At 41.5% G+C, this 144,179-nt stretch overlaps 1 protein-coding gene and 1 long non-coding RNA gene across 3 annotated transcripts; one reads left to right on the plus strand and one right to left on the minus strand.

Annotated features, from left to right (window-relative positions):
* The first annotated feature begins 6,046 nt into the window (after positions 1-6,046).
* On the plus strand, positions 6,047-92,896 carry CPEB4 (cytoplasmic polyadenylation element binding protein 4). 2 transcript variants are annotated; one of them, XM_075601006.1, is made up of 10 exons: positions 6,047-6,785; positions 7,003-8,591; positions 36,001-36,082; positions 67,898-67,921; positions 71,999-72,172; positions 77,164-77,253; positions 79,608-79,726; positions 82,765-82,879; positions 84,388-84,569; positions 89,460-92,896. In XM_075601006.1, the coding sequence occupies exons 2-10, from the start codon at positions 7,470-7,472 to the stop codon at positions 89,685-89,687; spliced, it is 2,136 nt and encodes a 711-aa protein (XP_075457121.1). In that variant the 5' UTR covers positions 6,047-6,785; positions 7,003-7,469; the 3' UTR covers positions 89,688-92,896. The 2 variants fall into 2 exon arrangements, with proteins under 2 accessions (XP_075457121.1, XP_075457122.1); XM_075601007.1 differs by lacking the exon at positions 67,898-67,921 and having other exon boundaries at positions 6,050-6,785.
* Positions 82,503-108,893, minus strand: LOC142495467 (uncharacterized). Its single transcript, XR_012801743.1, has 3 exons — positions 108,545-108,893; positions 107,685-107,765; positions 82,503-83,153 (listed from the first exon to the last, which is right to left on the minus strand). It is a non-coding gene; the product is annotated as an uncharacterized LOC142495467 (long non-coding RNA).
* Positions 108,894-144,179: the final 35,286 nt, after the last annotated feature.

Genomic DNA, 144,179 nt, shown 5'->3' on the forward strand with positions numbered 1-144,179 from the left:
AGCCTCCAGCCCTGGTCCTTGATGCAGCTGCAGTACTGAATGTGCACAGCACATACTGTAGTACAGTATTTCAATGTTTTGTTGTGCAGGTGCATAGGGTCACAATGTAACAGGTCACACACATAATGGCACAGAATGTGTAGCTTGGCTCAGCAGTACATCACATGCAGTTCTTAAACAATATTAATCACTCTTTTTGAATACTGTAATTCATCTGCTAAACTGAAACCACATTGATGGACTTCACATAAGAGCTGATCTTTTAATACATGTTTCGGCCCTGGGTTTTCCAGCTCTTACTGTGCTGCATGGTTTTAACTATTGCTAAGAAATAATCTATGTATGTATGTATGTCTTTATTTATATTGCGCCATTAATGTACATAGTGCTTCACAGTAGTAATATACGTGACAATCATATAAATAACAAATAATACAAATAACAGGTCATGGGAATAAGTGCTTCAGACATAAAAGTAACATTTCGGAAGAGGAGTCCCTGCTCCGAAGAGCTTACAATCTAATTGGTAGGTAGGAAGAACGTACAGAAACAGTAGGAGGGCATTCGATTAAGTGCGTCTGCAGGGGGCAAGCTTTATGTATCATGTGTATAGTATTAGCCCCGGTGCTACTCATGCTTCTTTAAGCAAGTTTGTCTTAAGTTGTTTCTTAAGATGGGTCTTAAAGGTGGATAGAGAGGGTGCTAGTCAGATATTGAGGGGAAGGGAATTCCAGAGGTGTGGGGCAGTCAGTGAGAAAGGTTTAAGGCGGGAGAGGGCTTTTAGATACAAAGGTGGTAGAGAGAAGACATCCTTGAGCAGAACGCAAGAGTCGGGATGGTGCATAGCAAAAAATTAGGGCTGAGATGTAAGGAGGGGCAGAAGAGTGTAAAGCTTTAAAAGTGAGGAGGAGAATTGAGTGTGAGATGCGGGATTTGATAGGAAGCCAGGAGAGTGATTTCAGCAGGGGAGACGCTGAGACAGATTTAGGAAAGAGTAGAGTGATTCTGGCAGCAGCGTTTAGGATAGATTGTAAGGGAGACAGGTGAGAGGCAGGAAGGCCGGACAGCAGGAGGTTACAGTAATCAAGACGGGAGAGAATGAGGGCCTGAGTTAGAGTTTTAGCAGTCGAGCAACAGAGGAAAGGGCGTATCTTTGTAATATTGCGGAGGAAAAAGTGGCAGGTTTTAGAAATGTTTTGAATGTGAGAGGAGAATGTGAGAGAGGAGTCGAGTGTGACCCCTAGGCAGCATGCTTGGGCTACTGGGTGAATGATAGTACTTCCAACAGTAATGTGGAAGGTGGTAGTAGGGCCAGGTTTGGGAGGTGTAAGGTCAGGGGTGAAAGGTAAATGTGTGTGTCGTCGGCATAGAGGTGATATTTAAACCCAAGAGATGTGATTAGGTCACCTAGAGAAAGTGTATACAGAGAAAAGAGAAGAGGTCCCAGGACAAAGCCCTGGGGTTTCCCCACAGAGAGATCAATAGAGGAGGAGAAGGTGTTAGCAGAAGAGACACTGAAAGTATGATGGGAGAGGTAAGAGGAGATCCCGGATAGAGGTTTGTTGCAAATACCAAGAGTATGGAGAATGTGGAGAAGAGGGTGGTCCATGGCGTCAAATGCTGCAGAGAGGTTGAGTAATATGAGCAGAGTGTAATGACCTCTGTCTTTGGCAGCATAGAGGTCATTATTTATTTTAGTGAGGGCTGTCTCAGTCAAGTGAGCAGTGCAGAAGCCAGATTATAGATGGTCTAGGAGAGAATAGGTGTTGAGAAAGTGGAGCAAGCGAGAGAATACAAGACGTTCAAGGTATTTAGAGGAAAAGTTAGGAGGGAGACAGGTTGATAGTTAGAAAGACAGGTGTAACAGACGTGCTCGCCCCAAAACAGGACCGGACCGCAGGGCTGAGGTGGGGATGTGAATACATCGACCTTAGACCATGAAGCCGGTTCAGGATTGTGCAGTTCGTAGTCAATCGCAGCAGGGTCAGGGTTAGAGAGGCCAGGGTAATCCATTGAAACGCCAGGGTCAGGGTTGGAGACGGCAGGGTAGTTAATATCCAGGCTGTAGTTCGGCAACAGAAAGTCAGGAGCACACCGCTTCAGCATAGCAGCTGAAGCGCGGGAATGGCCTCTGCGCGAGGAGCAGGAGCAGCCCATGATAAGGTCTCTGCAAGGGGAGAATGCAGGTCACAGGAACAAGGCAAGGCTGACACTGGGGATCCAGCACTTCAGCACAGGAACCAGGAAACGGACCTCTGCCTGGGGTGAATGCAGCAGGTCACAGGAACAGGGTAAGGCTGGCACGAGGAATCCAGTGCTTCACCACAGGAACCAGATAGCAGACCTCTGTCTGGGGTGAATGCAGCAGGTCTAGGGAACAAGGCAAGGCTAAGGCAAAGTAGCTTGTGGCAAACACAGTTACATCCAAGTGAATCTTGGGTTATGCTCAGCAATGAGTCAATGGGAGAGGCCAGTATAAGGGCAGATAGCCAATCCCAAGACAGGGGTGTGTGGGAATTCCTCCAATGACAGAGCAGAGAAACAGAGCTGCAGTGATTGCAAGCACAGGTGATAGTGCTTGCAAATCCAAGGGAAGGTCTGTCTGAGAGCTCACCAACTCTGCAAGAGTGAGCTCCAGCCAAAACCAGGAACGGATTCCTTACAACAGGTAGGGTCAAGCTTGCCGTTTTTGAGTAATGGTATACCTGCGTGTTTGAAGGAGGAGGGAAAGGTACCAGAGTAGATGGAGGAGTTAAAAATCTGTGTGAGCGTGGGGATTATAGTAGAAGCAAGAGGTTTTAGGAGATGGGATTGAATGGGGTCAAAAGGGCAAGTGGTAGAGGGAGAAGAGGAGATCAGCGGTGACACAACCTCCTCTGAGACAGCGGAAAAAGAGTCAAGGAATGCAGGAGGAGAGTTAGGAAGCGGTGTAGGATGGGAAGAGGAAACAGAGGGGATGTTCTGATGTATGGATTCCACCTTTTCCTTAAAATAGTCAGCAAAGTCCTGAGGTGATAAGGAGGAAGAAGAGGATGCAGCTGGGGGTTGTGTGAGTAGAGAGTCAAAGACAGAAAAGAGTCTGCATCGGTTAGACTTGTGCATGTTGATTAGTGAAGAAAAGTAGGTTTGTTTAGCCTGAGAGTGGGCAGAGTTGAAACAGGACAGCATACATTTGTAGTGAAAGAAGTCTGCGAGAGTGTGAGATTTCCTCCAGTGGCGTTCAGACGAACGAGTGGAGGAACGCAGCATGCGCGTGTGGAAATTTAGCCAGGGTCTGGGTTAGAAGGGGCGAGGACGGCAGAGAGAAAGCGGAGCATGTAGATCAAGAGAGGAGGATAAGGCAGAGTTGTTGTTCCTGACCAGGTTGTCAGGGTCTGAAGCAGAGCTGAGAGAGAAGAGGGAGGAGTGTAAAGTGGAATCAAAGGCTGGTAGGTTAATAGAGCGCAGGTCTCTGCAGAAACGAGGGCTAGATGGAGATGGAGAAGGGGAGAAGAGTAGAGAGAAAATTAGATGAGGTGATGGTCAGAGAGAGGAAAGGAGGAAACTGATAAATCAGAGAAAAGTTTTTAGTGAAAACCAGGTCTAGGCAGTGGCCATCCTTGTGGCTGCTGGCTGCATCCACTGTTGAAGGCCAAAAGAAGAGGTTAGAGAGAGAAAGCGGGAAGCCCAAGGGAGAGAGGGGTCATCAATGTGGCAGTTGAAATCCCCAAGGACAAGAACAGGGGAGTCAGAGGAGAGAAAGAAAGAGAGCCAGGATATCAGGTTAAGGTGGTTTATCTTGAATAACCAAATACTCGCTGCTGTGCTTGATTTACGCAATGTTTTTATAGCAAAGAAAAGAGAACGATAGAAGCCTTAGATATAAGGTGATCAGATTTTCAAAAGTGTAAAATGGGACACATTGAAAAATAATTGATAAAATAAATTAAATCACTTAAAAATAAATATAATTGTATTTGTCTAATAGCGTTTCCATTTATGCTGTATTATTGATTTATTTCAGTTTCCTAACATAACACACTCTCCCCTCACTTTCTCCCTCCCCCTTTCTCTTTCACACCTCCCCCTATTCTCTCGCCCCCCCCCCCCCTTGCATCTCACAAACACACCTCCCGACCATCTGTAGAGCAAGGGGAGGGGGTGGGGCTGTGGCGTCCTGGTGGGCAGATACCGGAAGTTGTGACTGACTTCTGGGTGGCAACCTGCTGGGATGGGGGCGGGTTACTCCCCCATCGTCCTCCGCTTCTGCCATCCTCTGCTTCGCTCACCATCCAAATAGGGAAAATCTAAAAACTCGGACATTTGAAAGATTTTGAGAAAATTGTCGGGACACCGGGACGTTTAATGAAAAAAACGAAATGTATGGTCACCCTACGTAGATGGCTAAATATTAAAAACATTGAAAGGTCTTAAAAAAACGACACAGGTTTTTCCACTTCCATCAGCCTACAAGATTCTGATAACCTGATTCATGTCAGAATATTCAAATATCATGTATACTGCGAGAAGTGATACCATTTTATTTATTCTGGAACCCACGTTCAGTAGGAGGTTGCCGGGAGGGTTCCTGAATAAAATGTGGAAATCGTGCACGTTTTCACGTTTTACTCTTCAAGATTCAATATTTTAATTTTTTTGGTCATATTTTCTTTTCATTCAATAATTCAAAAAGGTTACTAGATGTCATATACTGTACTGTCATGTTTTAGATATACAGTAATATCACAACATTCTTACATACATGGGATAAATAGGCTAGGGGTCACAATCAATTTTTAAACAGTTGCACTGAGTCACAATACATTCTTAAAGGGTTGTGTAGTTATTAAGAGGACTAAACAAAACACAGCTGCAATGCTTAATTTTTGTCTTCAACAATGGCATTTATATTGATAACTCATTTGGATCTGCAGATAACCCTCAAGCACTGTACTAATGCATTGCGGTGCATAACTTATATTTCAAATAAGAACTTTTAGCCCAATTGCTAGTGAGAACACAAGAGAATGAACATTGCAACATGACACAATGAGACCATCACAAGATGTTTATTGCTTCCTTTGTAATGAGCTCAGCTGTGAGACAAAATGAGTCCCTCTAGTTATTAAGCCAAAGTACACTTTTCAAAGGGGACCATTTTGTGAGCTTGATGCCATTATTTAAGAGCAAGGTGGGGCTCCTGTGTGAAATAATAATTTCAAAGGCAAAACCAAAATCAGAGACTTCTTTTATTGTTAAATACAGGCACACAAGCTTTCATTGTGTATTAATAAAACACTGTAAAATAAGGCAGAATTTAAACAAAAAGGTAATCAATACTAATAAAAAAAAAAAAATGTTCATGGGTTTTAATCTTTGACGCACATCACCCTAAACACCATGGCTGAGGTCTGAAGAAAAAATATTATACGCCGCACACTGTAGTCCAATAAATAAAATCTTCTAAATGTTTGGTCCAAAAATTAAATATATCACAGATGAAAATAATGTGCAAGCTTATTGAGGAACATTGACATTTGAGGTAATGCCGCTACATTTATAATGCAAAGCAATTACCATCATCACCATATGAAGGCTTGGCCCAAAATATCTGCAATCGCCTTGCCCAATAAATGCAGCTGTATTTGCTTCCATTTGGCATGCCTGTGTATCTCGAGCAGAAGTGTAAATATGTAGCACATTGATGTAGAAGAAAAGTATATCCTTTACAGATTGGTAAGGTGTCACTGGATGTTCATGAAAACAACACAATTACGGTACACATTGTGCATGAGCTGTGACCTCTCAAGGCGTGGTATACACACACCACACAGTGTGTGGACGTGACCTTCATGGGCGGGGCGAGCAATGCAAGCATTCTCTGACCTTCATGGGCGGGGCGAGCAATGCAAGCTGTCTCTGACCTTCATGGGCGGGGCGAAACAGGCAAGCATTCTCTGACCTTCATGGGCGGGGCGAGCAGTACAAGCATTCTCTGACCTTCATGGGCGGAGCCAGCCATTCGCTTGCCTCACATCCACGACCTTCACGGGCGGTGCCTTTGCGGGAGCGTCACCTGCTCTCCTTCCTTAGTTGACGCTCAAAGGCGTGGCTTTCCGCGGCAGCGATCAGCTAGCCCCGCTTGTGACGCTACACTCCCTCTTCCTCCCTCGTGATGCCATTGGCTGCCAGGTTGACGTAGCCCGAAGTGGTGGTGGAGGGAGGGTGGCTTTGCCCCTCCCAGCTACGCGAACCGGAAGCGCCTCGCGCTCCAGCTGGTTGTCATTTCGCTGTGTGCTCGGTCCTGAGCAGAAGGACGGGGAGGAGCGGCAGAGACAGACGAAGCGAGGAGAGAGACAGGAATAAATCCCCCGCCCGTACCCGCTCCCGGGCACCGACACAGAGACCCGCTCTCCTCCTCACCACACACATTCATAGTAATAATAATAATAATAGTCTGTCATAGAGCGCCGCCCCACTTCATCTCTCTCTCCTCATCCCTCTGACGCACCGACACATACACCGGGGCCGGGCTGCTCACCGGGGAGGGGGGACACTGACAAGAGCAGCCGCACAGAGAGAGAGACCGCAGAGACCAGGAAACCATAAGCTGTAATGTCATTGAACCTGGGAGACCGGGTGACGCCGTGAGACAGGGAAATAAATAATATATTTACTGTATATATATGTGTATATATATATATTTAGAGAGCAAAGCCCCCAAGAGGAATCTTCACCAGGGCGAGAACATAATATATATATTCAAAATTGGTGTATTTGAAGCAGTGCAATGCTGGTTTCATGAGGTAATTATTATTGCTATATAGTTTGTCATATATATTTTGCTGATCGTGGTGTTAATGCAAGACGGAGGACTGTGATGTGTCACTGATTTTATCTGGTAATATGTGAATGTGAGTGAGGTGCATTTAGGCTTTGCTGCCAAGAAAAAAAAAATTGAGACGTCATCTTATTTTTTTTCTCTCTCTCCCTCTCTCTCCTTTAAATTGATGGGCGAGCCAGGGTGTTGAGAGGAGGACACCCAGTCAGCTGCAGCCAGGAAGAGAAGCTCGCCCTGAACCCCTCGTTCTTCTTGATACCTATTAGTAGTGAAAGGGCAGCCTGCAAGAGAAGATCCCCTCAATGACACAAACATTTCTCTTGATCTCTGTGCACTTAATGGATTGAAGCTGGGGGAGAGGCACAAGGCAGACGGGCACAACCCAGTCTCTGCAAACCAAAGAATATTTGGTGTATTCCACCCATTATTTCCTCCCTTGCTAAAGGAGGGGTACGCTAGTCTCTGGTCAATGTCTGAAGAGGATTATCATTAGAGCAGGTTTTTTTTTTTTTTAAAGCAAAATTGCAAGCACCCATATTTCTTTGGCTGAGAGGTGGTAAGGAATATTGAAACAGGAGGCTTATATACACTAAGCACAATTTGGCTTTTACCAGAAATTTTATTTTTGTTCCTAAATAATTTATAATAAATGGGAGATTACGGGTTTGGAGTGCTGGTGCAAAATAACACTGGCAATAAGTCAGCTTTTCCAGTAAGGTTTCATCCACATCTGCAGCCTCCTCACCATCATCAAAATGCATCCCCGAGCCCTGCTGCTTTTATAAATAACACAGCTGCTAATGGCAGCAATGCTGGGTCAGCCTGGCTTTTTCCTGCTCAAGCTGCCCATAGCATTCAGGATGAGATTCTGGGGTCAGAAAAATCCAAATCTCAGCAACAGGAACAACAAGAGTGTCTAGAAAAACAGCAGCTTTCCCCTAATCAGAGTCAGGAAGCAGGGATCCTACCTGACCCTGACAAAGTGAAATCAGAAGAAAACCAAGGAGACAGCTCTTCAGAAAATGGAAGTGGGAAGGAGAAAATCAGAATAGAATCGCCTGTGTTGACAGGATTTGATTATCAAGAAGCATCAGGACTGGGGTCCTCAAATCAGACCCTAACATCCTCTGCGTCCCCTCTAACTGGTTTCAGCAACTGGTCAGCTGCTATTGCCCCTTCCTCTTCCACGATTATTAATGAAGATGCAAGTTTTTTTCACCAGGGAGGGGTCCCTGCTGCTTCAGCGAATAATGGTGCTCTGCTTTTCCAGAATTTCCCTCACCATGTGAGCCCTGGGTTTGGAGGTAGCTTCTCCCCACAGATTGGACCCCTGTCTCAGCATCACCCTCACCATCCTCATTTTCAGCATCATCATAACCAACACCAACAGCAAAGGAGGTCTCCTGCGAGTCCACACCCACCCCCATTCACCCATAGAAATGCTGCTTTTAATCAACTGCCCCATTTGGCCAATAATCTGAATAAGCCACCGTCTCCATGGAGCAGCTACCAAAGCCCATCGCCTACACCATCTTCCTCATGGAGCCCTGGTGGCGGTGGATACGGAGGGTGGAGTGGGTCTCAGGGCCGGGACCACCGCAGAGGACTCAATGGAGGAATAACCCCCATGAATTCAATCTCGCCCTTAAAGAAGAATTTTGGAAATAACCACATCCAGTTGCAGAAGTACGCCAGGCCCAACTCGGCCTTTGCACCAAAATCTTGGATGGATGACAGCTTAAACAGAGCCGACAACATATTTCCTTTTGCGGTGAGGATATCTGTGTGTACTTGTCTACAAATATACAGAATTTACATCCAGTAAGCATGTAGATATGAATATAGAGATTATGCTATAACACATGCATAGTATATCTTTTGTTTTTAATTTTATGTTCTATAAAAGGCCTACAAGAGGGGTTATCCGAGTGAGTGTAATACAGGTGTATGCGCAAAGATTGAAATATTTACTTTTGGTAATTCATTGCATAGGTTGAAAGGTTTGTCTACGAATGAAAATACTGATTAAGGCCAGAAGCAGAATAACCTGTCATAGAAGTACTCTTAAAAGTATACATAATTTTGATATACAGTAATGCTGTTTGCTCAGAACCTGTTTAACACAGTGTTAACCAGTATCTGTAAAATATGAAATTGTTACTAAGTATAAATCCAAGCTAACATTACAGGCAGTGTTGCTGGTAGGATTGTTGCTTGGCATTTTGTCAGAACTCTTTCATTGCTGGAGTGGCCTTCAATGCTATTTATTAAGTAAAGAACTGCAGGCCTACTGCAGCAGTAAAGGAGGCAGGTTGGTGGAGGTACAGTGGTTTAGGGAAATAAATGTTACTTCATTACAAATATTGTAGTGCTGTATTGAACCGGCCAAATTAGATTGTCAAATTAGTGTTTGCTAATCATTAGACCGCAGTAATTTAGGAAAGCGTGCTAAATGTACATGCGTTTGACTTTATAAGCCAATTTTCATAGCGGTGGCTGGATGTTTTGCTGGTATTTTATTTACAATTTTCACAGATGAGCAAAGCTTGGTGGGTTTGCAGTAGTAGACTGACCATTTTCAAATATGAAAGCTAAAATGCTGTTAAATGACTTGGCCTGTCCTGCGTAATATTTGACCTTGGAATATTGCAGCAAAGCACGATATCTTCCCATGTGGCTGTCAGTTCACGATGGTCTTGGGGAGTATTTTGCAGATAACGCAGCAGCTGCTGGCCGAACATGGCGCACAAACTCGTGCTTATTTAGGAATAGATAAGGATTCCTTTTTGCTTCCAAGATCTGCTGCATCATGATGCAGGTTTCTTATAAAAGGCTCATTAACACATGTATTTATGGTCTCATTTCAATTACATGTAGTCACTTTGATGTGAGAGCATTTAGTCAGTGAGCATTTGCACAAGAAAACCGTCGCCTAGTCCATGTTGTAAGATTTCTTCCCATGCTATGTAAATTGACATGAAGCTGTTCTATAAAGTGACAGACACAGAGCAGATCTGTCCTTGCCATCATTCTTAAGGCCCAAGTGTACAAGCTGTGATGAATGTCACGATTCTCTTGAAGATTATTATTTTAAATGTTGATTTTATTTAAATGTGTTTTTTTTTTTTACATTTTTTTTTTTATATGCCACGATTACCATTTCCAGGCCTGCAGAACCATAAAGAGTCTGTGTTTTTAGGACAACACCTCCTATTTTCTACCCTCATTTTAATTATTATTCTATTACAGCTACACTAGTTACATGTAAATCAGATAAATGAGTATTAGAGACATCCTGAGAACATGGCCTGTGTGGGATCATGCAAGACTCGTTTCCCAAATCAATCTAAAAAATGCGTATACATTTTCAGCACACTAAATAAATAAATATTCAGGTTTAAAAGTGCTATCCACAAATCTAAATGGTTTAGAAAACCAGGATATGCATTTTGTAATGTTCTTATTTATTCACATTTCTTAGAAATTATGAGCGTTGAATCACAATCTCCCCCCCGCGACCCCCTCCCCTCCAATTGGAGGAATAAAGTCTTGTTCATGTTTGATTTTTATTACTGCAAATTGGTGACCCCCCATCACTCTGACATCTATACCATTACTTTGTCATTATCAAGTCTGTTTTGCTACTGGCATATCTTGTGTACTATTTTGAATTCGGTTAAATTTTTAATATATACCTAATTTCGATTAACTGCTTACATAGGACCGAGCAAGAGAACCGTTCATTCCAGGCCAAACGTGACACCCATTGTTACAAAAAAGGAAGTGTTTTTATAACTTACGATATGCCTTGAAGTCGCTTACTAACATTTACATGAACTTTACTAAAAATGGCAAGGCAGCACTACAGATTCCAACGAAGAAATATTAGTGTTTTTGTTAGTGACAGGCACATGCTCGCACACTGTGCCAAAAGCCCAGATACAGTACCTTCCAAACATATTTGTAAGTGAATGTCTGTCTTCAAAGATGACGCATAATGACGACACGACACTTATTCCTGTGAGTATGCAATGAATTCCTGGCCACTCCTGAAGCAAAGGGGGTTAACAATCCCCATCTGCAAAAGTAAACATAATTTTTTTTTTTTGTACATAATTATACATGATTTCAGGTTTGCATTAGGCCGCACCTATAGTGACGGTGACGGCGACACGATGGGTGCTGTCGCCACCGGCGAAAGTTATATTTCATCGGACGTCGTCGTCGCGGGTTTCTGGCCATTTGATTGGTTCAACGGCTGTCAAGTGAGGCGACAGCCCTTGAAAAATCAAATTTTACCGGCTACCAGTTTTCGTGACGGCATTGTCGCCGTCGGCCTTACTATAAGCGCACGCGACGGCAATGCATTTGTTTTCGGCCGTCGTTGCCGGCACTATAAGCGCGGCCTTTCTGTCATTTTCAGTTTTACTGATGACTACGTTTGGTTCAAGAACTGCTTGCTTCAAAGCGTCCATCAGTATAGGCAGACTGGGTGGGGGGCCAATTGGTTCATATCGGACATCAAATTGGAAGTTTTCTAGGTTTTAGAGAATTGTTAAAATAAAGGGAAATGAAATACTATACGTCATTTTTGTTCCTTTATCAATGACACAATAGCTATATTGGCCCTTTTTTTTTTTTTTTAATTTTGCATTTGAATAGGTTAATTAGCATACCTTTCGCTTAAACATATATTGATTTTTAAATGAATCAAAGATTGTGATGGCCAGGCCTCTCCAAGCAAAGAGGGAGAGCACCTGGTATCGAAAATTGCATATATTATCCAGGGCACTGATGCACCTAAAGTTCAGTGATAAACAATACAACACGTGTTAAATAGGCAAACTAAAACAGTTTTGTAGATCGATATACTAATGCTAAGCAGTAATAATGCATTGAGCAGGACTTGTCAATATATCTCTATGTATCACTTGTATTAAACTGAGATGCTAAGCTAATGCATAAAGTTAAAACATTGTATTTTTACGATTTACTTATGCCAAAATGTATATCTGTTTTGATCTGTAATACATAATCTATATATTTTTTTGATTTTCAAAAATGGCAATGCGATTGTTTCACTTTTCTCTTTTGCTAAAGATATTTCTATTAGATACTGTGGTTAGTTTGGTAAGGCATTCATTAGGATAACCCGCTCCGTTACATAGCTTTCAATGCGTTGCAGATGGATAATAGAATTACCATGCTGTCCTTGGTGGTGATGCTGCTTTTCTTTCATTGTGGATTGGTACAGGTGTAAGTACTGTAGATTATATAGTAGCTTTTGAAGAAAGCTGTGCTTTGGTTTTGTGTTCTTTCCTCACCATCTTGCTGCTGCAGTATTGATGACGGAGCCCAGCAGAACGTCGGCTGGTGATTTGTCAGTAATCATGCTTCACTGCAGCATTGGCATTCTGGGTTTAGTGAATCTCTCGGATACCTCTGTTTAGTATGCTTGCTTACGGTCAATAACTTGTTAAGAACACTTCATTCTTTGTAACAAATGCTGCTCTGTTCTTAAAGAGCTTGGGTTTATTACAATTTTTTACAATCATTCAACGCCATCAAAACACCTTTTCTGAAAAGATTGTTCTGATTCTGAGACCCAAAATGCAATTCTTATTCCCAACGTATTTAACTTGAAATATATGTAATACGACTTGTTTGTTAAGGAGTTTGCTAATGGTAATGTAGAAAGATAACCGATACATTGCACTAAAAGCCTGCAGATTAGAGGGTGTGTATTTGAAATGTGACTGCAGCTGACGTTTCAGCCTTGAAAGGACCTTTCTCATGTCCAAGCCAGATGGAGCTCTATTTAGGACTGCAGCGTCTGCTATATCGACCTTCAATGAACAAATGAACTTGTCAGCAATGCCTGTAGGTGTTGTGCTTTTTCCAATGTAAATGTGCTTTAGCATAATGTTTTCTTTTGTTTCAATGCAACCATTAAGCAAAAGAGAGGTTTAAAAAATAAATTATTAAATGGCTATGGATTGATGTTTTTGTCAGGCGCAGGTTGATGACCCGAGACAATACATTTTTTCAATCCAATTTTATGTAGTGGCTGAGTTGGTAATGTCACAGTCTGTGGAGTGGGTGAACAGTGTTCGAATAGGTGTCAGCTCCTTGTAACCTTGGGCGGTCACTTTAACTCCCTGTGCCACAGGCACCAAAATTAGATTGTAAGCTCTGTGTTGCATGAACTCATTGTGCGTGCAACATTCCGTATATAGCATTAAAGCAGCAATTCTGGAGACTGCATTCTCTCTCTCTCTCTCTCTCTTTTTTTTTTTTTTTTTAATAGGTTAAGCAAACGTGCTCCGGGGACCCCATGCTTTCCGAGATGCATACCTTGGAACTGGGTGCCGATATCTCTGCTTTTTAAATGTTCAGTGTCCTGTGGGCCAATAGGAAGAGGCAAGGGATGATGTCATGACTTACAATTGGCCCACAGAACATGGGACACTTAAGGCGCCATTGTTAGCCCATCTGAAGCTGCTACCGGCACCCCCTTCCGAGGTAAGCTTTTACATTCAATATGTAAATATATTAAATTCTTGCATAGTTATAAATATCCTCTTACAAAAATATAAAATATTCAAGTTTGTAAGCAAGCCCTGTGACCTTAACTCCCCCCCCCCCCCCATGCTTTGCTGTTATACATGACGTCACAAATGACAATCCCAACAGATCAGAGAATGTGGAATGCAGCCCCAAAGAACCAGGCTTCTCCTATCCGATTCTCCCCCACCCCATTCCTCAAACATCAGGCTTTTCTGGACCCTTTTTCCTCCAACTTCCTTATGACAGATTTGATCCTTGTCTCCTCCTGCTCCCCAGAAGCATGCAGCCTCTCCAATCCCTTTCTCCCTCTTGCCCCCCAAGCATATGGCTGGTCTTTCTCTGCTCACCCCGCAAGCATTGGGTTTCTCAGGTGCTTATCTCCACCCGCCGACCAGAAGCATGCAGCTTGTCCAATCCTTTTCTCTTCCTTATATCACAGTTCTCCAGGGTCTTTCTCTTTCCACCCCACAGATGCATTAGGCTTCTGTGATCCCTTTGTTCCCCTTGCCTCCCCAAGTATCTGCGGACCGTGGATCTCTCCACCCCTCCACAAGCATCAGAAAGCTTTCGAGGAACAGTTTTCAGTACTGGTCGGAGTGAAAATTGTCCACAGTGCTATACTAATAGTCTTTAGTGTACTACATATATCCTGACATATCTGATGTCCACTTCACCAATTCCATAATCGCCTTTTATCCACCCCACATTCTGGATGGGATCATGTGATTTGTGACATGACATTCAGCAAAGCATGGGCAGGGGGAGTTAAGGTTGCATAGCAATTTCACTTCAAAATGTTCAGACTTTTGAAGGGTTTGCTTACAAACCTTAACTACACTTTAACTGTTTTTGGGGGAGTTTTTTTTTCTCCCCAGTTGCATTTCTGTGGATTTTATCCAAAGGACCATAGATAGCAATTGATCACAAGGATTTTTTCATTCATATATTTCACTGAGATTGTTCATATAGTAGATGCGTCGCAGTGACATGTTGTAAAATTGTATTAAATGGACACAACTCTTTGTGCTCAAACTTTCCACACAATTGCACCTGGCCAATCTGACCTGAAATCCAAAATTTCAGACGAATTGGTGCTTTTTTGAGCATTAGGAGTAGCTGAAAAGGGGGGCTTATAATGGAAGTCTCGCTCAAACCTTAACTATGCTACTGCACATCCATAATATAGATCTGTATATAGTCTGAAGTGGCACGCAGTATTGAGAGATTTCTAGCACATAATCATTTTAACTGTTTTTTGTTACTGGATGAGTTCACTTTTGTAGAACAAAGCTTTGTGATGGGATTAGGCCTGCTGGATTTATAATGTAAGATTTCTTGCCAGAATTTATAGAGGCTCGAGGTGACGTGTCCGCACTTGCACTAACCCTTGAGCCTACCTGGTGACCAACAAGTATTGGATACTTAATTTAATACTGCATGCGGCTTAACTTCTTGTTTGAAAAGTTGTGCAAAAAGAGTATGCGAGACATTTGAAAATTCTTTATCCTTCGTGAGCTGAGTTCTGAGGAGCATTTATTAAAGCGGCAATTACCCCCACCCCCTCCCCCATGGTCTCCCTATGCCCACTTCATTGTGGTATCTGTAGTTTTTTTGATCTGGTGTTTGACACCAACTATAAATATGGCTCCCGGATCACCAATAGCTGCAGTGTCAACATTGTAGCTTGTTTTTTTTTGGATGCACTGGATTGAGCGTGACAAGATATTTTCCATCTTGAGTTGATCCGTAGACCCCAGACCTTAAGGGGAGCACCAATCAACTCTCCCCTCCAAAAGAAATAGTTTCTGCTTGGGCCATCTAAAATAAGTACAGTACACTTTGTCAATGTAGGATACAGAAACATACTTGCAAGACACTCTTAACACATGCAATTTATTAGACACTCTTAACACATGCAATTTATTATATGCAAAGATTTAACCAATAAAACATTTGTGTACATAATATAGTGATACATTCCCACTTGTCAGCTGATTTTTCATACCTGTCAAGCTGCTGTAGCAAGTTGCATGTTCCGAGCTTCAACCAATGGGAAATGGGCAGTGTGCCTCATCTCTTTTATACATGGCCAGAAATTGGTCTAAAAGGTGCACAATCTAGCAAATCTGTACAGAATCTGCTAAAGACATTTGAAGGGTGTGTTTTGTAAACCAGCAAATGTAGTTATCATAAGATTGCAGAAGAAATTAAGTATAATCATAGGAACTCCTTTAGAATGGTTGCTATTTTTTGCCTGTGCCCTGCATCATTAAAGAGGGGCAGCACCTCAGATGTTGACTTTCACTCCTTCAAACAATTCAAAACTGCTAAAAATTCATGTGAAAGGACCTATTTCTTAAATAGTTCTCTGGTTAAGGTGTTCTCAAGTCAAAAGAAAGGTCCATGTTTGAGGACCAAAACATTGCTGTGAATAAACACATTAATTTAAAGACCGTATGACATTCTCTTATCTGTACTTTCAGTTTAACTTTGTGCTGGCTAGAACCCATGGTAGTATCTCCTCATCCAGCATGTGTGTTATAGATACACACCTAGTGACAGAGCTGACAACGGGACGGGCAGCGGATTAGCCAGAATGTCCTCACCACAAGCTATATTGTTCTTAGGTAAATACAGTTAGGTCCGGAAATAATTGGACACTGACACAATTGTCATAATTTTGGCTCTGTACGCCACAACAATGGATTTGAAATTAAACAACCGAGATGCAATAGAAGAGCAGACTTTCAGCTTTAATTCAAGGGGTTGAACAAAATATCGTATGAAACGTTTAGGAATTGCAACCATTTTCATACACAGTCCCCTTATTTCAGGGGCTCAAATGTAATTGGACAAATTAACACAATCATAAATCAAATGTTCATTTTTAATACTTTGTCGACAAACCTTTGCAGGCAATGACTGCTTGAAGTCTGGAACTCATGGTCATCACCGAACTCTGGGTTTCATCCTTTGTGATGCCTGCCAGGCCTTTACTACAGCTGTCTAAAGTTGTTGTTTGTTCGTTGGTCTTTCTGCCTTAAGTTTTTTGCCTTCAGCAAGTGAAATGCATGCTCGATCGGGTTGAGATCAGGTGATTGACTCGGCCATTGTAGAATATTCCACTTTTTTGCCTTAAACTCCTGAGTTGCTTTCGCAGTATGTTTTGGGTCATTGTCCATCTGTAAAGTGACGCGCCGTCCAATCAACTTCGCTGAATCTGTGCAGACAATATATCCCTATACACTTCAGAATTCATCCGGCTGCTTCTGTTTTCTGTCACATCATCAATAAACACTAGTGACCCAGTGCCATTGTAAGCCATGCATGCCCATGCCATCACACTGGCTCCACCATGTTTTACAGATGATGTGGTATGCTTCGGATCATGAGCCGTTCCAAGCCTTCTCCATACTTTTTTCTTCCCGTCATTCTGGTACAGATTGATCTTAGTTTCATCTGTCCAAAGAATGCTGTTTCAGAACTGGGCTGGCTTTTTTAGATATTGTTTGGCAAAGTCTAATCTGGCCTTTCTATTCTTGAGGCTTATGAATGGTTTGCACCTTGTGGTGAACCCTCTGTATTTGCTCTCGTGAAGTCTTCTCTTTATGGTAGACTTGGATAATGATATGCCTACCTCCTGGAGAGTGTTCTTCACTTGGCTGGATGTTGTGAAGGGGTTTTTCTTTACCATGGAAAGGATCCTATGATCATCCACCCCTGTTGTCTTCCATGGACATCCAGGGCTTTTTGTGTTGCAGAGCTCACCAGTGCGTTCTTTTTTTCTCAGAATGTACCAAACTGTTGATTTGGATACTCCTAATGTTCCTGCTATCTCTCTGATGGATTTTATTTATTTTTTGCAGCCTAAGGATGCCCTGTTTCACTTGCATTGAGAGCTCCTTTGACCGCATGTTGTGGGGTCACAGCAACAGCTTCCAAATGCTAATGCCACACCTGGAATCAACTCCAGGCCTTTTACCTGCTTAATTGATGATGAAATAACGAAGGAATAGCCAACACCTGTCCATGAAACAGCTTTTGAGTCAATTGTCCAATTACTTTTGGTCCCTTGAAAAAGAGGGGGCTACATATTAAAGAGATGTAATTCCTAAACCCTTTCTCCAATTTGGATGTGAATACCCTCATTAAAGCTGATAGACTGCACTTTAAGCCCATATTCATTATTTAACTGTAACTTGAATTTATTTTGGTACACAGCCGAAATAACAAAACTTGTATCAGTGTCAAATTATTTCCGGACCTAACTATTTGAAAAGTAAAGAAATAGCTTAAATGATAGAGCGCAGATAAATACATTTGTGCCGGTATTTATTTATTTTTTTGCCATGACAATATCTCGATATTTGATGGATACTTGGGCCCCTATTCAGCATGATATGAGGTGGCAGTTGTTGACCAATGTAAACTTTGTTCACCAGCAATGCTCATGTTTATCCAAGTATTGGTAATGATGAGGTTAAAAGAATACCTTTTGGGGACCCCCAAGGCTAACGTGCTTCTGATTTTTATTTTGACGTGGTCTTCCTTACACTTCCCTGCAAATCTCTGGGTGAAGGTCACAGGCCTAAAGAGAAACCTGTCTAATCATAGAAGTAGCACTGCAACTTAAAAAAAAAAAGCTGTGTGTGCTGTGCACGCGCATAGTAAGTGAAACTTCTTTGACTTATGTCACAGAAATTGTATTTGTATTGGTGATGTTTTAATTAAAAATCAAAATACAATTTGATTGACAAAACGCAAATAAATTTGACTTATAATGCGCGTGCTCGGCACACATCCCCTGTGTTAGCTATTTGCACTAAGTGTGAATTCCTTGTGTGTATGTGTGTCAGTCAGTGTGTGTATGTGTATCAGTCAGTGTGTGTGTGTGTATGTCTGTCTGTCTGTCAGTCAGTCAGTCAGTCTGTGTGTGTGTGTGTGTGTGTGTGTGTGTGTGTGTGTGTGTGTGTGTGTGTGTGTGTGTGGTGTGGGTGTGTGGGGGGGGTCAGTCAGTGTGTGTGGGGGTCTGGGGGGGGGTCAGTCAGTGTGTGTGGGGGTCTGGGGGGGGGCAGTCAGTGTGTGTGGGGGTCTTGGGGGGGTCAGTCAGTGTGTGTGGGTGTCTGGGGGAGGTCAGTCAGTGTGTGTGGGGGTCTGGGGGGGGTCAGTCAGTGTGTGTGGGGGTCTGGGGGGGGGGGTCAGTCAGTGTGTGTGGGGGTCTGGGGGGGGGTCAGTCAGTGTGTGTGGAGGTCTGGGGGGGGGTCAGTCAGTGTGTGTGGGGGTCTGGGGGGGGGCAGTCAGTGTGTGTGGGGGTCTTGGGGGGGTCAGTCAGTGTGTGTGGAGGTCTGGGGGGGGTCAGTCAGTGTGTGTGGGGGTCTGGGGGGGGTCAGTCAGTGTGTGTGGGGGTCTGGGGGGGTCAGTCAGTGTCTGGGGGGGTCAGTCAGTGTGTGTGTGGGTCTTGGGGGGGTCAGTCAGTGTGTGTGGGGGTCTGGGGGGGGTCAGTCAGTGTGTGTGGGGGTCTGGGGGGGGTCAGTCAGTGTCTGGGGGGGTCAGTCAGTGTGTGTGGGGGTCTGGGGGGGGTCAGTCAGTGTGTGTGTGGGGGTCTGGGGGGGTCAGTCAATGGGTCTGGGGGGGTCAGTCAATGTGTGTGGGGGTCTGGGGGCATCAGTCAGTGTCTGTGGGGTCTGGGGGGGTCAGTCAGTGTGTGTGTGGGGATCTGGGGGGGCATCAGTCAGTGTCTGTGGGGTCTGGGGGGGTCAGTGTGTGTGGGGGTATGGGGGGTCAATCAGTGTGTGTGTGGGGGTCTGGGGGGGTCAGTCAATGTGTGTGGGGGTCTGGGGGGTCATTCAGTGTGTGTGGGGGTCTCTGGGGGGTCAGTCAGTGTGTGTGGGGGTCTGGGGGGGTCAGTCAGTGTGTTTGGGGGTCTGAGGGGATCAGTCAGTGTGTGTGGGGGTCTGGGGGGGTCAGTCAGTGTGTGTGGGGTCTGGGGGGGTCAGTCAGTGTGTGTGTGGGGTCTGGGGGGATCAGTCAGTGTGTGTGTGGGGGTCTGGAGGGGTCAGTCAGTGTGTGGGGGTCTGGGGGGTTCCGGCGCACTCAAGCTCCCCCCTTCCCCACAACCCGGCGGCGCGCTCAAACCCCCCCATTCCCAGGCTGTTGGGAGCCGGCGCCAGCCTCCCTCCTCCTGTCCATCGGCATGGCAGCGGGCGGGGAACGGCGCCGCTGCCAGCCGCTTCTGCGCATGCGTGGCCGCTCAAGCTCCCCCCTTCCCCACCCCCCGGCGGTGCGCTCAAACCCTCCCATTCCCAGGCTGTTAGGAGCCGGCGCCGGTGCCAGCCTCCCTCCTGTCCATCGGCATGGCAGTGGCCGGGGAACGGCGCCGCTGCCAGCCGCTTCTGCGCATGCGTGGCGCGCGGCATGGCAGCGGGCGGGGAACGGCGCCGCTGCCAGCCGCTTCTGCGCATGTGTGGCGCGCGGCATGGTAGCGGGCGGCGGAACACCGGCAGTTAGGAGCGGCGGCTATCGCCGCCGCATGTGAGCAACTGTGTGTGGGGTGTGTGGGAGGGTGAGGGGTGCGGCGGCGATTAGGAGCGGTGCCACAGCCACTAGTGACAGGGGACATGTGAGCGGAGCGGCGTCCATTACGTGACGTCACTTCCGTTTCACATTTCGCCCCACATCCATCCAGTTTTATCCCATCACAGGTGCCACTAAAGAAGTTTCACTTCAAAAAAAAAAGTATTAACAATTAAATCTAATTTTAGTCAGCCAGGTTTATAGAAATAGTTATATCTACACCAAAAGTCATCAGTTATTGCTTTTGTTATTTTTGTTGGGTATATATCACTTGTGACTTCTTTTTGCTAGATATCTGTGAAGACATAGAAGAATAACAGTGCACAAGAAATATAAATGCAGAGGCCGTTTTCCAAGCACAGCCATTAATTATAATGTTGCAGGTCTCTTCGTTTTGTGTTCTGTCTGGAGGGTCACTGTCTTTGTGTTAAATGTATCTTATTTAAGTTTTTCATTCTTGCCTCTTATGTAAAACAGACGCTATCTAGGAAATGACATGCAATACATTTACAGTATTTAGATTTTATTTTTGTGATTTATACTATTTCTAGTAAGTTGTGTTGATAGAATACCAGAAAAACCTATTTAAAATAAAATTATGAAAAGAAAAAACGTAATTAAATATTACTATGTAGTTTGATTAGAAGTATTGACCTTGTGCATTATATGAAGGCAAAATCCGTTCCATGCAGTTGGGAATAGAGAACCACACCTTGCATACAACATACAGAAAAAGGAAGTAATGAGTGAGCTGCTTCCGCAATATCTGGTGGGTTTCTGCGGTTTATTGGAATGCACATTTAAAAGGATTTGTGTTGTAACATCTTCAGCATTTTAGAATACAATCCTCTTTTACAATGTGAAAGCAACCTCTGGCATGAAAGCAAATTCTGGCAGATTAAACTTCCCCAGTGAAACCTTTTGCAGGTACTCTGCCATTGGAGACGGGTAGGATCGTATATGCCAATTTACTTGAGACTTGGTTGTATAATCCCAATGTTTTTTAATTTTAGATGGAGATCCTGGAAAAAAGATTACTGATCCTCCTCTTTGATCATGCATTTTGTTTATTTTGCTAAGGACTTCCCTCTTGTATATGAATGTTCACTCACGCTGCTGCTGCAGTGTAGCCAACGGTGACAACACAAGCAGGGTCAGAGTTACTGTTTGCTTTTCATTTTTCAATGATTTGAACCTATCTTTACATTCTGAAAAACACAATAGCAAACCAGGATTCCCACAGGAAAAGATAGTGTTACTTAACCTACTACAGTTGTGTTAGAATTTCAAATATATAGCAAGCTCTCTGCAATTCTTTTCTCCTCAGTGTTCTGTCTTCGGTTATGTTTATTGTTCCTATTATTTATCAAATGTTTTACCAGGAAGTAATACATTGAGTTGCCTTTCGTTTTCAAGTATGTCTTGGGCATAGAGAGCTATGATGACAAATACATGGTTACAAATACATAGTTACATTAAGTGAGCATGGTTATACATTTATATACAAGACATTGCATGCACAGTAAGATATAATGTTATAGGAGTATGTAACCGTTACAGACCAGATTAAAATGTGAGACAGCTTTCGTTTTGAAAGAACTTAAACTGGTGGCGGCTGTGAGTCTCCGGTAGATTGTTCCAGTTTTGGGATGCACGGTAAGAGGAGTGTCCGGATACTTTGTTGAACATTGGGAACATGAAAGTCTTTTGAAGTCAGATCTCAGATAAGTGTTGCATGTGGTAGGGGTGAGGAGCTTGTTCAGATAGACGGGTAGCTTGCCCAGAAAGTATTTGAAGGCAAGAGAGGAAAGGTGAACTTTGCGCCTAGACTTGAGTGATGACCAATCTAGTTCTTTGAGCATTTCACTTTGATGTGTGTTGTTGCTTTGTAGGACAAAACTGCGTATTGAATTGTAGAGGGTATCAAGTTCGCTATGGTGGGTTTGTTGTTCCATACCATATACTATGTCCTCATAGTCTATTATTGGCATTCGCATCTGCTGTGCGATACGCTTTCTGACCAGCAGGCTAATGGAGGATTTGTTCCTATAAAGTACACCTAGTTTGGCATAGGTTTTGGATGTCTGGGTATCAATGTGCAATGTTAAATGGGAGTCAAACTATATGCCCAATTATTTAAAACTAGTAACTAGTGCTAGGATGGTATTAGCGTTGGTTCTGATCAGGAGCTCATTCATTGGAAACTTTAAAAATGTAGCCTTGGTCCCAAATATCATTGTAAGTCTTGTCGGTGTTTAAAAACTGTTTTGGGAAAACCAATTTTCAAGTCTCAAAGTCAGTTGAAGTACGTGTTCAATGTCGGAGAGGCTAGGGCTGTGTGCATATATGACTTGTCATCCGCATACATGTATATTGAAGTTCTCTTACAAACACGGAGTAGGGGCCCCAGAACAGAGTCTTTTGGACACCACGGGTGATATCCAAGGGGTTTGAGTTAAAGCCTGAGATACACATGTTGGGATCTACCTGATAGGTAGGAATGAAACCAGTTTAAAGCATGCTTCTCTATTCCAGAGCACCGGAGTTTGTTTAGCAAGATAGCATGATCAACAGTATCAAAAGCCTTTGCAAAATCTAGGGATGCACGTTATTGGCACTACATAATTATAAATAATTATCTGCTTCATCCCTTGTCAATCCACTGCTGGACGAAGGCCTATGCAAGAATCTTACACTGCTGTTGCAGCCTCACTTCCACCTTGCTCATACATACAGATTTTTGGATTTCGTCCTCCCATCTTACTTTTGGTCGTAGTCTTGGCCTTTTAATTACCCTTGGAATCAATTCGGGTACAATCTTTGTCCAACGATGGTAATTTCTTCTTGCGTTATATTCAGTCACTGCCATTTTACTTTCTTCTGCCTCTCGATGACAAGAGAATGGGATGTTGCTCAAACCATAATATCAAAATAGTGTATAGAAACCCTGGTTCACGGGGAAAAGGCAATAATATAACGAAAAGGATATTGTATCCTCTAGCATTTATTTCATTCCATCTGGGACTTTAAGTCCATACTGAGGATATTTATATCTTTTAGTTATGTAATTTGTTTCTGCCTTGAGTGCAACCAATAGGGGACTTGAGTGCCCTCTGTCACTTTTTTCGTTATATTTCAGCCTCTCGATGTCGGACTTTTGTTTCGTTTCAAACCCATTAATATTCTCGTGTCTTCGTTTAATACCTAAAACTAATATATATATTCAACGCACTTCTCAGCGTAAGGAGCATGCTGCTGGTGACAAGATTGGCCATACATACGTGAAAAAAACAAAGTGAATCCCTGCGCTTCTCCCATTGGACTAACAATAAATGGGGAAATAAATATACATAGAGAAACCCAAGTTTGTAAGACGACATAGGAGACTTTTGATTACATTTTTGATCAAATAATTACAAGCCTGCTAACCAATGTCAATGCTTAATGCATACAAATGTTCTGTAAGATATACCCTGAAGGGGTTAATAATAATAAACTAAGCATAAGTTTATGTAACTTAGTGCAGTTACAAACTGGTATATACCAGTGACCAAAAACACTCAGTCTTACAGACTTAGGTTTCATTATGTATATTTATTTCCCCATTTATTGTTGGCCCAATGGGAGAAGCGCAGGGATTCATACATTTTACGTGTTGTCTTTCACAGCTCTACCTATTCATTTCTTGCATCTTGGGATTGCTTCATTTCTTGACGTCCTCAGTAATTGCTTTGTCTCCTCAGGTATTCTTATTCTGTTTTGTTTGCGATTTTTTTTTTTTTTCCTGCTTTCAACTTCAATTTTAATAACTGCTTCATAATTTGTCCCCATGTATTTCGAGCAAGCTGAAGTAATTTTTCAGTTTTAGTTCTAGATGTTGTTTTTTTTTTCTTTTTCTTTTCAATCTTTGCATCCACATGTAATTTTCAGCAAACCAATCAGTGATCCCTCATTGTTTCAATATGATTAAGGACACTGCAGTCTTAAATCATGTGTTTCTTGTTGGGATATAGTCAATTTTATTCTTAATTCCATGTCCATTTTCTATTGGAATTCTTATTGAAGAATTCATTCGTGATGTAGAGGTGTTCACATTCTGCAAATTCTACCAATCTGTTTCCATGTTCATTCCTGTTACTGTAACCAAACTTACTGACAGGCTCGTCTTTCTCCTGAGCACCAATCTTTGCATTGAAATCTCCCATAATAATCTTGAGGCTACAATTTCCTTTGTTGGTTGATTTCATGGTAGAAATAGTCTTCTACTTCATTCTGTGTGACTTGATGTTGGGGTATACGCTTGGATTATTTGAAGCCTGTGTCTGTCAGTTGAATGACCATTCTGGCTGCTCTTTCCTATGAGCTTTCATACTCCGCTGTTCATCTCTTAAAGATAAAGCCTCCAGTTTGTCTTCCATTTTCTTTACCTCTAATAGGATAGGTGTCGGCTTTTGAGCTCAGTGAGGCCTTCATCTTTTCACTAATGCCGACAATATCCAATTTTATTGCCACATTCTTCTTGCAGTTCTTGCAGTTCTGCTTCACAGGAGAGAGTCCAGTAGTAGTAAGTAGCGAGATTTAGCTTTGAATGACCAGCTTTTGTTTAACCTCTGTGGATATGTAGCAGCCTCTGCCTTATTCCTGAATGCTGTCAACCCCAGGGACAATCCAGCCTCTGGAGAAGGAACATTGTTTTTTAGTGTACAGTAGGGCCCGCTTTTCGGCGTTCCGCTCATACAGCGGTACCGGGAAGGGGGCCGGCATGTCTGCGCAAGCGCGGAACAGGGGCTACTGAGGTTGCGTATGCGCAGAATGGGGGATGCAGAGGTCGCGCTTGCGCAGAAAGGTGGTTGCACATCCGCAGAAGGGGAAATTGCCGATCTGTGCATGCGCAGATGCCGAAAATTGCCAGTTCCGCTTTCCAGTGATTTTTACTTTGCGGCGGGACCATAGAACGGAACCCGCCGCATTACTCGGGCCCGTCTGTATTCCATATTTGTTGGGTTGAGGCCTTACTTGCCATGCCAGCCTCATTTGCATGTTGACAAGTTCCTTTCCCATTTTAGCCAAGTATATTGTTAGTTTTCATACTATGGTTAAACCCTTCTAGCACAAGTGCCACTATACTGTAGTTCTTCCTGAACACTCATTGCCACAATTCGTGTGTGTGTGTGTGTGTGTGTGTGTGTGTGTGTGTGTGTGTGTGTGTGTGTGTGTGTGTCTGTGTCTGTGTCTGTGTCTGTGTGTATATACACACTGGACTTGTCCAGGTGCCTAAAAAGCCTCTCCTGGCACCTTTTTGAATATGCTGCTTGTCACGTTATCTCCCTTCTCTGCAGGGGCTTATTGGAGTACTTTGCGTCTTCCAATAGTATAGTATTTATAGATAGATGAACTACAAGTCCCAGAAGCCCTTGTGTAAAATGCCATGACACCCACCACCTAGGGATCAGCCAATTGGTGCAGAGCTTTGGTAACCACAACCCTTCCTCCCACACAGCTGCAGCAAGGTATGATCTGATGTGCGTTTTAGAATTCACGTTATATTCATTATAAGACAAAAATACAGCAGCGATTGTATGTTGACAGTCAGATCCCAGTGTTACATATAGCTATACATATGCAGTGTATGCACACACTGAGATCAAGCAGATATTGGTCAGATACTAGTCGCTGTTACTGTATACTGTTTGTGAGGACACTGTTTGAAGGATAATGCAGGAAAATCCTTTAAATGTGCTAGTGTTCAGAGCTAACCATTTTTGCTTCATAGCAGCAGAGGACACCAGAAAAACTCAGCATCTTGTCAAGGATAACAAAAATAAACGTATTCATCACTTACCACAGTTACATAATCCCACAACATAAAATGCTGGGAGATAAAAACAGGAGAAATAGCCAAACATGTTTATCTTTCAGGGCTTTTAAGGGCTATGCAAAACACCACGAACTCTATACTTCCTTTTATACTAGAATCGTGCTTGAACATTACAATACAAAAAATGTACACATTGTCAATAGCAGCAATATTGCATCCCCCACCCCTTCTTTTTTTTTTTTTTGGGCCGCCTTTGTGCTACAGTCTGTGAAATGCTACAGCCGATATGTAACATTATTTTACAAAGTGTTTCATATTGTTACAACTTCCAGAGTAATAGTGATAACTATATCATATGGTGCTTTTCTTCCAATGCGACACAAAATTGGTGTACTGCGGTATGCAGCACATAGGATTGGTACACACAGTCCCTGTTTAGATGAGTTTACAATCTATGATTTGGTTCCTGAGGCACAGGGACATAAAGTGACTTTCCCAAGGTCACAAAGAGCTGACACCCGAAATTGAACCAGGTTCCCCTGATTAATACTCTGCATCATTGTTTACAGTCGGTGTCTTTACTTACTGAGTCACTCCTCCCATTGTAATGGAGAGTCTGCTGTTTGGAACATAGCAACAGATCTGTTTGTGATACTTTGTTGCCAAAAAGCAGAGCCTGTTTCAAAAGAGGAAGTGGATATGACTTTCTAAATGGTTGGTTGCTACAGCAACCAAAGGATGATCAGTACGTTAAAAATCATTAAACATGACATTAGGAGTTTAAAAAAATGCAGACCGTATTATCTAATACTGCAGAGTGGATTTATTAAAAAAATAAAAAAAAAAAATGTTTCATGTTTTGCTGTTTTAAAGGAGGCTGCTACATATAACACTCCACTCTCAAAAAAACTGTACATGTAGTCACTCAATGCACAAGCCCAATGTATTGGCTCTGTGTGAGCCTAGTGGCAAAGGACTATTCCGACGAGGAATTCACTCTGGTCCTCTGAGTGAGGAATTGCACGTTGCTTGTAGAAGTCAATCCCAGTTCCGCTCAGGGTCCGCATGCAACGGGGTCATGGACGTTGTGGAGTTTCTGCTACTGCACCTTACTGGTACATTAGGCGGGGAGTGGAAGGGAATACCTTTCTATAGCTGATTTTCATTTTTCTTATAAAGACATTTTATTTGTCTATATCTAAAGACTAAATGTACCTCCCTAGTTTCCCATTGTGGTTGTTTGTGCTGCTCTTTGATGGTATCCAAAGGCTGAAGAAATACCTTGAGTTCTTGTTGCTATTGTATAATGATTGACTTCCAATGGACTTTTTGTTTTTTTGTGAACCACCTGAATGTGGCTATAATTGCATGATATACATTTTTGGTATAATATTTGTCTATTCACTTGTATTTTTATATTTATATTTTTGCAATTCATTTGTATTTTTCAAGGGTTGGTTACAGTGTAGATTTTTTTTGTCTTCTAGCTACACATACTTTTCACATTTTATGTACACATTATAGACTCGCCTAGATGGCGGAAGAGGTCCATATATATTTTGTAATGACCACACCAATAGAGCGCATCATTGTGCACACCCTCACTCACATGGACTTTTTGAAAAGTGACACCTTATTTATAAAGTTTTCAGTCCAAAGATTTTTGGGGACTGTAACATCAAGTAATTAAAGTACTACTTTTTAAAGGTCCATGTTAAATGGCGTTTTATTTTAATCTCCTGGATCCTCCCAGTGAGACACCAAGCTGCTGTGCACATCTGGCAATTTACCATGTAATATAAGATTTTGGAAGGGTAGTAAATGTCCATGGTTGAAGGAGATACATTTCCAACAACTAGACACACACTCAAATGCATGAGACAGTTATGTACATGCCTGGTGGGGTTGAACTCTTGGAATCTTGCATTCCTGATGTACACTCCTGCACCACCTGTTACTGCTGTCCATACAAAAATAGCACAACCAAGTACAATGAAACACAAAACGCTATCCATAAACACCCTGTAGCGTGGTTTACCTGTATCTGTTTAGTTATTTTCCACTGGTAATATTTTTATTTTATTTTTTTAAATATAAATACATTTTCTCCTGCCAGCCCTCTTTCTTTACATATATACTTCTGCAAGGTCATGAATTAAAAATAATACATGTGACTGGCTGAGCAGGCATTGAACAACCTATTAGACATTGAGTTTATGGGATTCATTGGCATGATATCCACAGTTGCCATTTGTGGTTGCATCTCTAGGATACTGAAAGAATGGCAGATGTAAAAACAAAACAAAAAAACTATTGCACTGTTGGTGGTAAGGAACCAACATATTTAAAGTGTGTGTGTGTGTGTGTGTGTGTGTGTGTGTGTGTGTGTGTGTGTGTGTGTGTTAAAGATGTGGTGCGAGGTTTGAAAACCTGCCTTTTCTTGTTTTGTTTATAATCTGGTCTGTATACCTCCTTTATAAATTCTAAAAACCACTCTGTGTTTTATGCCATTTAAAGATAGAAGTTTATGAAAAACATATTAAAACCGCAGGGGTGCACAAAAATATTTAATACTTGGGAGTAGGCTTGGGTGATATCAAAATCTTCACCACAATAACAAAATTAAGAAATTTATAAAGATATTGAGATGAATGTTAACATAAAAATCTAAAAATGTTCTAGTAAATCTAAATAAAATGTGTTCTCATAATAAATAAATGTTCTTTAGATTTACTAGTACAAAGGGCCATTCATTCCTAAACCCTCCATGTCTCACCTACACTGCTCCCATCACCCTTATCCCATCACTCTCACCCCGAGGTACTTCCTCCATTTAAAAACACATTTAATTTATAAAATATTAAATATATTAAACAGATTTTGACAATTAAGAAATGTCCATTTTTATTTCTTTTTTCCGCTACATTTTCATAAATGAGTGATAGGATGTGGGGATGAAGCAGTGTAGGTGAGAAATGGGGAAGTACAGGCATGAGGGGGGGGGGGGGATTAGGGTCCCATGGGGTAAGAGGAAGGGGTTTAAGTGCCCCAGGGGGAGGGTGGGGAGGCGTTGGTATTCTAGCTCTGTTGAGTCTGTCTAGCACAGTGTGTATCTTTGAGCAGGGGCTGGTAGGTTATAGGAGTGCTGTGACTAGCTCCGCCCTCCCCACCCCCTAGCTCAGCCTCTGTCTTCTGCACTCCGACTCCTCTGTTCTCCACGCTGTCTGAGCTGCGGGGCGGTAACTTCACCTGACAATCGCTGCTGCCTGTCCCAGTGCACCAGTGTTGTTGCTGGTCAAAAACTGACATATCAGTCAATACTGCGCACCGCACAGGCTGGTGCAGGGGAAGTTTTAGGCACTAGGGCTTTTTCCATCCCTCAAACCATATGAATGGTTTATCATTTAGTTGTGATTCTAAGTTTCTTCAATGCAAAAAAAATAAAAAAATTCAAGTCCAGCCTAGGGCTGGCTTCTTCTTTCCCCAGAATAGCTGAAATAGAGTAAAATGTGTTAATATTGGGTCTTGCCCTCCTGTATTAGAACAAGATTGCTGCCTGGTGATTATGTTAACTTAGGTAGAGCGTTTAGCTATGATGTGACCGCAAAGCCGGCACTTAAAAGACGCCTTCCTGCATTTCATAGTCAAGACAATTCATATACATTTTAATACACATGAAGGAACCTATGTACGTCATGTTCAGGAAAAAGAGTCCCCTTTCGTTTTTCTTAATTTTATATAATTCTTGCTCAATCCCCATGAACATTTGCACAATTTGAGGTCTGTTATGTACATTAACATTGCATTAGAAACATAATATAGACAATTAACTTATGTTAACTAAATTGATGTCACTGTATTATGTCAAGAAGTACCAGATGCACTGCAATAAGTTCACAAAACGAGAGTTTTTCCTTTCTAGCTCGTGAATGTGTTCAACTGTTGTAGTCTAATCCAGCGGTGCGCAAACTGGGAGCGGGCGCAGAATTTTCTAGGGTGGGGCGCGGTGGTTGCAGAGCCCCCGCGCTTTTCCGGCAGCCATGTAAATTAAATGCCGGGGGAGGCGTGAGGTCTCTGCAACTTCACTTACCTGCTCTCAGTCGGCTCTTCGGTAACGCGGCGTCATATGGCTCCGCGTGGCAACGCGTCACATGTCATGATGTGTGGAGCCCAAGAGCAGGTAAGGAGGGGGGGAAAGGGCGCAGACAGGTGGGGTGCAAACTGAAAAGTTTGCGCACCCCATGTCTAATCTAAGATTACTATGAAGTTTGAGTTCAAAGTGTGTGTTCAAAATGTGCTCCAGCAGAATCGCAAGCCTGAAGAGACCGCCACTGTCTGATTGCGTAATTGATAGCACATATTTGATGAGGTCAACATGCCATCACAAATTCCAAAGAATATTTATTAGATTATTAAATAATTCTTAAATGATGGGACCGATTAATAATTGCTCACATTTTCATGAGCATGTCGTTATTTTTCTGCAAGAAATGCATACAAATAATAGGGGATCATATACAAATAATAGAAGTATGCGGCACACCAATAAAAAATTCAATACATACGGTCACCGGTGCTCCTGGCTCTGGGAATACCCATCAGAAAATCCGTGAATCGGCAAACACAGGAAGATCCAGGGCACTACGCATGGTGCCAGTCACTTGATAAAGGCCACGCTGATGGTGGAAACGTTGTTGCTAATAAATTATAACTTTAATTATAAATCCGTAGTGTCCTAGATCTTCCTTTGTTTGAAAAATAAAAGGGGTCATGTTTTTTTCTGGTGTATTTGAATGTTTTCTTTTTCTGTTTAAGTAGAATCACATGTTTATCAGCTTGAAGAACAAATATGTTTATTAAGAATACATGGCTTTGAATCTTTAAGGTCTAGATGTTATGTATACCATAGTGCTCTGTAGTTTTGCATAGAAGACCCAGGAAATAGAAATGTCCCTTTTTAAAATTGTTCGGATGCTGCCTGCAAGTAATTTTCAATAACTGATGCGTATGGTCTTGTATTTTAAAGAGGCAATCCAAGCTGCTTACATTTTTTTTAATTATCTTGTTTTAATATATGCAGCATTTGATTGTCTTTATTAAATACTAATTACCTATGCTGCCGATTGATTAGTTCTCCCGTGATTGATCAGCAAAGATCCTGCTTCCCAGGCTTCACTAAATGGCTGCCTTTCATTTTCAAATAGTATGTCTTTATTTATATAGTGCCATAAATATACATAGCGCTTCATAGTAGGAATACATGTTGTAATTATATAAATAACAAATAATATAAATCACAGGTCATGGGAATAAGTGCTTCAGACATAAGAGTAACATTAAGGAAGAGGAGTCCCTTCTCCGAGGAGCTTACAATCTAATTGGTAGGTAGGGGAACGTATAGAGACAATAGGAGGGAATTCTAGTAAGTGCGTCTGCAGGGGGCCAAGCTTTATGTATCATGTGTCCAGGATTATCCACAGTGCTATACATATGCTTCTTTCAGCAAATGTGTCTTAAGGTGGGTCTTAAAGGTGGATAGAGAGGGTTCTAGTCGGGTATTGAGGGGAAGGGCATTCCAGAGGTGCGGGGCAGTCAGTGAGAAAGGTTTAAGGCGGGAGAGGGCTTTAGATACAAAGGGGGTAGAAAGAAGACATCCTTGAGAAGAATGCAAGAGTCGGGATGGTGTATAGCGAGAAATTAGGGCTGAGATGTTAGGAGGGGCAGAAGAGTGTAAAGCTTTAAAAGTGAGGAGGAGAATTGAGTGTGAGATGCGGGATTTGATCGAAAGCCAGGAGAGGGATTTCAGGAGGGGAGACGCGGAGACAGATTTAGGAAAGAGTAGAGTGATTCTTGCAGCAGCGTTTAGGATAGATTGTAGGGGAGACAGGTGAGAGGCAGGAAGGCCGGACAGCAGGAGGTTACAGTAATCAAGACGGGAGAGAATGAGGGCCTGAGTTAGAGTTTTAGCAGACGAGTAACAGAGGAAAGGGTGTATCTTTGTGGTATTGCGGAGGAAAAAGCGACAAGTTTTAGAAACGTTTTGAATGTGAGAGGAGAATGTGAGAGGAGAATGTGAGAGAGGAATAGAGTGTGACCCCTAGGCAGCGTGCTTGGACTACTGGGTGAATGATCGTATTTCCAATAGTAATGTGGAAGGAGGTAGTAGGGCCAGGTTTGGGAGGAAGTATAAGGAGCTCTGTTTTTGCCATGTTAAGTTTGTCGGCGGATGGCCATCCAGGATGATATTCCAGAGAGACATTCAGAAACTTTGGTCTGTATAGCAGGTGTAAGGTCAGGGGTTGAAAGGTAAATTTGTGTCGTCAGCATAGTGATATTTAAACCCAAAAGATGTGATTTGGTCACCTAGAGAGAGAGTGTAAAGAGAAAAGAGAAGGGGTCCCAGGACAGAGCCATGGGGTACCCCCACATAGAGATCGATGGAGGAGGAGGAGGAGGTGTTGGCAAAAGATACACTGAAAGTACGATGGGAGAGGTAAGAGGAGATCCAGGATAGAGCTTTTTTCCGAATAGCAAGAGTATGGAGAATGTGGAGGAGAAGAGGATGGTCCACGGTGTCAAATGCTGCAGAGAGGTCGAGTAATATGAGCAGAGTGTAATGACCTCTGTCTTTGGCAGCATGGAGGTCGTCGGTTATTTTAGTGAGGGCTGTTTCAGTAGAGTGAACAGTGCGGAAGCCAGATTGTAGAGGGTCTAGAAGAGAATAGGTGTTGAGAAAGTGTAGCAATCGAGAGAATACAAGACATTCAAGGAGTTTGGAGGCAAAAGGCAGGAGGGAGACAGGTCGATAGTTAGGAGAGGTAGGGTTAAGCTTGCTGTTTTTGAGCAATGGTATAACGGTTGCATGCTTGAAGGAGGATGGAAAAGTACCAGAGTAGAGGGAAGAGTTAAAGATCTGTGTGAGCATAGGGATTATAGAAGGAGCAAGAGGTTTTAGGAGTTGGGAAGGAATGGGATCAAGAGGGCAGGTGGTAGAGGGAGAAGAGGAGATCAGCAGTATGTATGTATGTATGTCTTTATTTGTATAGCGCCATAAATGTACATAGCGCTTCACAGTAGTAATACATGTCATATAAATAACAGATCATGGGAATAAGTGCTTCAGACATACTGTAAAAGTAACATTAAGGAAGGAGTCCCTGCTCCGGGGAGCTTACAATCTAATTGGTAGGTAGGGAGAACGTACAGAGACAGTAGGAGGGAATACTAGTAAGTGCATCTGCAGGGGGCCAAGCTTTGTGTCATGTGTCCATGATTATCCAGTGCTACTCATATGCTTCTTTAAGCAGTGACACATCCTCCTCCGAGATAGCAGAAAAAGAGACGAGAAAGGCAGGAGAGTTAGGAAGCGGTGTGGGATGGGAGGAGGCAACAGATTGGATGTTCTGACGTATGGTTTCCTCCTTTTCCTTAAAGTCAGCAAAGTCCTGAGATGAGATGGATGAAGAAGAGGAGGAGCCGAGGGTGGTCTGAGTAGAGAGTCAAAGACAGAAAAGAGTCGGCGTGGGTTAGACTTGTGCATGTTGATTAGTGATGAAAAGTAGGTTTGTTTAGCCTGAGAGAGGGCAGAGTTGAAACAGGACAGCATAAATTTGTAGTGAAGGAAGTCTGCGAGCCTATGAGATTTCCTCCAGAGGCGTTCAGAGGAGCGAGTGGAGGAACGCAGCATGCGTGTGTTGGAATTTAGCCAGGGTCTTGGGTTAGAAGGGCAAGGACGGCAGAGAGAAAGCGGGGCATGTAGATCAAGAGAGGAGGATAAGGCAGAGTTGTAGTTCCTGACCAGGTTGTCAGGGTCTGAAGTAGAACTGTGAGAGGAGAGGGAGAAGCGTAAAGTGGAAGCTGGTAGGTTAATAGAGCGCAGGTTTCTGCAAAAACGAGGGCGAGATGGAGATGGAGAGGGGGAGAAGCGAGAGCGAGAAAATGAGATGAGGTGATGGTCAGAGAGGAAATGGAGAAATCGGTGAGAGAAGTTTTTCAAATCAATCCTTTAGTCAGTGTAACTCCATAGTGACAATGTATCCTGATATTACTAATGTAACATTATCTATTGTTAGTTTGCAGCTCAAACTGCTGGGAACATTGGCAACAAATGATCACAAACAGGAAGCTGTTACAAAGATCTTGCGCTGCTGTGTGAGGTGTACTACACCTGCTATAGAAATCAAAGGATGTTCAGTATATTAACTCATTACAAATGGCATTAATTTGAAAATAAAAAAGGTAGCAAAGATACTACAGAACTCCTTTATTAAAATTCACATTTATGATAGTGCTTGGATTGCTCCTTTAATCGATATGTGCAGTAAAGTGGCACGTTTAAGGGTTGTTACGAGGAAGAGATTCATGACCCACATCTTATGATGGAATGTCTTAATTTCTGCATCTTTTGTGCTTTCATTTTAGTCTCCATTTAATCTGCATCAAAACTTGTACCAGATTTTGACAATGCAAATCTCCCATACTAATTGTGCTACATTTATTAACAAGGTCTTTGACACAAGCAGAAGTAGAAAATGGTACAATAGGTTAAAGCAGTTTTCTCTGTGTTGATGCATACAGTACGCCAGGATTCGTTATGCTTCGATAATGGGTAGGCCAGCTTGATCAAACATTAAATTGCCATTGGCTTGAATAGCCGATACTGCCGGATCGAGCTCTGGTAGCCCATATTGGAAATAGGTATATTCCCCACCACCTCCTCTCTGGCTCTTGAATGAATGTGTGAGCAGAAATTGTTTGTATTTGATAACTTCATGCCTGTTAATGTGTAGCTTAGCATCTAATGCAACAAAATCATTTAGATGCCTGAACACATTGCAGTATTTTTATGCTGAATACAACTTGGCAAATAGCTACTTATTTTCCTCAAAGTATATACATTGGGCAACATAACTTTTCAGTACTTTAAGTATTACATCATGTATATACATTTTGAAACAAAGTACTGTATCTGTAATCCTTATTGCACTGAATAATCATTGAAATAACAGGCCGTTCTATGATCTATCCGTAAGGCTGAATGCGATCTCGCCCGCACTCACATCCAGACATGCCGCACTTAACGTTCTCATACTTGCTGCACCTGTTTAAATGTTCTTCCTCTGTTTGGAATTCAACTGCATGTCTGCCAGTTTCAGGGTAATTTAAAATTTTAGTGGACTTAAAGGTAGCTAAGGATGTAGCAGAGCAATGGGAAAAGCCTGGGTGCCGGGCTACATGTGGAGAGGTATTGGCTGCAGAAAGAGAGGGCTGATGCCACTTTATTGATCATTAGTAAGACTTCACCTAGGGTACAGGGTTTTTAGTTCTGGAGACAATCACTCCAGGAGCGAGGCTTCCAAAACATGGTGCATAGTTTACATTATAAAACTGATAAGTAAAGACTAGAGGACTTCAACCTGTACAGCTTGGGAGAGGGGGGATAGAAGTGATGAGAAGTTTCAACCAAGTACATGAGGGAAGCATATCAGAGAGGGCAGACCTAGGGGAAATGCAAGTACTTATTCACGGGAATGGGTGGTGGATATGTTGAATAGTCTCCCAGCATAGGTGGTAGAAGCGAATTCATTAGGAGAAATAAAAAATACTTGGAATAGACGCAAGGCTATCTTAAAAATGAAAGAAGGCCAAGGATCACGTAAGGTCTGATTTTTTACAGCAGATTGGAAGAATGCCAGACTGCGGGCCAAGTGCTTCTAATCTGCTGGCAAAATCTGTTATGATGAACATTTTAAATATTTTATTCTAGTTAAGGAGCCATTATTGGTTGCTATATTAATCCATAATTTTGTGCACAGATGATTCAAGATGGTTCACATTTTGACAATAGGATATTTTTAAGGGATAGGAAAGTGGAGCTCAAGATGCATGCTATTAACATTGAAGCAAACTGATCAATAATTACTGAATGAAAGAATTTAATTTAAATGCTGCACTAGCTACTTGGACAGGCAGCTACTTTTTAGATGAATTACTTGCTTGCAACCTATCGGTAGCATTGTAAATATTCATTTTATTTTCTTCGCATCTGGCATTAAAGAGCAGAATGTACTGATTTAATGCCACAACCCTTACTGTGTCAGTTCACATTGTTTCTATAACGACTTCTTTCTTTACCTTGGCTTTAAACTTTTTATGTTTTAGGTGTTTATCTGCACTAAATATTTGAATGCAGCAGCTGAATTTGCTTGTCCTTTTTTTGCAGGATCGCACAAGGACGTTCGACATGCATTCACTGGAAAGCTCCCTGATTGACATAATGCGGGCAGAAAATGATTCACTAAAAGGTAAACAAATAATTTGTGATCTTTCTTTTACTTTGCTGGATTGACCAACTTCACAATGAGCCAATATTTTTTTTATTTTACACAGGCCGAAGGAAAGCTTATTCTTCCAAAGATATTACACTTTTTAGTGGGCATGGTAATTTACCCCCATTTGGTCTTTTCAGTGTGGAATGTTGTTTTTTTTTTGTTGTTTTTTTTTTAGAAAGATGGGAGATTTAAAATCCAATCTTAGCGAAACACAGACCTTAAAAATAAAAAAAATAGGACTGGATAAACATCCTGCAGACTTGGATCCAGTTGGCAGTCACACAGCTAACCCTAACCTCAGGGGTGTTGCAGTCTGCAGAGTTGCGCATCTGGAAATGTGTGCACCTTGGCACACAAACTCATACATTCCCCTTTCATTTCCCTTCACTGCTTCTCACTCACGCCCCTGTCCTGCTCCACACGCACCACCCTTTGTTTTGCAATGTGCATTTATGGTAGGGATGAACGTGATGCGTTGCTCAGAGTCTTTCTGCTTCAGATGAAGTGATGCTAACTGCATGACATGAGTTGGTATCGGCTGCAAATTGTTATGACAGCTGAAACTGTGATGTTCACTCTCATTGCTGTAATCCATACAGTGCTTTTCTCGTCCCTCCAGGTACTGAAGGGGGTTACATTTTTACAGGGTTGCCATGGCTTTTGCTTTGTGATAAGAATATTTAATCAGATTGGTTATACAACCAATTGCTTGGTTTTATCTTTTCAGGTGGTTAAATGCATGCTTTCAGACCAGAGGACTCTAGACTCTTCTTTAACAAAAGTCAGATTCATGATAAAGTAAAAAACATTTGGTTATTAAGGGACAGGTCTTGCTGAAAAATGCGCCACTCGTGAGCAGCAAGGAAGACTTTCGACATGGTACATGGTGGTTCAAAATCTTGTCAAATGAAAAATAGTTGGGTATAGAAAATTTGTGCTCGCATTAGCAATTGAAAAAAAATAATAATAATTGTGTATGCGCACCTACACACAGCAGGCTTCACTGCTCCTGCTGATATTACAAAACATTGCATTATAATGCCGAATATCGGCGTTTCCATAGAATTTAATGGTAGTAAAAAAACGCAGTGCATTGCAAAATGTCCGCTGATATTCCACCATAACGCACAAGCAGGAGCATTAACCTGCTACATTTGTGCATAATTCCCATATTTACTAAGTAGTGCTATTCCATAAGACACACCTTCCAGTGCCGAAAGACACGGTCTGGCATATTTGCTTGAATTGGCTGTAGGGTTTCTTCCAGCACCACGTGACGTTTTATGTAATGGCACTGCTTACTAAATACGGCCCGTTTGTCCTTTTAATATTGTATACATGTTTTGAGATTTCATTTTTGAACTAGTTATTTCCTTTATCCTTTTTATTTACATTTCAATTCACTTTTTTTTTCTATAATCGACGTAGCATGATCGGTGTGTTCATTAACTTTTGTTAGAAATATTGTCTTTCTGGTGTTTTAAATGTAAGATCTCTATTCTGTTCTTCCAAAAACATAAGCGGTCCTAAAAGATTGCACCTTCAATCAATAAAGACATCATTTTTTTTAACCATCACATTTTTGTTGACCTATTGACACCGCCTCGCACCACGCTGTTCCTGTTTAAAAAATCTTTGTAAACAAGACGGTGCATCCACTTGCAGAGTTTGTCCTTGTATCCTCTATATTCCTCCAATTTTCTTTCCTGTGAATGGAAACTGTTTTTCTTTTGATCTATGTAATTTCCATATACACATATATTGTAAACAGATTCCTCTGGAGTCAGATGGTTCATTCAAACATTCATTGAGATCTCGGCTTGTGTTTATTTGGCTCAGAAACGCTCTTAGAATGCACTGGAATGCAGATCAGAAAAAAAAGAACTGAAAATGTGCATCTTGTGCAAAACCACAAAGAAAAAGTAATTTAGTGCAAGTCGGACACAGCATTTTAAGCCTAGAAGAACTACTTTTATTTGTGGATGGAATGTAATCGGTCAGAAAGCCGCTTACAGAATAGTTTGCTTCTATCTGCCCTTAACATTTTCTGCTTTGTAATTAAATGGTAAATATATATTTCAACAGCATAGATGTTGTAGTTTTTAACAATGATGAACAACTCTGGTGCCACTTATATTTTGCTTGTTAATTTGTAAGTGTCCATGTAGTCTGGACGTGTGTATATTTTCTGTTGATCTGTCATAATACACACAAGATAACAGATTTAGAAAAACCTAGCTCCAACTTGATATAGTAATTTAATAGGTGTGTGTGCTACCTGGGAGATAATCAGGGTACGGAGGAAAGAGAAAATCCCTTTATGGTGCACAAATACCTTAGTAATATTGTTCAACTTAAAAAAATAATCTTTAATTGACATTGTAAAAAAGAGAAATATAAATAAAAATAGTGCTTAATATATAGTGGTATTATAGAGTGGTTCACAATCCTATATTATATTGTATCTGATACACATGGTGACACGTGTACAGTATATAAATATTTTGAACCCACTAGTATGTGACAGTATGGGCTGCTCTAAACTTGTAGCAGAATACACCCTATTAGTTCAAGGTACTGAGATTGTCTAGTACTGTATGGATTTCTCATGATCTAACTGTAGTCTTGTAATAAATGAACTGGTTAATACCATATATATCCAAACTCTCCTATATAACTGAATGTTCAGAAGGGCAGCTTTTCAAGAAAAGTGTGACAATAGTATCTTGTGTTGATACATATAGCAAATTGAGAAAATACTCCTAGTTTGAATATAGATGCATACAAACAGCAGACGGTGTCGCTATTTATATCGTCTGTTGTGACCACATAAGGTCGCGTCCATAGTAGGCGCACGTGTGACATCATGCGTGCTTGCATTTAAAGAGATCCGTGGCCTGCAGGGTTGCATGATAGGCGTGGCGAAGGCGTACCTGTGACATCACGTGAACAATTTGCCCTCATTGGCAGAACCACGCACATGACCCAGCCGTCGCGTGGCAAATTCAAACAAGTTTGTCTCGCTACGCATCGCCTGCCTCGGTGCGATCTATGGAGATGTGCATTGACCTCCAGTTGTTTGTATTTGGCACGAGCAGCGTCGCTCGCACCGTCGGATCCGCTATGGGCCCGGCCTAAGCGGTAACACTACAGATAGAAGTGAAATAGGAAAACCTCTATGCAGTGGTCTTTAAATTGTTAGCGTGTGTATAGAACTATATACACAGACAAATCTCATTGACAGCGAGCTATGTATCTAATGTTGATCTAGCTATTGTCATAACATCTTGTGTGTCAGGAAAAGCCAGATATCGTTGCACAGTATGTCATGGTTTTGCCATTTAGGTATAGTGTGGCCATGTGTAGGAATCGCATTATACATGCACACAGTGGGTGGTGAACAGGACAATATATAGTTTGTTACGTCCAACAGGATACATTGCTTACGTGTGTGTGTGTGTGTGTGTGTGTGTGTGTGTGTGTGTGTGTGTGTGTGTGTGTGTGTGTGTGTGTGTGTGTGTGTGTGTGTGTGTGTGTGTGTGTGTGTGTGTGTGTGTGTGTGTGTGTGTGTATCTCAATATCTGGCTTTTCCATAATGTCAATACTCTTTCCTCCATAATAAACACATGACCTGAGATTTTAATGGTAAGTGCAAACACTTACGTCTGTGATTTATTTAAATTTTTTTAATATACTTAGTGATGATACTTATACTTGGTGATGTTGGGATTCTGAGATTTGAACAGAAAAGGAAGCCCCTTACTCTTCTGTTCATGACGAATAGGGCCGATCACTAGCATGCTCTCTGCTGCACTAACTGTCCCATGCATAGGAGTTTATTTTCTGCAGCTACTATGTTTATTTTTAACCTTGGTCACATACTTTATTTTTCTTAAAACAACTGTTAAAATAATTGATGCCACAATTTATTTATTTTTGACAGCGCTGCAAAAATGGCCAGTGTTGGGATTTTCTAAAAACTGTTCATTAATTTAAACATGCTTACAGCAACTTTTGAATTTTGTGAACTTCTTTCCTCAATTAGATTTATGCTACTAATCCTTAACACTACCACCTCTCTCACCCCTCACCCCCCTCTCCCCCAAAAGGTTTTTTTATCTTATGAACCAGTGGTCACCCCGAAGCTAAAATTGTGGCATTCAAAGACCCTGATTGCCGACATGTATTTATTTTTGCCATTACTTGCAGGGAAAAACAAAGATGGCTGTGGGGTCATCCAGTCGGACGTTGCCAAGTCACCTCACGGTGTCGTAGCTTTCTATTGGCTGCCACTGTGAGGCTGATTTCAGTGGCCAACCAGTGGCCAGGTTGTTTCTCCTGGACAAGAACTATGGAGTTTGCAAATTAAATAACTAATGAATGGGGAGGGGGGGGGTTAAAATGCTTTATTTAGAATAGAAAATGGGGTTGAAATTTAATACGCCAATAGTGATCTTGAATTTTGAAACAAACCGTAAATGTGCGCAATTATTACGTTGCAGTGTGCTATCAATTTCAGCACCTGTTGACGTGTCTGTCCCTTTGAAGGTTCTCATGTGCATCCCTATCTTTCCTTCCAGATAATTCACCCATTAATAACCAGGTTTCTTTAAAAAAAAAAAAAAAAAGGGCAACTTCACAGAACAAGTTTGTTTACTCATATTAAAACTGGTTGTAAATGTTTCATTGTAATTTACTAGGGAAGTATCATCGCTTCTTGACCACATCTTTGTCAGCTGTGTGGAGAGAGCATAACCCTTTTGTTAATGGAGGACGACAACAAGGCACTTGGCATTACAGGCAATTCCAGGAGTGGATATGTTAATCATTTTAAGAGCTTTGTCCTCAGGATGCAAATTGAAAATAGGCCGCCACCAAGGCTGCATAGAATGGAATTATTAAACAAACCTTTTCGCTGCTGTTTTATTTTTTAATTTTTATGCAGTTTGTAGATATGTGGGTTTTACTGTGTAGTTTGTAATACAGTACAATATTTGGCAAAAGAAAAATATAAATGCAGTTAAAAAACAACTCTGTGTCTGCCTGGAAGGACACAAATCGTTGAGGCCACGTAGCATAGGTTTTATATAACGACCATGTTTGAGTCCTGGCCTCAACATATGAAAAATGTAATATAAAACCTCTAGTATTACGCGTATTTGCAATGTTTTGCAATATAAAAACGGTTACTAGGACGGTGCAACATTATTGAAGACATAAGCGCTTTACAAAGACAACTAACAGAGGAACTGCCTCTTGGAAATGACATTGTACGGAGTACTATAGTGACGTGACTTTTGGAGTAAATTGCAAATGTGGTTGGCATAAAAAATATATGCAATTGAAGTTGTAATCTCCCCCCCCCCCCTTACTGTTGTTATACTAGCGCATATTTTTCTGTACAGGGTTACAACTGAAAATTAAATTATCCCTCACTAAACCTCTGTAGTACAGTCCAAATTATTCTTGCAATTTATGGGATTGTAAAACGTTTGTTAAAAATAATGTCTGTGTGTAAAGGAGTAATGTACAGTGTAATTGTATGGCGGGCAGTCCAATGAGACTGCTTTTGTTTTTCCACTCCTGATCTTGCTTTCTCTGCACCAAGTCTCAGTAGATATAATAGCACATTTATTTGGCCTTCTGGGACCATCCCACCAAACATGTGAGTCAGGGCCGCAGGGCTCAGAGCACTTACATTTATAATGATGTGTAAATGTATTTTCATTTTAAGTAGCAGCGTGATGTACTTCTTATTTGTAAAGCGATTTTGAATAGGCAGCTGATGTCCCACCACTACATTTATCTTGGTCAAGTTCTTCTTTTTTGAACACAACACATCCAATATAAAATACTTCATTGCGCCGGATCCGTGAGATTTGGTGGCCATTTTCTTTTCCTTAGTGAGAGATTTAACACTGATAACTGCAGCGGTAAAAAAACAGCGGGGAGGAGACGGAGCAGCTTGGACTGATGCTTTAATACTGAATACAGAAAAGAAAACCTTGCTAGGAAGTGGCGTTTTTTTTCTTTCTCTCTCTTGCACGAGTTGGAAATCTCCCACCTCTTTCTGTCATTCTTGCAATTCTATGGTAAAGGCAAACTTGGGCATTAGATTGCCAGATCTGAGCATTACGACACTTTACGGCTTGAAAACAAATGCAGAACCCTGCGCTCCTCCCAAATTCGTCCGGCAGTTTTTTTTAGGGAAATTCTAAATTTTGGTTCTAAGCCTTGTAACAAAGGAGTCATTCAGTGCATCTTTTGATTAAAAAAAAACAACAACTTTACGTCTGCTAACCCGTCAAGGTAAACTCCATTTAAAGAGGCAATCCATGCATTTTTTTATTTTACTAACATATAGGTTTGAAGCCGGGTGTCTTCGGAGCTGAGCCCCATTAATTTCAGCTCCAGGGACTCGCTGCTTCTGGAGATGCATGCATCCGTAGGGGGAGCCGGTAGCCGCTCCGATTTCTGGGTTCACTTAATGGCCTCTTTTCAAAGCTCCCGTTGACCAAATGGGAAGTCGTGACACCCCCCCCCCCCCCCCGGTTTGGCTTCCTGTTGGCCTGCGTGACCTTTAAACTTTATCGAGATATGGGCACACTATACGGAGGTAAGTATGTCTGGAATCAGGGGTTCCCCCAAAGCTGAAATTAATTGGGTTCAGCTCCGGAGACCCCCTGCTTCAATATTGTGTAACATATTTTTTAAAGAAAAATCATGGATTGCTCCTTTAAGCAGGTACTTACACTAAATGCATAATATTTCTTATTGTCTTGTGCAGGGGTGCATAAACTAGGTGCGCCCCCTAGGGAGGTACCTTACCAAGCCCACGTGCTTACAGAGGCCCCGCACTCTTCCCCACAACATTTAAATTGATTGCCGGTGGAGAGCGTCGGGCCTCTGTAACTGCCTCTTATCTTCCATCAGGCTTCTCCTGCATCTTCTCATCGCGACGCGTCGTCGCTATAAAAACGCTGTGTCACATAGGTGGCGATGCTGGAGAGCAAGTGAGAGGAAGCGGGGCGAGACTAAAAAAAAAGTTTGCGCACCCCTGGTTTTGTGAACTAAACTTTTTTACGTTTGAAAGTGCCTAAAAGTTCAAATTAAGCATTTATGTTTATTTTATTTATTTATAAAATATTTTACCAGGAAGTAATACATTGAGAGTTACCTCTCGTTTTCAAGTATGTCCTGGGCACAGAGTTAAGACAAATAATACAAGGTTACAAATACAGTTACATAATGAGCAGGGTATATATACAAGACATTGCATGCACAGTTAAAGAAAATGTGATTTTGCGATTCAGTGCAATTAAAACTGTAAACAAACAAAAATAAAATTCCTTTGGCATTATGAAGAAAAAATTGTGTACAAGTTCCTTAGTTAAAAGTAATCACACACACACACACACACACACACACACACACACACACACACACACACACACACACACACACACACACACACTTCTCTTGTCACAGACACTCGACACTTCAGACTACTACATTGTAGAAGTGTTTTATACCTATGTGCTAATTGGAGAATTGGCAAGGAGCTCAGACCCTACAAGGAGGAAACAAACACTTCCACAAACGCTACACAGAATTTGGGGGTGCTCAGACCTACCCCTATAACGTTGTTTTAGTATTTCAGTAGCGCTATATAACTTTCAGTATATTTGATTATGCTGCTAGGAAAAGGTAATTGGCCAGACATTTATGGAAAACAAATGCAAAAATCCTGCACTCCTCCCAAATTGCCTTGCAATTTAGTCAAGTTCTACATTTTTATCATATGTCTTTACAGCTTGAGCTAGTTATAACGTGAAACGTACAATGAGCAACTGAATTTTCTAAGCCTTGTGTAGCCGTAAGACGCATTAGTTTTTCTTTTTAATTCAAAACCTTTTAATTGTTTCAATTGAACATGTAAATCAATGAAAACAAAATTCAGATGGGCAGACTTGTTAAGCAATTGTGACATGTTTGTTGTTTTTTTCCACTCCCTTACAGATCTGCCAGATGGCTAAGACCTGAGGCAACGCCACTAACTTCAGTTTATCAAATACTTTCCTGACTGGTCAAGGCCAACACGTAATCATTTAATCACACTAAATAAACCTGTAGATTTGGGACTCCCAGCTGGTAAACAGTCTAAATGTTACTGTGTTCAGCAAGCACTAAACACTTGTTTGGCTGTTGCATAAATCGTGCATTTTTTTTTTCCCCCTCTTCATATTTGCAATAATTTCTTCTGGTAACTTTACATTTGTCTGTAAATTCTAAACCATGAAATAACTCCACAAGGTAACAGAGCTAAAACTGCATACATACATTGTAAATAACGGCGACGGAAGGATTAGAACTAGTCTATGTAGGGATTTCAAATGAGATGAGGATTGTCTTAAATTTGATTGTTTTTAACTTACCTACTGTTATCTTGTGTACTAAATGTTGCATAATAAAGGTGCTGGTCAGATGCATCCAGTGACTCATCTCTACTCTGCCTGGTTCCTTATCCTGAAGTAGAAGATTGAGAGGAGCGCACGAACCGGAGGGAGCAGGAAAGGACCCAAAATCAAAAATATATTAAAAAAGGTACTTTATTGTGTCATGAGGCCCATCCAACGCGCTTCAAACTTCACCGCGTTCTTTATCCTTGATAAAGAACGCGGTGACGTTCGAAACGCGTTGGATGGGTCTCGTGACACAATAAAGTACCTTTTTTAATATATTTTTGATTTTGGGTCCTTTCCTGCTCCCTCCGGTTCGTGCGCTCCTCTCAATCTTCTACTTCTGCATACCAGCATTGGAAGTTGCACAGCCAGCCAGCCACACCAAGGCACGTGAGTAATTATTGCTACAGGGTTACCTACCAATGAGATTGATCGTGGGTGATCTCGCACCACCCACTACCTGTCTTCAGGAGGACTGTACCCATATTGTTAGCTGCATTACCACTACTCTACATTTGTGATTATGGATTTCCTTTGACTTTGGTTCTGGCACTATATCATCATTTGGGCGCTTTGCTACCTCATCTATCTTGGTTCCTTATCCTGCACCAGTAATCAGCACAGCACACATTGTTATTTTTTTTTGTTTTTTTTTCATCTTTTAAAATATTTGTAACCTTATTGTAAAATAGTAAGGTTGCTATAGTATTAATCAATAAAAAAAAATACATTCCAGACATAAATGGTGTTATTTTCAATTCAAAATAGAACTAAGGTAATTTACAGTAGCCGCACACCCCTTAAAGTAAAACCCAGCTGGAAATCACTGCCGGCTCTCCTTGTAGCCTTGGGCAAAAAAAACCCTGTACAGATGGTATTTCACCAATGTGTTTTCACTTTTTTTGCAACTCAATATTTGTTGCTAGGTTTCACTGCTATGGTTTTGAAAACTCAATTTCGTAATAACGTTTTCTCAACATTTGTCATCTTGGGTTTTCACAACCTGATTTTGTCTTCCAGTTAAAGATGCAGTAATATGTTTACGGGGTTAAATCCTTTTTTTTTTCCTGAAGATAATGCAACAAATTCTGTTACATTTCACATCCAGTTTCTATAGGATTCCATGGGAGTGTTGGTGCAGAATATCGCTATAGGGTACAATGAAGCCTGATGCATTTGTACTTTGTAAACATGGGTGTGGGTTAAATTGGGTAAGAATCATAAAGTGACACCCTGTGAGTGCTCATTTGCATGTCAGTACCTAGAATCCCTGGCTGCAGTGGAATCATTGTATGATGAGATAATGGGGAATGGCAGGTTTGTGGACCTGTCTGAGACACGTGAATGTGGTGTTTGTATTTGCTGTATGGTTGAAGATTGTTGTCAATTTATTTTACTCTCTCATAACTTTGTGTCTGGTTGTAAATATGAGGTGTAATACAATATACTCTGAAGCACTGTTTGGGACGTTATTACCTCAAAAATCCCATAGAATTCATGAGTTTTCAGTAGATAACAGCCCCTTGGAAGTATATTCATTTTATTCCCATGGTATGCTGAGATATTGTGCTGTAGGTGTTTGATTTCCTCTGGCTCTACTACCTTTTGTGTGATGTTACCATGTTCTGAAAGGAGATTGTGACGCAGAAGCACCTTCTTTTCACCTTCAAAACAGTGATTGTCGAACTTCGTTTTGTGAACCACTGGAGACACCAGGTTTTAGGAATAATCAATGTACTTACACACAGGTGAATGCCCCTTGTCTGCATATAGATTGTTGGGTGGGTTTCCTCAGTAAACCTGGTCAGACTCTGGGCCCTGAAAGGTTTGAGTGATTATTTTGTTGGTTGAGTAAACAACTGATTGATAAGCACTCCCCTATAAAGAGATCCCAGTGAAAATACAATTCCTCTTAATTTATAAAGAAACCAAAACGGATACAAATAGACGCATGCTTTAAAGCTGCAGGTCAGTCTTTTTTTATTTTAATTTTTTTATTTATTTTTTTACTTCAATAGTTTCATGTGTGCAATCTCTAATTACCTAAAGAACTGTATAGCTGCCAGTCAATTCGTTCTCCATGTATTGATAGGCGAAATTTGGTGACATAATTAGAGCTGGCATATGTTTTTATTTGCTTCTGTCAGTCAGTGGAAGCTCATGAATATTCATGAGCACTCCTGCACTGACATGTGCGGGAGGGCAGGGCTGACAAAGGGGTGTGCCAGGGCTTGTGACAGGACATGAAGGGGCGGTGCCTTAGCAAATGGCTGTTAAAATAGAATACAAGAAAATTGGTCTTTCAAAGTTGTTTTTTTAAAAACAGAAAATGCTAAAAGTATTTTTTCTTACTACAGAACTGATTTATTAAAAAAAAACACACATGCAGGATATTGACTGAACTGCAGCTTTAAGTAAAATGTAAGTTTAAGGAATACAAGGACATTGTTAATGTGTAAAAAATAACGTTGGAAATCAACGGTACACCATGACTTATAACATGGGACTGCTATAGAGCAGTGAATAGTCAACTCTAAACTAAAGTTTATATAGAAATTGAATATTGCTTGGTCATTTTTAAAAGATGATGTGGCTGGTGATCCCAGGAGAAGTTTGTTTTCAGGATATGTTTCCCAAATGTTCCTTGGACCCGAGCTTCCTTCCATTCTTAGTGGAATTTAGGCCTATGAATTCCACTGGTTTGCCTGGGTATACATGAAATGACTAATGAATTGCGTAGCAGATGCAATTTTTATAGTCCATGAAAAAGTTACATTTTCTGATATATGGTATTGTACACTTTTTTGTTGTTGTTGTGCTGCAGTACTCTACTGAACATTAAAAGACAAGATAGCTACAAATAGGCAACCATTTTATACACTAATGGCTTTGACTATTTTATATAATTTGAAGATGAAAAGAAATAACGGCTGGATTATTTACTTTTGAAAAGTAATTTTTATTTTATTTTTTATTTGCGATCAAAATAGTTTTGCCACTCTGATAGGTTAAGATTCATCTTCAAGATTATTTTGTGTACGCCCATTCATCCCTCATTTTAAATAGAACGTGAAGTTTTGTTTTTGTTTTCTTTAGGATGTCTCCAAGCAATGAGGTGACATCAGTCACATTGTGAGCTACACATTTTGTCTTTACTGAGCAGCCACTAATCCTGGTCAAATGATTTTAATCCGTAAATTTGTCAGAAATTACCTTGAAGTTTCAATTCAAAATTAGAGGAAAGTCTGCTATAATTTTTTTTAATATAAAATGTAATTAATTATTTGGCATGTATAGTATAGGGAGGCAATACTCATTTTGGCAATTTTTTGTTTTTTAAATGGTAGGGATCAGTTTGTTTCTTTTTCCTCCAAGTCCCTACAGTATATTGTGTTCCTTTGTTTGTTCATTGTACTTCCTTGACCCTTCACTGTAAATGTTACATAACGAAACAGTAAAGCTTGTTAGTATTTCTAGAAAGACTCCTGGAACATGCTGATTTGTATGTATTAGTGTGTCTCTAAAACTGCTTGCTGTAAAGTATCATGTTTCAGAGTATACGTATTTGAGGAACAAATTGATTTTTTTTTTGTGTGTGTGCATTTATACTTGTTTCTTAGGGGTTTGGCTTTAGGTCTGGTAGTCATGTTCGTCTAAGATAAAATGGACTCTGTGTAGGCTATGATATGTTTTATTGTCAGTATAAAAATTCTAGGTTAAAGTCTGACTTTCGGGGAGTGGAATAAGCCTCAACTTTGTTCGCTGTTAATGCAAACATTCCCATTGCTATTTTTCCTTTATGGAGTGTTTGTATCTTTTCTTTTCCCATTTCTTGAACACATTGACTTTTCCCTAACATGCCCTTCTGCATAAGAGGGGAAGGAAATACCAACATTTTTACATTGTATTAAACAATGTTCTAAATTTCTGCCCACCTCTGTAAATGTAATGACACACTGAGGTTTTGGGGAATCGGTGTGTAGTGGAGAAGTTGCCTTGATTGAACCTTTTTGTTTGTCTTTGGGAGTATGATTGCCTAATTGTAAAACTGCTTTTTGTTGATCACCGTGGAATAACTTCCAGTAATAAATGTCACTGATCATAGCTTTTACAAGACAATAGAATACTTATGTAGCCGGTAATAGTACACAGCTTAATCAGATAAAGGGCACCCACAACATCACTTTTTTGCCAAAAAATAGTTTGAATAGTTTAGCTGATCTGAAGTTTTTCTGTTTGTGAAAGCCAAGTTTCAAATAATGAACAAAAACACCCTCACATTTTCTCTGAATATGGAAAGTTCCTCTTTTCCATGAAGCAATCAAAGAAAAAACATTTTGATTAGCCATAAAACTATGCTATGCTATGATACCATTTATCATTAACCGTTCAAGGAACAGATTTGTTGCACTTACATTGGGTTAAGTCGGTCTCCTTTATAAGATTGCAATGTAGTTCTGGTTCACCATAAAGGCACAGATGCTTTTTTTCTAACTTGTTTTGAAGTGCATTCTATGTATACAGAGCTTTAATTTAAGCACACTGACAATAGAGGATAGAGGATAAAAAAAATGGAGACGGGAATTCCTGACCTGAAGAGCTTATTCAATAACCCACAAAGCTGCCAATCCGCCAGAAAAACTCCCATTGGCTTGAATGGGAGATGCAGTGATCGTCCGCTTCGGGGCTTCTTGAATAAACCCCATAGTCTACACACTGTATGTATGACTTTGATACTGTACTAGCTTAAGAGGCAATTGAACCAAAATGTCATGGCATGTACATTTCTGGTAATAGAAGAAGCACATCTATGCATTGTGTAGTTGCCTCACTGATTGATTTGGTCTCTTTGTGGCAAATAAAACTCAATTGTGAACACATTCACATCTCAGACATATCTGCAACCAGTGGTGGGATTCAGCCAGTTCACTCCGGTTCATGCGAACCTGTACCTAGAATTTCCTAAATTCACCGAACCAGTGCTTAATTCTGTCCGTCATATGGTTGCCTGGTGTCCAGTATTAAGTCTCTAGAATCGCAGGATTTCCCCCTGAGAAGGGAGAGAGCAGGACTGCTGCTGCTAGGGGGCTGGGCAGCTTGATCCATCCTGATTGGCTGCATTACACAGCAGCAGCCAATCACGAGGCGGTGGCAGGAGCCTGGGTTAGGGACAAAGAGTTGAGGAAAAGCATGGAGCAGAGAGGTGAGGCTGTGTCCTGCGTCTGCTTCTGCCTCTGTCCTTTCTGTGTCCTGCCTCTGCTGTGTGTGTGTCACCCCATGTCTGTGTCCAGTGGGGGTGAGAATGACAGGGAGGGGGGTGTCGGATGAAGGGAGGAGGGTGAGAGGATGAAGGGAGGGGTGCAACAATCTTCGAATTTCTGGGAGGAGCATTAAAATCAGTATTGCTCACCATGTACAGTATGACTGCAAGTAATTTATTTATAAATGATCTGACCATTCCGTCATTAGTTCTGAATTTCTCTCCAAGCATGCACCAATTTGCACTATTTCATATTCTATTTCCTAAAAAAAAATCCTCGAAAGGACGCTCCCTCCCAAGACTCCTCTCCAGATTTTTTATGAAACGGAATATAAATTTGTGCAAATTGGTGAATACTTGGAGTGAAATTTAGAAAAAAATGGAGTAACAGTCAGGTCATTTATTAATAACATTCTTCCCCACCAAAAATTCTCGCGCGTGTCCAGTATTTTTGAAGAAGCCACCTGGCAAACCTATCTATACTGTACCTGCACATACACCACATGTCCCCTTTATTTTGTTCCTGCACATAAACCTCACACTATCCAGTTGCCAAATCAAGGCATTCCATCTGCACACACTGCATGTAACACGCCAGGACTCTGTTCTGCGCACGTCAGCGGGTATTTGCAAGCCTGTCAGTGGCACAAGAAACCGATGGGGGTTAAAGGCTAGCTGTGCAGATGCGCTGTTCTTGCCAGTCTGTGGTACGGGCAACTTTTGGCTTCACAGCGCAGCGTCATGGGATGGAACACTGCACAGTCTAGTTGCGCAAGCGCTCTGCGGCTGCCCGGGCATGTCACGTGTTCCTAGTGGCTTGGTGACGTAGTTGCCACTGGTAACTCAAAGTCGCAAAATGGATGGTGAGCGCGGCTCTGTTAAAACCGCTGGGTCCTAGAACCAGGGAGAGCAGGTGTTACAGGGCAAAGCTGTTTCCTGTGGTTTCCAGGTCCCCCCCGCTCCCTCCCCTGGGGTTGGTGCGGGTTCCCCGGTTTGGTTTAGGTTCTCTGAGGTTGGACCGGGTTAGGTTCCGGTGCCCTGAATTTGGGTCCTCTGGTTCCGTTTAGGTTCTCTGTGTTTGGCTGGTAGGGTGAGAGAGGACCAGTTGCCAACATTTCTGAAACCCACCACTGTCTGCAACGCTGCTTTTAACCATTATCTCTTAGCATGCAATGCGTCCACTCTGGGAAAACATTGGCAGTCTTTCTGTAGCTCTATTCTTTTTACACTTCCAATTTTCTGGTTTTAGTCTCTCATACAGTAGATCACTGTGCTAAACAAAAACAAAGTAAACATTAGTTTTTATGATTGCAATAAAATACGTGGTGCTGTTATAAGCTGGTTCAGTCATTTCCTGCCTGTAAAAATATAGATCTTTTTGAAAGGGGGCAGTAGAAATTTGCTCTTAACCCTTTGTGTTTCCCGGTAGCCGCCACATCATGGGGTCTGGTAAACCAGCTCATTTTCTAAGGGAGATTGTGTTCTGCGCTTCTGTAGATCTGGCCTGACAAGAATTTTTTTTTCTTCTAGGATTGGAACTGGCTGTTCTCCAGAGCTGGACAGAGCCAATTTGAGCTCTGGCGACCCAACAAGTGTTTCTGGTTTAATTTAAATTGCTGCCCAATAGAAAGCTATAACTAATGAGTTAGTGACTTTCTATTGGCCCACGATTTGGCAGCCATTTTGTTTCCCCTCGATGTAGATGTAAACCTAGTAACTTCACTGGTAAGCATCTCGGGAATTGGGAAGTCTCTGGAGCTGAAAACGGCATGGCTTAGCTCTGTGGACCCCCAGTTGCCTCCCTACATAAAATAAATAAGGTAAGGGAGGATTGCTGCTTTTACTCATTCACTGCCCTCACAAATACACAAAGTATGGGTGATAGGCAGCACTCCACTGTGTAAAGAAAGAATATCGGTAGAGATATGGTGCCGGGGAACTTGGAGGGACCACAACCCTCCTAACAGAGTAATACGTGGATAGGGGGGTTCCCAGCACTCAAATGAAAAAAATGACAAGAGGTTTGATGCCAATAGAAAAATAATTTGTATTGAGTGGACATGTGATGATGCTACAAGCAATGCCAAGCAGTAGGTCTAAAGAGCGCCTCACCAATCAGACAGATATAAACAATATCGACTAGAGGGAGGGGACTGGCTAGGGAAAGGAGACAATAAAAGACGAGAAAAGGGGAAACCGAAACAAGCGTAATAAAATGTTGGAAAAATAAATAAAAGGGGGGCAAAAATGCCCCTGCAAGCCCGTTCCCACAGACCTTATAGGTTTGTGGTACTTCCCTTCAGTTCTTCCATCCACTCCTCTCTCCTACTGAAAATTATGATATGCGCCTGACCAGTAACAGTGATAGTAATAACCGAGTGACAAAAACGTTACCTATTGATACTGAATAAAGATACACTAATCTGGAATGGGGCGTCTATTAGTATACTATGGTGAACACCAGAGGAGTAGAAAAAGACACAGAAGACTGATTCAATGCAGAGACCCTGTCCCACTGTGGATTCATATGACTGTAATGCTATACATTTTTTTTTTTTCTTCAATTTTCTTCACCAGTGTGTTGTACTTTCCTGTGCTTCACCATGTTTAGTTAAACTGGGCATATTCCCCAAATGATGATATCATTGTGTTCTCCCTGATTAGAAAAAATCTCCAAAGACATAGGTGTTTAGCTATATATACATTTAATTTTCTCTGGTGTTTTGTACTCTGGTGTTCACCATAGTATACTAAGACGCCACATTCCAGATCAGTGTATCTTTATTCAATATCAATAGGAAACGTTTTTGCATACTCGGTTATTACTGTTACTGGTCAGGCGCATATCAGGATTTTCAGTGGGAGAGAGCAGTGGTTGGAAGAACTGAAGGGAAGTACCACAGGCCTTTAGGGTCTATGGGAACGGGATTGAAGGGGCGTTTTGGCCCCGAAACATTGTTACCCTTTTATTTTTCCAACATTTTATTACGCTTGTTTCATTTCCCCCTTTTCCCCTTGTCTTGTCTTTTATTGTCTCCCTTCCCTCCCCATTCCCCTCCCTCTAGTCGATATTGTTTATATCTGTCTGATTGGTGAGGCGCTCTTTAGACCTACTGCTTGGCATTGCTTGTAGCATCATCACATGTCCACTCAATACAAATTATTTTTCTATTGGCATCAAACCTCTTGTCATTTTTTTCATTTGAGTGCTGGGAACCCCCCTATCCACGTAGCCCTCACAAATACTACACCATTAGCTATTGTGCCATTGCTGGAGTGTGAATCTCTTTGCTGCAAGAATGACCTGCAGCGCTTCAGAGCCCCGTGTAGAAGCAAAGGAGTTAAAGAGAACTGAAAAGCAGGTAACTTTTTGTTTCAGAAAAAAATAATAAATCAAAATCTGGAAATGTGGTTTTAAAGGTGTTGCTTTTCACACTATATTGATGTATTTAATTAAAAAGTTGCTGTTACAAATGGAATTTCTAGTTCAGATGTTTTTGTATTTTAACTTGATAATACAAGGTTCTGCAGCATATTAATCTGCAACACATTGCAGGCCTCACCAACTTTGAAGGAGTTGATGCGTTTATCTCCTAAACTGCTAAACAAGGGAACTGCTAAGTAAATTCTGTAATATTTTCTAAGCGTGGTTTTTTTTTGTGTCAGATTTATGAATGAGGCGTTGCAGTGGGTTCTTTCTGACGAATACTGTGCCAATGGTTTCTTGGTTGGTCACAAGTTTTCTAAATATTCATGCAATCATTTATCCCTTAATTTGTTCTGCTGCAGATGGTTCCACATGCTTGGAAATGCTGCAGTGTCACTTGGGTAAAGGTGCATGCCGTCCCTCCTAGGCATAGAGAACCATAGGCAGCAGCAACCTGTAAAGGAGTTCTTCCCAAGTGTCAATGGGGTCAGTTAAACACTGATTAACCCCTGGAACTCTGGGTTTGATCTGAATGTTAGTTATTTGTAAACGTAAGATGAAACGTGGGTGAAGTTCACTTCACTTAGCTGCTCCCCCCCCCTATTGTGTGATGTGTTAAGCTGCGTCCATAGGACTGCAGCCGTGCGGAAGCTGAGGGAAAGCATGGTTGCTTTCCCTGGCCTTAGACCGCGCGCCGTCCGGGGGCGGGCCAGTGACGTCACGGAGTTGGTTCGCCCTCGTTGGGCGAACCGCTCACGTGACCGGCCCTGCACTCCCATGAGCGCGAAAATCTAAAATTTGTCTAAGACCTACGCCTCCGCACGCCTGCGGACGCGTGCGCGAGCCCATGCTAAAGCCGCTCTCATTGCGGCTGCAGGGGCTCACTGAGAAGCGTCAGCGCGCCTAAGCGCTGACCCTGAACGCAGCCTTAGGTAGGACCTGCTCTTACGTCAACATTTCCTTTCTGTTTGTGATGGGGGGAAATAGGGGGAAACTCGTTCTGATGTGCCTCGTGTTTATAAAATGTAACTGCATTGTATAAGAGCCAGAAAAGTGGTGTTTTCTTTAAATTACATTTGTTTCTAGATGCCAGTTACATTAGGTTGTTTATTAAATGCCTTTTTATGAGCTAGGTAGGGTTACAACCCAGAGATACTAAATAAATGGGACAGTCATCAAATTCTGCAGTCAACTGTTAACCTTCGGCCAAGCTATTAGTTGCAGAATAGTGCTAAAAGTTATCCCTGTGCACATGGGCGTCTGCAGAAATGTTTTCGGGGGGGGGGGGGGCATAATTTTAACTAGACAGAGAGAGAGTGGGTGTGGGTGACGGGGTGGGTGACTGACACTTGGGTGGGTGACTGACTGACTGTGGGTTGGTGTCTATTCATTCACAGACAGACACAAACAAACACACACACCCTCCCTCTCAGTCTCTCTCAGACTCTCCCTCTCAGACTCCCCGCCCCCTCAGACACTCTCTCCCCCTCAGACACTCTCTCCCCCTCAGACTCTCTCCCCTTCAGACTCTCTCCCCCTCAGACTCTCTCAGATTTTCTCCCCCTCAGACTCTCTCCCCCTCAGACTCGCTCAGACTCCCTCCCCTTCAGAATCCCTCTCTCACTCTCAGACTCTCTCTCTCACTCTCAGACACACACACACACACACACACACACACACACACACACACACACACACACACACACACTCACCTTGTCTGGTGCAACTCTAATGCAGATAGTCCCACGGTGTAGCCCCATCTTTTTCTTACCCCCTCTCTTCTTCATTCACTCTCCCCCCTCACCCCTCTCTTCCTCACTTCCTCTATTATACCCCCTGTCTCCTCACTCTCCCCCCTCCATCAATTATCCCCCTCTGACGCAAACCCACTCCCTGAATCCGCCCTCCTCACATTCATTCCCTCCCCCCCTGATCTCGCACACACACTCTCACACACACACACACACACACACACACACACACACACACACACACACACACTCAGACACAAACTCAGACACTCGCAACAAGGGGGAATCGGAGCAGGGGGGGGAAACGGAACGGGGGGCCGGAGCAGGGGGGGAATCAGAACGGGGGGGGGTGGGGACCGGAGCGGGGGGGGGGGACCTGAGCAGGGGGGAATCGGAATGGGCAGGGGGGGAATCGTAACGGGGGGACCGGAGCGGGGGGGGAAATCAGAACGGGGTGGATCGGAGCAGGGGGGGGAGGAATCAGAGCAGGAGGACAAGGGGAAGCGAGAGTGGCATGGAGCAGTAGTCACCTGACTTGCTCCATGCAGGAAAGGGCGGGCCTCGCTATGCAAGGTCAGATAGAGCTTGCGAGGGCCAAAAAAAAATCCTGGCAGCGTGCCAACACGCGCCAGCCAATCGGGAGACAAGGGAGGTTTTTTTTTTTTTGCAGAGACGCGCGCGCTTCCTTGCACATCGTGAGCGCGCTAAATCCTGTCACGCCAGTGCCCTCTGTCCCCCTCTGTTGGCGACCCTGTTGCCTGTGCATACTTTGGTCTGCAGTTGATGTTGGGGGAAAAAATAATTTCTGTTCAAATGCAACTGCTTCTGCTGTGTGCTTGTGATCTTTGCAGGAGCAACGCACTCTAACATCCATTTTATTTACAGAACTAGAATGTGGAGGTTCCTGAGATACTGGTAAAGTTACCGAGATTACTTCCTGGTTTTTAATAAAGATATCTCGGGTTTCAAAATTAACATTAACAAGTCTGAGGCACTAAACATAAATTTGTCTAAAGACCAAGTTAAATTGATTGCTCTAAACTTTGACATTAAGTGGCAACCGAAGGCGATCAAATACCTAGGAATATTTATCACAAAAGACTATAGCACTCTCTATAGGTAGAATTATCCAAGGGTCCTGAGGGCTCTCAAATCTGACATTGGGTCATGGTCCGACCACGCTATTTCATGGATAGGCAGAATACATAGCATAAAAATGAACATACTGCCCCGCCTCCTGTATCTTTTCCAGACTATTCCCATCCCCTTGGTACTAGAGGAATTTAAGACTCTACAGTCTATTATAAACAAATTTATCTAGAAAAATAAAACACCAAGAATTGGTAAGAAAATTTTAAGTATACCGAACAAGACAGGAGGCCTGGGTCTCCCATGCCTTATGTCCTATTATAAGGCAGCCCAGACAAGTCAGCTAATCCTGTGGCACTCTAACCCAGTCCACAGACGCTGGGTAACTTTGGAAACAGACTTAGCTGCCCACGTTGAATTAAGTAATCTTCTGTGGTCACGCATGAGGAAGAGACCCGAAATTCTCCAATCCAGCCAAATTATAGCCCACTCACTCAAATTATGGGACTCCGTTGCGATTCGACACCTACTTACAAAACGTAATTCTCGTATGACTCCACTATATGACAACCCAGAATTTGGTCCAGGAATGGGCTGCAATAGGTTTGGCGACTGGAAAACAGCAGGTGTCACAAGATTAAAAGATGTAGGTTCAGAGGGATTTCCCAGACCCTTTGAATATTTCCATAAACAAAAAGGCTATTCCAAACAATCAGTTCCTCCAATACCTTCAATTAAAGGCCTTCTATAACAAAATCCGACCCCCCAAATTGCTAACTAGATTTGAGTCACTTTGTCTAGCAGACGGAAACACGTCTGGACTGATATCTAACTTGTACGGGTACTTTGTTAGCCCTCCTCATATGAATCAAAAACTGAAATATATGATCCAATGGAAAAGGGATATGGGGGAGGAACTAGACATGGAAGACTGGAATGATATTTTTCAGACGGTTGCTACATCCTCAGTGTATCACAATTAGAGAAAATGCCTATAAGGTATTGATGAGGTGGTACTTGACCCCCACGAGGCTAGCTAAATTCATTCCAGAGTACCCAACAATATGTCCGAAAGGTTGTGGAGTACAGGCCACATTTCTCCATATGTGGTGGGGGTGTCCACTCTTATCAACTTATTGGCTGGAAATCAAGATGTGGTCACAGAGGTTTTTTGGCTTGGACCTCCCCCTAGATCCCTAGTTATTCCTATTAAACAAACCATGTCACCTCCTCATGAGACATGAGATTAAATTACTGTGCCACTTGTCTTCAGCTGCAAGATGTGAACTAGCAGCAGTATGGAAGCAACCAACTATCCCCTCAATCCCTAAAGTTAAAAATAAAGTCTGACAGATTTGCTGCATGGAAAAATTGGTTAGTCTTAACAACGATACATGCGCAGATTTCCAGAAGGTGTGGTTGCCATGGATTTTGGGTGCTGGTCAACCAGAAATTAATACCCACCTAATTTTGTTGTAAAAACTGCTATAAATATATACTGACAGTGTGAATGAATGTTATAAGATAATTTGCTAGGTAAAATTCTAACTGGATGTGTTCTTTCTCCCCCCCCCCCCCCCCGTCTTTATTTTTTGTACCTTTCCCTCCCCATCTTTTATTTTCTCCATTTACCCCTCTCCCGAAAAATTTTAATAAAAATTGAGTTTAAAAAAAAAAAGGATTGCACGTCGCAGGAAAAAAAACATTACGCTATGGATTTTGTCACAAATGTGTCCTGACAGGATATGGCCCTTGCAAAATCCTCTTATGAAGATAGGGCTTAGAGATCTGTCATCTGACTAAAGTTTTGCCCAGTGTAAAATGTGACCATAAGGTTTACACCGAGAGCCTGTTTGCAAATCTTTCTTATAAATTGGAAGAACTAGCCATACATTGTGATTAATGTTGATTGCAACATAGACATGTCCCAGGACAGAGGGCAAAAACAGATTTCTCGTGGCTGCCAAGAATAGCTGTCCCAAGAACTACAGCTGAGGGTTTTGTGACTGGTAGCTATTTTCAACTTCCAGTGAGTGCACCTTCTAATTATTTTGGACTCCTTTGGGTGTTTTGGAGAGGATATGCACTTTTGCCTTACAAGTACTCTCAGCTGCTCTTGATTATTTTTCCTGAAATAGGAATGTGGTTATGAGGAGGGACCGTTTATGGCAGAGAAAGAGACTAGCACTGATTGCTTCAGCCACATCTGATTACTAGTAGCACTTAGTGTATTAGATTACTTATTTTAATATATTGCCAGTAAATGACTCGCCTCAAAACTTACTGAAAATTGTCCATATTTAATTTTGTGGTCTGGGTTTGCTTAAGCTGGTCCTATAAAAATAAAACACTGCCTTAAATTCTATATTTAGCATTGTAATAGTTACTGGTTGTGTTTTATATTACCTTACATGTTATCTTGTTTCATGTTGGTAATGTTCAATGTGAAATTCCTAGGGAGATAAAGGGCGTTGAACTGTTGGCAGTTCACAGTAGAGAATGAGATGCAAGAATCAAACATTTCTAACTTGTTCTTTATGATTCTTGCAGTGTCACAAATATGTGGCATATATGGTCTAAGAAGGACCATGTCATGTCTGGGTTATCCAGACCATTTTGGATATTACACACGTTCTGAATTGAGTGTATTTATGCGACATCTGTAACTGGAGACTTGACATGGTCAAGCTACAAGCAAGAATTCCAGAAGAACCCTTACCTTAGTAGAAACTAATTGGGGACACATTTTACAGGTTCTGAAATATTATCCTTTGGCTTTTCTGGTGTCTCGTTTAGGGTTTCTATGCACCTCAGACACTTTGTTACCCCAACATATTCAGCAATTTAGGATTATTCAATATAAGGTTTTTTCCTGCCCTTGAAAGTGAACATACTAAGGTACGGTACAGTATGTAAAAATACTGAGGGTGTTTATATACTTAATGTCCTCTGTAAGCTGAGAATCCTTTTTGGGTAGGCGGTGGGGATATAGAATTTTGTAATGTAGCAATATGGCTAATAAGAATTTTCTAATTTATTTTAATCTCTGCTAAAAAAAAAAATGTTGAGATAGTGGATCTGTGTAGTCTCACTCATATTGTATATTGACATGTTCATTTTTAAGGAGATCCCATCTATGTTAAGTCATCTCAGTGGGTTCCAGAATAACTTGTGACACACCTGCCCATCCAGTATCACACAGAATAATATGTAAGCAATGGTGCTCCGGTGGATCTTATTCTCTACATGCCCGAAGCTCGAGAGGGTTTTTGCTGTCATCACACAATGAAGGGTGTGTGAGAAATACATTTCCATAAACACACACTTGTCTATCCTGTATTTTATAATTACTAGTGCACCAAGTGATAGAACACGTCTGACAGAGACTCTCAAAAGCTGTGTGAAGAAACAGCGCACACTTGAGGTGTGGCTTCTATATTTATATGGAGCTTTATATACCTGTTAATATCATTTGTTTAAATCACATGTTGAAAGGGTGAATTGCATCAGGCAGTGATATTCTTGCAGTTCTTATGAAGTCACATTCACACAATCCCAAAGATAAATCAGTATTGACAGTGTATGTATATAATGTATATGTATGCACACACTGGCGCACACATGCATATGTACTAGGCTTCCTTGTTCCCCCAGGAGACACAACCTGATTTTGTATTTATATATAATGCAGAATATCAGTGTTCATAAGATTCCATGGCAATGTTGGTGCAAAATATCACAACCTACTCCACCAAAAGGGAACAATTAAGCCTACTACATGTCTATATACTTGGCACATATGCATGTGTTTGTAGTATAGCGAACAAATGTGACCTTGATAGCTAGTACACTTGTTGTCAAATTAAGTGTAATATTGCCATAACTGTCTCAAACCAGGTTGTGTATACTCTGCAATTGTAACATGTCAATGGATATTATGTGGATACAATGTTCTGTTATGCAGGTTCCGGTTATGTGTCATGTTAACTTTCATAGCTCCATGACTATACAGGGGACAGGAAATACAAACTACAATACCTGCACATACTTCTGTGATGTTTGGTTGTTTGTGTGTTTTTTTTTAATTTATTTTTTAAATCTAAGAATACCACACCCCAACACCACAATCCATATAGTTTAATTTTTTAATTATGTGCTGACTGACTCCAGGGGGCCAGTATGACAGAGCTGTACCTAGTGTTTGTGACTGACAGACTGAACTTTGTGTAGCTGGGTCTGAAGGCAGCTGTCAGTCAGCTTTGGAATACAATAGAACTCCCTCACTTCCTGCATCCAGTTGTGCAACGTAGGAAGCAATTTGTATGAGGTACAAAAGCAGAGCTTGCCGAGTCTGTGCCTACAGTACCTATTTTTCATCTCCTAACTACACACTACTCTGTGAGTGCCCTGGCTGGGAGATCTAGTGTCCACCATAGTGGCAAATAGAATCTACAACGGCCACTGTGCACTGGGTAATCTTTCCAAAGCATGGAGTCAATAGTTGGGTTGCCAGCAAATAGAATACTTAATGTGAATAAAGACTGAAAGGATAAGTAGTGACGTGTTAAAACAGCTATGTTGGTGCCATAGTGTTGGTAACAGCTGACATGTATTCTGGTGGTCATCTAAAAAATGGTTGTTTACGAAGCACTCTCAATGTTAAACAGGGTTCGAGTGGGGAGGGTAAAGCACCAGGACTTACAATAATTAAGTGTGTGTGTGTGTGTGTGTGTGTGTGTGTGTGTGTGTGTGTGTGTGTGTGTGTGTGTGTGTACATTTACACGGTCCTGGATAGGACCGAAACATTGACTTGATTGAGTCACTTATTGCTATTCTAAAGACCAATGAGTGCCTGTGAAATTCTTTGATAATATATATAAATATCTAGACATACACATACATATTATTCATCAGACTACTTACTGTAAAGATGTGTAAATATAGATTTATTAACTACAACGTTTCGCAGGACCTTTTTTACACTTGTGAGTGTCCTGAGTGTGCCTGATAGGTTTTAAATTTTTTTTTTTTTTTGTTATTTTAGATTATCGGTCAAAAAGTTCAGTGCACCCACGCAAGTGTGTGCATTCTTTTTGTAATTTGTAGAAGTTAAGAAACTTTATACAAATCAGTATAGTGTTTCAGTGTTTCAGAACCTTTTTCTCACAAGGCATTCCTATGCGTAATGCTTAGTTGCCGAGGCACCCGTACAATAGTGCAGACTGCTACAGACCCCACACACCCACACCACACCACACACCCCAATCCTCTCCTTCGTCTGCTCACACCTCTCTCCTCCCCATGCTGCTTCCTCTGCTTGGCCCTGCCCCCAAGCTCCTGACACCACCTGACTAACTGCATTATCCAGTAGCAGCCTATTAGGATGGAGGAAATTGCCTAGGCCCCTAGCAACTACGCTGCTTTATCCATGTTCTGGCAAACCCAGGAAATCCCTCGGCACTATTTTTTATTTTTTTCCCCCTATCTCACGGCTCCCCAGGGTCCTGTGGAACCCTGTTTGAGAAACTGCTTTACTCAGATGACGCCAACTAAATGTTATTGTGTGAGCAGATATTTAAATTATTAAAGCACTAAAGTTTGTCATGTGCAAGAGGGTAAAATAAACAGTTTTTTTTCTAAAATCTATCATTTTAACATTTTCCTTTATGTATTTTGCCTGGAAAAAAAAAAATCATAGAGGGGTTTCATTTCACTGGAGACTGAATTAAATGTCCTTGCACACATGACATCATATTTGAGAGGAGAAGAGGCTGGGACAGATACTGTTTAATATAATGACCTGGTACATAAGGGAGGTGGTACTGGAAGTGAAACACATGTAAACAAAGTAACATGAAAACATGATTTACAAAGGTCTATCTATAGCTGTCACATTTCTAAGACACCAGTCACCAGGACTTAACCTCCTGAACATGTTTCTGTAACTGCTGGTATACCTAGAAGGGACTTGCCCGAATCACTTCTTGACGTCTCACTCTGATTCAATCAATGACGACGTATTATTTCTATCGCTCGCCACATTGCATTGTGCCTTCTTTAAGCCGTATTTCATTGTTAAATCAAGGCAAATGCAATTCATGACGTTGAAAAGATCTTCAGGCACGCCAAGCTGTTTTTTTCAATACAAAAAGGCATGTATTTTACATGGAGACCAACATTTCAGCCATAAAAGCCCCACCCTGGTGAATACGTTCATGCCTGAAATGTTGTTCATGTCAAATGCCATTTTGTATTGAAAAACAGCTTGGAATGCCTGGTGATCTTTTCAACTACTGTATATACATTTGACAGGTGGCTGATTTGTCTCTGAAGACACATGGTAACCTCTTTCTAATTTTCTATTGTTGACCTTGAATAATGTTTTGGTGTGTTACCTTTTTTTATTTTTTGAATTCCAGAAAAGCCAATATTAAAGTTGCAGTTAAGTCTGTTGCGGCAGGAAAAATATATATATAAATTATACGAAATACAGTATATGACAAAGAAAGATCTCTGCATTGCTGTAGTTTTGGAACATTTCATTTGTGTTTTCTCAAGGAAATGAAAGACGATGTTTCTGAAGGGACTATCTCGCTTAGAATCAAAGAAAAAAATAGCCAGTGATATGTCTCACAATCTGAATGCTACAAGCACAAGTATATTTAAATCCTTGTTTTATAAATGGAAGGTTTTCAGGGTTCGCAAGTGCCTTGGAGGGTTTTTGTGGTCTTGACCTAATTTCTACAGTGGAAAAAAAAGATTGAACGTATTGCCTTATGCAAGTTCTCTTTGTAAAGTAACTTTGAAATAGTAATCATTAGCTAGGGGACCAATTAAGAGTGTGTATATTATAAAATACATCTCCATCTATATATCTCTGACGTGTACTGAAAGTAATACTTTCCGGTTGGTTGATCCTTTCTAAGGAAGCCAGCAGAATTGGGAATGTGTTACCATTTGTTTGCCTGTTTTCCAAGGACTTTAAGGGACAACCCATTCTAGGACAAAGTGGAGGACAGTGGCACGTTTAATTTAATTAAATGTAGGTGATTGACACCTTTTTCAAATAAAATGTGTATTATATCAATTATTTTTTTAAGCTGACCTTTTGCATTAAACATAAGAATGTCAGAACTAGAGGGGAATGGTCTTTGCTTTTATCCATTGTTTGACCAATAATGGCTGTGATTACTATACTTTGTATACACATAAGATACTTGAATTCAGTGGATAAGGGAAAAAGGGGAACACGTTCATTTTTAACATGATGCAAATAGGTCATTGTTTAAGGTCAATGTTTCTGAAGAAGCAAATTTACACCAAGTAGTACATCTCAAAGAAAGTAAATAAATGCCTGAATAAGCAGACCGCGCTGATCGCTATTTCTCTCTCCCCAACCCCCATTTAATTTAGTTTGAGATGTCCTTTGCCCTCAAACACTCATATTTTAAAAATCTGATCCTTCGTTCAGGAGATACAATTATTTGAAATATTAAGTGTCCTGGTCTAGTGCAGTATGAAGGTTACCCTTTTAACCTCAAGCTAGACATTAAGAAATGTTTAACCCTTTGAGAGTCCACGGACATGGCTACACTACATCATGGGGCCTGGCACTCCAGGGGCCAGTAGTAGTTACCTCATCTAATTGCTCGTGTTTGTAGGGAAGATCACATTCTGTGCTCCTCTTGTGTTCTGTCATCTGACTGATAACGTGGTCACTCAAAGGGTTAAATAAGAGGACATGCTCAGTAGTGTAGTCGTTATACTCGTGGCTTCTGTGAGAATTGCTGCATTAATAACTGTGGGAAGAACTCAAATACTCAATTGAATATCCTTTATCTACAAATGATGCCTCATCTTCTGTTTTGTTTATTTTGGTTTTCAATGTGCTGTTGGAACACAGAGTAACGGTCTGTGTTCAGTACAAAAGGCTTATAGAAGGCAAACCTTTATAGACAAAGTATCGCTTATCAAAACAAAACAAATTAAACAACTTTGAGTAACTGGATTCCTTCGAACAAAGATACCCCCTAAAAGTAGACGTTTTACGTATCTATGTATGTATCCTGTGGAAAATGTACTGGTTTATCTCTTTTTGAAGAATGATCTTACGAAGATTTAAAAAAAAAGGACAGTTTACCTGTAAATCCAAAGCTGGCCAAATGCCAAAATAAACTAGATACTGGGTCAGACAGTCTCCCCAAAGTATTTGTTTACCATGGGGTGTGTGTGTGTGTTTTGAACACATCAGTCACCTAACTTGAACCGATTAAACATGCCACTGTCATTACTTCACTTTAATCCTGCAAAGAACTCTCCTTTAACCCATCAATGTAGCTGCCAAAGATAGAGATATAGGTGTTTTCTTGGTTGCTTAAACCTAAACATCTATTTATAAAATCTAATTGATGGTGAGATAATGCTGTGTGCATTGTTACAAGAGGGTACATTTGACGAGGGGGCTATAGCCATTCTGGCTAAGACTTTGAATCTTCTTTTAGGGAGATTTGTGATGACCATGCAGGAGGTTTCGAACTCTTAGGCTGCGTCCATGGAAGGACAGGCAGTGCTGAGCCCCGGCATCCTCAATGAGGATGTCTTGAGAGGGGGCTAACGTGAACGTTCGCAGGCGTGCTGAGGAGTTAGGTTTTTCAGCCGACAGCCAATGCTGTTTTTCAGCGCGCTGTCGGCTGAAAACCTCCAATCACAGCAAAGCAGCGTCGACGGCGCGTTGATGTCGGTGCGTCTCGGGCTATTGGCCCAGCGACGTCACTGCCCCGCCTCCTGATCGCGCACACTGACTCACCTGCCAGTCCATGGGATCGCTGCTGACCGGGCAGGCGAGCCTCAGTGTCAGCGTGGAGGGGTGCGGGCTGAGCTCTATGGACACAGCCTTATTGTCTTGCATTAGGATCAAGGGATTAAAAGGGAGACTGTGGAAAATTATACCTTTCTCAACTACAAATTAGGGAGTCTTCCATCTAAATAGGGTTGGTCAGTATGGCCGTAACTTATATAACTTGTATTTCACTGTAGGAAGATTACAAATGTAGTGTCGCCTAGCATTACAAATTGGAGTTGTAAAGTGAACAGCAAATAAAAATATCACTTGTATCGGGGTCTGGAAACCTGCTTTCCACCATTATCTCTTGGTATACAATGCTTCCAGGGATTGTAGTTGATGACATGCAAATGAACACAGGGCATCACCTTTTGCTTCTTACCCATTTTAACATGGACCACTATAAACTTATGCCTGTTGTATTGCTAGCCTGGGTTGAGGAAGTGCATGGTTCGTAAATCTAAACACAGTGGTTTCAACATTTTGGGACTCAGTGTGATAGTCATACTGGCTCTGCAAAGTGTAATGCTGTGTAAAAACATAATTATGTATGTATCATTTTATTTATATACAGCCAACAATGTACGCAGCGCTTTACAAAATTACAATACAAGGTACAGAGGTTACAGAGAATGGGGATACATGCAACAGGTGAATGACAACCTAAGGCAAAGGGAGACCCTGCTCCAAAGAGCTTACATTTTTTTTGTTTTGTTGTAATGGCAGAGAGAGGAGAGCAGGAGCCCCACACCATAGGAGAAGGCAGCTTCCAGAGCAGAGTCGGACTGAGTGAGCCAGGTCTCAGTTATAGCAAATAGGAGCAGAGAATGAGAGAGTCATGCACCGAGGGGAACTTATTAGAAAGGGAGCGAGCATTCCAAAGGGCACAGGAGAATGGGAGAGGGGGAGCGTGGCAGGGGATGGGTATGAGGTTGGAGGGGTTGACACCAGAAGAAGTAGAAGTTGCATGTGGGAGGCGAGGATGAGAGCATGTAGAAATAAGGCAGGGACCAGGATTGGGAGAGATATCCCAAGAAGCAAGGAGGAGAAGCATGGATAGAAAGACAATGTGTGAGAAAGATTTGTAGGGGTGTGTTTTAGTGCAAGGGGTATAGCTGTGGGGTGTCAGAGGGTGCAGCTAAGAAAGGAGTTCGTGAACTGAGAAGTGGGGAAGAAAGGAGAGATGGAGATATATGACTAAAGTTAGAGACATGATGAGGCTGGTGGAAGGAAGTATAGAATTTGAAAGTAAGTAAGGTTACAGCAAATATAAAAGTAAAGGCGGCATCACAGTAATAGTTAAGTGCTGAGATGTGCAGTCGAGGATAGATGATATCCTCCTTTCCAGCATAGATCAAATGCAGGAATCAGAACCAGTAGGTGTTGTCCACTTTTCCACTTCCTTTTAAACTTCATCGCTAACATTCTAGTTTAAACATGTCTACTTAAAAGCATGGCTGCAGACCGCAAAGGCTGCTGTGTGTTTGCTTATATACTTTTAAAAAGTCACCTGACTGGCCCAAGCAACTTAATTAGCACATGTGAGGGACGTTAAAACAGATGGGTTTTCTAAGATGGGTGTTGTCTTGCCCAAGTGTGAAAGCTTAATTGAATTAAGACACTTCAAGAGATGATTTGAAGACAGACAATTTGAAATATGGTTTTACCTAAATAGAACTTAAATAGACAGCAGGGGATGATATCACAAAATATACAATACTTAACTTTTGGTATGTCTCCATAATTCAGCAGTTATTCCAAATTTGCAGTGGTCAGGACACAATTATAAAACATTTTAAGAAAATCACAATGACTGTTTCTGCAGAGAAAATGTTTAACATTTTGTATTTCTGCAAAAATAGAATTCTGCTTTGAATTGAGAAAGGAAGTAAAACCAATTTTACATACTATTTACTTTGCACTGGTTAAAGGGTACAGCATATTTCTCCTTTTCAGTGCCTTTATGCGATCGATTGCACACATTTTTGCCTGTGTCTATACTGACCATTTCAACCTTTTTGAGGGAGATACCCGGATTTTTTTTTTTTAGTTATTATTTTTCTGCTGTGTTCCCTGAATTTCCTGATCCCAATGAACATTTTACACTTCTGACATTTTCACCACCAATCTCCCTGAAATAGCCCATTAAATGTTGGCCTGTATGGTTGTCTAAACGTGATGACAGCTGAGTCCATCAGAGAAATCAAGCGAAGAACTTCCTCTTCTGTTATGAATGTTGTGGGGGGAGGAGGGGGGTGTCCATGTGATTCCTGCACTACAAATCACATGACTGGAATCAGAATGTTATGTCTAAGGCAGTCTGTACCCTAATGCCATGAACAGTACTGCACTAAAAGCGCTGTCTGATAATCGTGTCAGTTGTATTTGTGACAGCGGGTCACTGCATTGATTTAGAAAGCTCTGCTCACATATAACTTATACACCAAAGAGGATCACAAATGTTCCTCTGTATACCAGGATTGTTTCTCAAAGTGCTCTTTTATCTTTCTTGTTTGTCCGAAACATTATTTTTTTTTGAGTGAGTGAAAACTATGCACTCTTAGTATGGCTGCACCACACTTCTTTTTAAAACTTCCTATTCTGACATTTTCTGTTTTACTGTATTCATAACCTTGGACCAGGGATACAATTGCATGTGTGTGTCAGTGTATATGTATGCCGTGTGTCTAATCCCATAAGAGTAGTATGGTATAATTAGGGCTGGCACCAATAGACGCTACCCTTCCAGTCGCTTGCCTAAATGTACTAATTATGTGTAAAACTGTACAGCACGCAGCATAAAATGTGAAAGGGTAGTTTGGGGAATAAGAACGAGACGTCGTCATGCAGCCATTTCAAGGAAGCCGGATAATGAGATGCTGCAAGGAGGATGTAATTAGATTTTCTGACCGTGGTAAAAAATGTCTAAAAGGCTCTTTTCTTTCTCTGACACGCAGCAAGGACATATGGGCGAAGGCGAGGTAATATTCCTGTTTTTTTCCTTCTAACAGTGTTTGAAATGTCAGTGGAAAGCAACAGATCGGTCATTTGGCAAAAGGGTCACTTGTGTTATGTTTGTTTCTTTGTTTCCTCATACCTGGGACACATTGCAGCAAAAAAAAAAAAATTAAAGACCCAAAAGAAGTTTGGCAAAATACAATTTTAGAAATGTCCAATCTTTGTTAAAGGTGCGGTCTCATAGTGCCAGAATGAATTAGTAGCAGTGATAGGTTTAGTAGATTAAAATAAGTCCATTTACAGTTTTACACCATTTTAAATGACTTTTGAAAGTCTGTTTTCTATTACTAGCAATCTCTACATGGGGAGTGATTGTCAGTCTTGTTTGCTCCAAGTAAAAATGTAGTTTGATTTATGGAGCCCAATCCATATCTTAGGGCCAGTTATGAAAAATGACTGACACGATAGAAAGAGACATAAGGCAGAGGAACGGGCAGTAAAACATTCCCACTCTCAGATGTTTCTAAAACTCTGCCTAATGCATTGACCAGCTAGTTTTAACATGTTGGACCTATCGCTGCCATTAGATTAATTGGTTTTATGTGGGGTTGCATCTTTATTGTTCTAAACACAGGTTCTATATCTATGTTAAATATTGGCCTTTTGAGAATAGGAATGTTCTTCAATTTTAATCAAATGTGTGAATTTTGTGTCGTATTGTCTGCATTGCAAGGAATCATACTGTAGGTTAAAAAAATATTGATGATACAGTATGCAAACGTATATTTAAAAGGTGGGAATAATAGTTTTGTTCTGGTCACATGGTAAACCTCTTGATGATGAACCCCACTAATTTTACTCAAAGCAAATACATATTTTTGCAATGTTGTGGTCTCTTGAATATTAAATGAATGCATATTTTGTAATCGGCACTGTATAACTCGGCCATGATCACTACATATTTTTATGTTGCTGAATTCTTCCTTTATTTAACTATAGTTCCCTATTAAGCTCCTGATCAACAAAAAAATCTGAAATTAGGCATATAATCAAAATGTTTGAGATGACAAAACCCCAACATCTATTCTAACACATTCTTCAAGCATATCCCTTTAACTGTAGTTCTCAAAATGATTGCCATAAACATGCAAGAAGTACATCATCTCAAATGCTTTTAATTTGAAAAGAAAATGTTCTGGATTGTTTACCAGTTACATCAAGGTTAGTATAGTAGAAGCTGGGCAAATCCTGTAAGGACCGCTGTATTATCCTTTAGGACTAGTCTTTGTCTGGGTTTGGTAGCTCTATTATAAAACTGGGAGCCTGATATGTAAAAACTGAGCACAATAAGGTTATGATGGCAAATGCTTAGTGATATTACATGGATTAGTGTCGCGTTTGGCAATATACCAATATGATGATAATATTGCTTAATTAAAAAAAATTGAAATGTTTTATTATGACAATACTACTGCGTATGACTGGTATGAATAATTGGTTTCGGGACAGTTGAGGAGCCATTCAGTACATTGTGAAGTGATCGTTATTGGGTGAAGACTCACATTGACATGATTGGGAGTATTCGTTGGATAACAGCTCATGCAGCCGCTTTGGACTTTATTGAGTTACCAACTTAGTGACATGAAGTTTAAGACACGGAAGCCTGAAAGGAGTCAGATCTGCCAATATAAAGATGATCAGTGATCGGAAGGACATATTACATATATTAAAGTATAATTTATTGAAAAAGACCCATAACTTATTACAAACTGATACCTTCAAAATACTTTATTTATTTTTTATTTTTAGAACAAAAGTTTAGAAAACGTGTATATTTCCCTATTGACAAGATTTTGCTCTCTCGCTCTTTCACCTTCTCTGTCATCTACTGTTATCACAATAAAAAAAAAAAGAAAATGCCCTCTGGGATGCTGTTTTACCCAATTATTGTAATACAAAGCTTCTGTTTATGCCAAGTAAATTCTGCCATCTAGTAAATACAATCATGATATGTGCACCCATTGGTAGATTCTGATATTCAGAAAGCAGTTTAGTTGTAAGATTTGCAGGGCACTGTAATAACATATTTTTCTATAGCGCTGATATTTACACTGGTTTGTAAATAGAATGTTTAGACCCATGTCCCTGCCTTGCAGGGCAGTCTTGAGGTTTTTATCACTTGATTAAGAGTGAGATCAAATGACCAGTCACACAGGTCACTGACACTGAGAGTCATACTGGCATATGCTCTTCAAAGTATAGCATTCTGCCACTCCTCCCTAAACACAAAACAGCTGCGTTCTAGAGATGGCCACATTAGTTGGCTGTAACACGTTGCATTTGAACTTGTTTCTGTGATTAATATTAAGAGAATGTTACAGATTAAAAATGAAAATAAGTGCTAAACCGGTTGTGATCATTGAGTAATGTGTGTGTATGCCTTCATAATATCCTGTGGTAGTAGTCATTTAGTGCATATCCAAGTTAGAGAATGAAGGGAGATATGTTAACCTACAGCTGATAACTTTATCTTATCAGAAGTGTGCTAGGAAAAAATGTTTCGCAAATGACAGAATACGCAGAACTCTTGTTTTGATTCTTTCAGAGCACGATCTATTGAGATTTAGACTTGGTTGAGATTGGGCATCCATGACCCACAGTTTCCTTCACATAGTCACAGAAACACAAACATTGAAATGTCTAGAATGATACCGGAGAAGAACCAAATGCCTCATTCACCCTTGAGTCTTCTACTGCCAGTTAAGCAGTGCTTTGCAATGAGTTGCTGGCTTAACCGGCATACTGTATAAAGAGTAAGCAGACCCTTCCCTGAAAGTAGACTTTTTTCTTGCTAATTTGTGTCTCTTGTTTATTCATTCATTTTTATTAAATACTTTGTTGAATTGCACATGGTTTGATTAAATACATAACCCAATTTCAGCGTGGGCACAAACTTCTCTTGAGTTCACAAAGCGTAAAAACATGTAAGGGATATAGGGTTAGACGTGTCAATATTGAGACATACTCACCACCTGATGCAGTACATTGGTATTGACTGTCACAGGCTGTTTACAGATTATAAATTTGGATGCATCTGGGAGGAGGAAACAGATTCTAAAATGTAAGAGTACTGCTATTCCTGGAGCCGTGTGACTGGAGGCAAAGGGGAGAGACGTAGACTTGATTCCTCTTCCCCCCCCTCCTCCCTCCCCCCATATCTACCTTCTGTTGCTGGCCGCTGTCGGTTTTTACTTATTGCGCTATTTTAAATGTGGGATTAGCTACAGGCTGGCTTTGTGTGACTTTAGCTTCAGTGGGTTGCTGAAGTTATCAGCAATTACAGGTTTCGTTTTTTTTTTTTTTTTTTCCCCCTAAGACGTACAAGTAAAAGGAGCAGGGATTGGGAGTGATAAAATCAGGGGGAAAATAAATAAGAATGGCGTATAAAATGAGGCGATTTCAGTTCCAATTTTATAAACGTAAACCATCCGTGCAGTTTAAGTCAATATCACTCTCCTGTAGTTTTAGGGGAGTGCTGTAGAAAAATAATCAAATAAGCACTGTGGCTGGAAGAACCCTGATGGTATATTACATGATTGGAGCCAACCTCCTGTAGTGCAAAGAAAGCGTGGACTATAATGGGTTAAATAGTAATCCATAGTTTGTGCTATGTATCCATTTTTTTTGTAAATATAGAGACTGAAATCATTCCTATAGTTTGTAAATATTTGCCTTAAGATACCATCAGCCCAGACATGTTTGCATAAGTCTTTGCTCGAGACTGTTAATATTATGCAAGTCATCAGAGCTGCAGAAATCCCACAGACGTGTATAAAGACAGCAAGCAAATGAAACCGTTCAAAAAATAATACAGAAACAAACCTCTGAGTAGTTCAAAATGTTTCAAAGCTGCAGCATACTGGTTACTGTGCAACGATCAATAATTAATTGAGAGAAAGATAATTTATCAGTGTCTGCTGATGAAGTGTGTTAAAGAGCCTGATTAACGCTGCAACCTAGATACACTTGCATTACTATTCCCTGCAGCACCGTTTTATTGATAATGTTTTAGTAACCTATGTCTTTGTGTCTTTCTGTAGGTCAGTCCTCACTTTTTCCAATGGAAGATGGTTTTCTAGATGATGGTCGAAGTGATCAGACCTTGCACAGTGGCTTGGGGTCACCCCACTGCTTCCCACATCAGAACGGAGAACGAGTGGAACGCTATTCCCGCAAAGTGTTTGTGGGCGGTTTACCCCCAGATATTGATGAAGGTATGGTGCTTAATAATTTGTTTACAGTGCAAATACAGGGAATTTTGAGTTCATTGAGATGGCAGCCTGTTTTTTTTTTTTTTTTAAACCCCCCTCTAAGAATGATGCACAATATCCTATACACGGAGCCAGCTACAGTGCTTGTTTTTCTTAAATAGAACACATTTAAAATCTGCAGAGCATCACACTGCTTTGTAATAAAGGCTTTACGGACCATAAATTATATAAATACAGAACAAACCCCATAATATCACTTATAACCAATCTTTGTACAAAGATTAAGAATTTTATGGTCCTGTAGTTGTCTAAAATAAGGTTGATTGGTCTAATCAAGCTTTTCAGCCCATAAACTTGTTTTAGACGTTTTCACTTTCTGGTTATTTCTGGTTTCTCTAGCTTCATTACAATCCATCCATCCAATCACATCTGACATAGCTATATGTTCAGTAAGCACTACAAATTGCAGAATGTATACAAGGGACTAACAAAAGTAACACTACATCCCTGAGGTCTCCCTTCGTTTCTAAGCTGTTCTGAAGGTTAGCTAATTCATTGGTTCTCGTGTACCACGTTATTGACATCTTGGCTACTATTAACATAATGGCATGGGAAATGGCTTCTACTACTTCAGATGCCTTCACCGAAGGATATTTTAACCTTGGCTTCTTGTGTAGTTTTCAGTAGACTGCATAAGCCTATGTTGCAGGCCATGCAAATATCCAAGATGTTAACCACAGTTGCTGTGTTAAACATGCTGTACACGGATTTTGTATTTTTTTGTACAAACTTACGTTGTCTTTCTTATTTTATCCAGATCCTTTAAAGCAGCAAAATGTGTGTGAGCCTATTTTTTAAATATCTGTTTTGTTGTACAGCGGTGTTTTGTTGTACAGCAGGGCACCGGGTATACGGCGGGTTCCGTTCCAGGGGCCCGCCGTAAAGTGAAAATCGCCGGAAAGCAGATCCAGTGATTTTCAGTTCTGTGCATGCACAAAACAGCGTTTTCGCCATTCTGCGCATGCGCGGCCTACGGTCTGCGCGCGCAGACACCGGTCTGCGCATGTGCGGCCTACGGTCTGCGCGCGCAGACACCGGTCTGCGCATGCGCGCCGGGCGCAACCGCCCGTTCTGCACATGTGCGGCTGAAAATCAAAGATGGCGGCCCCCTTCTCGGTGCCGTCGTATCGGCGAAGCGCCGAGAAGCGGGGCCCTGCTGTATTAGTTAATACTGTCTGCATATTTTTTTTTTTTAACTCCTAATGCCATTTGTAATTATTTATGTTTTTATCATTCTTTGATTGCTACAGCAACCATTTAGAAAGTCTCATCCACTTTCTCTTTTGCAATAAGCTCTGACACCTTTTTTGAGCTCTGTCCATTGGCAACAAATTATCACAAACAGATCTGTTGCTGTGTTCCAAGCAGCAGACTGTCTATTACTCCGAAAGCTGTAACAATAATGTGTTATACTTAGTAATATAATGTTACATATCAGCTGCCGTATTTCAGACTACAGCACAAAGATAGGTGGCCATTTTGTTAGGCACACAATCAGGACCTTTGCAGATTTATAACAAGAGCACCAAACTATTGCCAGCTTAGTTAAGAATGTAGAACTATATATTGTCATATGCTTTCCATATACCAATAAGAAAAAAAGGGCAACGGCAGTACTGCTGCTTTAATATAATACCACCCAGTATTTATCTATTTTGACTACCTACCAATACGATAATTTTTTTTTTTTTGTGGTGACAACTAATTTTAATTGATTTTAAGTCGGACGTAATTTTTAAGGCTCTGGTGTTACTGTTGCATTCTTTCCTCAATTATTCATGATCCCCCTGCCTAAAAAGAAGTGGTGTGATTATTTGTTGTGCTTTTCTTAGTTTGGCTTTCAGGCCTCAATCACAAATATGCCAAATTATGAAACAGTCTGAAACGGAAGAGCATGTTTCACATGAAAGAATTTAGTGTACATACAGCTAAGTGAGACTTCACCTTTAATCATCGGTATGTCGTTTTGTATAGATAGCTGTCTGTTGTGAAGGGGCAGCACTAAAGCACTCTCGTTGTTAGGTTGATTTCACAAAGGGCTGATTCTTTGCTGCCTCATTTTCTCCATAGTGAAGCATTGCTAACATTACCCCTACCGCCAGCTTAGAAAGGCAACCCTTAGAACAGCTTTTGTGTCACTTAGCAAAGACTACGTTTGTAGTACTTGATTAGCAGGTTGGACGAACTGGCTTCGTTAACGTATCCACAGATTTCAAAATCCAATTTGTTTGCTTTAATGGAATTCACATATCTCTTGGGGAAGAAAACTTGACATGCTGGCAAGGAAACCACAAGACAACGGGGCTTGTTTAAAGCAGCCTTTCCTTGTTGTTTAACCACACACATTCAACGAATGTAATCAATCTTAATGTCACTTTTGTGACTTTGTTTATCCAGTTTAAAAATATACATTTGCATTTTGTACCAAATCTTGAAAGCAAAGCACCCAATTGAATCATAATAAAATCTCCATAGAAAAATAGAGATTGCCATAGAAATTTTAGGCTGCACTTTAAATGTTAGTCAAGATATTTCAGCAGTGAAGAGTAGTGGAGTTTTTGAACCGATTTATTGTACTTGGTAGAATGAGGAATGGATACTTTTTTAGGAGCATCCCTGTGTAAATGCTACATTTATATTCCCAGTAGGGATAGGCTCTCCAATCGGATGTTACAGTATTGAAAACAGACCCTCGGCATGTGCCTTCAGGGATAAAACCGTTAGCTGTAGGTAAATTAGTTTTCTAATTTCCCATGCTGGATGCTGTTATGTTCATATTAATCTCCTTGCAAAGACACTACTTGCAGGTTTGCAGTAACAATGCAGCATTGTCGGGGTATTTAGGCATATCTTCTATAATTAACTCCCTTTGCCAGTGAAGGAGGTCATACTAGTGGGCTCTATAGTGGGTTCAAGTATTGTGATTGGGTGTAGCACTAAAACAGTTTCTGTAAAATACTTTTTAAGTAGATCTGCTTCTTTAAAAGTGTTGTTGCTAAAGAGGGTGGTTTCTCCAGCACTAAGTGGATTAAATTAGTCTGGAAAATTGTAGACACAATTAAATATGTATGGGAAGGTATCACTAATGCACCTGTTGCATAATTATGTTTTTTTTATGAGGATAATGATGAATTAAATTGTTATATAGACTCCAGTACAAGCACATGTATTATATAAAGGTGCAGTCTCTATTGCAACATATACTCAAATGGCAGTAGACTGAAATTACTCGGCATGTATGGGATCAAGCTGAAAAATGTCAATTTATTATGTAAAAAATAGACCAAATAAGTTTTATTTATTTATAAAATATTTTACCAGGAAGTAATACATTGAGCTACCTCTCGTTTTCAAGTATGTCCTGGGCACAGATATAAGACAAATATGACATGGTTACAAATACAGTTACATTAATGAACAGGGTATACATTATATACAAGACATTGCGTGCACAGTTAGAGAAAATATATATTATAGGCGTATGAAACAGTTACAGACCAGATTAAAATGTGAGACAGCCTTAGATTTGAAAGAACTTAAACTGGTGGTGGATGTGAGTCTCTGGTAGGTTGTTCCAGTTTTGGGGTGCACGGTTAGAGAAGGAGGAACGGACGGATACTTTGTTGAGCCTTGGGACCATGAACAGTCTTTTGGAGTCTGATTAAAGTGCATCTGTAACTCGACATAGCTGGACAGTGAGAGGGGTAATCCGAGTAACTGGAATTGCAGAATTTATGAGTATTATTTGAGATTCTTGGCTTTAGTAGATTACTGATAGGAAGCCTTTTTTTCTTGTTGTTTCCCACTGGTTGGTTTTAGCTGTTGCACACACTGCACCCTGCAACTATTTCATCACCTAAGGTTAAGCTCTGAGCACTTGGTCAAATCCGGGCATGTGGAGCATAGGATCAGGGTGTGGTGTGAAACGTTGTTCAAGTGGCAGCTACAAGGTTTTGTTTTGTTTTTTCTTCATATATAATAGCAGTGGGAAGCTGGCAGGAAACTCCTCTATTAGACCTCTGACTTATCATTGCTCCCTCACCCCAGATAATAAAATGCAAATCATGCACATATTTTGGCTACAAGGAAAATCCTTGCCTACAATGTCTGTGGGGATGGTCACTTAATCAAACAGAGGACGATTTGGGAACCGCTCTATTGTGTGTGTGTTTAATTATTTTTCTTCTATCTCGTGGTTGAATGGGTCAAACGGGCACTACCTGGTAATTTATATGTAAATAATTCACAACGTAGTTAGGAAAGAGAACAAAGGTGGTGTGCCTTTCTCCTCTCCTCCCCCCCGCCCCCCAATGGAATAAGTGTAATGCTTTTCTAAGATCCTAATTTGACATTTCTATCATTCCACCATTTCACATGTATAAGAACATTTGTTTCTGTGTTCATTATCGAAAACATTTGTGTAGCATACTGTACCCAATATGTGAATTCAGCAAAACTGCAGTGAATGTGTCAATGAATTCATTAATGTTTTGACATTTATTTAATATATTTATTTTTAGGGGGGCGGAGGGAGCAAAGGTATGACACTAATGATCAGAATACCAGTCTCCTTGCTCATTTTCTGTCTGGAGTTATCAAAACAATGGCCTACACATTATGTATCTAAGCATGTGATTCACTTCCAACGAAGCAACATAGACTATATGCACTTTTAGCCAACAGTCTTCATTGTGTTTATCTCGAGGCTGTGTATGCGGAAACTTTGCTTTTTTTTTTGTGTGTTTAGGCCAAATGATGGTCTTTCTAGTACTAGTGGCCAATGTCAGATAATTAAGCACATTGTGAATTGTACATTCTTTCACTAGCTTCTGTGAGTATTGCAATCTAATCAGAAATACATTGCTGCTATGAACTTTGTTAAACTGTTCTTGTTTATATTCTGCTAACGCATTGTTTTTTTGTTGTTTTTCTAGATGAGATCACAGCTAGTTTTCGTCGCTTTGGTCCTCTGATTGTAGATTGGCCACATAAGGCAGAAAGCAAGTCCTATTTTCCTCCTAAAGGTACAATCACAAATCAAAATGTGTGCAATCTAAAAGCCCAATGTGTTATTTAGAGGTTTCAATAAAAGATCAAGCTGTAAAATGGGACAGGATGTTTCTCGACTCATTCATTAGCCAAGGCAGTGCAGCAATCTTTGAATGGTACCTCTCCCCAGCAAGTGTTTATCTCCTAACTTATAATTTCATGTATTGTGATATTGGAGAGATCAACAATAGTACAAGATCTTTGGGTGACACAAGTAAGGCTAAGGCCCCGCTGCCTGCAGACAGGCGGCGCGTGGAGAGGCACTTGGGGCTTTTTACGGGAACATTTTTGCGAGCGAGGGGAGCGTGGTCAAAACGGGTGGGGGGGGGCGCGGCCATGATGTGGGGGGCGCGGCCATGACGTGAGGGGGCGGGACCGCCCCTCAGCCGTTCAGCCCCTCAACCATGTAGCCGCTCACACACACAGACAGGCACTCACGCACACACATACACACAGACAGGCACACACAGACACACACACAGACAGGCACTCAGGCACACACAGACACACACACAGACAGGCACTCACGCTGCTTTCCCCCCACACTCTCCTCCCCGCTCCCTGAAGCCTCCCCTTCTCCCGAAGCCTCCCCTCCTCCCGAAGCCTCCCCTCCTCCCGAAGCCTCCCCTCCTCATTGGCTCACAGCCACACCACGTGACGCATCGCCGCTTGGGATTACAATTCTCTTGAATCCCCTAGCGGCTGACGCGTCACAGCGTGTAGTGAGCTGTGCCGTGAGGGGGGACTGGGACCGGCTCCGGAGGATTACCCTGCTGGTGTGGACGCTCGTGCGGCCGCCCGCGCCGCCGGGCCCAGCGGGTCCCAGCCCTAAGCTTTTTTGTTCATACTTTTTAGACATCAACTGATTCTGTATTAATTTGTACTATATTAGTGTAGGTTGTACTATATTAGTGTAGGTTGTACTATATTAGTGTAGGTTGTACTATATTAGTGTAGGTTGTACTATATTAGTGTAGGTTATCAGTTGCTATTCTCGACAACAGATTCTGAATGCTTTTGCATTATACAGCGTGATTTGGCAGCAATCCACTCTAAATACATTTAGGGCTAAGCTTGTACTTTTCTAGGTGTATGGAAAACCCTATCTCCCTTTTTCATCTATTGTTGGGCCTGTATTTTGGGATCAGTATGTTAAAGCAGCAATTCGCGCTATTTGCTGTATTTTTATTTATTTTTTAACTTTTGATTTGTAAGCGATTACTTCTTGCTCCTTTCCAATACACTTTTAATTTTTTAAATCTAACACTTCATTCATGACACAGAAGCGTTTGAAATATTAAAGGTCTGGGAGGTTAAAATGCAGCTCTCCCCAGAGCCCAATACAATCTAAAGGTTACAAAAGTAACATCAGAGGGTAGAGATTAATAAAAACATTATTTTTAACACTAAATAAAAAATAAACTGGAGATGCTCAGATGACGAGATACCAACATAGGAGTTAAACTCATAGGCTTCTGAGGGATTGCTGCTTTAAATGTTAAAAGGGTCATACAGATGCTGTAAACCGGTTTCAAGAGTAAGAGGAGCAGTTTCTAAAGATAGTAAAACAAATCTGTTTTTCAAACAAGGCAAAATCATTGATTTAGATGTGTACATGGTGCAATCCCCCTCTACAAAAAATTATCTGACTTTTCCACGGGACAGAAGGTCCCTCTGTGCCCTGGGCTTTAGAGCCAGGGATAGAACAACATGGCAGGCAAGCAGTTGAAGCTTTACATTCTAGTCATTTCTCCACTTTGGTGAGAGCGACAATAAATTAAACACGGAGGGGATTTTTAGAGTGTCAGAGTTGCAATCCTTAAAAAAAAATTTTTGAAAAATTCTTAGTACCAAGTCGATTTTGGGGTATTTTTGGTACTTAATATAATATAGAAACTTTCATATAACTTGCTAAACACTTTTATGGGGAGGAAATGGCATATTGTTAGATTAATCACAGTTACAAAGCCACCATAATTCGAAGACTACTACCATTTAGTGAAGTACAGTATGTAAGACCCTCTTACTCACAGACAAGTGAAATGATCCTTCATTTACACTCTGGGAAGAAGAAACCCACTTATATTCAAAAATCCTTAGTTTTCTGACCGCTTCAAAGTGGAGAGGTCTCTAAACCATTCCATTTTATAGTACTGTGTGTCACCCGAGAGGCAGACATTAGATGTCCTTTCTAGCCTAAGCATAAAATTATTTACAGTCTTGCACTGCAGGGATGAAGTGCATTTATCTTTAACCCTCCCCGCAAACTCCCAAGCATGTGTTTGGGATGCCACTTTGGAGCCTAATTTTGTCATCTCCTTTGATGCAGGTTATGCTTTCTTGCTGTTCCAAGATGAAAGCTCGGTGCAGGCTCTGATTGATGCATGCATTGAAGAGGATGGCAAGCTGTACCTGTGTGTCTCAAGCCCTACCATCAAAGACAAGCCCGTGAGTATATCCCTTCATTGTATGAAGTTTCCGTACTCACCTGCAGAATCATTTATTAATTGGTCTATGTGGTATGTTCAAGTTGTTTGTGTATGTACTAGTTCCACCTACAGTACCTGGAAAAGCTAAAAGATGCATCTTATTGTAGCACCATGAATATTTATTTATAAACGTGCAAGCTTTAGGCTGCGCTTATAGTGCCTGGTGACGCGACGTTGCTCAAACAAATCAATTGAATCCATCACATGCGCTTATAGTAAGCGCGACGTTGCGACCAAAAATTTTGAAGCCGGTTAAATTTGATTGTTTTAGAGACAGCCACCACATATGACTGTCTCTAAACCAATCACAGCGCGCTGCTGCCCTCCTTGGTGACGTCACTGGCTTTGTCGCCAGCAACGTCGCTTAAAACTGGACGGGTGACGTCATTGGTCGCGTCGCCGGCACTATAAACGCAGCCTTAGCTGGATGGAAATGCCCTGCCTGTACTTCACTTGACAACCAAGAGAACGCTTCTCGAGCTTCCTCTTCATTTTAATTTGAAGCCTGCTTCCAACACCCAGCAGATGCAGTGAATGTGATAAGATTCTCAGAAGTACTGTACTGAGCAACCTTGTAGGGAGGGTTCACTCATTTTTTTAATGCGATTTGTGAAGACAGATTATTACTGCTGACATCTCTAAAATATTTAAAAGAGCAATCGAAGCTGCCTGTTTTTTTTTTTTTTTGTGTTCCTTAAATATGTGCATCAATACAATAGACACAATGATGAGCGATTAGTTAAGTGATGGATACGTTCTGTGATCGATCGGCAAAGATTTGGCTCAGGGGTTCACTAAATGGCTGTCAGTGCTGCAGAAGAGGACCAGAGATGCAGAGTTCTGTGTGGAAGATCATGTGACTAGGCAGTCACTAGATACAATTGGTGCACTGCTAGAGAGGGCAGGGCTCAAAAAGGGCTGTGACTTTGTAAATGGCTTTGTAAATGGTTACTATAGAAACCAAAATTGCTTGTTACATTATAATACATTCAAAACGTCATTCAGCATTGTTTGAGAACATACTTGTAGCCTTTTAATTTTTTTTTTATAGTACAGAACTGATTTATTAAAAAAACACGTAGGATATTGCTTGGTCTGCCGCTTAAGGCTACACTTATGGTACTGGCGACGGCGAGGCAACTGCGTGATGTCAGCCGTCGCTATAGTGCAGGAGTCTGTACAAAGGGTGACGGGGCGAGGCGTGGCTGTGAGCGGTTCGCCCTCATTGGCTGAGCCGCTGACGTCACGCTGTGATCGCTGAAAATCACAAATTTGTTTGACTTCCGCTATCGCAACCGGAACGTCTCTGCGCAGCGCGGTCGCGCCCAGTATGGGCCCCAGCGACGGACTGCTAGTACGTGCTTTGCAGCTGTCGCTGTAGCCAGGACTATAAGTGCAGCCTTAATATAGTAATTGATCCCCATAAGCAATGCATGCAAAAATTAGTGCATGAAACAAACATTATGCTTGAGCTGGCATGGCATCCCAAAGCCAAGTTTTGTTTTAATTTTTTTTCTCCCCCCTCATGTAACAGGATAATTACTCTTACTTTTTTATTTTTTTAATTTTTTTATGAACCTCTTTAGTAAAAAAAAACTGATTCATAGGTGATACAAGGTTATAAAGTTGGAATTATTTTTTGAAGTATACCTCCAACCTAGACCTGTTTTGGTTTTAGAACCAATGAGCAAATATATATCTGTAGATAGTTATAGTAACTGTATTTGTCTCTAGAAAAAAGCCCGTACATTTCTTGTAGTTTGACCTAAGCTTCTGTTTTGGTCACAACACAGAATCCAGTAAATTTGTTTCTATTTGTTTTTAGTCACTTAAGGCTAAGGTCCACTCCAAAGTAAGCTGCTCTTTTATTTCAATTCCCAAGATCTTTGATTTTTATTAGGGGAGTACTCCACGCAAACAGAGTATTACGGATTTGTTTTGGCAGGCGCTATACTGTAATTACTTACTGGAAACTCGGACTATAAATACGATTACAAGCTTATATATAGAATAGTACATGAATGGGTGTGTTCAATCAGAAAGTTACACACCCTCACTGTGGGTCGTTGCATAGATGATACATTTATAAAAGTATCCCATACTGAGGGTATGTGTTTTTCTGGCTACAGTATATATACAAACAATGTACTCTCTTACTGGCCATTAAAGTTAACTCACCATGCATCATGTCCTCTCCTGTCAGGTTTGCTCCTTCGGGAACTTCTCCTTTTACAGTATTCCCTGTATTCCCTGTATTCTCTTATGGAATGTCTGTCTCCTATTATTTGCACTCTGCCCCCATGATAATACTCTATTCCCCAATGGTCCTTTTAATACATCAATGCGATGCTATGGTGGCACTACTACTTCAACTCTCAATGATTAATTGCCACTGAATGCAACTGGCTGAATGCATATGATCAGTAGTGACTTTGGATTCATGCAACTCCGTCTTTTCAGCACATTCCATTGAATGTACTTTATGCATTCTGTTTAAATTGAATCTGTTTGCTACGCGTCAGTGAAGACATTGAGTTTTGCATGCATGCACCATCACCTTTTCCCACTGCTTATCAGTATTTACAGTGGAGAATACTGTAGTTTGCATGTAATATTTCTGACCAGGAATAAATTAGTAATAAACAGATGTACAATAAAAGTTTTGAACGGGCATAAAAAACAATTGTAATCACACTCATAGCAAACCTTTTATTCTTACTGAACTTGTAGGCATTCTACCAAAAAAGGGTGGAGTGGACTCATATTTGACCTTACCATATTTGCAAACTAACCTTTAAAATGTATTTCAATATACTTTTTGGGAATCTGATATTTATATATACACCTTGTTCAAGAACAGAAGGGAGATCCCTTTCGTTTTTTATTATATCTATCTATCTCAATCCCCATGCAAATGTACACAATTGTAGGTCCATTATGTACACAGTAGGCACTCAACAAGTGTGCATATGTCATATTATGAAGTGTGTTTCACAGGTTCAGATCCGTCCCTGGAACCTCAGTGACAGTGACTTTGTGATGGACGGCTCGCAGCCTCTTGACCCACGGAAAACCATTTTTGTTGGAGGCGTCCCGCGACCCCTGCGAGCTGGTATGTGGCTGGTAGCTCTGCATGTAAATGTTCTGCTGCATTTCACCATGACTCGGCAAGAACTGGTGGATGTCATTAATTAATGAAAGGCTAACAGCTGCAGTGAAGAGGCAATACATTAGCATTTAATATAGTGTCACTTTATCCCAAGCCTGCACGTTTTTAGAGCTTGGTTTAGGAGGCCCCAAGTGAGATTGTAGTCAGAAGTACCTGTGTTGCAGCTCATTTAAGACAGTCTTGCAGTCTTTAGTTGCTCAGTTAATTTGTCTGTGAACTAAAAAAAATGAACAATAAAACACTGAACGATGTCAATAATTGGTCACTAATCAGATTAAAAGGAGAAATATAAAAAAGTAAACATTTTAGCAGTTGCATAAATTATATAATCTATGACCCCTACAGGGACCAATAATACTGTTTTGCAGTGCAGCAAAAGAGGCTTTATAGTGTAAATAGCTTTGTGTCCCATTTCCCACCAACAAAATATCTTGTGGTAGGTAGGAACAATGAAGAAGAATTGCAAATGGATAATCATGCATTGGTTTTAACATAGGAAATAAAATACCTCCTGAAATATTAAACCAACCACATGATTTATTCAGAGGCAATCGATCTGTTGGACTTCCTAAAACAATGGGACTTCCTGAGTGAAGGTTTTGACATTCTTTGTAGGACTGCCGGATAGTAAAGAGGTTACAAAGTGCCATGTTTTTACGTTTATTATATATACCAAAACCAACCTCCCTTTTCTTTGAGGAGAATAAACTTAAGGATGTATGCAAGCCAAACATTTATTTGTTTTCTGCAAGTCCATCTGTTTTGATCCTTGGAAACACCTTGACATTTGTGGAAATATACTTGAGGGAAAAGAATATACTGTACAAGCGTTATAATAGCTGAACTGTTTTATAGTTAATGCAGTAATATACAGCATCTTCAAATGGTGCTTTGAGGTACGAGAGGTGACTATATTTTCCTTATTGATCTGGTGCAAAATCTACTACTCCAATGTTATCACTCCATTTAACAGTAAAATGAGCATGTATATAACAAGGTCATTTGTCTATTTCTTCCCTGTGCAAAAACATAGATCGTCAGTGCTCTTAGAGCAAATACATTTTCTGTATTTTAATATCAAAATGACATGTTTATCATATTACCAAGCAACAGATATCTTTTATAGACAAAAGAAAGAAGTGACACCATGTTTCTGGGTAACAGTGATGGGTGGAATAGGAATTGAGGATGCAGAATTGCCCTGAAAGTCACATATATTTTCAGCCTTCTTTATCTTGCCTACTATGGTTTATTATATTTACATTGCAGTCTTCTTTCTCGTTCCAACATTTGCGAATATAATTGAACCAATTTAATGCCTTCAACTTTGTTGACATGCTGGGTATTTAGATGTGTTTAGAAATAACCTCTGTTGCAAGAATACTTTGTACAACACTCATATGTTTTATTATGTCAAAGGCAAACTCATCTTTTCCCCTTGTCCGTTACAGTGGAGCTGGCAATGATCATGGACCGCCTTTACGGAGGAGTGTGCTACGCCGGCATAGACACAGACCCTGAGCTGAAGTATCCAAAAGGAGCCGGGCGGGTCGCCTTCTCCAATCAACAGAGTTACATAGCTGCTATCAGCGCCCGCTTTGTTCAACTGCAGCATGGAGAAATAGATAAACGGGTGAGTCATTGTGTGTTTATTGGGAGGATGCAGTGTTTGGTCACCTATTTTAGGTGATTGCATTATCTGTGACACATTTTATTAACACAGCCTGAAATGCATCACATGGTCATGTATGTAATGTCTTAATTGGATCAAAGGAGTTAACAGGACACCGTAGAAAAAAGTCAAATAAGGATTACCATTTACATTGACTTTGAATGGTAAGAAGTACATCAATGGTTGGATATCTTCTTAGAAAGGAAAGATATACAGGAGGGCCCCACTAATACGGCGGGTTCCGTTCTGAGGACCCGCCGGAAAGCGAAAATCGCTGGAAAGTGGAACCGGCGATTTTTGTTAGGTGCGCATGCGCAGACTGGCAATGCGCCGTTCTGCGCATGCGCGACAGAAGGAAACCCCTCCATTCCACGCATGTGCGACCCCTGGACAGCCCATTCTGCGCATGCGGCGACATGGCGGCCCCCTTCTCGGCACCGCCGTATTGGCGGAACGCTGAGAAGCGGGGCCCTGCTGTACAGGGATATACCAAATATGTAAACATGGGAAGGATGTTGATCCAGGGAGTAATCTGTTTGCCAATATTTGGAGTCGGGAATGAATTTATATTTCCCCTTATGAGACATCATTAGAGGCCGTTTCACTGGGGGTTTTGTTTGCCTTCCTCTGTATCAATATACTAAAAGTACAAAAATTGGATAAGTATCTGTCTAATTTAGCATAAGTTGAACTTGATGGACGTAGGTCTCTTTTCTACCTCATCTACCATATAACTATGTAACGTATATATTTTGTAACAGAACTACCACTGATTGTGTGGACATTGTGATATATATTTGACTCTGTCCGTTAGGCATCATTGCACAAATCTGTATCTTGATCCATGTGGTTACGTTACTTAGGATATTAATGTTGCAATTGCTGAGTGCTTGTGATTCTTAAAAAAAACTGGGAAACTAAAATATGTACACACAGCAACAGAATCAGCTCATGCTCAGAACCTCTTACTACTGACTAATATGCAGTATAAAGAATGTATGTGTACAAGCTGACTTTCCTACTATCTAGGAAAGATCAGTATACAGTATTATTTTTTATGGCTATTTTTAATGTTTGCGGTATACTCCATTTGTACTTTTCCCCTACTTCATGAAGGCCAAATTTGTTCCTTCACCATCCTTCGTTTTACAGCTTTCTCACTGCATGAGGTTGTGAGGTAAACTTGAAAAGTTCACCAATCCGGCTCTGAGTTGGGTTGCCATCATGCAAAAGGAGGAATATATGATGCAAGCCTGCTGCTGCTTTGCTTTCATTATAATGTAGTACCCCTAAATTGTGTTTGAATTTGTTCATTGTAAATGGCTACAAAACGGTGTGCTTTTTTTAGAAATCTTTGCGGTGGCAGTCAAATAGGATCTTCTTGCTGTTTGCAAACCTGAAACGGCATCAGCAGCGACTTCACATTCAATTAAGTAATAATCCCCTCAGAACAGGGCATTACTGGCCAGTATTGCCCTGGCTGGAAGAGTTGAAGGCCCGAGGGACTTTAACCTAGCCAGGGCATTATTGGCCAGTAATGCCCTGTTCTGAGGGGATTATTACTATTATAGGCTAAATGTAGGCTTTTTTCATAAATAGACACTTTTGTGTAGTTTATATAGATTTTTTTTTATTTAAAATAAAATGGTAAATGCATTAAACCACCTCTATATACACTTACACTGCAGCTAACTATATCCACCACTTCCGCCCCCTCTGTGTACACACGCGCGCACACATTGCAGCTCTATACACACACACACACTGCAGCTATATATATATATATATATATATATATATACAATGGGGGTCTGCGCTCGTGTGTGGAACGCCAGAAGTATAGGATATATAAAATTAATTAAACCGATAATAAATCATAAATACATCAACATGGTATTAATGAATTGATATAATGATATACCAATGCAATATATCCTAAATAATGAAATTAATTAATATACCAAAAATGCACTGTGAATGTCCAATATAAAAAAGCTAAAAACATACAATTATACAAAAAAAATTATTGTGTGGTGCTGTGAACTTTGCCTTAATCTGCTCAATGCAGATAGTCCTCTAGAGTCCAACAAATAGGTCCAATAATTGGGGAGTGACAGTGGCACTATTAGGACCAACAGGCAGCTTCTTAAAAGGGCACAACGACCTCCCTCTCCACCTGCATAGAAAAATATAAGGAAAAAAAGCACCAAATCCTAGTGCATTACTGTGCAAAATAGATATATTTAATTCCTAAAAATCTCAATAAAAATTAACTCACAAACATAAAACAATTAAAAGCATTGTATGAGTAATACTCATGCTCCTAGGACCAGGAAACGCTGCTTTGCTGCTGTAGTCCCTCCGTGACTCCACTGGAACAGATTGCTGCCTCCGTTATTCACTGCCTGCAGGAACTGACGTATCAGGCACTCCACGATGGTCTCTCCCCCGGTATACACCAAACAGTTGATCTTTAGTTCCCACCGGGGACGGTTGAAGTCGCGGACCAGCGGGTGACGTCACGGGAACAGTTCTAATTACCGGACCGGTATAGATACTCAGCAGTTCAATGGCAAGCGTTGCAAAGTCCACTGCACACCTTCCCTACGCGTTTCATCTGATTTACAGACCTCCCCTGAAGAAGTCTGTAAATCAGATGAAACGCGTAGGGAAGGTGTGCAGTGGACTTTGCAACGCTTGCCATTGAACTGCTGAGTATCTATACCGGTCCGGTAATTAGAACTGTTCCCGTGACGTCACCCGCTGGTCCGCGACTTCAACCGTCCCCGGTGGGAACTAAAGATCAACTGTTTGGTGTATACCGGGGGAGAGACCATCGTGGAGTGCCTGATACGTCAGTTCCTGCAGGCAGTGAACAACGGAGGCAGCAATCTGTTCCAGTGGAGTCACGGAGGGACTACAGCAGCAAAGCAGCGTTTCCTGGTCCTAGGAGCATGAGTATTACTCATACAATGCTTTTAATTGTTTTATGTTTGTGAGTTCATTTTTATTGAGATTTTTGGGAATTAAATATATCTATTTTGCACAGTAATGCACTAGGATTTGGCGCTTTTTTTTCTTATATTTTTCTATATATATATATATATATATATATATATATATATATATATATATATATATATATATATATATATATATATATATATACACAAATGTAAATACAACTGTATGCTCATCTGCATGTCTTAGGCAGGTCTGCAACCCCGCCTTTCCCCATTATCACCCAGCACACAGCACTTCCACTGCAGCAAGGGATTCTGGGAAATGACATGCAAATGAGCACACACTGCCACTTTTTGCTTCAAAAACCATTTTTAACATGGTTCCCTATAGGCTTAAGCTTGCTGCATGGTCACAGCTTTGAGCACAGCCAGGGTTAAGGTGCATACCCAGAAAACCACCCTCAGACAGCTGTTTCGACCTTAATGGGTCTCATCAGTGTGGGGTTGATTTTATATATATATATATATATATATATATATATATATATATATATAGCAACTGTAAATATTCCTGTATATTCATTTGCATGTCTTAGACAGGTCTGCAACCGTGTCTTTCACCATTATCACCCAGCAAACAGCACTTCCACTGCAGCAAGGGATTCTGGGAAATGACATGCAAATGAGCACACAGTGCCACTTTTTATCTCATGCTCACATTACATGAGCAACCCTTAGCCAATGCATGCTGCTTTAAACACTGCTTTTAAGCAAGGACTTGGGAGATGCAAAGTCAGTTAACCCACTCACAGACATGTTTCAACCTTGATGGGTATCATCAGTGTGAGGTTGGCTTGCTGACATTTGCTCAAATGAGATAAGAGTAGGTAATCACCACCACTATTAAGGTTATGGTGGGTAAAAAAAAGTGTACACATATATACACATATATACACACACACACACACACACAGCTGCTACACACAAACTCTGCTGCTGCTGGTACACACGCACAACAGCACACCGCACACACAAATGCTGCTGCTACACCCATAAACGCTGCTGCTGCTGCTACTCACACGCTGATGCCACACTGACACACACATACTAGACAGAAACTGCAGTTACACACACAATCTGCAGATGGCCACTAACTTTGCAGCTGCACACTCTCTCTCCCTCCTTAGGGCCGTTCTATACTGTGTGTGCGTGTGTGCGTGATTTATTAAATAAAAAAACACTTTCAGCTAAGATGTAGAATTAAGGCCACTGCGTCATTTTGATAATTGAAGGCACTGCACGTTTTATCTTCACAATGTCTCTGATTAGACCTTTGGAAATGCATGAAATGTGCAAATGTACATTTATTTATAAAAATGTTTTACCAGGAAGTAATTGTGTTACCTCGTATTCAAGTATGTCCTGGTCACAGAGTTGTGATGAGAATACATGGTTACATTAAAAATGTAAATTAAAATGCTCTTCTAAGTGTAACTACTTGTAGTACTATCTCTATTTCTAAATGCATAAATTGGTGTACCATCGTTGATGACGATTCTGTGTATCCACCTCTTGCACCAAAATTGAACATTTCGCTTGTTTACCGACTCCACTGAATTACATCAAGTAACCTGCTGATTTTATTTAGCAGTAATTTGGTGTGTCCTCATGACCAAGATAACATTACACTGACAGTAAAGGCACACAGGTGACATGTAAACATACCCATATAGCATACAATATTTTCACAAATATGACCAGCAGTGCCAAATAAAGGATCAGGTCTCACAGTTACAAGTTCATGTAAGGGCCTGTATTTTGCGGTTTGTTAATGTATTTGTTTCGATTTGCTGCTTTAAACACCTTCCCTCTCATTGTCTGCCGGCAGGTGGAAGTGAAGCCATATGTCTTGGATGATCAGCTATGTGATGAGTGTCAAGGCGCTCGCTGCAGTGGCAAATTTGCTCCGTTCTTCTGTGCTAACGTTACCTGTCTGCAGTATTACTGTGAATATTGCTGGGCTGCTATCCATTCACGTGCCGGCCGGGAGTTCCACAAGCCGCTGGTGAAGGAGGGAGGAGATCGCCCGAGGCATATTTCATTCCGCTGGAATTGAGCGACACGTTGCTTAGCTCACCTCGCAAGCATCCAAATAAGTGCACTCTTCTGTTCTCCTAACCTCCCTTCCCCTACCATCTTTAGGAACGCATGTCCTCTTGTCGTAGTCTGTATTTTAACAATAGTATAACGAAAGAATGACCTACACCATAGGTATTTTGTAGAGTCTTGTGTCATTGAGAACTGTATTGGAACGCCTTCTTTGTTCATAACGATATCAATCTGATGCATGCAAGTTTCATGCTGTCCTCATCGAAAACCAAGGGAGCAGGGAGACTGTGCAACAATTATTATTTTTATTTAATTTTTTAACTCTGAGGGGAGCGTAAAATAAGAAAACTATTGAGCAAGAAAAAAGAAAACAAAACAATAGAGTATTTTTTTTAATTAAATTATTGTTAAATAAAAAATTACAAGAATACTGTTAATGTAACCATGCAACCACGCAACCACAATAACACTATGGATCTGTTTGACACAGTTTATTTTTTACTAGGTGAGAATTTTTTGTTTTCTATTTATTTTATTCTTTTTTTTTTTTTTTAACATGTAGTGGAAAAGTTAGCAGTTGCCTATTAAAAGCAAAGAGCAATGGAAATGAATTGCATGAGTAAAGTTAAAGCAGCATTGTAAATTACTTTTTCCAGTCCTTTGGGAAGATTTGAAGGCTCAAAAAATGGCAGATGCCTCCGATATTTACATATCTGTATATTGTTTTTTTTTATTTTTTTTATTTGTTGACATCTCCAGAACTGGCTAAATCTCCCTAGAGCTCTGAAGTATTTTAACAGTGATCTATTTGCATTTGAGCTTTTTAAGAATGTAAATGTTGAGTGAAGTTACTACTGAGGGGAGTGCACTTATTTATTTATTTTTTCAGTGAAAAAACAAAAAAAGAAAGTAAAAAAAAAAAGTTTTAAGAGCAAAATCAGTCATAGCCCCTATGCCCCTGAAACTCCTACCAAAGCTCAAAGAAAAAAAAGATAAGTTACAGAAGGCAGGAATTTCCTCTCCGAAAGAACAAATGTATAGATTTTTATTTTTTTTATGCTTAATATATATCTCTATAGTCCTAATTTACTTAAACCTACGTCAGGTGCCAGCTCTTGCTCTCCATTTTGACACGGAAAACTTGAAAGATACCTCAAGGATGGAATTAGATGTTTCTACTTATTTAGTCTTGAATTTTGACTAAAAGAGGAGCCCATTCTTCTGCTTAACCCCTTTGCTGCCTAAGAGTAAGTTCCTTGTGAACGTCGGCAAACTTTAGTCACCAGTCAAAACCGTACAGCAATCAACAGTGTTGCAGACCCTTTAGCAGATAAGGGGCTAATGAAGGGCTTCCCTCCACATAGTCACTTTACACACCGGCATTGTTTAGGGACCAAGTAGAGCTTGCTGTCTGATCTACAGTGACGCTTTGAACTTGGTGAGCCTCCTCAGTGTTGTGAGCAAGCAGAAAGCATAGAAAATAGAAATATTGTACTGTATTGCGCTCCCTCAAGTCATCCGTAATTGCTTTGCACACAATGGGAGATGTTCACAATGCAGTCTTGCCCCATTGCTGCCACTTTTTGCATAACCCCAGCTATCTACTTGTCACTTGTGAAAAGTAATGCCGTGCCATCTTTTCCTTCAGCTTGGTACGGCAAGTAACAGCAATGTGAAGTGTCCTCTTTAAACATTTAGTGGGTAATTTTGTGAGGCGGCCAATCACAAAACAACCCTAGACTTGATTCGTGATTTTTCATTATTTTTTGCCCAATCACTGTGTTCGGCCTCTGGATTTTATTGAATTACCCCCCATAATAAACATGCTAAACCCAACTTAAACAGAACATGCCTTTTGACCAATTAAGTACAAAGGCTGCAAGCCCCTTTTGCACTGAAGAGGTTAAGCAATAATCTATTGATGCCTTAACCCCTTCAGTACCAGTAGGGCTGGCAATCCATTTTAAAGCATTAATGGGGCTAGAACTGACTTCAATTAGCATTGAACCCCATTCATACCATAAATGCTTAGCCTTGTTGAGCTACGAGGTTTTAGTAAGCTGCTAATCTTGCTATCGCACAGAATATTTGGTCTGTAACCCCTAGTTGCACATCTGCTTATATAAAACACAGGCAAAGTATGCGATGTTCTTGAGGATGAAAGGGTTAAATGTATCATTTCAGTTCACCCTTATTTTTCAGATCCTCATCAGCTGCAGCTTACTCCTGCAGCACTGAGCGAAGGGATCAGGGCAGAAAGGTTTCTGCAGTTTTTAGGTGTTAAATAAATAAATGTCCAGTTTACAATAAGCTAACTCGTGCACAGAATTACTGGAAGCAGAGCTAGATACCATCTTATTGCGTAAGACGTTGATGCTGCTATACATAGTAACATATTTGGAATCGGGCTATGCTTCAACACCGTGCACACAAATCTAACAAGATATTTAAAAGGCGAGTATAAAAACTTATTGAGGGTACCTACTACCACAACTATTTGAGTCAGAGATTTGAGCCATGCAGGTTTAGTACCTGTTGGTCCAAAATAACAGTGCATTAGCAAGGCAACAAAAAACATCCTGATGCATTTGTGTAGCTGCTGTGATATATAGTGATGTTTTTTTTAAGGCTCTGATTCAAAGTTAAAATGTAATACATTATAAACTTCTATCCTAACCCTTTTGCTGCCTGGGGCATGCAATGCATTGCAATGATTTGGTAGATAAAGGGTTACAATTAATTCTAGCTGAAGTCACACAACAAAAGGAGTGTTGGAAACACCCTATAATTGACTGATGCTTTAAATAGTGATCACATAACCGGGTAGCAGTGTTCAGAAAGAAAAGAACTGAAAATTGAGGACATTGCTTCAAACCATGCTATTTCACTATCATAGGTTGTGAAAACCAAAGACTTGCTTCAGCACTGCTGCTAATCTCTTGAATCTAGAGCCCATCTGTTATAACCCCCCTTCCTTGCTGCCTTCCAGAAACAGGCTTGTTTTAAAATAAGATGTTCTGGTATTTGGGTTTTAGAAAGCAAAACAATTGTCCTTCCCCTCAGCATTAACATTAAATAAACAATGCTCCCCACTCCCGTTAAGCGCTGTACCCCCTGAGTGTCCTATTGCATATGACTGGCAACAGAGGGGTTATGTTAAAAAAAAAAAAAGTTCAAAATGGAGACATTTGCTGAAGAATACTGAAGTCTAGAAAAGGGAGCTGCTCTTAAAACCAATCCCTGAACAACAATGACAAACATAAAAAAATAAATAATTTCTACAGTGGGTGCTCTTGTAATACAGCCGGTCAAGGAATTCTCACAATCCTTTCTGCTGAGATGGAGAACTCCAGGCAAATCATTTGTTTTAAGCTTTTTATGCTTTGGAAGCGCTTGTAGGTGGCTTGGGGTGTGCTAGAGTGCCATTCCTACCAGTAAACAGTGGTAATGATTTAATCTTTTTGCTGCCGGGATGTGTAACACAATGCTCAGCAGTGTATTGCATGCCCCAGAAATGGGGTGAGCCCCTTTGAGCCTGGAGTTGACTTTGTACTCTCTACCCCAGCAGGGAAAAGGTTAACCCTCCAGAAAACAAAACACTGTTTGGAAGCTAGCTTTGAAGAATATTTTCCTTTTTTCCCCCTTTGTACATGACCTGCTGAAATTCGGTACAGTGTTTTTGTAGCTAACTTATTTTTGTCATGCACATATTGTACACTTGTTATGCACTAATTTTATATATCTTCTGTTTCCAGCAGTGCGCATTTAGGCCCACTTTTCACTGGCGGGATATCTCTTTATGCAATACCTCAATTTTTCATATTGCAAAGAGTAGCTTTTTGTACTTTTATTACGGAGAGATCTTCATATAACTTCATTTTTTAAGATAAATAATTTTAATAAATTTTTATTTTCTTATATTCTGCTTTTTATACATTTCAGTGCTCTGCATACATTTTGAACGATGGATGTCGTGCACTGGTAATGCTACTTTAGAATCTGCAGAGAAACAGAAGCATGTTGCTTCAAATATCCTAGCCCACACCAAACATTTGGTGTATATTTAATTTAAAGATTTACTAGATCTAATCCTAAGAGGTAAAAAAAACAAAAAACAGCATGAATGTGACAATTTAATCTTGTCTTTTAGTCCCTTGGAAAAACAAAAAAAAAGTAGCATAGAAATTTAATAAAGTAACAACTGAAAATGTATTCAGCTTCATGTTTTGTTTTTTTTTTGTTTTTTAAAGAATAAAAATTATACACAATTGCAGACCTTTTTGTTTGGTGAATGTTTAGCCATTTTAAATATTAACACAATTAATGTTAGGTGTTTTTAATGCAGAAATATTTCTGCTGTTTTGAAAGGTAAATTAAAGTTCAATTTAAAAAAATAAAAATAAAAAAAATTATAAGAAATAAAACCAGAACTTCTGGTACCAGATGTGTAATGTTAGTATGCATGACTAATATAAGGAAAAAAAATATTGTTATTCTACTAATATTCACTTGTTGTTATTGTGTGAAAAGCGTGTTTACAGATGACTTGGTAACACTTTAATTTACAGAGCATAAAGTACCATGAACTTACTGTGCGCTCGGAGTTGCCATTACATGGATACGTGGCTTTAGTAAAATGTATGCTATCAGATAATCGATCGCCTTTCAGGCCCATAGTTGGCACCTCAGTTTATTAGCTGGGGAATAAGCATGTGATTTATAGCATAAGCCCCTTGGGTCCCGTCACATGCCAAGAGTTATTTATTTATTCTTTTTTTGTTTTTCCAAAACCTGCGTTTTGCTGAAAGGGTCTGCCAGGCAGAGCAGTTCCCTTCAGCAGCAGAGGGGTTCACGCATCACATCACAGGGTGTTAACATGGTTATTTTCTGCACTGTAAAGCAAACCGCGTTGCTGATTGTGTTAACGTGATGAAACCCTCACTGCCCAATGCTTTGGCCTAGTATATACTTCTCCATACACAGACCTCTGCATAATGCAAGTTAAAACGTTTGCAGTGAATGACTTTAACATTGAAGAGAGAATGCTGTTGGAAAGGCTTGATGATCCCACCCTCTTTGTTTTTTTTTTTTGTTTTTTTTTTTTATTTTATTTTTTTTGAAGATTTAAGCCTTCTGTTAAAAGGTGATTTAAAACTTGAATGTGATAATAAATTGTGGCAAGTTGACCTTCAAGTTGTTATGTGCAATACTTATTTCTGACTTTTGAAAGATCTTTGCAGTGTAATTCTTCATTGTTTTTAATTGCAGGCATTTAAAAGATGTCGTTTTCTACTGTTCTAGTAATCCTCTTTCTTGCTGGTGTTTCTAAAGAAAAGAATCAGAAATCAATCTTTCTACTAATGTAAAACTGAGATTATTTTTTAAAAAAAAATTGAATAAAAGAGGTTTTGGTCATTGGCGTTATTTTGTTACCTTCTTTCAACCCCTGCAGCATTGAAGGGGCCTGGGACACATGTGTTTCAGGGCCCTCCAGCACTGCAACGGTTAAAGCTACTGTGATTGATAACATTGTAAGAATTGGGACAATATTGTATTCAACTGTTTTATTTTTTATATTTTTAAATTTAAAAAGCATAATTAGTTTTTATAATTTTCATCAGATTCCTTTGTTATATTTTTTGGAAGTGAAACTATTAACAAGTGGGTGTCTAGTTTTTACTAATCCCTAATGTTATCTTCTTTTCCAGTGTATTGCTCATTTATCAGAAGGAAAAAAAGTTATTTAAGTATGTCAGTTAATTGTACCACTTGGCTGAATTTACACATAGTTTTTACTGTGTATGGGGAGGTTGTAGTATTTATTATAGCATTTTAAATAAAGGTAATTCATTTTTTTATTAAAGTCATTTTCACGTTTAAGTTCATATTTTTGTATGTTCTACTCTAATTAAGTTATATAACACAAGTTCCTTTTTTTAAAGAGTTCATTTGTTGAAGTGCTAGTGAAAAATTAATGTTATTAAATAGTTTGCAAATGACTATTTATACAAGTATGCATATAATTTTTAAATATTTGTAATGTGAGATGTTGAATGAATAAAACTTTTAACTCTATGAATGTGCATTTTTGTTTGCTTATCTACAAAGCTTATTTTTATATATTTGTTCTATGTAATTATGAAAGCAGATCAGATGTTCTTACATTTTTCATATTCAGACCACTTCAATTTGAATAGTTTGGGTGACCATTATAAATACATAGATACCATAGAATTCAAATTTTGAGCAAATCTATGTATCAACGCAATGAAGTGTATTTTAATGCACTCTTCCAGGTTCCAATGCTGGCACAGATAATTAGACTGGTGCAAATTACACAGCTTCACAGTAAATTAAATGAGGGCCTTAGTCATGTTAATAAAACCTTTCCTGTATTTAAGGTTCTAGCTTGCCCTCATAGTTTTCTTTTAAAAGACACAATAATTTCATAAACCATTTCCCCAAGCAAATCCTCACTCAACTTTAAAGAAGGATAGGGAGGGCAGGTTTATTTAGCCGGTTGGCATGCTTGGAGCGTTTCACGTCACTTTGGCAAATGTCTATTCCCTAAATTCCTCTAAAGTTCACTTCTACAAAAACAATTTCTCAATTAAGGGGGTACTCCTAGTAGGGGGCGACTTCAATACGGTCCTGAAAAGGAAATCTGATAGATCCTGTTCTCAGAGGAAGCACCCCAAATCCAAAGGCCCCAAGAGAATCAAAGGTTTTAGTAGATTTTTTGAAGGACCTACAAATAATGGATAACTTGAGAAACCATTATCCCTCAGCCAGGGACAATACATTTTTTTTCAGTTCTTCACACTTCGTATTCTTGCATTTAATTTTTTTCTGGTAGATGCACACTTAACATCACTGGTCTCATAGGCGGGTATTTCTAGCAACATGGGTGCAATGGGTGATATTTTAATCTCCAATCTGGCTCCCCTTTGTACAGTTAGACAATGTGTTCCTGATACTTGAATTGGAGAACGAACATAAACTTTTTTTTTTAATCCAACAGCACCGACCCTTTTCTACTATATGGGATGAATATAAAGCCATTATTAGGGCAGATGTATTTGAATAGCCTAACATTGAGCTATTGGCAGTCAGCGCAGCTCAAAGTTAATCATAAGATTTATCTTAGGCCATGCAATACACTTATTTACAAGGATAGAGCCACTCACTAGGTATCCCACAAGTAATGATCAAATATTTAGAGTAATATGAAAATGTAACGGGATATTGTAGTGCTAACAAAATATATATTTAAGTGAATACCCAAATGTTCACAATGAATTAGTGAAGGGTGGCTGCCATTAAGTATAAAAGACTACCTACGCCCGATAAACACTATACAAAAGAGGATATACTCGGCGACTAGTGATAAGTCCTTATGTAGTGTGATGATGGTCACACTGGTGTAATATACAACAGTTCTAGACAAATGTCCTGGTTGCAGCAATCAGAATTAAGTGATGATGGATTCCCAATGCAGGATACGAGATAAAAACATACTGTATATAGCATAATACTGTCAGGTAGTTGAAAAGCACAAAGTTTTGTGCTAAATAGGAACGTCAGAGTAATTAAATAAAAGTGACAGGTAAATGGAAAAAAAGAAGGTATATTTATTTTAAAAATATATAAAAACAAATACTATAACAGTACAATGTAACGACAATAATTGTCATAATGACAGCTTCCAATGACAATCCCCTGCAGTAAAACCGTAAAAGAGTTGTATATTACACCAGTGTGTGACCATCACACTACGTATGGACATTATCACTAGTCACCGAGTATATCCTCTTTTGTTTTATGAAAATGTAACAGGTACACTCTCTCCTCTGATGCAACCTACAGCACAGGGGTGCGCCCTGGTGAATGAAATGTCAAACAGGATGGGGGAATATTAAAGAAACGCAGATCTGCCATCAGAAAGCATTCACTTTGGGGAACTCCTACAAACCTAAATAATACTTTGCTTTTATTCTTATCTTAATATATAAAATCGAAAGGTTGGTACTAGCTGCGGTGAATCTGATTGGTCCTCAGCCTCTGGCCAATCAGATTGGTGGCTCTATGACGTCACCCGGCTCTATGACGTCACCCAACTCTCCCTCCCTCTCTCTCCCTCCCCCCCACCGGCTCCCGGACGGACGGGAAGCGCGGCACGGCCCTCCTGCCCCAGCCACCAACGCTCACTTCCCTCCCCGGCGGGGGGACAGGCAGTGGGCAGGCAGCCTCCGGAAGGACCCCCTTCCTCCTGCAGCTGCCCCCGGTAAGATGGCGCACAGCGGACAAGCGGGGGGTGGTATTCAGTCAGGAGAGGGGGGGGGAGAGAGTGAGTCAGGAGAGAGGGAGGGGAAGCCGGAACAGCTGTGAAGAGGGGGGGAAGGGAGTTGAGAGGGAGGATGGGGGAGGCAGAACATTACATCACGGACAACGTCGGGTATATCAGCTACTCTACAAAAAATGTGAACAAAAAACAGTGCAATGCAACAAATTTGCCAAATAGTGAAAGATATTACAAATATATAAAATCCAAGGTAAGTAGACCAAGTGTAGTGCACCCAGAAAAAAACAAACTATAATTTAGATAAATCCCTGCTTGGTTAAATTCTTGTGTGATAATACCACATTGGTTTTCTTAGTGTGTAAAAATGTATTGATCCTTGAATGTCAGAGGTCTTGGTAATGGAGAGAACACTGAATACTAATCCAGAGAAGGTAGAAATCTGATGTGAGGTGTGTTCTGTGAATAATCGATAACTAGACTGGATCCCAATATCTTGGTTGCTGCCTGTTCTGTATGGGTGAGATGATACAATGCTCATAAGTTTTTTAGCTACCTTCACTGACTACCACTACGATAATAGTGATTCAAAACGTTCTCAACTTATAGAATTTGTATTCTCATGCGTTGGACCTCCTAGAAATTCTACGTAAGGCAATAAAGCCATAAAACAAAGCACTTCCTTTTCCGCTCATAATATACATGCCATTAGATTATAAAACTGTTCCCTGATGTATGACCCATTAAAATCGGTGATTTCAAATATTTTACCAAAATCTTATGATAGGAAAATAAGTTGATCCTACAAAAAAGATACAGCCAAGGTTGTGTTCCTTCCTAAGCTCCTGTCCGCTTCCGAAACAAAACTCTCTGACCAAAGAACGAAACTCAATGAGCCTATCTCTGATGGCGAGAGCTATGGCAATGAAAGAATTAAAAAAAAAAAATGTCAATCCCCAGGCCCAGCTGGTTTCTCCAACGCCTACATACAAATGTGCAGTTATTCTTGATTCCCCATCTCACGCTTTATTTAACAGATTATTGGACGGGGCACTAGTTCCTGAAGCAATGGCCACAGCTAACATTGTGTTAATCATGAAGAAAGTTAAGGACCCCACCACCTGTGCCAGTTATCGCCCAATTTCCCTCAACACAAAAATTAAGCTCTATGCAAAGATCTTGGCCAATCGTTTAAATGAGCTCATGCCAATTTTAGCACATCATGATCAAATGGGATTTTTCCCCTCCAGGCTTCACCCAGACAATGTGTGAAGGACTGTGGACTTAACCTATAGGGCAGGAGTGTGCAAACTGGGGAGCACAATCATTTTTTGGGTGAGCGCGGTGGTTGCAGGAGTCCCATGCTCTTCTCCAAAGCATTTAAAGTAAACGCTGGGGAACGCGCAAGGCCTCTGTAACTTACTCACTTACCTTCTCTCCGGTGGCTTCAGGCGATGCGCCGTGAAATGACGCTGCGGGGTCATGTGACGTCATGTCACATGACCCCGTGACGTCATTTGACAGCACATCGCCATGACAATGCGGAATCATTTGACGCTGAATACCAGGTGGGGGGGGGAGCGATCACTGCGGTTGAGTACAGGGCCAAAAGGGGTGTCCCCTTTCTCCTCTCCTGTTTACTCGTTCCATTGAGCCCCTTGCTGTATTAATCAGGCAAAGCCCCAATATTTTTGACATTCCGATAGGCAATAAGGAATATAAGGTGTCTCTCTTTGCGGATGACATATTGCTGACTATCCAAACCTTTCACTGCTCTTCCTAACCTATTTCAAGATCTTAATCTCAGGCTTCAAGATTAACTAATCAAAGTTGTTACGATCGAATATAAATCATCTCCTCAAATTTATCAGTATCAATTTTGATGTTTCATTGCATGAAGACCTTCTCCCTTATCTTGGGATTAATATTTCTAAATTGTGCAAATTTCTCTATGGGTACAATTATCCTAAACTGATAAGGGATTTGAAGAGATCTTGAATCATGGAGCAAATACTGTACTTCCTGGATAGGCAAAATCGCTTTAGTCAAGATGAATCTCTTGCCTAGGTTAATGTACCTATCCACACACTACCTATCCCAGTGTCAAACAAAGAAATAAAGGAGGCTCCCTGCTTCAGATGGCTTAGCTGTCCCTAATCTTCTGAAATATTTACACGTATCCCAACTGGGACAGATGCTTTTGTGCAACTCCAAGAGGTACTCGAGAGATTGGGTGGACATCGAGAATTATATTTATGTACATGTTATATATATATGTACAGGCGAGACCACGACTATTCTAAAGTTTGCCTTAAACTAGCCCGGTTACATTCTGGGTATGTGCTGGGTGTAACCTGGCTAGTTTAAGGCAAGTTTAAGGCATTTCTGCATTGACTAATGACCCATAGGATTAACACAGCAGGGGTCCCTGGCAGTCCCATTGAGTTTGAATGAGACTGCCAGGGACCCCCGCTGTTAATATGATGGGCCATTAATCAATGCAGAAATGCTGTGTCTAGTTTAAGGCAAGTTTAAGGCATGTATCCAGCATGTACCTGGGTGTACCTGGGTCTTTTTGGCGATTGCCACTGGTTTGTGTTAGAATAGTCGCAGTCTCTGCTGTACAAATGTATGCTAGATGTACATATGTGCCCAGGCCAACATAAACTTGCTATAATGGCTCGCTGATAACTCCAGATAACTTGAAAAGAGGCTGATCTCCACAATTTATCACTCACTAAAAATGTTGAACCCACCACTAAATGTCTATATATGCCGAAGCTGGAGGCTGAGTTAAGGGATTCTTTAGATGTGGAGTGGAACTGTGAAGCTGCTGCCATGAACTCTATATACACAGTCATTAAAGAGAATGTATATAAACTGCTGTTTAGGTGGTATCTTATCCCTGCATGCTGTTAATAGTACCATGTCCTCTCTTCGTTTTCATGGCTGTGGCCAAAACGGCTCCATCTCACACATCTGGTGGTTCGGCCCAGTTTAGACTCCCACTATTGAGGCAGTTTTTTACTCTTATAAAGTCCCTTGTTGAACCACCCGTAGATTCAGACCCTTTTTGGGCAAGCCCCTCCTCCCCCAATTCGCCGAACTATTCTCAGAAACTCATGTCACATATTCTCCTGGCAACCAGGCGCTGTATCACTACGTGCTGTAACAAAAAAACAATTCCAGGCGCAAGTGTTATAAAATCTAGGGTGTTCTACAGTATGTGTTAACAATGGAAAGAAGAGCTTTTCTAAGGGAGAAGTCCCATACATTTTTCCCTAGTCTGGGGACCTTGGTTAGCTTTAAAAGGCAGAGCGGTGCCGGATCCCTGCCTGACCTTGTTATAACATTCTCCATTATGCGGGTTGGGATGATGGTCACTGGTGTGTCTGTTTCCTTCTAATGGGTGTGGGTTGAGCCGCAGGGACGAGGGGGGGGGGTGGGCTTATTGCCTCCCTTTTTTGTTACAGGTTACATGTTTCTGCGCAGCAGCTCGTTATGTATGCAACTTATTATGTACAGGTATATTTGTCTTGCCTTAAAGAAACTGTCGGGGAACAAAGATGATCATTGTGCACTTACATAAATATTAAGCTGCTATAATATGGAGCTCTTTTCTTCTTCTTCTTGGAACTCATACTGTAGTATACATATTGATCTATTAGGCAGCAAAACTATTGTTTCCCATGGGGCTTATTATAACTACTTGTTCTAGGTACAAATCACTACCAAATATCATTGCCACATCCTTAAAAAAAGGTCAAGTCCAATGCAAGAAGCTTAAAAATGTTTTGAAAGTCTTTTTTAAAACTAACAGTTGTGGCAGTTTTCACCAGGGATTTTGGCCTCATTGAGCAGTATGTGACCATTTTATTTCAGTGTAAAATAATTATCATAACTATTTCACTACTGCAAGTGACCTCGTCATGTAGTTCGCCAAATCATTGGATTGGTTTAATAATATCACACATTAAATAAATCAAAAGGTGACACACGGTGAGTGCTCATTTGCATGTCATTTCCCAGAATCCCTGGCTGCAGTGGAAGCACTGTATGCTAGGACATAATGGTGAAAGGCGCAGACCTGTCTGAGACATGTGAATGTCCTCACATGGGATATTTTTATTAAATAAATCTGTCTGCAAGCTCTAAAAATCCCACACATTACATTGTCAGTATTTTTTTCTCCCAGGTGTGCGACATACTAAAGAAAAGAAACTATAAAGTTGACCTTTTTAGCCAGGGAACAAATAATACTCCACCATCCTCCCTGATATCTTCAATATTCTCTCTGCTCAAATACAGATGTGACATATGACCCATGTCTTTGTCCATGCTTGCATTATACATTGTGGAAGCATTACCAGTACCAGTATGGAACATTTGTGATATGCTGTTATAGTGTATATATAACAGAGTAAGTGATGTAGAAATTGTAGCTTGATTTGGCATAGCATGCGTTAACTTTCCCACCTCGTAGAAACTGTACAATACCTATATATTTTGTTTCATAGACAAGTGTTCAGACAATACACTAAAAATTGCTTATCTCTTTGTCAGAGCACATAGGGAATGGTGCCCAGTGGATTGAAAGCTTGCTCAGTCAGACCGCTGTCCAAAAGGCATTCTGCTGGCCACAGGAAATTAAAGAGGAATAAAAGCTCTTGATGGCCCAGATGAAAGAAATGGATGACATCATGTCTTCCACTGCATAAAATAAATAGATACAGCTGAGCTCACTCATTTGGTTGGCATAAAACAGCCTTTAACCCCTTTGCTTCAACTCATTGCTGTGTTTAGCAGTTATAAAGGAAGGGAAACTAACAAATGTGAATTGGTATAAAACTGATTTTCATTTACATTTTAATGTTTCCTTTGTTAGTGAACTAAACATTTTGTTGAAACAGGTTTAAATTATACACTTAAGGTTTAACATTGCAGTCTTTGAGGACTTCATTCATTAGCGGTGTTATGTGACATATTAAATCTTCATTGTATGTATTAGAGTCCATAACCTGTTTGACCTAATCTCTAATAGGAAGCTTCCTCTGTGACTCCTTGCTAAGCAGGTGGTTGTTGGTGTACAGATAACTGAGCCCTTAGCTATGAGGTTAATTCAGTCCCAAGTAGCAAACTACCTCTGCCATAATCACATGCAATCCGTTATTTGTCTCTCCAATGTACACTAGTAGAGATGTCATTTTCCGAACCCTAATATGGCTGTAAATATGTATGTGCTTCTTGTCTGTCTAGTTTAGTGTGCTCAGGGTGTTGCGGAACCCGGGTGTGCCGCGACCCTTTGCTGGCTGCTCAGTGCAGTCAGTTGGTAGATTCAGCGCTGCCTGTAAATGTAAAGGCTGCTATTTTCCCTTCCTCTCTGTCGGTGTAATGGGAGCTCGCTGCAAACTGGACGGTAACGCGAGGTCGAGGGGAGGGGGGGGATTGGATACACCGACCTAGAGCTGCGAAGCTGCGTCCGGATTTCAAGTTTTGTAGTCAAGGATAGCCGGGTCGGGGTAGGAGAGGAGCGGATCATAGGGGTCACTTAGCCGAGGTCGAGGATTGGAGAGGTATGGATCATAGGGTCACTAGCCAGGGTCAAGGATTGGAGAGGTATGGATCGTAGGGGTCACAAGCCGGGTTGAGGGTAGGAGAAGTCAGCAAAGTCAGAACACGGCAAGGCAGGGCAACCACAAGGCAAGGCGAGACAGAGTGCTTGCGACCAGCACAAGATCACAAGTCATAATGCTCAGACAACATTCTGGTTGAAGAGGCTGAGCATAAATAGCAGGGACAGCCAATCAGGTGCAGAGCTGCACAGCAGGCAGGAACGAGGCTGGAGCCAATCAGGTGACCAGAGCTTGACGGGGCGGAGCCTGCGCCCGATCCTCACAGTCTGGCACATAGGAGACATACATTATTCTCCATCTCCAGACAGCTTAGGACGTGCCTGCCGAACAGCTGACTTGTTTAGGTGGGTGGGAAGGTGGGAGTAAATAGGGACGTAGTGAGGGCTCTGTGTGGGTAGGACAGTGTGATGGCTGTCTGTGGGAAGGGTGAGGGAGGTTTGTGCTTTATGTGGATTGGGGGAGGTGTGTGTCATATATGATTAAGAAAGTGGGTGTTTGTACTGTGTGAGAAGGGGGGGGTACATTTGGAGTCTGTTGAGAATAAATGTTGTGTAAGAAGAGGGTGGGTGAGTGTGATCGGTGTGTAATTGTTAAAAGGAGGGTGAGTAGGTTGCGTGTAAGCGAGGTGGGGATGAGTGAGGTCTGAAAGAACTTTGTCCAGAGACTTTAAAAATCCTTCAGGGGTGCCCCTTCTCAAAAAAAAAGGATGAGAATTACTGATCTAGTAATTCTGAAATATACCATGCTGGTTCAATGATGGGGTGTCCCCTTCTACCTCCCCCAGTTTTTCATTACATCTTCAGGTCTGCTTTCTCTGCTCCTCAGTAGTAGTATTAGTGATCCCCAGTCATAGGGGCCAGCATCATTTGCCAACCTGGTGTTATTTTTCCATATTCACACCACTTCAATTTTATTAATAGTTTGGGTGACCATTATACATACTTAGCTTTGCGCAAAAAATAGATCTGTGAGTACAGTCCTTTCAACATGTTCTCATTCTTACCTTCCTTATCCTGACATTGTACTTTGGCTTCCCTCTGTTAGCTCCTTAACTTTCTTTAAGGGACAAATAACTCCGGTATTATCCTTTTTATATAAAATGAGTTAAAAACAGCAAAGGAAAACTGTAATTTGTGCTCTTGATTGTTGCAGTCAGGTATCATATTGTATGAGTCACTAACCTATACATTTCATATGCTGAGATGCTTGGCAGTAAAGACCGCCCGGCTTCAATATCAGTGTCATACAATATTAATGCACACACATCCATGCTGCTGTTTGTTTGTAGTCATCCTTGGGTCAATAGTATCCATCAACATTTTATATTAGTTCGGCATGCAATATATTTCTGCAAGGGGCTGCACAATACAGGTTTTCCCAACAATGGAGTGTGAGCTCCAGTTATTGAGCAACTGTTAAGTTTCTATGACTTCTCATTGTAATGGTATTGTGTTGTGTATGAGCTGTATCATAACTACTGTACTGATTACATGCGTAGTATGTTGGAATACTGCAACTGATAAGCGGGACATGTTTCTCCATGCTTCTGTGCCACTCGCATTCATATATTTACAAGGCCACAATGTAAAACCTGTATAGATTCTACTTTGCATATACACATTTCTGATTTTATGTACCACATTGGGTGGACAAAGCACAGGGCACCATCTCTTACCTGGAGATTTGACATTGATAAATATGAGACCAGGGTATAAGCTAACAGCTTTGGATATCAGTATTTTTAGGCACAGTGCCTCCTGCCTTTAAGTAGCCATGTAGGTAGCCTTCTAAAAATGTATTTAGTTGGCCATGTAAGTAGCTTTAGAAATATGAATTCTTCATTATGTGGAGCACTTTGTTCCTCTGCTTAGACCAATGTACAATGGGAAACTGTTAAGTGTGGAATGGCAATTTAGTGCAATTCACAGCTGGTTCAAGACACTAGCAATGTGAGCATATCTTAACCCAGGTGGAAGTCACTTAACAAAAATGAATGTATTAAAGCAATTTAAAATCTATTGTTGATTTTTTTTTTTTAACATGGAAACAACAATAAAACATTCTTTTGAGGTTAAAGCCTTTAAAATCTGCCATGGACCATCATTTTTTTTCAAGTTTAAGGCACGTTCTATAGTGCCGTGCGCGTGCTACGCTGTGCGCGTGCTATGCCGTGCGTGCGCGCGGAATTTTAGTTGGCTGACATCAGCCTTTCTATACAAGCGTCGCGCGTGTGCACGGCAGGGAGCGGGGAGCCGACAGACAGCGGCGAAGATGAAGAAATTAATCTTTTCACGCCACTACCGGCTCTGAATGTATGTATATGTGTGTGTGTGTATGTATATGTGTGTGTATGTATATGTGTGTGTGTGTGTGTATGTATTTGTGTCTACACAAATGTAATAAATATATTATTTCTACCAATGTTTTTTTTTTAATAAATAATAAATTACACATACATACACATACATACACACACACACACACACACACACACACACAAACACTGTATATTCAACACTGTATACTCACACAGTATGCATATAAAAAGCATGCGGCACGTGCGTTCGCATAGGCACGCCCGGCCGCACGGCTTCATGCTGTATATAACAGCCCTAAGGTAGTGTGAATATGTGCCTGTTCATTTGCTTTTAACTTGATTAACAAGTTTTTTCCTTTACATTTGACAGATATGAGCAGAAACATTTTTGGAATTGTGACAAGTGACTGTTCTTTGCATTGGAATGCAGATGATGATCTCATATTAGTGTGCAAGTGTCATCTTCTGAGTGGTATTTATCACATTTGCAATTGTTCTTAATCTTTTCCCCTCTCTCTGTGGAGGTATTAACAGATCTCCCACTGCATGCAATCAGATGTAAGTGGCCAGGATGATCTGGCACCGACAGCTCTTCCGTGACAGATGTTGCTCTGCAAACTCTCCTACAATGGTCTCCATTCTAAAATCAATAAAATGTTCAGAGGTGGATTTTCTCTGCCCTCATTTCTACTGCATTGAGATGACACAACATGCCAGGCTGCGGCTGTGACTGCGAAGGCACTTCTCTCCTCTGTTGAAGTCCTGGTATTTGATTTAGCTTCTGACTGCATTTTTTTTTACCAGATAAACCGTAATGATTACTAGAGAATCAGGGCGATGTCTGCCGGGCATGTCCTGAACATGGTCTGGATATTCTTTTATTATTGTTTAAGAGTCGCCATCACATTCAATATTGCAGTATAACGGGAAAGGAAAGAGAATGACATGCATCACAATATAACATATGGATAATCTAACTGCAGATACAGTAGGTGGGGGCTGCTTCACTTAGAGCAGATTGTAATCTAAAACCAAAGATATTAAAGTGGCTCCAAATGATACTAAATAAGCTGATAAAGTCCTTGATTTGCTGCTCATTCCCTGTAGAGTGCAGCGTAATCAACGTGGCTTTTATCATGGAAAATATACTGTTTTGGCCACAAAACAAGGACAGAGAAAATCCATCATGACGTGGAATTGACAAGTATTTTATACAAAGGTCAATAGTGGACACAAGACGAGAACATTCTCGATGTATCTGTGATACACTGCAAAAGAATGCCTGTGGGTGTGATATTAGAAATGACATATTAATTGTTAATAACAATGCCTTTCCCTTTCTTGGAGCTCTGTGGGTTGTCATGGCAACGGGGTCATGTGTGAGTAGGTAGCCAACCAAGGCTGCATTAACATTTCATGCCACAGTGCTAGACTGAAAACATCTCAACCTGAAAGCTGCAGCTTCTCTCATAAAGGATGTTAGAGGTTTTCTGGGTGAGAGCTGAGATGTTACAACAGCATAGAAATCTGAACATATAGAAATAAAAAACAAAAGCAGTGAAAAGTCTTTCTTTTTCACGTCCCAGTTTAAAATAGATGCACATTATCGATTCTGGGCAAAGCCAATACGAGCAGGCCTCAGGGGAACATAGACATGATAGGGACTGAACTCAACTAGATATGGTCTCTGTAAAAGGCAAGCTTGTCATGGGCAGTAACTCAGCAGAGTAGTAGGTAAAATGACCAAAGACTTACCTATGACTCTTTGGAATTCTGTCCAGCAGGGATAACAAATCTCATTCTTTCCGATGCAAGGAAAAACACAGAATAGATTACCTATGTTATAAAAATACAAACAAATCTAAACTAAGGCACATGACAGTTCTTTATTTTCTCCCATTAATAAATGTAGTCCCACTTAACTTGAAAAAATATGTTTATGTTATAGATTTATTTTTTCTTTATCGTTCGAGTTGTGTTTAAAAAATACGATTGAAATAATCCAGTAGTCTTTTGTTTGGTGAAAATAGGTTTGCTTAGATTCCTGAATTGGCCATCATTTTAATTTTAGCATTTGTAAAAACTTTTCTTCAACTCCTCCTTGATCAATGCAGTGTTGCAATTGCTGCAACATTCTAGGAACATTAAGCTCTGAGCCCCTAACTACTGTATTAAGTAAAATATACTGTGGGTGTTACTTATGTAGCCCTTTTTCCCTCTAACGTGCTGTCGGGATCTGAGCCTCCGCTACTGGGAGCCTAGGGTAACAAATATACTTAGTGGCAGCGCCTCCACCTGCACGGGATCCCAGTTGGATGGGATAACCCGAGCAGGAACTATTAATAATAGTCCACAGATTATAAGAATAACAATAATAACATTTACTGTGAGCAATAACCATAAACCACATACAGGCAATAGCAATACTAATGGTTACAGCTATACCTCGCCGCCCAGGGCGTTGTCCCACCACCATGTATCCCCACACCGTGTCCACAGTACCAGATGTGTCCTTTGGTTACTTCACCCAATAAGTGTCCCCAAAAGATGCCCACCCCTCTGGCGTGATCAGCACCTTACTATACTGGTGTTGGTGCACGTTTGGTGAATGGTACCTGCCGGGTATGTCCACAACGGGCGCACTAACAACAAGAAGCAGGGGATCCGCCGATACAACGATATCCTCCGCTGGATGGGATGTCTCCCTGTGGAGTGATTTCCGCAATGATGGTCGCTCCCTCTCTGGCAGTCTGGTCACAGACTGCAGCAGCAATAGTTCAAATGAAACCACTGTGGCCCTAAGCTGGCTAATCATTAAAAAGGCAGGATCCCTAAATGAAGGGGCCTTCCCTAAAGCAGCCACAATCTAGGGTGAGTTGGGGCCTAACTGGGGCCTAAGGGATCTCTGGCCTAGTACAGAGGGTCACAGACCCTGCACCTATACAACCTCCCCTAGCTGTGTCCCAGCTCCATCTGACAGCAAGCCCTCAGAGCACCAACTGTAACAACTGCCTCAGCAAAGAATCCTAATACTCCATTGGCCAAGCCTAGTCACCTGACTCCGCAGCAACCTCCTTTCTCCCAAGCTGCAGCGGAGGTAAAAGCCAAACCAGGGAACACAGGCCACACTTAGTAGATGTAACCCTCCTTTGGGATTACTTTGATCACTTAAGGGGTTAAGGGCCTTAGAGGGTTAACTGTGTGGGTTGCTGCAAGGTAACGTTCTGTCTCATCAAATGGTAGGAGGTACTAGGCACATACTTAGCCACCCATTTTCTAGAAGGTGTTTAGCCTCTCATCTGGTACAAGATATTAAGTATATTTCTAGACACTCCCACTGTAGGCATGGTGACCTGTGATGTCACTAGTGAGTATATATAGAACTGTAGAAGGTTCTAGAGGGTGGTTCCCAGGAAGAGAGTAAGAGATCGGGGATCTCATTGTATATAGAGTATGTCCTGTTTAAATGTAGAACTATATGTGTAGTGATGTATGGTCACCTATGTTGTTTTACAGTTAGGGAATGTGTTCCTTATTTAAGATAGGGCAACACTAGGAGGGAGAGGTGTGTCTCAGCCAATAAAGGGGATGTGCATTGTACTCCATAGGAACTTCCTTGAATATGGACATCAGAGTATTAAAATGTGAGACAGCTGAGGTCTTGAAAGAACTTAAACTGGTGGTGGCTTTGAAAGTGTCTGGTAGGATGTTCCAGTTTTGGGGTGCACGGTAAGAGAAGGAGGAGCGGCCGGATTCTTTGTTGAACCTTGAGACCGTGAACAGTGTTTTGGAGTCAGATCTCAGGTGATAAGAGCTGCATGTAGTAGGAGTGAGGAGCTTTGTCAGATAGACGGGTTGGTTGGCCAGAAAGTATTTGAAGGGAAGACACGAAACATTTACCTTGTGTCTAGACTCAAGGGAGAGCCAATCTAGTCATTTTGGAGCATTTCGCAGGGGTGTGTTGTAGGTACATTGTAGGAGGTGTCTAGTTTGCTAAGGTGAGTTTGCGGTGGTGTACTATTTAATATCTCTGTAACAGGGACATGTCCCTGTTTAAATAAAGCAGACCATGTAAATGCGTAGTGCTATAGACTTCACAACAGTAGGATAAATGAATAAACAGATACTTGCGGGGGGGACCCCTAAACATAAACTTGATAGAAGACAGGTACTGGGTTGCAATCCTGGACGATGAGCTCACAAATTAGTGACGCTGTGGTGAACAATGATACCAGGAAAAATAAGCATAATAACACCCTATGATGTACCAGATGTCTAAATAAAGTCCTGAATAGGAAAACATGTAGCAAGCGATTAACTCACTCTGAGTGCTGCAACGGCCATGCGATCCACAGGTAAGGGGTCCCCAGGTGTGCTTCCGTCCGAAGGGTAGACTTGTAGAAGGGAAGAAAGCTGGAAGAGCACTACTGTAAGCATCAAAAAAGTAGTAGAGAGGAAGGTGCGTATCCATAAAAAATTATTTAATGGTCATGGAAAAAAGGGCAATGGAGAGCCCCACCAACGTTTCACGCTTCACAGAGCGCTTTCTCAAGGTATACATATCACAACTTTATTAACATATATATGAAACGGGTTTTCTGGACTGGCCTGACCCACCCAATCTCATATTGGCCCCTGTGGTCTAACCAGTCCCCATTACAGTGTGATGTCTGGTGGTGCACCTGTTGGCAACAGGACTCCTGAGTCTCCCGCATGATGGTGTGTGGGGATTGCCAACCCAGACAGGCAGCTGAGGTAGTGTGCTTGAGTCCTACCTAGATCCAGTGCAGCGCCTCCACCTCATCAGGATCCCAGTGTCCGCTTGTGGATGGTCCTGGTGAGGAACTCCTCTGTGGTGCTTCTCTCTGTGCAATTACTCCACACTTACACACGAGAGTATCTTTCAACAGGGTCATCTTTATTGAGGGATGTGGGCTAGCTGCCCCTTGCAGTAAGTGTTCTAGCCACTCATAGTTGCTCAGCGGCTTCCCTCTGAAAGGTATATTCCTCCTTGATTAGGGATTCCCTATCCCCGTAGGGGTATCTACCCTGTGCCAGGTCCCTGGTCACAGTCTCATGATTCCGCAGCTTATAACATAACCACTCTTCGCTCCTTCCTGAACTGGAAAGACCCTATTATCTAATACTCCAACAGCTTAGCAACCACTAACTTTTGATCAGTGCTGTGCCTTATGTATCCTCTGGGGGCTGACACAACTCTGACATCACTAACCATAGAGTCAGAGCCTGTGACCACTCCCATCCATACATAGGGCACCTCACCAGGGTGTGAGGGCAAACCACAATGATTACTGCTGGCATGCCCATAACTTACCAGGTCTTACTGTCAGCAGGAGAGATGACTGCAGCCATTTTACAGCCTGGCTACATATATATAGACACACAGATACATTACTAGCCAATACTCACAGCACACATGTGGTCCGCCCTCTCTGATTACTGATAGTCTTCTGATGTGTGTACTTTAATTAACATATGTACAAGGGTGACGCCATCTGCCTCCGCCCCTAACTACTAATCCGGAGGCATGCAAGGTCTAGCAACCCCCAGTGGTATGCGCTTGCGCAGTAACCGACTGAGGGAAAGTCCTCCATGTCAATGGAAGCCGTGGGGCGCGGGGGAAGTACGTCATCAAGTGACCCTGTACACATGCATCGGTAATGCTCTAAATGTGCGTGCATCTAAACCTTCTAGGATACTAGTTCCTACCAGCAAGGGTGACGCCATCTGCCTCTGCCCCCAACTACTAATCCGGAGGCATGTGAGGTCTAGCAACCCCCAGTGGTACGCGCTTGCGCAGTAACCAATTGGGGGAAAGTCATCCAAGTCAATGGAAGCCGTGGGGCACGGGGAAAGTACGTCATCAAGTGACCCTGCATATATGAATCGATAATGTTCTAAGTGCGCGCACATCTAAACCTTCCAGGAGACTAGTCCCTCCCCGCAGACGGAGCAGACCCAGTGAGCCACGGACCATCGGCAGAGTGCGCTTGCGCAATACCAGCCTATGCGCCGGAGGCTCACAGAATACCCCGAATGCGGGGTGGGAGAGTAGAAACCGGAATGCAAGTACAGAGAGTGACCACAAAATGGGCTGTGAAGTACAAAAACATGACACTATTGGAATGAATAAACTTTAAAATATATGTATTAACAAAGAAAACATATTTGTGAAAATATTTGTAAAAAAAAAAAACCTTTTTCTTACACTACTCTATTGTGAATGATGTTAATCAACCAGAGGGGGTCACATAAAAATATATCACTTTACATATGTATAGTCAAACCAAAAACCCTGATTTGTAAGGGAACTGACGGTAAATAAACTGAGTGGATAAATAATAGCGAACCTAGAACATGAGATATTAAATAAAGCAGCCTCAGAGCTCCGAGAATCCAGCAGAGAGATAGTTAATTGCAGCCACTCATTTAAATAGTCTCTACCTGGACTAATGAGAGCTCTGTAAAAAGCCTCATGTGAGACAAAGGAGAGAGGGATTCCTTAGCTCACATTTGGGCTGATAGAAGGAGAGCAGAGAAGCCTGCACAGGGACACTGTCTTGAGCACAAAGTCTGTGCTGAGATCAAACATCCAGACCACCAGAGACCTATATTTCCTGGAACCTGCCAGAGACTGACATGGAGGGCCACCTGCGTAAGGTACCTCCTGAGACTTTGGGGAGATAGGCTGGTAATGAGAATATCCCTCCAGTCCTGGAGATAGGGTCTGGGGAAATAAGTTATCCCTTACAAAGGGATAGGGGTTTGTTATTTTGTTGTTTTTGTATGTTTTGCCTGGATAAAGGAACAGGCTCAATAAAGCCAAGATATAATTTCATCCTAAAACAGTCTCCGTTTGCATACCTCTGCACACATCTCTTACAGTCCCCATAATGGCAATCAGATTTCTCCCTGGATCAACATAATTCCCATGAGGTTTACATATGTAATGCACTTTCCCCCACCCCCTGGGAGATATGGTGATTACAGTGTATGTGGTGCGTTACCTGTGGCTCACAGGAGGCCTGAACCTCCGCTGCTGGGAGCCTGGGGTGTGCCTGATCCGTCTGGTGACAGCGCCTCCACCTGTATGGAATCCTACATTGTTGGATAACCCCATTACAGGACCCCATGCAATGATACACACACTGATAGTAATAATAACAGTTTACTGCATACATAAGAAGAATAACGAACAGTAGTACCACATCCCCACCAACTAGGCCTCGCAGGGACGTAACCCCACAGTGACCTCCAACCAATGTCCCCACCTGATGGGTTATTCCTCCAAAGTACTGAGGGCCCATGGGCACCAAACCAACCTGGTGTCCACAAGCAGCAACCCACCCAAATGTGTGTGACAGCACTGCCCACAAGAGCTGAAGGTGTTATAGTTGGTGCACTTGGAGTACCTGCCAAGGTGATCCTACACCCGGGTATGGCCGGTAGATAATGCGGATCTACTGATCCAGCGATGTCGGCGCAGCCTCCGTCTCTACGTGGGGTGGTATCCCGCGTGGATGATTCCACCATGAAGAAAGTCTCTCTCCTCATTGGGGTGATCCGGTCTCAGACCACCAAGGGCCAGGTCGCAACTGCGTCCTGGCGTTTCCCCTCGCGCTTAGGCTACAGGGCAAGGTCTCTATCTATGGGGGGCCCCTGCAGCAGCCACAAGCTAACATGGGGAGTCCGGACCTAGCTGGGGCCTATGTGAGGTCTCTGGTCTAGTCCAGGGGTCACAGACACCCTGCACACACAACCTACCCTATCCTGCTCCCAGCTCCGACTGGCATGGCTGCAAGCACGCCAAAAGTATTAACTCAGTTGCAGGGATTCCTCGCAGCCCTATTGGCTGCTGTGTAGCACCTGATCTAGCAGCCCCAGGGGCTGCTGGGAACTGTAGTTCCCCTGTAGGGCTTTGCCTAACATGGCCGCCGCTCCTATCCCTTACTGCGCATTTGTGCACCTCTGTGTAATGGCCGCCGCACTGTGGACCAATCCGCGCATGCGCAACTTGTACTGCGCGTGTGCGCTTATCACCAATATGGCGGCGTCCTGCAACGGGTGCCAGCGGGAACCTCAGGTGACTCGGTCACCTCTTTATCGACCGCCGCGCACCCTCACACTCCCTGCTCCTGCCGGACGCCTCCCCTCACAGCGACGGCATGTGACAGACTGTGCTCTTCTGTCAGTGATACCAGGTGCTGAAGCACCTGGCAAGTAACCCCATCTACAAGTGTACCAAGAGTAGCACTTCTTGTAGGCAACGCTGTCACACATACATTGGGTGGGTTGGTTCCTGCCTCTGCGTGTATGTGTGTGCGTGCGCCTCTGTGTGTGTTTGCGTGTGTCTCTCTTGCCTCTGTGTGTGCCTCTGGTGCGTGTGTGTGTGTGCCGGCCTCTGTGTGTGTGTGTGTGTGTGTCTCCCACTGTGTGTGTGCATGCGTGCCTCTGTGTGTGTGTGTGTGTGCCTGCCTCTGTGTGTGTGTCTGCCTCTGTGTGTGTGTATGTGCCTGCCTCTGTGTGTGTGTCTGCCTCTGTGTGTGTGCGTGCGTGCCTCTGTGTGTGCCTGTCTCTCTGTGTGTGTGTCTACCTCTGTGTGTGTGTGTGTGTGTGTGTGTACCTGTCTGTGTGTGTGTGTGTGTGTCTGCCTCTGTGTGTGTGTGCCTGCCTCTGTGTGTGTGTGTGTGTGCGTCTACCTCTCTGTGTGTGTGTGTGTACCTGTCTGTGTGTGTGTGTCTGCCTCTGTGTGTGTACCTGCCTCTGTGTGTGTGTCTGCCTCTGTGTGTGTGTGTGTGTGTGCCTGCCTCTGTGTGTGTGTCTGCCTCTGTGTGTGTGCTTGCGTGCCTCTGTGTGTGCCTGTCTCTGTGTGTGTGTCTACCTCTGTGTGTGTGTGTGTGTGTGTGTGTGCCTGCCTTTGTGTGTGTGTGTGTGTGTGTGTGTGCCTGTCTGTGTGTGTGTGTGTGCCTGCCTCTGTGTGTGTGTGTCTGCCTGTGTGTGTGTGTGCCTGCCTGTGTGTGTGTGTGCCTGCCTCTGTGTGTGTGTGTCTGCCTCTGTGTGTGTGTCTGCCTCTGTGTGTGTGTATGTGCCTGCCTCTGTGTGTGTGTCTGCCTCTGTGTGTGTGTGTTTGTGTGTCTGCCTCTGTGTGTGTGTGTGTGTCTGCCTCTGTGTGTGTGTGTCTGCCTCTGGGTGTGTGTGTCTGCCGGTGCCTCTGTCTCCCAAGCGCCGAGTCCGGTCGCCACTGCGCAAGTGCGCCAGACTCTGTCCACCACTGTGCATGTGCGTCGACTCCGGCCGCCACTGTGCATGTGCGCCAGACTCCGGCGACCACTGCGCATGTGAGAACGCGCGACAGCAACGTGCGACGGGTGCGAGTGACGGGGCACGCCTATTAGTATTGTGACATCACTCGTATTACGGTTTTTCGTTACAACGCAAGGATTTTTCCCCATGAAAACCTTGTAGGTGCCGGCAAAGAAGTTTCACTTCAAAAACCCCAAAAACATGGAAACCCACATAAGACAGGAGACCAAAATAAGTTAAAACTGATAGGGTTTAATGTTACACTAAAGTAAACAAGACTGGGGGGAAAAATGAACACCAATAATTTATGGTAGCTAGGGGGACAAACAAAAAACAAGGGCAAAGGGAATAATAAGAAAAAATAAAGTTAGCTGCGAGGACTGCAGTGCCCCACACCTCTGGAATGCCTTCCCCTCAGTACCCGACTAGCACCCTCTCTATCCACCTTTAATACCCACATTAAGACACACCTGCTTAAAGAAGCATATGAATAGCACTGTGGATTTTCTGAACACATGATACATAAAGCTTGGCCCCCTGCAGACGTACTGTTGCGGCAGCTTTTATTCTTACAAATCACTGGCTTTTACCTGGCTTGTTCCTGGAATGCCACGCTGTTCACCTGGAGCATGCCGCGCTCCTTTTGCGTTCCCAGCCAGGGGTCATGCCCGGCTGACGCGCGGTTGATGGGTTTATTGATAATGGTTCGGATTTAAATAGGCTGCAATGCTTCGCGTGTCCGCCAGATGGCAGAAATTCATGAATTGTAATGCGCCGAATCAGTAATGTGTCGGCTTGCAGGTGTTTCGTTTAAAAAAGATACTGTACCACAGTGCGCTATTGTAACTTGGCCTTGGCCTTGAGACTGAAGGAAGAGTTGCCAAAATGTATCAATTTAGGCTTTTCATATTAAAGAAAGACAAAGACCAGTTTCAGTTTGTGTTACACTATTCTGCAGAGACCCACCATGAGTGTTCAAGTGCAGCCCGCTTTCCAAAAACCTGACAGAAGTTACGCGTATTTGATATGGGCCGCGATTAAAGCAACAGATGATAAGATGGCAACAGTTGCTCAAATGTATCAGTATTTTATCGAAAACTATGACTTTTACAAATTTTCGCCAACTCCTCATACGTGGAAGCGTGCAGTAAGAAAAAGGTTATGTAGCGACCCCTGTTTTCACCGTATTGAGCCCCAATTTGTTGGAGGGTATTGTGTGTGTCACCGGATTTTTCCCGTATCTATGATCATGGAGGCGGCAAAAGGCGAAGGGTCATGTTAAAACCAACTAAGAAGCGACAGTCGCTGCCAAGCAATGCACCAGCACCAGCACCGGCTTCCAATGACGGTCCCACTGTCAGTGACAACCCTGAGCCTGAGCCTGAGCCTGAGTCGGATTTGGCGTGCAGTTTTGATGAAGCTTGCATGTACCTAAGCGATTTCCAGCCTCCCCAGCTGACTACAGGTGGACTAGTCCCGCTGCAAACTGTCGACGTGGATGATGAAGAAAGCTGGACTGGCAATGGACCGGCGCCGGCGCCAGCTGAATGGCAAAATATCACCTTGCATGACCCCCAGAACCGGAGGTACCAAAAGACAGTTTAAAAGCACATTACCAAAGTGGCTTTTTTTCTGCCATGCAAGTCAATGGCAGAAACCTGCACTTTAACATTACCCTGACTCCGTTCTGTTGCCACGAGAGGGTCGCAATTTGCCATGCAATCCTGCCGCAACTTGGACTACATGGTGACCGAATCTGAGCCCTCTAGGTCGAACAGAACCGGAGTTGTGGGTTCCAGGTTTCTGCTCATTCTGACTTAGCCGGTTCAAAGCTTTCTCCGCCATTACGCTCAATGGTAGGACCCTCCTCGCCGGCGTGACCCTTTCTCGCCGCCATTACTGCTCGGACCCTGTTGGGGTCAAGTGAGGGGGTTCCTAACATCTAGGGGCAAAATGTATTTTATTTCTAGGCGCCCTAGAACAGAAGTTCCCACGCCAATTGACCTAGTTCCCACGCCAATTGCCGTAGTTCCTACGCCAATTGCGTGACCAGGCAGTAAAAAAACAGTGCAGCAAGCCTCTACATTTGTTACACTGTCAAAGGAGCAAAAGGAAACAATGTGAGGCAATTCAACATGTTCTTTTATTGGTAGGGTCAGTACATAAACATTTATTTCCAAATACTGTACAATGTTGTAACATTTAAAGTGCACAGCAATTCTAACCATCAACACACAATAATACATTCTGCAGCCTTTATTAAATTCTTCTGCCACAAAACATTTTTGGTGCATGGGGCACAGGGAGTTAAAGTGACTTGCTTTTTACGTACTGTATTTGGGGGTTGTCTTTGGGGGTTTATTCATCAAATTATTATGATGAACTGCCTTTTGAAATTACAGTGCTGTTAACTATTTCAGCCACACACCTCCAGAGTTTTTAATCCCTCCCTAGCCAAGCGTCAATCGGCTGAGTCACCCTATCCTACCAACCCCCTCTCTCCACTGGGTCGTTAACCTTCTGCATATTGCCATTGTGTTCTTAATCCACCCATAGCCGAGCTACAAACACTCAGTACGCCTGCGTCTAATCACACCATCCCCCTCCCCCAACCCTTAGAGGCCTGTTGTTTGAACGGTAATGCTTCGGAAAATCCCCTCTCGAATTTGAAATGTAAATCTGATGTGCAAAGCACTGTGAGAATTGAGAGTACACTGATACTGTATTTCATCAGGGTGTGAAAATATTTGTCAGTCACTATGGTTTACAGTCACATGTTTTAAATACAATACAATTCATTCTCTAATATCTTTAAAATAAAAATATATAAATCCTGTATATACAGTAAGTATAATGTAACATAATCTGTTCTATGGGTCTGAGCGGGTTGAAATTTGCCTGGTCCTCATGCGGGAGGACCCTTGCCATAGTGGCAAAATATCACCTTGCATGACCCCCAGAACCGGAGGTACCAAAAGACAGTTTAAAAGCACATTACCAAAGTGGCTTTTTTTCTGCCATGCAAGTCAATGGCAGAAACCTGCACTTTAACATTACCCTGACTCCGTTCTGTTGCCACGAGAGGGTCGCAATTTGCCATGCAATCCTGCCGCAACTAGGACTACATGGTGACCGAATCTGAGCCCTCTAGGTCGAACAGAACCGGAGTTGTGGGTTCCAGGTTTCTGCTCATTCTGACTTAGCCGGTTCAAAGCTTTCTCCGCCATTACGCTCAATGGTAGGACCCTCCTCGCCGGCGTGACCCTTTCTCGCCGCCATTACTGCTCGGACCCTGTTGGGGTCAAGTGAGGGGGTTCCTAACATCTAGGGGCAAAATGTATTTTATTTCTAGGCGCCCTAGAACAGAAGTTCCCACGCCAATTGACCTAGTTCCCACGCCAATTGCCGTAGTTCCTACGCCAATTGCGTGACCAGGCAGTAAAAAAACAGTGCAGCAAGCCTCTACATTTGTTACACTGTCAAAGGAGCAAATGGAAACAATGTGAGGCAATTCAACATGTTCTTTTATTGGTAGGGTCAGTACATAAACATTTATTTCCAAATACTGTACAATGTTGTAACATTTAAAGTGCACAGCAATTCTAACCATCAACACACAATAATACATTCTGCAGCCTTTATTAAATTCTTCTGCCACAAAACATTTTTGGTGCATGGGGCACAGGGAGTTAAAGTGACTTGCTTTTTATGTACTGTATTTGGGGGTTGTCTTTGGGGGTTTATTCATCAAATTATTATGATGAACTGCCTTTTGAAATTACAGTGCTGTTAACTATTTCAGCCACACACCTCCAGAGTTTTTAATCCCTCCCTAGCCAAGCGTCAATCGGCTGAGTCACCCTATCCTACCAACCCCCTCTCACCACTGGGTCGTTAACCTTCTGCATATTGCCATTGTGTTCTTAATCCACCCATAGCCGAGCTACAAACACTCAGTACGCCTGCGTCTAATCACACCATCCCCCTCCCCCAACCCTTAGAGGCCTGTTGTTTGAACGGTAATGCTTCGGAAAATCCCCTCTCGAATTTGAAATGTAAATCTGATGTGCAAAGCACTGTGAGAATTGAGAGTACACTGATACTGTATTTCATCAGGGTGTGAAAATATTTGTCAGTCACTATGGTTTACAGTCACATGTTTTAAATACAATACAGTACATTCTTTAATATCTTTAAAATAAATATATATAAATCCTGTATATACAGTAAGTATAATGTAACATAATCTGTTCTATGGGTCTGAGCGGGTTGAAATTTACCTGGTCCTCATGCGGGAGGACCCTTGCCATAGTGGCAAAATATCAGCCTTGCACGACCCCCGGAACCGGAGGTACCAAAAGACAGTTTAAAAGCACATTACCAAAGTGGCTTTTTTTCTGCCATGCAAGTCAATGGCAGAAACCTGAACTTTAACATCACCCTGACTCTGTTCTGTTGCCACGAGAGGGTCGCAATTTGCCATGCAACAGGCCTCTAAGGGTTGGACGAGGGGGATGATGTGATTAGACGCAGGCGTACTGAGTGTTTGTTAAAAACTCTGGAGGTGTGTGGCTGAAATAGTTCAGATTCGGTCACCATGTAGTCCTAGTTGCGGCAGGATTGCATGGCAAATTGCAACCCTCTCGTGGCAACAGAACAGAGTCAGGGTGATGTTAAAGTTCAGGTTTCTGCCATTGACTTGCATGGCAGAAAAAAAGCCACTTTGGTAATGTGCTTTTAAACTGTCTTTTGGTACCTCCGGTTCCGGGGGTCGTGCAAGGCTGATATTTTGCCACTATGGCAAGGGTCCTCCCGCATGAGGACCAGGTAAATTTCAACCCGCTCAGACCCACAGAACGAGTTATTTTACATTATATTCGCGCAATTGGCATGGGAACTACTTAGGGCCGCGGTCAAGTTCACGGGCAATTGGCGTGGGAACTTCTGTTCTAGGGCACCTAGAAATAAAATTATTTTTGCCCATAGATGTTAGGCACTGTATACCACTGTACAGTATACTGTAGAAGACACATAATGACACGATACTGAACATGTAGAATAAATGCATAGTTTTATTTATTCGGGTTTATTACACAGTATACTGTACGGCCGGAAAACATCAGCATACAGTACAATATTATCCATCGAAATCCCCCCATTAGCCGTTTTCTTTTCTGATGAAAAACAAAAAGAAAAGTTTTAATGTACAGTAATGGTCAGCCCCCTAAAGAAGTACCCAGCCAGCCCCACCAAAATAATATGGCAACAAGACAGTATTCACCATAGAATTAAAATTCATTTTCCCCCAGATGTTAGGAACCCCCTCACTTCACCCCAACAGGGTCCGAGCATGTACAGTACAGTACTGTACTTTAAAATAAATTAAATATGCAATTTTACTATTACTGCGCGCGCACGCACAGACTGTGTACTGTAGGTTGAACGGCGAAGGTATTAGACTTCAGAGACAACAGCTCGCAAACGCCCCCATGCGTTTTTACACGGCATTGCAGTATTGCAGCCAGCAGGAATAAAATGCTTAAATCACAGCCGCGAAAATAACGCAATACACCCTGGGAGAAAACGACACAAAACCGCACATCACCGGGATATTCTGAAATTCGCGGAGCTAGCCAAGTAAGAATAAAGTTGGTCGCCACTGTACTTACCAGAACTCCCTCCTACTGTCTCTGTACATTCTCCATACCTACCAATTAGACTATAAGCTCCCCGGGGCAGGGACTCCTCTTCCTTAATGTTACTTTTATATCTAAAGCACTTATTCCCATGATCTGTTATTTATATTATCTGTTATTTATTTGATTACCACATGTATTACTACTGAGAAGCGCTATGTACATTAATGGCGCTATATAAATAAAGACATACAATACAATACAATACAGTACCTGCAAAAGCGATAGTAGTAGGGGACAAACAAAAAGCAGGGGAATATAGTGCAGAGAGAATATCAAGACAAACACAAGAAGGTACCTGTAGACAGGGCCGCCAACAGAAATCATGGGGCCCAGGACAAATTAAAGGAGCAGGCCCCCCCCCACCCCAAACCATAGCGCACTTACCACGGAAAAAAATTAGCGCGCAACTTTTACTTATCTGTTTTCTTATTGTAATACGGAAAAAAACATTACAATGCAGTCTGTTTATTTTAATATTTTCAACAAAAGACAAAGATACCCAATGCTACATCCAATGTGACAAAAGTCCTCCGGGGATTCAGTATGGGTCTGGGGGGGGGTTAAGTATGGGCCTGGGGGGGTAGGAGGGTTTAAGTATGGGCAAGGGGGGGTTATTGTATGGGCCTAAGGGGTAGAGTACAGTATGGGACTAAAATGAATTACAGAACCTCTCTTCAACTGGTCCGCGGTCGGGGCCTTCGATCGGTCTGTGAGGGGGCTTTCAACTGGCCCGTGGGGGGGGGGATTTCAACAAGCCCAGAGGGGGGAGCCTTCAACCGGCCCACGGGGAAACTTCAACTGGCCCGCGCTTCAACCGTCCAGGTGGGGGGGGGGGGGTTTGGGGGTGGAAGGGGGGAGCCTTCAACCGGCCGGAGGTGGGGAGGGCTTCAATTGGCCTGTGGTGGAGCTAGTTTTGGAGGGGAGATGGAAGGCACATGGGTGGGTGACTGATGCCTGGGTGGGTGACTGACTGCCTTTTTGGTTTACTGACTGTCTGGGTGGGTCACTGACCTTGACTGGGTGGATGCTGCTGCCTTGCCTTGCTTTCCCCCTCTGCCCCCTATCCCTGCGGCTGCTGCCTAGGGCGGGAGGTAGGCTCGGGGGTGCGGGATATAGGCTGGGGGGGACGAGACTGGTGGGCTGATTCCCACAGGAGCTTCTAGTTCCCCCCCCCCCCCCGGCAGCATCCACTTCCCCCCCTCCGGAAGCATCTACTTCCCACCCCCCTGACAGCATCTACTTTCCCCCTCCCCCCCTGAAGCATCTACTCGCCCCCCAGACAGCATCTACTTTTCCTCCCCCAGCAGCATTTAGTTCCCCCCCCCAGCAGCATCTATTTCCCCCCCGGCAGTATCTAGTTCACCCCCCGCCCACCCCCCCTGGCAGCATTTAGTCCGTCCATCCCCTGGCAGCATCTGGTTCCCCCGGCCCATGGTCCCCGGTTCCCGTGACTGCTACCCGGGGCAGGAAACTGGCGTGGGGGAAGCTGGGTTCGCAGGCATGCCACTTCCCACGTTGGGAGCGGGGGGGGGGGAGCGGATCCACATGGCTGCTGCTGCTCGGGCGGGAGGAACAAGGCCGGACACCTTGCGCATGCGCGCCGAGACATCTGCTGTGCGCATGCGCGCCGAGACATCTGCTGTTCACATGCTGCCGGGTATCGCCGGCATTTTTGTTTACCTGACACTTTTTTTTAAAACACTTGCACTGCATGGGGCCCGGACTCACCGGGCCCGGGACGCCAACTCCGGCAGACCCCCCCTGTTGGTGGGCCTGCCTGTAAATCTGCAGAACCAGAAGGCAGATGAAAGAGAACAGGGAAAGACGCAGCGCTAGGCAACAGAGAATAAACAGATAGCTGCTCTGTAAACATAAAGTTGACTAGCAAAGAACTAGCAGACTGGGTAGGGTTTAATATGGAAAATAGCTGAAGCGCTCAAATGCAGGTATATCTCAAAATGATAATAAGCCAGACCACTGTACCAGGGTACTAACAATTGATATAGTACCTATTGTGTCATATAATGGGTACTATCCTCCTGAAGACAGGTGGTGTGTGGTGCAACCCACTCACCATATGTCTCATTGGCAGGTTCCCCTGAAAAATATGCAAATACTCACATCCTGGTAGGGCAGGCAGGCAGGCTGTGCAGCTACTCAATGCAATACAGGGAAAAGGGAGACCAAAAAGCGCACCAGCACAAACGGAGCAGGAAGAAACCAGAACAAAAAAATTATTAAAAGGGCACTTTAATGTGGCAAAAGACCCATCCAATGCATTTCGAACGTCGCAGCGTTCTTTTTCAAAACCTTTATGAAACCTTTTTGAAAAAGAACGCTGCGACGTTCGAAATGCATTGGATGGGTCTTTTGCCACATTAAAGTGCCCTTTTAATCAATTTTTTGTTCTGGTTTCTTCCTGCTCCGTTTGTGCTGGTGCGCTTTTTGGTCTCCCTTTTCCCTGGGTAGGGTTTAATACTCAAACTAAAATGGTCACTGGCGTCATGGACTGTTCTAGTTCTACTGGTCCTGGGTCTGCTTAACTCCTCTGGGCACCCCTACAGTTCTACAATGAGTACTGCGGGAGGGAATCTTGACAATGTATTGTACGAAGATGTCATGTTCCAAGAACCAAATCAGCAACGTGAGAACTCTGGACAATTTTTATTTAAGTGTAGATTCATTGTAGGTTGGTTCACTAAGGAAAGGTATTTAAGAGAGCTGGAAAGAAGCAATATTTAATATACAATATACAGTATAATCAGCGGTGCGCAAAGTGGGGGGGCGGTTTTGTCCGGGGGGGCGCGGGCGGTTGCAGAGGCCCCGCGCTCTTCCCTGGGGCATTTAAATTAAATGCCAGGGGATCGCGTGAGGCCCCGGCAACTCTAAAACTTACCTGGACTCTGCCAGTGTCACTCGTATCCATGGTAACATGGAGGTCATGTGACATGATGTCCAACACATCAAATGATGCTGCGGGTCACGTGGCCAAATGACGCCACGCGAGGTGGCGAGGGGGGCTCAGAACAGAGAGGAGCAGGCGGGGAGGGGGGCGCAGCAAAAAAAGTTTGCGCGCCCCCGCAGTATATGAAAGCGTGAAATAATGGGTAAGTGAAATTGTAGCAAAAGGACAAAGATAAGGAACAATAAACTGTAATTAAATTGGTACAACAGCAAGAGATATGAGAGAGAAAATAGAAGAGGAAAGTGGTAGGAAAAAGCTGGAGAGTGAACAAACTTTTTACAGTGTAAATTAAACATAGACAAGAGAGGTTCTTGGGAGGTCTGTTACAATGCACTGTATATCCAGCACTGACCAGTTGTGGAGTGATGTGTGATAATGGTAACATGTTTGTTGGAGCAGCCTTTTAACCACTCTTTACACTCTCCGTTGTAACTATTTCCTTTATACTGTCTCATTCTAAATACGTCAGTTTATATATTTCAGGGGCTTGGGAGTAAGTATGTGGTAGCCACTTTCATTGCTTCGCAATGTGTAGCTAGTCCTTTTTGGCGGTGAGAGGTTTAATATATTTTTCAGACAGGCATTTATTTTTAGACCTTACATTTATAATTGACAGACCCAGTCTAATTCACTAAAATGATCAGAAAGAAGATGCTGTACAGAGTTAAAGTGCAGCATAATAAGTGCTGAATTACATTAGTTTTCTTTACCAGATGCCTCATCATCCACCAATAATCCCATCCCCAGCTCTCCGTGTACTGTACATGTGCAACAACAAGCATTCTAACGACATTCAGCAAGCCAATAGTTGAAGCCAATGTGAGTAGGTTAGATACATGGCTCCCAAAAACATCCATTTGTTATTGGGGACAATACAGTATGCATGAAGTCTTCCTGTCTTCCTGTTTTCTTTGAATGGAGCAATCTGTCCTTCCAGTTTGGAGCCATGCAGTTAACCTAGACATGAGCATAGATGGTAGCAAAAGAAAACTTCCTTCTACGCATCAATATTTAAGACCAGAAGAAAAAGTGGTAGAAGAATATGCCAAATAAGGGATGAACCTATTTTCATAGACTGCTTTGTGAAATGTAATGTGATCAAGGTCCTCATATGCGATCAAGGTCACTGCTTTGTTAGCATGTTCTTGTATAGCGCTGCTAGTTAAATGTATCGCTTTACAGAGACATTATTGCAGGCACAGGTCCCTGCCCCGTGGAGCTTACAATCTATGTTTTGGTGCCTGAGGCACAGGGAGATAAGGTGACTTGCCCAAGGTCACAAGGAGCTGACACCGGGAACTGAACCAGGCTCCCCTGCTTCAAACTCTCAGTGCCAGTCAGTGTCTGTACTCACTGGGCAACTCCTTCTCCATGTATCATCATCATATTCGTCATCTTGCTCACCATACTGAAGAGTTGATAACACTGATGTTGGCGACAATAGTGTATATATAGAAATAACACCCATTATAAGTTTTGATAAGGCTAAAGCTGGTGATGCATTCATATTCTCTTTGAACTGCAAGGAATGAAAACAGCTCAACCATTATAAAGGACAGAGCATCTGCATTTTCTGCTTGCGCCTTACCTCTAATCGCAGGAGTGTGCAAACTTTATCTCCTGTGCCTCCCTGACAGCTGTCCCACCCTCCTCGCAGCCCCCCCCCCTCCTTACCTTGACTCCGGCATTCTGATGTCACAACGTCATGTTGCCATGGCAACGCGGCATCACGTGACCCCGCGGCATCATTTCGCACAGCGTTGCCATGGCAACGCATCACCAGTAGCCATCTAAGTCAAGGTAAGGGAAGTTATAGGGGCCTTCGCCGCTTCCCCGGCATTTAATTTAAATGCCTTCTGGAAGAGCGCGGGGCCTCTGTATCCACCGTGCCCCCCGCACAGAATCTCCAGAGAAGCGCCCCCCCAGTTTGCACACCCCTTCTCTAATGTACTCAGGTGCAGTGTGTGTAGCCGTCTGCCTAGTATACAACCCATAACATCTGTTGTAGAAAACAATGCACAAATCCAGCAGTGGTAAGGGAGAGAAATCAGATTCTGGTCATGCTGGAGCTGGCTAAGATTGGTGACAATAGTACAATTCTGGCTTAGGCAAGACAGGCAATTGTCTTCTGTCCAAAAACTGGGGGCAATAAGTACAGATGTAGCATGTGACATTGTACCCATTGATAACATGACAAATCCCATTACAACTCAGAATATCCTAGTTTACACCGAACTCCCTGGCTGTGATGGTGCAGAATATCACATCATATCTCATCATATCCAAACGGAAGGAACATTGAAGCCTGGTACATCTGTACACTTCATCTGGCATCTGGCAAGACCACCTTTAACTATTAGAACCTGATTCATTTTACAAGATTTCCAAGTACATGGAAGTGCTTGCTGGAGATATTGCCACTAATGGCTCCAAAAAGTCCACTAGAGGGTAAGTACGTTCAGGATAATATTAGATGGTGTCTGGTGCTACGGTATGTGTCTTCATCTTCCCCTGATCCTTTTTTTAAATGTAGTACATTTTGTTAAAAGTAAAATAAGTAGGCATGGAGGGGCCCTGTTCCAGGTTTACATAAAGTTCTAAATAAAGTCCACATTGAAAAATTATTTGTAACTTGGGAACCATGGATTGAAACAAATGAGAAACCCTACATTTGATGCTTCTATTTTAACTTCATAAGACTGAGATTCTCTTGCCTTATTTAACATCCAGGTAAAACCTATACATGTAATATGAAATGAATAATTCATTTCAATGACCAAGGGTGGGGTCGCCGACACCGGCTGACGCCCACACCGAGGTTCGCACAATCTACTCTATTTTGTTTGACTCCTGAAAGGCTGTTTTAGACCTATCCTGGGATTGTATGAGCCTGTTCCATTAAGATTGAATAATACTGTACCCCACCCCTACTTTCCATTGAACTTATTTTCTTTTTCTGCACTCCTTACCTTTCCTGACTCACTCTCTCTTTTTTTTCTGTACCCTTACTACGTGCAAATCAAATAAAAATGTCAGTTGTAAAATAAGTTGAACTGATGAACAATGAAAAGAAAAATGTCACGAGGACAATACATGAGCCATGTATGTCAGGGGAGAATGTGAAAGAACAGAAGAAAGAATGTACAGTATTTTAAAAAAACATAGAAGTATCTTATCTGTCCTGGGCTTCTTTAACGCATGGGTGTGCAAATTGGGGGACGCTAGATTTTCGGGGGGGGGGCAGCAGTTATAGAGATCCCACGCTCTCCCCCAGGCATTTAAATTAAATTTAAGGGGACCGTACGAGGCCTCTATAACACACTTACCTTCCCTTCCAACGACTTGACGCCAGGTTACCATGACGACATATGACGCCGCGGGGTCACGTAATGTCATGTTACCATGGCAACGTGATGTCACATGACCCGTGCTTCATTTGATGCTGGGCCGGGAGGGTGGGAGGAGGGGGGTGTGAGGGGGGTTGCGAGGCACTGAGGAGAGCTGGCAGGGGTGTGCACAGGGAAAAGTTTGTGCATCCCTGCTCTAACGAATATCTTGTTGTCAGGTGAGGTACTGCATACACCAGCACAAATGCAAGGAGGTAGGCATATGTTGAAGATCAGGGGTAGTCAACTCTTCGACTGAGCCACTGATTGACCACCTGTGCTTAAGCAAGGATATCCTGATAACCTGACCTGTTGGTAGCCCTTGAGGACTGGAGTTGGCTAGCCCTACTGTAGATCAACGTGATATGCCTTGAAAAAGGGCGTCAGACACTACTTTTTAATTAAATAATAAAAATTACACTTTTAATTGGAGAAAAGATTAAGTGGTTATAATGTCATTTTAGCATATGTATGGAAAGGGGAAAGAAGTAAAGTGGATAAGCCGTCTGTTGCTCATCAGGTTGCCGCATAAACCAGGACACATTTCTGAAATGTTAGAATAAATACGGTCCGCCATCAGAACACCTGAGCATGAAGTAGTCCTCCATTGGAATTAGACATTTTATAAACTACATATACTTTGGTAATGAGTCACAGAAAGTCACAAAGCTTTGATCAGCATACTGTATGTAAAGAGAGTGTTTCCTTAATCCACACTAGTGACAATTTAAGATTTAGTTTTGTTAGTCGAATTACATGTGAAATAAGTGCCTGCCTCAGGTAAAACTCAAGAAACATAGCAAACATCAGAGGAAACAAATTTTAATCTTAAAATCATCATGAATGCTGATAATATGTCTACAGCAGTAGCCTCTCCTTGCAGCAAGAATACAAATTTACATGCCGAAATCTGCAGATAATTTACATATGAGTAATCAACACTTTGCTACTGTAGTCTCCTACCAAGAGACCCACTTAGATCACTTTAACAACTAACAAAAGGTTCCTTTCCCACAAACATTTCCACTAAACTATGATCAACACCTCAAGAACAGGGAGACGATCGTAAGGCCACTTTAGCTTCGCTAAGCAAAATGATATAGAATTATTATGGATGCAAACAATTTCGTATTAATTCAAAGATTTGGGTAGAATATCTCATCCCAGCAGATCTCTTAACCCGTGCCCTCCCGGAAGGACCTGCGCACTACTGGGCGGATAATAAAACGCACAGCAAAGAGCAAGAGAGATGCTGCAAATCCTACAGCATTGTCGCCTGAAGCTTGCTTTGCCTGGCTGGGAGTTGTGAGTCATATAAATAATTATCCATGGGTTGTGCTTCTATTTTGGTACATTGCTTCATAACATATAATCTTTTAATGCTTCACTTTCAAGCCCATGTGATGCTTTTATGACATTGCATGATTTGCCAGAGATGAAAGATTCAGTTACAGAAAAAGAGTGGGTCTGGGGGTGTGGGAATGGCTGGGACATATAAAGGTAGCCTATACCGTATGCCCTTATTGACCCAATTTTGCAAAACATTGGGAAATTCACAGTTTATTCCCCGTGAAAAATCAAACTTTTTAAAAAGTCCGCAAGCAGTTTGACTGGTAAATGTTGACAACCTGAAATGTGGGTTTTTGCAGGAGAGAAGTAAGAGAGAGGACGATTCTTTAAATGTTACTGTGAAAAGCTTTGGTCACATGGTGTCCTCCTGTCGCACACCCTTGCTGATCCTTATCTTGCTTGTATCTTCATGAATCTAATGGCTGATGTGGAATTTTCGCCATTGTTTGTTAAAATAACAATGTACTCTCCTACAACATTTTGACTTGTTCATTCATTTAAAATGGCTGCGGTGTAGACAGAATTATACACTTTTTTTCCTAATCTATACATTTTAAATTGAGTGGCAGATCGTATTCATTATTTTGAGAAGTCACTTTTTTTTACAACGTGGATGTGGTCTATTGTGTTGTACTGTAGTCAATGTGAAATCCAGCTTGTTCCTTAGGCTACCATTTCATAGTAACTTTTCTTACATCTTCAGTTATACTTATGTCGTTGGTCTTGGACAGCTCTGTATATTCAACGCTCTTTGGGATCATATTTTGTCGTTTCCTCAGTAACTGTTTTGTCTCATCTGCTATTTTCTTATCCTATTTTTTGTTACTGACTCTTCACAAGTGTTTCATAAAAGTTATTCAGCTTTATTTTAATGCTCTGCTGTTATACTTGAAGTTCTTATGCTGATTGTTTTTGTCTTCTGTTTAATCAGTTTTCTTCTTAATTTCTTTGCATTCAAATGTAATTAGTAGCAAACCAATTGTTTATCACTTAATGTGTCAAACCAGTAAAGGACAGTGCAATCTTCAATCATGTTGTTTCTTGTTAGCTAGGATATAGTCAGTTTTATTCTTTTCTCCACTGGGTCGTATTTCATGTCCATTTTCTATTTAGAAGAATGAATTCATGACATAGAAGTTTTCATTTTCTGTAAATCCTGTCAATCTGTCTCTATGTTGATTCCTATTGCCATAACCATGCTTACGTCTTTCTGCTGTGCCCCAATCTTCGCATTGAAATCCCCCATAATGATCTTGAGGTGGTTGATTTGATGGTAGTCTTCCAATGTATTGCATGTATAACTTGATGCTTGGGGCACACACATGGATGAGTTGAAACTTGTATTTCTTTGTCAACTGAATGATTATTCTTAATTTATATGAGCTTGTACACTTCACTACAGTATGTTGTATTTCCATTTCTTGTTAATGATGAAGCCTACTACACTGATTCAACTTGCTGTACCTCTATAATATACAGTAGTAGGTGTTCGCTTTTAAACTCATCTTTTTTTTCTAACTTCACTAAGGCCAACAATATCCCATTTAATATTTTGAAGCTGGTCTTCCAGTTCTAAAAGTGGTGCTTCACTGAGGAGTCTGGCAGTTGTAGGCAGTCAGATTGAGGTTTGAATGACAACTCATATTTAATCTTACTGTACAGTAGTTCATTCCAAACACCCTCTGCCCTAATGCATTCTTCCTGAACACTGTCAAGCCCAGGAGCAATCAAACCTCAATAGACTGAGGGCGATCACTTTCCAGTCTGTTATGTTTGAGGGTTGAGGCCTTGCGTGCCATGCCGGCCTCAACTGCATGTCAATTCCCAGTGGTTCCCACTTTAGCCCAGTATATTGTTCAAGCGTTTACTATAGGATGGTTAAATCTGCCAGCCCAAGTGTGACTATACATCTTCTTGAACACCCATTGCCACCTTCCTTCCATATTGAGGCAGTGAGATAAAGGTTTGAGGGAAGGATATATATATATATATATATATACAGTGTTCGACAAATCTATACATTTACATGCCCCGGGCGAGTGGATTTAACATTGTGGCGAGCTCCTATTGGCCAAGCAGCACACGTGTGGTACTAGGTGGCGAGTAGATTTTTTTGTTCGGCGAGTAGATTTTTTGGTGATTTGTCGACCACTGAATATATATATATATAGTCAAATAGAACAGTTGGCACTCCTTAGGTGCTGATAGGCTGTAGGTGCTTGCCCCATATGGATAATATAGACATACGTTACCGTTCCAAGGTCTGGTAAAGCAAGAGACAGCACTCAATTGTAGAAAACTTCACAAAGTGTATTGGTGAAAATAGTGGTACATCAAGAAACCCAACGTTTCGGTCCTCCAAAATGGGACCTTCCTCAGGGGGATACAAGGTACCTTATGTCTATATATATATATATATATATATATATATATATATATACACACAGGGGTGTTCCTCACAGCAGATGTAGCCGCAGCAACGCAGTATGAACAAGTAGGTGGCACAAATGCCAACGTTTCGGTCCTCACAGGGGGACATCACACTTCTCAAGGTGTAAGGACCAAAACGTTGGCATTTGTGCCACCTACTCCAGTACAATCTTTCTGAAAAGTACCTCATAGTGCTATTTCATTCCTACTGCGTTGCTGTGCTGTGAGGAACACCCCTGCCTGTTAACTACTGCCAAGGGATATGCACCTATCTTTTACTGCATACTAGTGAGTGCCAACTACTCTCCATTGACTTTATATATATAGTCAATCATGAAAAAGGGAAATTATACAGCTCTAAAAGATGTACATCAAATGTTAATCCTAAACCAATAGGAGATATTGATCAACACAACAAAGTCTAGCTGAATTTGAAATATTCCTGGGGTCTCAACAGCTTCTGTGGAGTTAACCAATTTCCAAAGGGGTCTAAAAAACAAAAAGCAGAAGCAAATGCTCCATAGTGTATTAGCATTTTAATACATATGCTAGGTTGAAGAAACCTTAAAAATGCAATCACAAATAAATGTGATAAAATCGCATTGTAGAAAAACCTGATAACAGATAGGGATCTCTGCTTTGCTGTGACTGTGGGACCTCACTGGAAACAAGATGTATCAGCTCTCTGCTGCAACCTCTGGTCTGGACGGCTTCCGTCAGGCTCTGTCGCGATGTAGCAGTGTCCCAGGGGAGTATATATATATATACTTATACATATATGTAGCCCTGGCTGATTTTGGGCTATAAGTCTGCACTCCTCCTGGCATAATCCCTGGTAAGGGCATGTTGCCAGGAGTAATCATGGGTTTTCCCTACACCTCTGCAGCTCAGTGAGTCACAGAGAAGGTTGTGTGATCAGGCCTGTTGTCCAGTCAGGGGCAAGGGGTTGGTTCCTGCTGGATCTGTACTTAAGGGGTTGCACTTCCTGAATTTAATAAGTCTGCCTCTACTTTGAGAAAGGCATAGTCTATCCTTGAGCAGTGTGCAGGGCTCTGCATACTGTGTGCCCTCCCTTAGGGGAGCGGTGGGAGACTGTTCCCCTTACTCTATCAGAGAGTAAGGGAAGAGGTAGGGCTGCTCCTGGTGCCCACAGGCTGGGTGTGTAGGTCCAGGGACATCCTGAGGGTGTAGGCCCTAAGAGATGATGATTGACTGCTGTGCTGTGTGCATAGAGAATAAAGAGATCCTGTTTAATATACTTCTTGCCTAAGAATGAAATCTATCAGGAAGAAGGAGAAAGAGACTCAAGCAGGGATTTCTCCCCTTATCCTGGGGACTGCAAGAGATGGAGGCGCTGTCACCGTGAGTACGAGTCAGGTTATACCCCAGAAGCCTGTCCTGTTGCTATCCCCTAACATCATGCGGGAGACTCAGGACTACTGGTTATCAGCAGGTATGCACCACACTGCTCCAAGTAACCAGTATACTGTTCCCCGTAATAGACCCTATCTGCGATTGGGGGGGGACGGGACAGGGTTACATATATATATATATATATATATATAGATAGATAGATAGATAGATAGATAGATAGATAGATAGATAGATAGATATACACAAATATCAAGAATGTTCAGGGCACTCAGCTGGGAAAATCAAAGGAAATAAACTTATCTGCTCAGTGATGGTGCTTGCGGTGAAGCCAGGATCACCATCCAGCAGCAAAAATAGATAGATTCTATATAGATATAAATATATTTTTTTCTTTGTATTGATCAAATTTGTATTGCATATGTGATTAATACAAACCAAAAGTTATGTATTATGACCATTTTCAATACTTACCACATTCTGAAAACACCAGCCAATATGTCAGGTGGTCAACAGCATAAACCGGGAAAAAAGAACAGCCTTGGACAGTGAAAAAAGTTTGTTGTGCTCCTAAAATGTGAGAAAAAATAAATAAATATTTGTTTGAAGTGAATATTCCAAGTCACGCCTTTTGAAGTCACAGTTATATGTAAGTAAAAGCATTCACATGCTCTATTATACTAACATTAGTTTAAGTCTGTAATGGCGTGGCAAATTAGGGTCTGTTAGGACCAGTATGTCAGGCCAGAGTCTGCACTCATGTTAAGCTTCCATTTTGTATGGTCATAACTAGTTAAGATTCTGTAGTCAGCCTTTTTGCTGAAATATAATTCATAAATGCACTCAGTTTCTCTGCTAAATTGCATTTCATTCTCCCTGGCCAGGATATTACTAGATACTTTTGTGTGGTCAATTTCCTGGTGTTTTAGTAGAATATAATAGAATGGTTCTCTGCAAGAAGCAAGGTAGTGAAATAAAGTTGCTAAGACTCAAGGTCTCTTTTGATAACAGACAATGAATAAGCTATGTATTTAGACAATTGCTTGTATTGAAAAAAGACACGTCTCAAAAGTCACGCCACTAATATGTCCTGCCCCTAAATCACGCCTCTAATCAAAGCTACGCCCAAGACACACCTAGTATACGCCCAGGACACGCCTATGATACGCCTCTAACCAATATCTTTTTTTATTCTGTATAAAAACCATTACCCTATGAGTAATAAATTGAGACAAAGGATTTGAAACCTGGCGTGCGTTACGTTTCATTTTGTTCGTCTCCCAGGCCTGATAAGGTTCATCAAAGATCGAAGATAACAGTTGCAGGGCGTGAAAGCTTCCTGGGAAGTCTGCTGCAAACAGGTGCAGATAGTGTATCCAGTCACAAGGCTTCAGTGTACCTGGCAGAGGAAAGGTTCCTCTCGGTTCTGGAGCGTGGGTGAAGGAATAACGGATTTTCCTTTCAGTTTTGGCATCTAGAAGTGGGAAATTCACAAAGGTGGTGAGTATATATGTAAATTTTAATATATTTTGCTTCACCCCCTCTGGGAATTTAATAGACCTAAATTGTGACTGAAGAATTGGGATAGGCCCTTTTAAACAGAATTTTTGGTAAGAGTCCAGTAAATTCTGTGCACGACTGGACTGTTATCTCTGATCTAGCTGAACGACCATTGTATATTGTGTAAGTATAAATATTGCAATTATTTGTCATAATTAAGCTGTTTTTCTTTAAGCTACTAATGGGTGCTTGCATGAGTAAGAATGACTCTGGACGGAAGCCTAGGAATGTACAATTTTTAAATGCGAGTGTAAATCTGGTCTGATTCCTGAGGAATTTGTTGCTCAGACAGCTAGTCATTACCCGTTTTGTCGAATATGCAGAAGGTTGTTCTCGGCAGAATAATGGTGTCTGTTTTAATTGTGGTGGTTTTGGTCATTGGCAGAGAGTGTGCCACTATCAGTGAGAAGCAGGGAAGTGCTGCTTTGCCCGTGAGGGCTCAGAGTGAAAGTCTCTGTAAAAAAAAAAAAAAAAAAACACCGCTACTTTATGTAAAGCTTGTTTGTAACCCTGATGAATTTTTTCTTGAATGATTTCTTGTGTGAAAGATACTCTGTGGTTATGCTGATTATCATCTGTACAAAAAATATGAATATTAGTTGCTCATGATGAAATCTAAATTTTAAAAGGTTTTAAAAAGGTGTACACCGAATATAGAGAGAAATACCTCACAACAAAAAGGGAGTATATTCAGCTCGGTCCCTGGTTATAGTTTGAAAGGTTTATTCGTCCTGGCCAGGCGGATACTTTTTAAACCGGACACATTTCTTTTCGTATGTGGTATTTCTATCTTAATAAAAGGAGGGGCACAGCCTCTCCCTTACAGTTTAAAGAATGCGAAGCATTCACATTAAAATTAACTAGCTGTGCTTAAGCAGTTTATTCATGAGTACAAAGGTAATGTAGAACTGTCTTCTTTTCAGTAAAGCAGTAAGATAACACATTTCAATTTTATTTCTACAGGATTAAGATATGTCTGGGTTGTTTTTGTTTAAAATGCTGGTAAGAGCTCATAAGCACTGTTTGAATTAATATATTGCATTATATATGTATATAACGCCATTAATGTACATAGCGCTTCAAAAGGAGGGTGTCCGTGGTGTGAGCGGAGTGTGATAATATCTGCCTTTAGCAGCATGGAGGTCAGTTATTTTAGCGAGAATTGTCTCCGTTAAATAAGCAGTGTAGAAGCCATACAAGACAGGTAGGGTCAAACTTGCTGTTTATTTAGTCATGGTATAACTGTTGCATGTTTAAAGATATTTTGTTTAGCTTAAAAGAGGGCATAGTTAAAACGGGATAGAAATTGTATTGATGGAAGTTTGCAGGAATATGAGATTTCTTTCAGAAGGCATTCAGGGGAATGAGTGAAAGAATGTTGCATGCTCTTGTTGGCATAGATTTGGTGTTTATAAGTAATTTAAAATATTCCCGTTATTTAATTTTTGAAAGACCATACAAAATGCAGTTTTAGGACAGCGTGGAAAGCTTCATATTTAACATTAAACTAATGTTACAATCCCCTGCGTGAGGATTAATCCAGCAGTTAATATGAATTAGACAGTGAAACCCATTGTCCGTTATCTGTACTGTGAAATTTCTGGCTGTTTTCCCAGAAAGAAAAAAAAAAGCGCTTTGAATATTATTATTATTATTTTTTTCTTTTTAAAGTCAGAGTGTCTTTTAAAGTGAATGCTGGCCATGTGCTCAGCACTTTGCAAAGAGTTCAAAATTATTTGTCTATTTTAAAAGGAAATCTTTTGCTCAGGATTTCAGGATTTTTTCTTATATGGTAAATGCCACAGTTGTTAAAAGACCTACTGCAGGCTTTTTCTTTTAACACAAGCAGTAAATATTTTTGTAGTCACATACAAATCTATTTACCAGTTTAATTTTGCTATATATCAAAGCAACCTGTTTTCATAATTTTTTTTTTTTGTATTTTTGTATTTTTGTTCACATATATAGATAATATATGAACAAAAGAGGGGAGACACATACATAGGTTATTGAATTTATTATAACAATGTTAACTCCAAGAGCTGACAGGCCCCTGGTAAATAATAATACCTTTGCAGATGTCACAGCAAAGCAGGTAGCAAGCCGTCCCTATGTTGAGGGATATATAATATCTGCCAAATTTATCATTTTGTAACCATTTATTTGTTTTTGGGTATGTCCTGGAAATAGAGTTAAAGGACAGGGGATATATTATTGCAAGTGTAATTGCATAAGTGAACAGGGTATATATTATATACAGGGCATTTCACATTTTTAGCAGAATAGTTACAGTGGAGTGTTTGAGGTGAAAGCCAGGAGTGACTGTGGGTGTGGGACAATAGCCATGAGTGCAGGCTGTTGGGATGCTTGATTTGTGGGGCGAGTTTTAAGGTTAGTTAGTATTAAATGACTAAAAGGTTGACACCATTTGCATCAGAGAAAATTGCAGATGGCAGTTAGGTATGAATGAGAGTAAGCGTGTATTGGGAGAAGAGAGATTGATTTGTAATTTGAAACAGTATTTTTGTCCCCATTTTTGTAGATTGGGACAACTCTAGCAGTTTTCCAGGTCTTAGGGATATGGCCTGCAGACAGGATAGAGTTGATTATGGAAGCAATTGGTTTGGCACAGGCTGAGGTACCAAGTTTTAGGAACTTGGATTGTAGCAAAGTCAAGTCCATATTGGTTGCTTAATTTAAAATTTGAGGAGCGTTAATAGGGAATATCTCTGTTTAATATTGCGGATGCTAATAATAGTAGTAACCATATTAATACAAGAATTTATTTCTAGGTATAAATTCTCTCCCTATGAGACATTTATGGGATGAGTTATGACCATCAGTAGTTCAAAGTAACGAATTAAGGACCATGTTATTGGTAATAAAACAATTAATAAGTGTTGCATGCAACTAATATATATTTTTGAGTCTTTCTAGGCACAGGTTAAAGCTGAAAGTGCACCTACGCAAGACGGGTTAATGGTCAAGCATTTTCTACGCAAGCACGCTCTTCATCCCAGATGAAAAGGCCATTTAAATACTACTCATCACCAGCATTACAGTAAAAATTTCTTATCATCATGGATACACATCACGCACGTCAAAATAGTGCCAGCCTAGGCACAAACAGCTAATAAAGACAAAGACATAGCACCTGCAAATAAGTGTTTTGATGGACACAATACTCTCTGACCACTAATCATCAAGGGAGAAAGGTTATAGGCAAAAATGTCCAGGCCTCAACACACAAACTTTGAACTTTTTATTTTTACAGGTTTTTATTATTTTTCAGTTACAATGTATGCTCCATTATGTTTGTGTACGTGGCGTCCCATAAGGATGACAAAATAGTATAAGGTATTATTTGTTTAACTTTGTTTATTTTGTTTGGATTTCTAGGTTAATAGAATCTCCCTGCAGAATGATATCCCGGTGGGAGAATGCTTTATCAGTCAAACACACGGTTATGTTAATTGCTCACAGGTAGAGTAAGAAACAGAAGAGATGCACCCAATACACAAGTGCTAAAAAGTAGTCTATGGGAAGAATAAGTTTCAGGAAATTTATTCCAAATGTAGGAGTTGGGTTACTGTATGACAGGTTTACAAGGATATCCTAAATCATACAGCCACAGACATTTACTCACTTAACCAAGAATAGGTTTAGTTTAAATTAATGACCCCGCAGAATAAAAATAGCTCTGGACTATATTTTAGCCTCAAAAGGAGGGGCATGTATGCGCCCTAGTTAAAATGCAATGTTGTGTATTTATCCAGGATTTAGGGACCATGGGGACTTGGTGGTTGGATTGATTTGCTTTGAGCGAAGCTAGCGAATGTTTTTGTATGTGTGTGTTTGTCCTACTCATTGCTCTCTATGTATTAAGTACAGCAAAACTCTGATCCAGAAGTGCGTTGCAACCCCCACCGACGCTATGCCTCTCTGCGGTGATGATGTCGCCAGTCCCCCAGAAGAAGAGAACAAAGAAGAAATCAACTGGGCTGATATAATGGCCGGAAAAGAAAGGAATGCAGTTATGCACAACTTGGACATCTTGGTCCATCAGGACTATGAAATGGTTAACTGTTCTGTTCTTTAAATAGACTGTCTCTTAAGGATATGGGAGGACTGAGAAGACTGGATATGAGGAAGGTGGGAGGTCACAAAGGGACGTGAGTCAACCACAAGGAAAGGATCACAAGTCATCCATTTTGACCATAGCAGCCATCTTGGTCCGTTTTGCCATTCTGAGTAAATGCAGTATGAAAGATGTATGCAAGAAGAATGTTTGTGCAGTCGCTCTTAGCAGAAATTAGCCCCCACCAATTCTCACAAATAGCTGACCCTTAGATTATGTGACATATTCTAATCTATAGAAATATTTAATGATATATATATATATATATATATATCTCTATCGGTTGTGTGGCATGTGGGCCACTAAGATTGTACCCTGCAATCACACTGCCCTTGTTATCTGGGTTTCATCCTTCCCACTTTCTATGTATCTGACACATTACCCCAAGGAAGGCTGAGAAATCGAAAAGATCTGACCAGGACCATTAGTTCAGCCCGCATTGCAGCTGGGGTTTTTATACCTAGTTTAGGTGTTCTGGATCTCTATTCTAAATTAAGTGAGCTGATGGTAAATATTGATGATGCTCTTAATCAGACAAGTGATGCTATCATCCGTTTGACTAATGAACAAGAGCAGATCCGGACAGTATTATTACAGAATAGAATGGCTCTTGATTATCTGCTAGCCTCACAAGGAGGTGTTTGTAAACTTGTAGGACAGAAGTGCTGTGCCTATATTGAAGATGAGTCTGGCGCTATTCATAAAGATATGGATAAGTTACAGGAAATTCAAGCAAGGATGCGTAAAGAATCCTCAGGCCTTAACTTAAATTGGATGTCAGGACTCACTAGTTGGATTGGAGAATTGGGTATGAAAATTCTCTATGGTTTTATTGTAGTGATTAGTATAATCGCAGCAATTTTTGTTATTTTTCACTGTGCTAAGTGTGCAATGCTTTCATTTGTCTCAAGGAAACCTTCAGTTTCATCTCACGCCATGTATGCAACTAATAATTCATATGTGGCCATGAACAGAGTCTATGATACTATTGGTCCCCATAAGGCCATAGTCATAGAGAAGTGTACCTAGTAAGGGTATTTGTTCTTTTAGAGAACAAAAAGGAGGGATTGTTAGGACCAGTATGTCAGGCCAGAGTCTGCACTCATGTTAAGCTTCCATTTTGTATGGTCATAACTAGTTAAGATTCTGTAGTCAGCCTTTTTGCTGAAATATAATTCATAAATGCACTCAGTTTCTCTGCTAAATTGCATTTCATTCTCCCTGGCCAGGATATTACTAGATACTTTTGTGTGGTCAATTTCCTGGTGTTTTAGTAGAATATAATAGAATGGTTCTCTGCAAGAAGCAAGGTAGTGAAATAAAGTTGCTAAGACTCAAGGTCTCTTTTGATAACAGACAATGAATAAGCTATGTATTTAGACAATTGCTTGTATTGAAAAAAGACACGTCTCAAAAGTCACGCCACTAATATGTCCTGCCCCTAAATCACGCCTCTAATCAAAGCTACGCCCAAGACACACATAGTATACGCCCAGGACACGCCTATGATACGCCTCTAACCAATATCTTTTTTTATTCTGTATAAAAACCATTACCCTATGAGTAATAAATTGAGACAAAGGATTTGAAACCTGGCGTGCGTTACGTTTCATTTTGTTCGTCTCCCAGGCCTGATAAGGTTCATCAAAGATCGAAGATAACAGTTGCAGGGCGTGAAAGCTTCCTGGGAAGTCTGCTGCAAACAGGTGCAGATAGTGTATCCAGTCACAAGGCTTCAGTGTACCTGGCAGAGGAAAGGTTCCTCTCGGTTCTGGAGCGTGGGTGAAGGAATAACGGATTTTCCTTTCAGGGTCCAAAGGCCTAACTCTATAAAACCGACAACCAATATCACACAATACAAATACAGCATATTTTTGGATAGAATCGCTAAAAAAAACACCTTTGGTACACAATAACTCATGCACTAAAATCTGCTGTTTAATGATAATGTCTGCAGTTTTCGGCACCATTCCATAAACAAGACAGTGCAGAGAAGAGCCACCAGATTGACAAAGGGGATAGAAGATCTGATTTATGAGGAGAGGCTAGCTAAATTAGGTTTGTTTACATTAGAAAATAGGCATCTGAGATGGGATATGACAACTGTATACAAATATATTCTGGGTCAATACCAGGAGCTTTCAAAAGTACTATTCATCCCAATGATATTACAAACAACGCAGGGTCAGGAGATTTCCCTAGCAGAAAAGTAAAGGGTTCCTTACAGTAAGGGCAATTAAAATGCGGAATTTACTACTGATGGAGACTGTGATGGTAAATACAATAGATAGATATCTTTAAGAAAAAGGTTAGATATATTTTTAGAAAGGAAATGTATACGTGGCTATGCTTAATAAGTAAATATAGGTTTGATATTGATCCAGGAAGGAGTCAGATTGCAATTAGGAAGGAATTAATTTTCCCCTTATGAGACATAGGAGCCTATGCAGAAAAGTCAATTATCGCAGCTTTTCGTAAAAAAAAAAAAGCCTACTGTTAATCTGTAAACTACAATATTTTGGCAATACTACAAATTTTCGACAATTTTTTTTTCCGGAAAACAAAAATCGCCAAATGCGCGGCGATGAGCCACTTATCACTACTTATCGGCAGTTTCTCAAACTCGCTCAATTCTAGCAGCCCCAATCAGCTTATCGAGTCTGATCGCCACTCTAGAATTGAGATTTCTTCTCTGAATCGCCTCGCCAGAAAAAGTTGGCAAGAAGGTGGGTAGAAGCTGCCGAGAAGCGGCAAGACGGCACTTAGGAAAGGAAATGCATTTTTCCTGCATCGGATTGATGCCAGGGTCTCTGGAGCTGATACACATTAATATCAGCACCGGAGACCCCCGGTATGAATCAGATGCTTTAAAAATGCATTTACAGTCAACTTCATTACCTTAGCGGCTAACTGCTAAGGCAATGAAGGGGTTAACCACCAGTGGGTAGTGAAGGTGGTATTTGGCCCTTGGTGGGTGTTTAGGCCTTGCAGTGGGCTTGCGGGTGGACTTAACCCCTTCATTACCTTAGCGGTTAATACCGCTAAGGTAATGAAGGTGTTAACCCCTCCCGCTACCCACCAGGTAGGCATAAACACCCATCCTTGGGGTTAATACCCCCTTCACCCACCACCGCTTCCCACAATACAAAAAAAAACACACAACAGCCCTACTAGCCACCTCCTAGGCCACCAAAAACCATTACAATATTTAATAAACAACAATACACAACCCACCCCTTGTGCCCCCACATAAAACCATTATTTATTTTTTACACACAGAATTAATACCACAAGCCGGTGGGGGTCTCTGGGTGGTCCCCACGGGTGTCCGCAGGCCCCACAGGTTAATAACCGCTATAGTAATTAAGGGGTTAACCCATCCTGCCCCACTACCCACCCAGGTAGTTATAATAGCTATTTTGCACATTACTGTATTGTATGTGTTTGGTGGGGGGAGGTGTATTTATTGAAATGTAGGCCATGTTTTTGTTTTTTTAAATACAGGAATGGTACTGCAGGGCAGCAGGGACCCACGGGGACCACTCGATGACCCACGGACGCCCACAGGGACCACCTGAGGACCCCCAGATGCCCACGGGGACCACCCGAGGACCCCCGGACACCACCCGGGGACCCCTGTGGGGCCCCAAACACCTGCAGGGACTACACAAGGGCCCACAGACACCTGTGGGAACCACCTTAAGGCCCCCAGACACCAGTGGGAAGCACCTGAGGGCCCCCAGACACCCGTGGAAACAACCCAGACACCCACGGGACACCCGCGGGGACAACCTGGAGGCCCACGGAGCCTAGTGGGGACCACCTGACGGCCCCCAGACACCCGTGGGAACCCCCCGGTGTGCCCTGTGGGGCCTGCAGACACCCCGTGGGGACCCTCCGGTGACCCCCGCCAGCCTGTGGTATTAATCCTGTGTGTAAAAAAATAAATACCGTAATGGTTTTATGTAGGGACACAGGGTGTGGGTTGTACATATTTTAATTTTAATTTTATTACTAGTGTATTGTAGTAGGGGGTCTCCGGAGCAGAACCGCATTTTTTTCACGTCCGGGGACCCCCTGCTTCTCGAGATACAGGCCCCGTTATGGGGTGCTGGAATCTCCTATGCATGTAAATGTCCCGCATCCCGTGACTGGGATATTTCAATGCATAGGGGATACCGGCACCCCATACCAGGGCCTGTATCTCGGGAAGCACAGGGTCCCCGGACCTGAAATCAACGCGGTTCTGTTCCGGAGACCCCCTGCTCACGTACACTAGTAATACAATTTTAATTTTAAAAAAAAAATAATTTCCGGCGAGATTGGCCCAGGGAGAAGTGGTTCTCTCTCTCTGCAGCAGAAAGAACTCGCCGGGTGAGCCCTTTTTGGAGGGCAGATCATCTCGTTCCCGGCTACTCACCATTTTTGCAAATGTTGCTATCACTGGTATTCGGGCCTTTCTGCATACTGTGATAGCAACGCTGTAAAAAATGGCGATTTAAATTTATTGGCGATTTTTTTTATGACTGCTTATAACATAGGCCCCACAATTGGATAATGTTTCACTGTGCCTTTTTTTTTATTTTTTTGCTATCCTCTGGTCAATCTAAATACAAAAATATGATGAGTACCTCAGTCTTCTTTCAGCTACTATGTAACTATTTAATATGTAAATTTTGATTTCCACCTGTATTAAACAATCAACACTACAGAAAGAGCATGTTTATATTGTAATGGCTGTTAATAGTGACTACAAAGGCTGCATCAGAATAGTGACTTTCACTGACAATACCAATTTAATCTTCAACTATCCAATTTAACCTGCAATCTACATGTTGGTCAAGTCATATGACCTATTTTATGTTTTATCATCTGGATATAGCCAGATATGTGCAATGCCAATACAGCCTTTAGTCATTTACTGTTTAACAAAAATACAACAAACCATGTTAAACTGATTTAGTGCATACAGTATACTTGATAACCATGTACAGCGGACGTAAACCCCATTCTAATTACAAGATTTGCTTTGCTTGTGATGTCAACTTCAAAGAGACTAAAAGCAACAAAACATTCAATTTCCTACAAGCGTTTTTTTTAAATATAAACCAGTTAAGTAGTATTAGATAATACTTACTGCATTTAAAAAAAAAATTTAATGCCATCTTTTATTACTTTTAACTGAACATCCTTTGTTTGCTATAGCAGGTTTTAGCACACCTCCTCAGCACTGCAATATATTTTGCAACAAATTATGACATACAGGAAAGTGTTTCAGTGTTCCCAGCAGGAGACTGTGTGTGAGCTGCAAGCTATAACAATAGACAATAGCCATTACGTGAACGCAGAGAGCAGGATATTCACTGATAGGTCACAGGAGAACAGATCCATCGACAGCTTAGGTAATTCCGTTTCATTAAAGGTAATCAAATGCTGCGTATGTAAAATAAATAAATAATAATTTACAAGAATTTACATTCTCAAGGTGTGGGGTTTCTGGATCAAAACATGACATTCTAAATGAAAGTACTTATATTTATCAGTGGGCTTAATGGTCTGCTTATGCTAAAAATCACTGAGACTGTCTCCAAATTAGTAAAAAATTGGAAAATTAGTAGAAGGTTGGTGAGAATTGACATGTCTGTAAAAGATGCTGCAATTCTAAAGTTGCAGTTATTTTGAGTTCACAAAGTGGACCATTCTTAAGTGTCTTTCAGAAATAATCTTCGACAAATATTTCTCCTAACTAATAATAATAACTATTGAAGGATTTCAGCAAAAAAGGGAAAGTAAAGTTGCGTAAGAAAGTAAATTGCACAGAGTATATCATCTGATTCACAACATCTGAACGTCATAGTGTGACGCTAAGGATTCTGGGGATACATCAGCATATAAACGGACATATCACATTGCTAAAATTGGTTACTCTGTGGACACCACACTATGGGCCTCATGCAGAGAGCATAGAATTTTAAAAATGGCGAATTTCATAAAAAGTAGCTTTTTTGGAGAGTTTTATTCTCCATA

Source organism: Ascaphus truei, chromosome 5, assembly GCF_040206685.1.
Source record: "Ascaphus truei isolate aAscTru1 chromosome 5, aAscTru1.hap1, whole genome shotgun sequence".
In the NCBI taxonomy this organism is placed as follows: Eukaryota; Metazoa; Chordata; class Amphibia; order Anura; family Ascaphidae; genus Ascaphus; species Ascaphus truei.

Excerpts from the sequence above, each read along its gene's own strand:
- CPEB4 (XM_075601006.1), top strand. The coding sequence starts at position 7,470 with ATGGGAGATTACGGGTTTGGAGTGCTGGTGCAAAATAACACTGGCAAT. Across the intron at positions 67,922-71,998 it reads GACATATGGGCGAAGGCGAG|GTCAGTCCTCACTTTTTCCA; the intron begins GTAATATTCCTG and ends GTCTTTCTGTAG. Across the intron at positions 79,727-82,764 it reads CTACCATCAAAGACAAGCCC|GTTCAGATCCGTCCCTGGAA; the intron begins GTGAGTATATCC and ends TGTGTTTCACAG.